Source organism: Microcaecilia unicolor, chromosome 3 (genome assembly GCF_901765095.1).
Source record: "Microcaecilia unicolor chromosome 3, aMicUni1.1, whole genome shotgun sequence".
Classification (NCBI taxonomy): Eukaryota; Metazoa; Chordata; class Amphibia; order Gymnophiona; family Siphonopidae; genus Microcaecilia; species Microcaecilia unicolor.
Window position 1 is genome coordinate 533,020,679 of NC_044033.1, and position 144,179 is coordinate 533,164,857.

A 144,179-nucleotide genomic window follows, 5' to 3' on the forward strand; every position below is an offset into this window, starting at 1 on the left:
GTAGAATGTTTCTTTCTGTGGATATTGGTGAATGTTTTTGTAATCTTTAGATCACATTTCTCAGAGTACAGATATTTCTGAATTCTTTAGGATCCTTAGAACACGTTTTTCACTATTTGGAGATAGCTGAGTTCTTTGAAGCATGTTGTAAAGATTCTATTCTGTGGAGGTTGCTGAATTCTTTGGAACCTTTAGAGTATGACACTGTATAGAGATTGTTTGTTCCCACTCGATCAGTTTTCCAGTCATTTTCAATTACCTCCAATTAGAATCTCAGTGGATATGGGATGGGAGCTTTTCTTTCCATCTTTAATGGCATCCGATCTTGTGATTTACCGCACTTTTTCAATTCACGAATATGACAGGTTCATATTTGGCGCAAGGCTCTTTGTCTAACTTTAGAGAAATAAAAAATCTGTTTAAACTTATGAATATTTTCAGTAGTACTATCCATATAGTCGGTGAAAATTCATATTTAACGTGAAATGGATATTTATCAGTTTAACATGAAATCTGCTCTCTGTGCCTTTGGTTTTTTGCTGACAGAAATTATTAATGTGCCTAAAGACTTTGCATCTACTTTGTTCACTTAATTTGCATGTTGTCTTGGAAACGTCATCTATCCTTGCACAACGAACATCACAAGACCGATGAAGCAGGCATTTTCACGCCGAAACACAGCAGCTGTGTCGAGTCCTTAGAGTTGTTCTAATAAAGATCATCTTCTGAACTTACGTCTCCCTTGGTTTTTTGGAAGAGCCTGTCTACCCTAGGACTTTCTCTTGCTGATGTACGTAGGGATTGAGTGCTCCTCCACTTTGGGTGGTTGTCTCCTTTTCCACCATATCTTTTTTGAGATGTGGTGACGAGAACTGCACACAGTATTTGAGGTGTGGTCAAAATCTCCTTTAGGGCTTTTAGAAACCCCTCACTCATTTCTTTACTTTTGTGAGCTTTACTCCATTTTACTCCGTAGCCAAATTATCCACTACCACTTGCCACGTCTTTTCAGTAGCCAACTCATTATTCCTGGACTCTTGAAGTGCTGCTCCTAACAACTGTGCAGTGTTCCTGGACTGCTCAAACCTGTCCATAACACCTACTAACATTTGCCCCCAGCCTATATTTGCCTCCAAAACCCATTGCAGTTTATACTTCAGCGTCCTCTCTTTAGGGTTAGCCTTCCTTGAAGCATCTACTTCAGACTCTATCTGGGTAACTCTCTTCTTTAAGATCTTCTTCATGTCCACCCAGCCTAGTTCATCCAAGCCTTCTTTTGGGAATTCTCCCATCCCCATTTCCAGGGCTGAATGTTTGCACTCTTCTAATCCCTAGAATTCCTCAGGTTCTTCACCTATGGTTGCCATCTGCTCACCTCTAGGAGGCACTAATATTTCCTATGATAGGGATAGTTTACCACTTTGGCCACTATACTACACTCACCTCTACAGTGTTCATGAGCTCTATTCATTTCAGGTTCCTCCTGTTCTAGCACCAAATACCCTTCTGGACCATGACACGAGGTCTCCACTGTTGGGCTCACTCTCTCTTTCTCTCTTCTAGAGATCTTGCCCTTTTTCCTGTTAGCTTTTCCCGGACTATCTCCCTCTCAGTTTGGAGTCTCTGTCCCTCCTCATGGAGCTCCCTGGGCTACCAAGCTTGGGTTATCCACAGCATCTGGCTCCCCTTGGCCTTCCTGCCTGCCAACACCCCTATCCTCTTGGGTTCCTGGCTTTTCTCCCGTGACCCTCTCCAACTGGATATGGGTGACCCCTCACACTTTGTGGGTGGTGGGCCTTTACCCCACTGCCCTTACCTTTAGATCCCCCCATAGTCCCTACTACTAACAGTTCCTCCTTAACAGGACAGAGAGACCCTCACATTCAAAGCAACCACCCTAGGTAGTCTTCTCCTGAGAAACACCATTCAGTCACATGGCCTACTAACCCACTGTGCACACAACAGGAACCTGCTTCTTTCTTTCTTCTTGGGTCTTTTCCCTCCTGGAATGCCCTTCATGCATCTGCTCAGTCTCCACCACCTTCATGCAAAGTCCCAACCCAAGTCCAAAATTTTGGTCCATGGATTCAGGTCCTTCTGACTGCTCTATGTCCATACGATTGGCACTTGTTCTTGGTTGGGGGTCCATGGGCCTCTGCATTGCCTCTCTTGTTGGCTTGGACAACCTCCGCCATGTCATGACGATGTCCTCTTCCACCCGACCTGAACCTGTGGAGATGGCCTACCACACAGAAGAAAGAAAATCCAAGTGCAGACCACCGTCACCCCACACCTGCTCCCTGCTTTCTAGGTACTCATACCTGATTGAACCACAATAAATGCTTTTTCTTTAAATATTTTGCTGTCTACTGCTGCAGTTCCCCAAGCTTCACCAATCCTCCAACAGTCTCCCCCAGGTACCTCTTACCTCCAGATGCCGCTGGAAAGTGCCTTTAACTTGGAGTGTTGCCGGTCCTCACCACCAGATCATCTGCTCAGCATTGGGCTTATCCTCAGGTCTCTGGCAGGCTCGACACTCCTTAGGCCTCACTGCACCTCATTTGGTCCGTCTTTAGACACCTCCATAAGGGCCACCATTTATGTCATGGGGTATCTGTAATATAAGCTTTGAGAGTCCCAGTTCAATACTCCGGTTGCTCTTTTCCCACTCTTGCACATGTTCTCATGAGGTCACCACTGCAGTTGCCAGAATTATTCCCCAATGACACAGTTCAAAAACACCAAGAAAAAGAAAAACAAAATTTCACAAAACACTGCCTTATCTTCAGCAGCTATTTATTCAGGCAGTATTCAGTTCCATTATTTCACCAATAGGATGTGTCCTTTCACCATCCACCCTAGCTCAGTTTCTTCATGCCACTTCCTTAGGAGTCTTTTAATGGAGATATTGAAAATTTCATGTTTTTCTCGGAGAGAGTAGTGGATGCTTGGAATGCCCTCCCGCGGGAGGTGGTGGAAATGAAAACGGTAACAGAATTCAAACACGCGTGGGATAAACATAAAGGAATCCTGTTCAGAAGGAATGGATCCTAAGGAGCTTAGCCGAGATTGGGTGGCAGAGCCAGCCAGTGGCGGGAGGCGAGGATAGTGCTGGGCAGACTTATACGGTCTGTGCCCTGAAGAGGACAGGTACAAATCAAAGTAGGGTATACACAAAAAGTAGCACATATGAGTTTGTCTTGTTGGGCAGACTGGATGGACCATGCAGGTCTTTTTCTGCCGTCATTTACTATGTTACTGTGTTCTCATCGCTTTTGTTTAAATCTCAAACATTAAAATACAGTGTTCAACAATAATACAGCCTTGGCTTTCTGGTTTTTGCCAAGGCCTCCCTCCCAGTGTCTGAAATCACACTGGCCCCGCCCACAGCTGCTGATAAACATAGTAACATAGTAGATGACGGCAGAAAAAAGACCTGCACGGTCCATCCAGTCTGCCCAACAAGATAAAGTCATATGAGCTACTTTTTGTGTATACCTTACCTTGATTTGTACCTGTCCTTTTCAGGGCACAGACCGTGTAAGTCTGCCCAGCACTTTCCCCGCCTCCCAACCATCAGCCCCGCCTCCCACCACCGGTTCTGGCACAGACCGTATAAGTCTGCCCAGCACCATCCCCGCCTCCCGCCACTGGCTCTGCCACCCAATCTCGGCTAAGCTCCTTAGGATCCATTCCTTCTGAACAGGATTCCTTTATGTTTATCCCACGCATGTTTGAATTCCGTTACCGTTTTCATTTCCACCACCTCCCGCGGGAGGGCATTCCAAGCATCCACTACTCTCTGATGACCCATTCAAACTGAAACCTTCCAGCCCAGTTTTCTCACAACAATAAAATCAGCCAGATAATGTTCACAAACTTAACTTCATAGTTTTAGTACGATTGAGGTAACCTGCCCCTTCGGTCTCTGTGCAGTTTGTCTCTTCCACCTTCATCAGGTTTGAAAGGTGTCTGTTCACAGTTCATGGGCTCAACATCCTCCCCTTCATATTTCCACCCCTCTTTTGGGCTGGGGCCCTTCTCTTCCCTGTTGCTCAGCTGGGCACACTTTCAGCTGGCTGGGAATGGCCACACCCCACCCTCTTCAGTAAGGAGGCCTCCCACATGGTTTTCCCCCTAGGGGAAGTAGCATAAGTCCCTAGGATACCCCCTGGCTACCAAGATGGGTATCTTTTCCCCCATATAACTTCTTCTTGGTGTGGTCTTATTCCTAATGGCCATTACACTGGATCACTGCCCTCTAGAGGAAGTCTTTGGAAGGGCAGGCTCCTCTTCCATTAAGTCAGAACCACTCCGGGTTTTTGAGCTGGTGCTCTCAGTGCCTTCTGGGACATGTAGTAGGCTTTTCCCCCACTCTTGTGAGAAGCCCTGGCTACTACCTTGTCACAACAAGTCACATTATAGAATTGGTTTGTGTTGCAGTAGACTTGCATATGTGTGTACGTGCTTGCTGGTTGTATCTTTTGTGACTTCAATAAAATATATTTCAACTAGTAAAAATGGCCCATTTCTGACACAAATGAAATGGGCGCTAGCAAGGTTTTCCTCAGCTCCCCTGCAGCCACCCATGTCCAGCGACCCTCCTCTCCCCCTGCAGCCACCCATGTCCAGCGACCCTCCTCTCCCCCTGCGCCCACTGCAGCCACCCATGTCCAGCGAACCTCCTCTCTCCCCTGCCCCCCCTCCTGCCACCCATGTCCAGCAACCCCCTGCCCCCCTGTAGCCACTGATGTCCAGCGACCCTCCTCTCTCCCCTGCCCCCCTCCAGCCACCCATGTCTAGTGACCCTCCTCTCTCCCCTGCCCCCCCTCCAGCCACCCATGTCCAGCGACCCTCCTCTGGACATGGATCAGCTGTGAGGCATGTCCCCCCCCCCAGGGTTCTGAAGTTGACATCATAATGGCTACGGTGATGTCAGCCTGATCTACGGAGCCTAGCAGACCAACTCGGAATGAGCCACGGTCCCAGGCAAGTCAGAACGTTGGAGGTGAGAATTATTATATAGGATATACAAACAGAACAGTGTTGACCAGGGGCATGTCCCCGATTTGCAGAAAACCCAACGTCTCTCAGACATCTCAAATCAGAGGGAAACAGATGTTCCTTTAAATTACGGCCTCTCCGATAAGCAATTCGTAATTCTGATTCAACAAATGCTGGAAATGTAAGTATCATTATACGATGTCATTTCAAAAATCTGGACAATTGATTAGATCAATTATTAAACTGGAAAACACATGTTAAATAATTAGAGGGTCTCTCCCCATCCACCTTATGTTGGCACAAAAGATCTCTGTGATTGTATAGTTCCCGTTTGTAAGTTGTACATACAACTGATTGAGGATAACTTCTGTATAGCAGTCTCTTCTATAACTCCTGAGACTATAACTTATAGTCGTCACCTTGAGAACAAATAGGTCTATATCATAGAAACTGAGAAAATGGTAAGCTCCTTTTGAGTACTAAAGTGTGACAGCTCGAAAAATGCAGGAAGGTAATTCTGTCTGTTTGTTTCTTGTAAATAGCTGTTTCAATTTTATCCAATTGCTTGAATATCCTCATGTCCAAAAATGAAATCTCTGATAGGCTGCAATTTAAAGTAAATTATTATTATTATTATTACATTTGTACCCCGCGCTTTCCCACATAATGCAGGCTCAATGTGGCTTACATAGTAATTTGAAATACAAAGTTAATAGAATTTTAATAAAACAGTAGTAAAACAATGTAAAGTTGGGCTAAATTGCTAAATGTCTCATATTCAACTAGTTAACAAATTCTTTCAATTGATCTTTTACATAGTAACATAGTAAATGACAGCAGAAAAAGACCTGCACGGTCCATCCAGTCTGCCCAACAAGATAAACTCCTATGTGCTACTTTTTGTGTATACCTTACCTTGATTTGTACCTGTCCTTTTCAGGGCACAGACCGTGTAAGTCTGCCCAGCACTATCCCCACCTCCCACCACCGGCTCTGGCACCCAATCTCGGCTAAGCTCCTTAGGATCCATTCCTTCTGAACAGGATTCCTTTATGTTTATCCCACGTGTGTTTGAATTCTGTTACCGTTTTCATTTCCACCACCTCCCGCAGGAGGGCATTCCAAGCATCCACTACTCTCTCCGTGAAAAAAATACTTCCTGACATTTTTCTTGAGTCTGACCCCCTTCAATCCCCTTCGCACCTCCAGAAAAGGTTCGTGTGCGGATTTATACTTTTCAAATATTTGAAAATTCAATGCGAAGAAAATGCAAAGTGATGCACTTAGGGAATAGAATGAATTTCAAAATTCATGTTTTCATGTTTTCCACTCCCTCCCAGGTGTCCACTCTGTTACAGATCTTAGTATCATCCGCAAATAGGCAAACTTTACCTTCTAACCCTTCGGCAATGTCACTCACAAATATATTGAAAAGAATCGGCCCCAGCACCGATCCTTGAGGCACACCACTTCTCACCTTTCCCTCCTCCGAGCGAATTCCATTCACCACCACCCTCTGGCGTCTGTCCGTCAACAAGTTCCTAATCCAGTTCACCACTTCGGGTCCTATCTTCAGCCCATCCAGTTTATTTAAGAGCCTCCTGTGGGGAACTGTGTCAAAAGCTTTGCTGAAATCTAAGTAGATTACGTCTATAGCTCGTCCCTGATTCAATTCTCCTGTCACCCAATCAAAGAATTCAATGAGATTTGTTTGGCACGATTTCCCTTTGGTAAAACCATGTTGTCTGGGATCTTGCAACTTATTGGCTTCCAGGAAATTCACTATCCTTTCCTTCAGCATTGCTTCCATTACTTTTCCAATAACTGAAGTGAGGCTTACCGGCCTGTAGTTTCCAGCTTCTTCCCTATCACCACTCTTGTGAAGAGGAACCTTGCAAAAAATATATATATATATCATCAATAAAACATGACCATATAATAACACTTGAACTAAATATAGGAGATTCATTAAGATTTGTTTCAAAATGTACCATAAATAGATTAGCAACAGACGAGACCATTGTCGCCCCCATAGTCACTCTGGACTTTTGTTGGTAAAATGAATCATCAAAACGAAAATACTTTTTCATGGTCAGTCCGATGATCTTTATCAAAACGTCTGTGGGAACTCGTACAGGTTGTTGTCTTGTATCTAGAAAAGCTCTAATAATCAACAATACTTCATCCTGAGCAATCACTGTATATAATGACTGTACGTCTAGAGCAACCAGTCAGATCTCATGGTCTTTATCAAGATGAATGTTCTTAATTTTATTCACAAATATTCTGATATAGGAAGAAGATGTCTTCACAAATGGCTGGAAAAAATCATCTACAAACATAGATGATGGTTCAATCTTCCATTTTCAAGGTTTCATCAAACTTCTGGACCTTGAGAGAATTTTCACCCACCATGGGGAATACTGCAGAGCATACCTTGTAGATGGATTCCAACCCAGCCCATATGGCATAAAGGGTCACCTCTGCCAGTTTTACTAGGGGAGGAACCACCATCTTCTCCTCTGGAACCACCTTGGTCCCTCCGGTAGCAGCCAGCCCCTCAGTATGGCCCGAAGATGGTAAAAACGCCAGAGTAGAGGGCGAAGCCTGCCCTCCAACAGAGACTGGTAGCAGTGATGATGTTCCTGACGCTAACAGCGTCTCAGGCATCGTCGTGCTGCGGAGCACTGGGGGAAGCACTGGGTCAATCGGGCTGAGCGATGCCTCACTCTCTAGTCTGGGGCTCTTCCTCTTGCCTTGCACAGCAGAAAAGCCTGAAGCGATGCTCAACCAAATGAACTGGGTAATCTCTGTCTGCCACAAAGGATGAACCACCAAGCTGGAAGGAACCTGAGGCTTCCCTTTCCATTTTGGCATCAAAGAAACAAGTAGGAACTGCAAAGAATGAGGAATAAGTGGAAATGCAAGCGGAACTCAGTTCCTCATGTCCTTGCTGGCAGCCATCTTGCCCCCTTGGGCTGGTTCTTTTTAACATTTTTGTAAGTGATATTGCTTAAGGGCTGTCTGGTAAGGTTTGCCTCTTTGTAAATGATGCTACAATCTGCAATAGGGTAAACAGCGCTGATGGTGTGGATAACATGATGAAGAACTTAGTGAAGCTAGAGAAATAGCACTGAACCTGCTATTGAGTGGGAAAGAGCGGGGTATAAATGCTACAAATAAAATAAAAAATGGAATTTGACAGCTTAGATTTAATGCTAAAAAATGCAGGGTCATGCATTTGGGCTGCAAAAACCTGAGGGAACAGTACAGTTTAGGGAGTGAAGATGTTTGGAACACGAAAGAGGAGAAGGACTTGGGTAAGATCACATCTTAAGGTGGCCAAACAGGTAGAAATGGTGATGGCAAAAGCTAGAAGGATGCTTGGTGCATAGGGAGAGGAATGGCCAGTAGGTAAAAGGAAGTGATGATGCCCCTGTATAAGAGTTTGGTGAAGGCAGTTAGCTTGGCAGAGTTTAAAAAGGGGTTAGACAGTTTCCTAAAGGACAAGTCCATAAACCACTACTAAATGGACTTAGGAAAAATCCACAATTCCAGGAATAACATGTATAGAATGTTTGTACGTTTGGGAAGCTTGCCAGGTGCCCTTGGCCTGGATTGGCCGCTGTCGTGGACAGGATGTTGGGCTCGATGGACCCTTGGTCTTTTCCCGGTATGGCATTACTTATGTACTTATATTATGTAGAATTCTGGAAGCTGCACATTCAAAAAGATATAAACAGGATGGAGTCGGTCCAGAGGTTGGCTACTAAAATGGTCAGTGGTCTTTGTCATAAAGCATATGGGGACAGACTTAAAGATCTCAGTATGTATACTTTGGAAGAAAGGCGGGAGAGAGGAGATAGGATAGAGACATTTAAATACCTATAGGGCATAAATACACAGGAAGCAAGTCTCTTTCAATTGAAAGGAAGCTCTGGAATGAGGGGGATTAGGATGAAGACTCAGAAGTAACCTGAGGAAATACTTCTTCACGGAAATGGTAGTGAATTTGTGGAAGGGTCTCCCAGTGGAAGTGGTGGACATGAAAACAGTATCTGAATCGAAGAGAGCTTGGGACAAGTTCATAGGATCTGTAAGGAAGTGATAGGGAGAGAAGATGACATGGCCGGGCAGACTGGATAGGACATGATGGTCTTTATCTGCCTACATTTTTCCATATTTCGATATAACATTTTTCCCATAAAAAAAGGAGGAAACTATAAACCAAGGGCTTATATTCCAGCATTTCTCCCCTCCTCCATCCCTGGAGGTGTCTGGCACTGCTCTCCTTCCCTCCCTCTCCCAACAGATAAAGACACAAAATTCATCATACTCAGCTCCAGAGAACCATCTTCCATACAACACCCAGCATATCCAGCGATAGGGGCTAACGACAGGCTTTAGTGACCCCCAGGAAACACAGAAAGGAAACTTTTGTTTAAAACAGATGTGATAACTTAAGGTAATGGAGTGTATTACTCTAGCATAAAGGGTTGTGTCAGTGTAGTGTACACTTGTGTGTCTCTACGTGTAAAGGTGTGATCTCTCTGTAGTGTTTGGGGGGTGGGGGGGTGTCTCCCCAGTGTAAAGGAGTGATCTCTGTGCATGTAAGGGTGCATTTCTATGTAGGGTTAGGAGGGATAAGGTTGTAAACCAGTGTCTTATGAGCCAGCTTTCTTGGCCAGCGTGAAGCCCTTGTCTTTGTGTGGGAGTGGAGGGGAGTAAAGCCTGTCTGTGGCTCCTTTCCAGAGCTGTCTGTACATGGTTACTTGCGTCCTTGATACATGAACAGTGCCATGTTGAGCTGATCTTCCTCAGGGACACTCATGAACTGTCTAGCAATTACTCTGCTCTTTATTAATAAGTTGAGCCCAGAGCTGCATCTCTTCTGGCCTTTCTATTAATCCAAGGTATTGACTCAGCGTTGATTATGTCACAATGAAATATTGGTCCGGGGGGGGGGGGGGGGGGGGGGGGGAGTTGGGCAGGTCCTGATGCACTGCCTTTTGCACAGAATCTTACTCTCGTCATTTGACCCTGGGTTGCAGTACAGTAAATGCTGGGATCTGTCCCAGATGTGGATCTTTTAAAGAGATGGGAGGGAAATCCCAATTCCCCACATTGAGAGGAAGATGCACTGAAACAATCGTTAATGCCCGTTGCTTACCGATTCCTTAGCGAATCGGTAAGCAACGGGAATGCATCAAGGAAAGGGAATACAAATGAGCTGCTCCTTGTAGCTCACTCGCATTCTCTATTCCCTCAGAAGCCAGTCGGCCAGTCGGCTGGTCGAGCATGCGCAGAGCAGCCAAGCGTTATGCTGGCTGCTCTGCACATGCCAAATACGTCCAAAAAGCACCTAATACCCATCTAAAAAAAAAAAAAAAAGAACAAGCTGTGTGTCCCAAGTGCTTGTGAGGGACTTTAAAAAAATTTTTTTTAAAGTTATGGCACCTTCGCTATGCCTGTCGCCGTCCCTGCGCCTCCTGGGAAAAGGAAGATGCCGCGCCGCTCACCTGCTTCTCGGCCTACTGCAGGAAGGCTCCGATGTTCCTCCCTTCTGTGATCCCGGCTCAGCCGCCACCCCTGAGAGCCCACCCCAGGCAAGAAAAGTGCAGGAGAACGCAGTTGAGGACGTCCATCGTCCAAGTCTTCAACTCCTGTCCATCTTCCGCCTCTAGGTCTCTCTCAGCCAATCACAGCACGTTTAGCTCTCACTGGTGTCAGCTAAACATGCTGTGATTGGCTGAGAGGCCATGGGGGGGGGGGCTCACAGTAGTTCCTTAGCACTCTCTTCAGCTGCCGATGAGGAAGGGAAAAATGTCTCAAAGGAAGATTTAAAACAGAAGAGCGAGAGTAAAAATTAAGAAGTACAACATCCTTTTTTTTTGTTTTGTTGTTTTGCATGAAGGACATCCATAAAGGACGTCCCAGACGAACACTTGGACAGTTGGGGTTTTTATTATTAAGTGAAGGGGGGGGGGGGGGCGGGTTTCAGGTGAAGGACGTCCAAAAAGGGCGTTCCTGACAACATTTTTTTTTCTTCCGATTCTTTCCTTTGCCCCAACGAGAGGTGTAGACTTCCCGTTAGGTTCTCCACGGTAAGGGGATCGGAAAATGGTAGTGCATCTCATTATAATAGCCTTTGGATCATCTGCATTCCATTTTCGTTAGCTGCTACCGTGATCGGAAAATGGCTCGGAGAAGCCTTTAGTGCATGCCATGGTTTACTACTTGCTCGTTAAAGGCTCGTTAAGTTTAGTGCATCTGGCCCCAAGTCTCTCCAGATTCCCAGCTCAGAAACTGCAATTCTGCTTTTTCTGGCCCTGGACTTGCAAAGTGTGAGGACTGGATCCCCTGAGTGGTGGGTAAGGCACGATGACACCGCAGTGCTACAGACATTCTCCATATCTTAAGCCACTTTGTTCTGGGGTTGACTGGCATAGCTTTTTTTTTTTAGGATATTCTGCATTTGTTCACATTGGTTCACAGTTTTTCTGAATATTTTCCAGCATGATAAAAAGCCACGGAAAACTGTACGTGTCCAAAGTGGGACAGAGAGGTAGAAAAGTTGGCAAACGAGTGGTGAACATTCTGAACTTCCAGGTCTGACGTGGGTTTGACCCACATGCTCTAAGCAAACCAGTTCAGCCACCTCTGTTTAACTGTGGGACTCATTTTATAATGCAGTTGCTTCACCAGTTTTCAAAGGAGAGGTGGATTCCCAGACTGTGTTTTTCAAATTAGCTCATGTTAGACTGTGAGGCTACTACGGACCGAGAAAGCACCTGCTTATAATGTATGACTAATCAATGACCCTTTACCGTGTCTACTTTACTCCTGCTGTCTGGCAAACATGCGTATTTTGCAATATATACACATAAACGCTAACCCAGCCCCACCGCTGGCAACACCTCTACAGTTCAGAAAGCTGGATAAAGATATACTTTCACCCACCTAGTCTGAGCAATTAAAAAGAAGCCATAAACCTTTATTTTATACACGTGACCCCCAACCGGCCACCTGCAGCCAGTGTAGATTATAATCAATGGATAAAGTCCAAATATTTCTACTGTAACTGACAGCAAACGGCCTTGAACTCCTAACGAAAAAAACCCTGCAACAAAGAAATCAGAAAGAAATTCTCCCCTGGCTTCCCACCCTTTCAGTTTGGTCAGTTATCAATTTTCACTCTTTCTTTCTGATTCCGTTTCACTTTTAACCGAGTAGAACGAGACACAAACAGCGATGCAAAGCGACGCAATGTAAACAGAGAACCGAGCAAAGGATTCCCAGATGTGCTTCACACTGAGATCCAGAAGTGAGGGATAGAGCAGCAAACCATGTTGTGAAAAGGGAAATGGAAGAGACCTTCCCCCATATTAAATTTTTCTTCACTCAACGTGTAGTTAAACTCTGGAATTCGTTGCCAGAGAATATGGTAAAGGTGGTTAGCTTAGCGGAGTTTAAAAAAGGTTTGGACAGTCCATAGACCGTTATTAAATGGACTTTGGGAAAATCCACTATTTCTGGGATAAGCAGTATAAAATGTTTTGTACTTTTTTGGGATCTTGCCAGGTATTTGTGACCTGGATTGGCCACTGTGGAAACAGGATGCTGGGCTTGATGGACCTTTGGCAATACTTATGTTCTTATGTCTCTACGCCAAGACTCACAGTATTATCAGTGGTAACCGGATTCTTCACCTTCTTGTTATCCAAAAAGAAAATCCTCTGAGAGGGTTCAAAAAATGGACTTACCCCCGAATTCTCTATATGGCGCCTTAACTTGTAGATGCTAATTTGGCTGCATGGCCAAAGTGCCCACACAACTTAATTAACAACCAATTAGCAGCACTAATTGCCTTTCATGCGCACAACTTTCTAGGCGTGTTCTACAACTCAATGCACACACATTCTAATGTATTTTTATTGTAACATTTATAACTCGCACTTTCCCACTTGTTAGCAAGCTCAATGTGGCTTACAATAAAACAAAATTTACAGGATAGTACAAAATGTGCACAGTCAAAAAGGGGAGGGGCTATGGGTGTGGAATGGGCGGGTTGTGGGCGTTTCAAAAAACTAGGTGCACTATTATAGAATACACTTGATCTTTGCCTAAGTTAGGCGCAGGTATTTAGGCCTGGTTTAAGGTGGCCTCAATTTCAGTCGCAAGAATGGGGCGTAAGCATATTCTATGAACTACAGCTAACTTTAGGCCTAGTTTATAGAATAACGCTAACCGTCTGCTTTTTCAACATCGATTTTTAAGGCGCCATTGTATAGAATTTGGTCCTTAGCGTCTAAGTATATGAAAATGCACTTAGGAGGGAAATAGATGTGTTTCGTACCAAGGAGAACTGGAACATACTCTCTTTATATGGAGGAGTGGAGGAGTGGCCTAGTGGTTATTGCAGTGGACTCTGATCCTGGAGAACTGGGTTTCATTCCCACCATAGCTTCTTGTGACTCTGGGCAAGTCACCAAACCCTCCATTGCCCCAGGTACAAAATAAGTACCTGAATATATGTAAACCGCTTTGAATGTAGTTGCAAAAACCTCAGAAAGGCGGTATATCAAGTCCAAGTTCCCTTTCCCCCTTTCCCCCTTTCCCTTATGACATCACAATATCAGAAGTGAGCCAAGTATCGGGCAATCAAGCCACTGTGACATCACTGATGAGGTTGGTTCTTATTGGTGGAATGAGTGGAGGAGTAGCCTAGTGGTTAGTGCAGTGGACTTTGATCCTGGGGAACTGAGTTCAATTCCCACTGCAGCTCCTTGTAACTCTGGGCAAGTCACTTAACCATCCATTGCCCCTGGTACAAAATAAGTACCTGAATATATGTAAACCACTTTGAATGTAGTTGCAAAAACCTCAGAAAGGCAGTATATCAAGTTCCATTTCCCCTTTCCCCCTTTCCCCCTTTCCCTTATGACATCACAATATCAGAAGTGAGTCAAGTATCGGGCAATCAAGCCATTGTGACATCACTGATGAGGTTGGCTCTTATTGGTGGAATGAGTGGAGGAGTGGCCTAGTGGTTATTGCAGTGGACTCTGATCCTGGAGAACTGGGTTTCATTCCCACCATAGCTTCTTGTGACTCTGGGCAAGTCACTTAACCCTCCGTTGCCCCTGGTACAAAATAAGTACCTGAATATATGTAAACCACTTTGAATGTAGTTGCAAAAACCTCAGAAAGGCAGTATATCAAGTCCCAGTTCCTTTTCCCTTTCCTTTATAGTGGCTTAACTGGTAAGTTATATAAAAGGACAAGGACACAAGAAGTGGGAAGCCTGAAAGAGCCCCATTACTGATTGAGTTGCACTGGCTCCCAGTTAGGATAAGATCACCTGCTTGCTTTAATTCCTATACATTGGTGCATGGTTTTGCTTAGAATACGTAGCATTTTAAATTGAACTTAGAACAAAGAACTTAAGAGTAGCCATACTGGGTCAGACCAATGGTCCATCTAGCCCAGTGTCCTGTTTGTGGTCAATCCAGGTCACAAATACCTGACAGAAACCCAATTAGTAGCAACATTTCATGTAGAACCCCAAGGAATAGCAGCATTCTATTTAGAACCCCAAAGAGTAGCAACATTCCTTGTAGAACCCCAACGAGTAGCAATATTCCATTCAGAATCTCAAATAGTATCAACATTCCATTCAGAATCTCAAAGAGTAGCAACATTCCATTCAGAATCTCAAAGAGTAGCAACATTCCTTGTAGAACCCCAACAAGTAGCAACATTCCTTGTAGAACCCCAACGAGTAGCAATATTCCATTCAGAATCTCAAATAGTATCAACATTCTATTCAGAATCTCAAAGAGTAGCAGTTCCATGCTACCAATCCCAGGGCAAACAGTGGCTTCCCCATGTCTGTCCCAATAGCAGACTATGGACATTTTACCCTACTGCAGTTTGATTATAGATGTTGTACAGCAGGGTCCAGTGGTGGACTGACCATTTGAGCAACTGGACAGTGCCTGAGGGCCCACAGGCTCCCCCCTCTCCGCTGCCACTGCTGCCACATACTTCAGTCCCCTGAGGCTCAGTGGGCCCTCGTGGTCTGGTGGCTGTTGCCCACTGCTGCTATTCTGCCCAGTGTCATGCCACTATATTTTAAAAATGACTGCCGAGACTTCCTACACCCGTGAGACTACCACAGGAAGTCTTGGCAGCCATTTTGAAAACACAGCAGTTCCAGGCAGGATAGCAGTAGTGGGCAGGGAAGAGTTAGGGTCTTTCCTGCCCCCAAAGAAGCCACTAGACCATCAGGGCCCTTCAAGATAGGACCGGGAAGGACCACTGAGGTTCAAGGGACTGTAGTGTGTGGGAGGAGGGTGGCAGCAGCATGGCAGTGGGAGGGGACAGTGGCAGCGCAACGGTTAGGGGTTGGCAGTGGGGGATGGTGAGCACCGGCTGGAGGAGGGGCTCAGATCACTGTCAGTCTGCTCCTGGCAGTGTCACCACGTGAAGAACTCAGCAAGACTTGGGGAAAAAATGTATTCCCTCCACCTCAGAGATGCCAGGTTTCCTATTGAATTTTGTGTCGTGTTCCCCTCCCCCCCCCCCCCATTTCCCCTTCCAGTTTTGCTTGATTTAAGATTATGTTTTAGTATCTGGGTAAACCATCTTGAAGGATCCTCGTCAGCAAAATGGAAGATAAATATGTATAATACTAAAAAAGTGAGATTATTGCCGATTTGCAGACCAGCTTGTTTCTGTTCTACAGACACCGTCTAAAGCATCTGGGAATCACCTCTGGGTCTCCACAGGGCTGGAGAAGTACAGGGAAAAATAATGTTATGACTTAGGAATTTTCCACGCACTCTGGGGATATATTTAAATGCACTTTGTGGGCAGACTGGAGCCTTTCCCCCCAGAAAACTGGCCTGCAGTCAGAAACATCTCGAAATTCAAATCTTAATTCAGGCCAAATGTTCAGATGGTCTTTTAACAATTCTGTCTATCCAAAACGTTTCAGAAGTAGATAAAATTGAATTCCGCACCGTTCTGCATTGCTTTATCATCTCTGCAGACATCTGTCTTTTAGCGCAATTAACACAATAGATGTGTTTCTTGTGTTACTGGAATGTCAGTGAAAACAGTCGAAAAAAGCAGTGGTCTTGGCAGCTCAGTTCACTGGAAAGAGAAAATGGAAAGGAAACCAAAAGAAAAAGGACTTACGAAGCAGCTGAAGGTCTCTTGTGGCTGCTGCTTCTCTAACCAGAATTCTGCTGAAAAAAAAAATATATATAGGCATTTAGAGAGGAACATTTTATTAATTTATTTATTGCATTTGTATCCCACATTCCCCCACCTATTTGCAGGCTCAATGTGGCTTACATAGATTTGTTAACCAGTGCCGTAGCGAGGGCTAATGGCACCCGGGGCGGGTCGCCGCTGTGCACCCCCCCCCCCCCCGGGTGCAGCACGGTGTGACCCCCCCTCTGCGGCGCACCCCCCCCCCCCCGGACCGCATTCTTACCTGCATGCGGGAGGACCGATCCGCCCCGAGTGCACTTCACTCGGAGCTGCGTCAGCCCCGCTGGTTCCCTGCTCTCTCTGCCCCGGAACAGGAAGTAACCCCTCCCGCCCCCCCTTCCTACGCCACTGTTGTTAACATTATCATTTCAGGATATCAGATACAGTTAGTAATGTGTAGCGATCAGGGACGGGAAGAGAGAGGAAGGAAGAGAGTGATTGGGGTAGTTGTAGAAGTCGGGCGTTCATAATTGAGTGGGTTGATGAGGTGACTTAGTGAGGTGGTAGGAAGCTACACGTGCGCTTTTCCTCCCGCTTCAATACCTCCTCTAAAATGTACAGTACAGCCCTGGTTTTGGAATTTAAAGCTCAGCCAGATGAAGTGACAAAGGGGATGGGAGGACTTCCCTATGAGGAAAGGCTAAAGTGGCAAGGGCTCTTCAGCTTGGAGAAAAGACAACTGAGGGTAGCTATGATAGAGGTCTATAAAATAATGAGTGGACTGGAATGGGTGAATGTGAATCGATTGTTTACTCATTCCAGAAATACTAGGACTAGGGGGGGCACACAGTGAAGCTACAAAGTAGTACATTTAAAATGAATCAGAGAAAATATTTCTTCACTCAACGTGTAATTAAACTCTGGAACTCGTTGCCAGAGAATGTAGTAAAAGCAATTAGCTTAGCAGGGTTTAAAAAAGGTTTTGATGGCTTCCTAAAGGAAAAGTCCATACACCATTATTAAAATGGTCTATGGACTCAGGTAAAATCCCACTGCTTATTTCTAGGATAAGCAGTATGAAATATATTGTACTGTTTTGGGATCTTGCCAGGTACTTGTGACCTGGATTGGCCACTGTTGGAAACAGGATGCTGGGCTTGATGCACCTTTGGTCTGTCCCAGAATGGCAACACTTATAAGGTGGGTGAGTAGGAGGAGAGATGCAAGAAAGGGAGACATGTTGGACATGGGGGGGGGGGGGGGGGGAGGGGAGGGTAGGGAGTGATGCACAGGAAGGGAGAAGCATTGGACATGGATATGGGAGGTTGGGATATAATAAAACACATTCTTCTCATGAACTGCTAAGTTAGATGTGCAGTATCCTACCCGACACTTCCCACTATTCAACCCCCCTAGGCTCCTTTTCCAGCTCTACCTTCCACCAACACAGTCCTGTAACTTCTCACTGCCCCAGCAGTGCATTAATATTCCAACAAAACACAGGCACAGTTTTCTGTAGTGCTCCAGGGCCAGCACTAGGCCCAAGGTGAAGCTACTACTACTACTACTACTTAACACTTCTAAAGCGCTACTAGGGTTACGCAGCGCTGTACAGTTTAACAAAGAAGGACAGTCCCTGCTCAAAGGAGCTTACAATCTAAAGGACAAAATGTGCAGTCAATCAAATTGGGGCAGTCTAGATATCCTGAATAGAGGTATAATGGTGGTTAGGTGCCGAAGGCGACATTGAAGAGGTGGGCTTTGAGCAAGGATTTGAAGATGGGCAGGGAGAGGGCTCGGCCTATGGGCTCAGGAAAGGGACTGAAAACAAAAATAAGGATATTATTCTGCCATTGTATCGCTCCATGGTGCGACCGCACCTTGAGTATTGTGTTCAATTCTGGTCGCCGCACCTCAAAAAAGACGTGGAATTGGAAAAGGTGCAGAAAAGGGCGACAAAGATGATACAGGGGATGGGACGACTTCCCTATCAGGATAGGCTGAAGAGGCTGGGGCTCTTCAGCTTGGAGAAAAGGCGGCTGAGGGGAGATATGATAAGCTGAGGCCTTGATTTTGGAGGCGCCCCAGCAGAAGTTCCATGGTTGCCGTGGTAAATTGAGGTGGTTTACCACAGCCACAGAGGGGCCTCCGGGACCCAGACCACTGGTGGAGGTCCAGTGAAAACCCTTCTGGGGACCACGTGAGGGGTCTGGTGTCCCAAGATTTTGTTTTATTTATTTTTAAAATGTATTTTTTGGGTCCCATTGGGCTGGAGTTTAAAGGGTTCATTTTTGAGGGATTCTAATGGTAGTTTGGGGTCCCTGAGAACTTCTTTAGGTGGCCTAGTTCTTTGAAACTTTTTGAAAAAATTATTTTTATGGTTAAACGAGAAGGTTTTAGTTTGGGCCAGTTCTGAACTTTGGATTTGGTTTTTTTTTTGAGTGAACGTCACTCAAGAGTGTACGTGGAGCAATGCAGAATTTTATTAGAGTGAATGTCTCTGGTTTTATGGGAGTTTTGATAGAGATTTATGATAAAAACATGTGAACGTCTTTAAATGTGTGTTTAAATTTATGAAAAATGTACTGTATGTGTAGTTTGACGATACTAATGGTTATAGGATGTTTTGATCAAATTGACGATACTAATGGTTATAGGATGTTTTGATCAAATTGCATAGTAATTTTTATGGTATTTTTTCTAAAAATGTAACTTTTCTATTATTTCAAAATGGAGATGGTGAAACAGTCTAATTAGGCTCCTGCGTTCTGAGACCTGATTGGCTAGCAGAGGTCAGCTGGTGACTCAGAGTCACCGTCTCCCTTGGCAACAGCTTGCTTTAGAGTGGGGAGAGGAGCTTGAAACACCCAAGAGTGAGGATGGTTTTTGCAAGTGCGCAGGTCCATTTTTCAGCACGCCTGCAAAAAAAGGCCTTTTTTTTGCCGAAAATGGGCATGCAACAAAATTAAAATTGGAGTGCATCCATTTTAGGTCTGGGACCTTACCGCCACCCATTCACTTAGCGGTAAGGTCTCACACGTTAACTGGGCGCTAATCGTCAGCACTCGTAGAATACCAATTATTGCCCGGTTAGCGCCATGCGCCGGAAAATAAAACATATTTTCCAGGGCGCGTCACGGATGCACGTAAAAAATGAAATTACCGACCGGGCCACGCAGTAGCCTGGCAGTAGGTCCAAACTGACGCGTGTAGGTACCTACGAACCTAATTAAAAGGCTCCTCAGTTGGCCTATGGAGAAGAAGCACGGCAGCCCGGTCACGGTTCATTACTGCTTTGCTTATGAAATGGACTTTGCTGGCACCTGAATGATCACAGGCAGACAGACAGACAGACAAAGTGGAAGTACCGCAGTCACTTTCAGGCAGGCAGCTATTATCTTTATAATGAAAGCGTTTCTATTGCAGTCCTAAAAGACATGAAAAGTCCAGTCTGAGCTGGCAACACAGAGAGGGTGAAGTGAATTGCAGGCAGAGAGTATCTGTTCTCCAGAAATCTTTCCTTACTTTGGTTTCATTTTCCTGTGAAAACTTGTTCACAGCAAAGAAATGGAGAAATAGAAAGAGGAAGGACCCTGGCAAAGTGTCTGCTTAGCACTTTCCAAAAGCAGTCAGGACTTGGTCTGTAACTCAGCTGACTCTTGAAATCCTGAGACTGAGGGATGGCCCATTCCCATGGCCTCCACAGATGCCCATTCAGAGCCAGAGCAGGAACAGCCAGGGGCAATGTTTGTGGCTTGTGGATGTTAACAATCAATGGTATAAGAAGGCCGGCGAGCTGCATAGCGAGCAGCCGCAAATAACATGGCGGCTGCCTAGCGGTAGCTCCCGGGCTCGCACAGCACTCCTGCTTCCCCGCCTAAGATGGAGTGATGTCTGAGGAGACACCGGCAAGGATTGGCGGGGAGGCCGGGAAGGGGGTGGGATCATGGCCTGGCTGCCGAGGAGGCATGGAGGCCTCTTAGGCGGCAAGCAGCAGAACTTTGGAATGTGCTCCCCAGCTGGAAAGGCATGTGGCCACGCTGGAGGCGGACATATGGCTGGCCGACACACGGAATGTGCTCCCCAGCTGGAAAGGCATGGCGGGGAAGGAAAGCCTCTACAGCATAGAACTTAGGGCTCGGGAGCTTCCTAGGGGTTATGGTGATGTATTTTAATAAAGCTGCGGCCATTTATTCCCAAAAGAAAACTTGCTTTTGACTTAGTCATTGTGTGTAGTATGTGTGTGAGACGGGGACAAGAGCGTATGCAGCCTGCCCATGTTATAAGCCACTTAGATTACTGCAACGGAATCTATGCGGGTTGCAAAGAATATTTAGTCAAGAAACTTCAAACTGCCCAGAATGTGGCGAGACTGATCTTTGGGAAATCTAAATTTGAATCTGCCAAGCCCCTTCGTGAAGAATTACATTGGCTTCCCATTAAAGAACTTATCGCCCACCAGGGCCATGCTGTTTGGGATCTGGTGGTCCCACGGACCTCCAGCCCCTACCTATGATCAGAGATAATAGCATGCATAAATTTGCACGCTATTATCTCTGATCATAGGGGCGGTAAAGCCCCACGCTATTCCATCACGCTATTCCACCCCTCCCCTCACCTATCCACACCCATCCTGTTAGAATATCAATGATATGCTTTGATGTCCCCCATGCATACCTCCGACCCACCCCCATCCTCCCACCCTGTCAGACTGTCATAGTAATGCTTGAATGTTTTCACTTATATACACTGTCAGCTAGCACATTTGCTTATTTCCGATCTGAGGAAGAAGGGCAACCTTCGAAAGCTAATCAAGAAATGTATTAAGTTATGTCCAATAAAAAAGGTATCATCTTATTTTCTTTTCCATGTTTTATTTTGTTTGATTTCTATTGATTCTACATGGAATGTTGCTATTCCACTAGCAACATTCCATGTAGAAGTCGGCCCTTGTAGATCACCAATGTGGCCGCGCAGGCTTCTGCTTCTGTGAGTCTGACGTCCTGCACGTACGTGCAGGACGTCAGACTCACAGAAACAGAAGCCTGCGCAGCCTTCTACATGGAATGTTGCTAGTGGAATAGCAACATTCCATGTAGAATCTCCAATAGTAGCAACATTCCATGTAGAATCTCCAATAGTATCTATTTTACTGTCATAGTAATGCTTGAATGTTTTCACTTATATACACTGTCAGCTAGCACATTTGCTTATTTCCGATCTGACGAAGAAGGGCAACCTTCGAAAGCTAATCAAGAAATGTATTGAGTTATGTCCAATAAAAAAGGGATCATCTTATTTTCTTTTCCATGTTTTATTTTGTTTGATTTCTATTGATCATCTGGGCACAAATGCAGTCTCACCAATAACTTGTACAGGAGCATAATCACCCTTTGTTCTGCTGGTTCTGCCCTTCTCTGTGCACCCCCGGCCCCTTGTCAATCTGTTTGACCACCTTGAGATTTTCAGACACCATAACCCAAATCTCCTTCCTTCCGTCCATGCAAATCAGCCTCTCACTTCCTATCAGTTGCAGCTCCTGTGGATTTTTCTCCACCCCACGTGTCCCCCTATTTTTCTTCACATTAAAACTTAACTGCAAAATATTAGGCCATGCTTGTAAATTTTGTAGATCACATCTTCTGCATTCCATTCCCTCTGCGGTGTCCACTCTGTTGCCAATCTTCGCGTCATCCGCAAAACAGCAGACTTTTCTTTCTTAAACCTTTGTCAATATTGCTCACAAATATATTGAACAGAATCAGCCCCAGGACACGTCCCTGAGTCACCCCCACTACTCACCTTTCTTTCTTTTGAATCAACACTATTTACCACCATCCTGTGCCACCTAACAGATAGCCAATTTCTGATACCGTTTACCACTTCTGGGCCCATTCTCAGCCACTTGATGTAGTGTATCTAGGTTTTCAGAAAGGTTTTGATAAAGTTCCTCATGAGAGACTCCTGAGAAAATTAAAGAGTCCTGGGATAGAGGCGAGGTTCTGGTGTGGATTAGGAATTGGTTATTGGACAGAAAACAGAGGGTAGGGTTAAATGCTCATTTCTCTCAATGGAGGAGGGTGAACAGTGGAGTGCCACATGGATCTGTACTGGGACCGGTGCTTTTTAACATATTTATAAATGATAAGGAAATCGGAACGACGAGTGAAGTGATTAAATCTGCAGATGACACAAAACTATTCAAGGTTGTTAAAACACATGTGGACTGTGAAATATTGCAGGAAGACCTTAGGAAATTGGAAGACTGGGCATCCAAATGGCAGATGAAATTTAATGTGGACAGATGCAAAGTGATGCACATTGGAAAGAATAATCCAAATCATAGTTACCTGATTTTAGGGTCCACCTTGGGGTCAGCACTCAAGAAAAAGATCTAAGTGTCGTCGTAGATAATATGCTGAGATCTTCTGCTCAGTGTGTAACCAAAAAAGCAAACAGGATGCTAGGAATTATTAGGAAAGGGACGGTGAATAAGACTGAAAATACTGTAATGCCTTTGTATTGCTCCATGGTGCAACTGCACCTTGAGTATTGTGTTTATTTCTGGTCACTGTAGCAGAGTTTAAAAGGGGGTTAGACGGTTTCCTAAAGGACAGGTCCATAAACCACTACTAAATGGACTTGGGAAAAATCCACAATTCCAGGAATAACATGTATAGAATGTTTGTACGTTTGGGAAGCTTGCCAGGTGCCCTTGGCCTGGATTGGCCGCTGTCGTGGATAGGATGCTGGGCTTGATGGTCCCTTGGTCTTTTCCCAGCACGGCATTACTTATGTACTTATGTACAAAGAATAGGGGACACTTGAGGAAGTTACATGGAAATACTTTTAAAACAAATAGGAGGAAATATTTTTTCACTCAACAAAAAGTTAAGCTCTGGAACTCTTTGCCGTAGGGTATGGTAACAGCGATTATTTATTTGTTTATTTTTATTTATTTATTACATTTGTATCCCACATTTTCCCACCTATTTGCAGGCTCAATGTGGCTTACGTAATACCGTAAAGGCATTCGCCAATTCCGGTATGAACAAATACAGTAATGTTGTGGTAGAATAAGGTTTGTGTGTACAGACACATTAGGGAATCGTAGAGAGGAAGAGTTATTATATGTCCATTACGAGCTTTGGTTTTGTTGTGTTGCAGGGTACAGGCATTTAAGTTGGGTCGGTAGGGTATGCCTTTCTGAACAGGTTAGTTTTTAATGATTTCTGGAAGTTTGGGTGACCTTAAGTTGTTTTCACGGCAGTGGCGTAGCCAGACACCCAATTTTGGGTGGGCCTGGGCCCAAGATGGGTGGGCAGAAGAACCTCTCCCCGTTCCACAGGTGATTTGGTCTCTCCTTCTCTCGCCTGCAATGCCATATGGACTCTCAAACATCCCCTCCCTCTCCCATATACCTTTTAAATAGCAGATTTTTCACCAGCAGCAAGCAGCAACTAATACACACTGCTCATGTTGGCCCCACACCCTTCCCTCTGATGCAGCTTCCTGTTTCCGCCTAGGCAGAAATACATCAGAGGGAAGGCTGTGGGGTCAGTGCGAGCAGTATGTATGTCACTGCTCACTGCAGGTGAAGATCTGCTACTTACAAGGTATGCAGGAGGGACACTTGTTGGGAGTTTTCGGCTGGTGGGGCTTGGGGATCCCTGCCAGCCACATCATAGGTATGGTGCTACTGGGTGGGCCTGAACCCAAAGTGGGTGAAGCCCACCCTTGGCTACACCACTGTTTCACGGCATTTGGTAATGCGTTCCACAGTTGTGTGCTTATGTAGGTTAACATATCTGGGTTTAAAAAACATTTGGAAAAGTTCCTGAAGGAAAATCCCATAGTTTGTTATTGAGACAGACACTGGGAAGCCACTTCTTACCCTGGAACTGGTAGCATGGAATGTTGCTACTGTTTGGGTTTCTGCCAGGTTCTTGTGACCAGGATTGGCCACTGTTGGAAACAGGAAACTAGGCTAGATGGACCATTGGTCTGACCCAATATGGCTACTCTTATGTTCTTATGTGTTCTTATGAGGAACACCATGAAAACTTTGATGAATTCTAAGTAGACCACATCCAGCGTCTGCCCTCGATCTGATTCTTTTGTAACTCAAAGAAATCAATTAAATTTGTTTGACATGATTTAGTAAAGCCATGTTGCTAGAATCTTGTAAATCACTGGATTGTAGAAAGTTGACTATCCTTCCCTTCAGCACTGTCTCCATTATCTTTCCCAGCACTGAGGTAAGACTTCCTGGTCTGTACTTTTCCACCTCTTCTCTGCTACCGCATTTGTGAAGAGGAACCACATTAGACTTTCTACGATCCTGTGACACTTCTCCATCTTCAAGTGTAACCCGGGTCTCACTCCCAGTACAGCATCCTGGGCCACTGACTAGCTCTCGGAGTCAGACACCCCTCGACCCAAGCCACAAAATAAACTGTTTACTCACACGCACGGTGCTTGTCTCCTCTCACTCGAGCTTGGGTGCAGGCTGGGGCCAGACTTACTCAGGTAGGCCATAGGGTATTAAGCCAGGCTTTACTGGGTCCTGTTTGACAGTCCAGGAGCAAACACTTCACTCTCACTTCAAAGAAATACTCACCACTCCAAGGACTGTATCTTTTATGCAGCAACAAACTTTAATCCTTTTAGTTCAAAAAGTTAGTTTGTAATCCAAACTTCATATTCAACAGCAATAAATCAGAGCCAAACTCAGGGATATGATGTATCTTCTTAAATGCAATTTATAATCCTACAGTATGGACATATGGATAGGAAGAGACATACAGCTCTTCCTATCCATACCCATAACAATCTAAGACTGCATCAAGCAGATCTTCCTCTGGACCAGACCACCCTGTCTGTCCACACTCTCTTCTCTCAAAGGAGTAGCTCTTCGGGCTACCACCTTTGACTCCAAACAGGTTCTCTCCTGTTCCTGCTCCCAGGCTGAGATCCCCTATTTCCCACCTGGAGAACTCCTCCACTTCACGGTTCATGCTGGAATTTGCAGAAACCTTCTCCTTGGTCAGCCTTAGTTTCTTGAAACCATCTAGGACTCCCCCTCTCCTCCAAGGGTCCCGGCGGGGGTAGAAGCAACCAAAGACCTCATGCAAACCCCAACAATCACATTATTAACTCTTAACTCCTTCCCTACTGTCATTCAACAACCAGACACATTTCCCTCTGCAACTTACCCAGGAACCCACCCCCTTGGGCTGGATCCTTTACCACCCACAACCTCAGGACCCTCCCCTCAGAGACTGGAGACTTTTCTCATGCTCTTTAGTAATCCCCGTTATAATGGGGGATTCTGCAAGGATCTATTAAACACAAGAGGACCCATCTCTAAGTTCCCTCAGTATCCTGGGATGTCTCTCATCCGGTTCCATGACTTTGTCCATGTTCTGTTATGCAAGTTGTTCATAAACATTTTTTTTCTATGAACGGAGTGGGGTATCTACAATATGAGTCTTTGCCAATCCTCCACAGACTTTCACTGGGTTTTTCTTCCATGAACACTGAACAGAGCACTGATATGGTGGATCCAAGGATGCACCGCATGGATTCAGTCTAACAAATACGGTCAGTTTTGCCTTCTATTGCACTCTGGGCAGAGTTTGCCAAATAAAGCAAAAATGCAGTTATTTGGCCAACTGACTCTACATAGTAGATGACGGCAGAAAAAGACCTGTATGGTCCATTCAGTATGCCCAACAAGATAAACTCATATGTGCTACCTTTTGTGTATACCTGACTTTGATTTGTATCTGCCGTTTTCAGGGCACAGACTGTAGAAGTCTGCCCAGCACTAGCCCCGCCTCCCAACCACTAGCCCCGCCTCCCACCACCGGTGCTGCCACCCGATCTCTGCTAAGCTTCTGAGGATCAATTCCTTCTGAACAGAATTCCTTTATGTTTATCCCACGCATTTTTAAATTCTGTTACCGTTTTCATCTCCACCACCTCCCTTGGAAGGGCATTCCAGGTATCCACCACTCTCTCCGTGAAAAAAATACTTCCTGACATTTTTCTTGAGTCTGCCCCCCTTCAATCTCATTTCATGTCCTCTAGTTCTACCGCCTTCCCATCTCCGGAAAAGGTTCTCTACACAGTGCATCCCTGGATTGCACCTGCATTTTTCAAGATGGCATGGAGATGGGAGCAAGTGGGTATTACTCCGGGTGCACAGGAGGAGAGCTGGGGGAGACTTTTCAGTTTGTGATTTGGAGGAGGAAGATTGGGGGATGGAGGTCCACTAGACCACCCCAGATTTTGTTTTTTTTTTGGTGTCAGGGTAGTGAGGGATTGGAGGCATCATCTTTGCTGTGCTGGACAGTTATTATTTTCGTGACGGACTAAGCAGTGAAGTCCAAGTGGGGGAAAACTTTTCCACCAACTGGAATTTAGCCTGACCCCCCGGCCTATGCCCAAATCATCTGAAATACCAATCTATTTTGTGAATCCTGGTCCTGGGCACCTGACCCGGGGAGCCTCACCTGCAGTCCTTACTAAGGTGTAAACCAGGGTTACATACTGAATTGATCCCCACAGTGTGGGCTTGAAATGTACTTTAAGCTGAGATCCACCTGCTTTCAGTTGTCCTGTACTCAGTGGCTCCAGATAGCAACTTCCTACTTCTATTAAGGTCTTTATGAACTATCTGTGTAAAAAGAAACAAGTTTAAATCTGCCCCGTGGTTGAGGTTATTCTGCACATGCTTTTTTTGTGCCAGCCAGCAGATTTCCTGTCATTCTCATATTCAGCGGAGAGGAAGCTGAATTTATTCACATTCTCGGGGTATCGGGTTTCTTGTACTCTCGATGTAGTGTTAATTCACATGCAGCTGGATTTACAGAAAAGACGCACAGGTTAACTGAACATAGCACACAGGCTCTCTTAACACTGTGAGCTACAAATACTTCTTAACACTCCAGTCCAATGTGAGGACATCACAGTGCCTCACAGCCTGCTGCTGGTCCCTTACAAGACCTGAGCTGCTCACTAGGCTCAAGGGAAGATGAGGATTTTCACAAACAGTTCACCAGGTTTTAGCAGGGCTATGGCTGCCCAGCATCTGGTCTTATAACAACAGCTGGAGTTCAATTGCATCACTATAGAGATTAATAATACCAAGGACCTCAACGGTGGAACTCAATGGATCAAACTCACGCCACTAAACCTTAACCACCAACCTCCTCGTCAGTCCCTTCAGTACTACTACTACTACTATTAAACATTTCTATAGCGCTACTAGACTTACGCAGCGCTGTACAAATTAACATGAAAAGACAGTCCCTGCTCAACAGAGCTTACAATCCAAATTGGACAGACGAACAGACAGCTAGGGGTGGGGAAATTGCAGTGGTAGGGGTGATAAGTGAGGGTGTTGAGTAAGAGAGTCATGGTTAGGAGTCGAAAGCAGTAGCAAAGAGGTGGGCTTTAAGCCTAGACTTGAAGACAGCCAGAGACTGAGTCAAGGAGTCTATTCCAGGCATAGGGAGCAGCGAGATAGAAGGAACAGAGCCAGGAGTTAGCAGTGGGGGAGAAGGGGGACGACAGGAGACATTTACCCAGCGAACGGAGTTCATGGGGAGGAGTGTAGGGAGAGATGAGAGCGGAAAGGTACTGAGGAGCTGCGGTGATTTAACCAGAGCTGACATTGTGATGTCATAATGCCTCAGCCCACCAATGCCTAAGAGCCAACCTCATCAGTGATGTCACAATGGCTTGACTGTCCTATACTTGGCTCATAGCAGTGTTTAACCAGAGCTGACATTGTGATGTCATAATGCCTCAGTCCACCAATGCCTAAGAGCCAACCTCATCAGTGATGTCACAATGGCTTCACTGTCCTATACTTGGCTCATAGCAGTGTTTAACCAGAGCTGACATTGTGATGTCATAATGCCTCAGTCCACCAATGCCTAAGAGCCAACCTCATCAGTGATGTCACAATGGCTTGACTGTCCTATACTTGGCTCATACTACTACTACTACTATTAAACATTTCTATAGCGCTACTAGACTTACGCAGCGCTGTACAAATTAACATGAAAAGACAGTCCCTGCTCAACAGAGCTTACAATCTAAATTGGACAGATGAACAGACAGCTAGGAGTGGGGCAATTGCAGTGGTAGGGGTGATAAGTGAGGGTGTTGAGTAAGAGAGTCATGGTTAGGAGTAGCAAAGAGGTGGGCTTTAAGCCTAGACTTGAAGACAGCCAGAGACTGAGCCTGACGTACTGGCTCAGGGAGTCTATTCCAGGCATAGGGAGCAGCGAGATAGAAGGAACGGAGTCAGGAGTTAGCAGTGGGGGAGAAGGGGGACGACAGGAGACATTTACCCAGCGAACGGAGTTCACGGGGAGGAGTGTAGGGAGAGATGAGAGCGGAAAGGTACTGAGGAGCTGCGGTGATTTAACCAGAGCTGACATTGTGATGTCATAATGCCTCAGCCCACCAATGCCTAAGAGCCAACCTCATCAGTGATGTCACAATGGCTTGACTGTCCTATACTTGGCTCATAGCAGTGTTTAACCAGAGCTGACATTGTGATGTCATAATGCCTCAGTCCACCAATGCCTGAGCCAACCTCATCAGTGATGTCACAATGGCTTGACTGTCCTATACTTGGCTCATACTACTACTATTAAACATTTCTATAGCGCTACCAGACTTACGCAGCACTGTACAAATTAACATGAAAAGACAGTCCCTGCTCAACAGAGCTTACAATCTAAATTGGACAGACGAACAGACAGCTAGGGGTAGGTCCCACTCGATCTGCCCGGCCTATACCGCTGAGCCTCCCTAAACCGTCCCCGGTTCAATTTTCTTCTCATAATATCCTTTTTCATTAATATTAAATTCAGAGATTCTTAGGAGCTCATTTTCAAAAGAAAAAACATCCCAAAGGTGGCATAAATCTGCACTTGGACGTTTTTCTCACAAAAAATGTTCAAATTGCTATTTTCAAAACCAAGGGGTTTCAAATCACAAGGGGGGCGTGTCAGGGGCGTGTTAAGGGTGGGATCTGGGCGTTCCTAACACTTGGATGTTTTTCAGCCATAATAAACCAAAACAAAACCATCCAGGACTAAAATTAAGACGTGTTGATCAGGGATGACCTCTCCTTACTCCCCCAGTGGTCACTAAACCCCTTCTATCCCCAAAACAATGTGATTTGAAATATTACTTGCCAGTCTCTATGCCAGACTCGGAGGTTATACTCAGGTCCATTAGAACAGCATCCAGGTCCCTGGAGTAGTCTAGTGGTGGACCCAGGCTCCTACCTCCCCCTACCTGTTACACTTGTGGAGGAAACTGTCAGCCCTCCAAAACTCACCAGAAACCCACTGTACCCACATATAGGTGCCTCCTTCACCTGTAAGGGCTATGGTAGTGGTGTACAGTTGGGGGTAGTGGGTTTTGGGGAGCTCAGCAGACAAGATAAGGGAGAAATGGTGAGATGTAAGCTCTTTGAGCAGGGACTGTCTTTCTTCTATGTTTGTGCAGCGCTGCGTATGCCTTGTAGCGCTATAGAAATGCTAAATAGTAATAGTAGTAGTAGTAGTACCTGGGAGCTTTTTATGAAGTCCACTGCAGTGCCCCCTAGGGTGCGCTATTGCTTTCCTGGGATGTCAGGGTGACCAGTCTATTAAAAATGCTGGCTCCGCCTACATCCCAATGGCTTGATATTGTGCGTTTTGCACTTGGACTTTTTTTTTTTAAACTGGACCAAAAATCAAAATGTCCAAATCATAAAACCTTATTCATAACCATATTTAAAAATAAATAAAGATAGACATTTTTCTTTTTTGAAAATTACCTTCTTTCTGATTCAGATTTTGGATATTTTTTGCAAAGCATCCAAAGTTGGATTTAGACGTCGTATTGAAAATGCCACTCCACGTCACTTATCTGAAATGTTGTCGGCTTGGGGGAACACTTCTCTGACATGAATCATGTTTCGCTCTATGCTTTATCAAGGAAAACCCCCATTCAAATTGCCAGACCCAACTAGCTGACGTTATTGCCATCTTGCGTCAAGAGACGCCCCCGTCATTGGGACGCACAGCACTGCTCTCAGCCCTCAACATGCCTGGAGAAATGTCCTGAACTCAGCAACCCCCTTTTCAATCTTCAAGGGCTAATACCGATCCTCTGGGACAGGATTCCAGGTCTGGACACCAAGCAGCCTGTGAACCCTTTTCCCACTAATATCGGTACCACTCAGTGGCTCCAGGCAGGGCCGTGGACCCTGTGGATTTTAGGTCAATTAATGCCTTTTTGATCTACTACTCAAACAGACAAACTGTAGTTTCCATCCAACCTATGGACCCCCATTTAGGGACTGCTTTTAGGTCTGGTCTCTGATCTCTTCATTCATGGCTTAATCGATTTCATTCCAAAAATTCTTTGTCTTAAGTACATAATTATTGCCACTCCGGGACAGACCAAAGGTTCATCAAGCCCAACATCCTGCTTCCAACAGTGGCCAATCCAGGTCACAAATACTTGGCAAGATCCCCAAAAAATGCAATACATTTTATGCTCCTTATCCCAGAAATAAGCAGTGGATTTTCCCCAAGTCAATTTAATAATGGTCTATGGACTTTTCCTTTAGGAAGCCGTCCAGACCTTTTTCAAACCCCGCTAAGCTGACCGCCTTTACCACATTCTCTGGCAACCCACAGATGGGTATTTTTATGTGCTGGAACAGCAGTGTTTAAACTGTAGCACTATATAAATACGTAAAGAAGATAAGAAGAAACACGAACACCTGAATACGTGTGCTGTAAAGAAAAGACTGTGGTGATGTGTGATGCTTGAAAGCTATTAATAAGCAAACAAATCTTTTTCAAAGACAAGGAAGCTATGAAAGTACAAGGAGGTAAATTTAAAAGCAACATCAGGAAATATATTTTCAAGAAAGGGTTGTGGATGCCTGAAACGCTCTTCTAATGGAGGTAGTGACGGGATTCAAGAAGGTATGGGATAAACATGGAGGATCCATATCTAGAAAGAGGAATGCAACTCCACGGAGCAGCAGATACAATCCTACACTTCAATTCAATTCAAATCAGGTCTTATATACCGCTAATATCCCTTTTTTAGGGTCCAGTGTGGTTTACACTAGAAGTGGGACAAAGGTTGGGTACAATATTATAGGTAGAACATTGGGTGAATACAATCTTGTTGGTTACATTCAATGTTATCTAACGCTACAGCGTTATTGGGTGTGAGGGAGTACTTGTTTTATGTAATATTTCTAGAGTCCATCGGGGGACTGAGGAGTGGTGATTGTTATGTAGCAGGCTTTGGGAAGAGGTAAGTTTTTAGCCTCTTCCAGAAACTGAGGTAGTTTGTCTCTAGTCTGGTAGCCAGAGGGAGTGAGTTCCATAATGAGATTCCAGATACCAGAAAGAACGAGTTAAAGATCTTCTGAAATCAGATTCCCTTGTAGAACAATGGGGTTAAGATCAATTGTTCCTTCAGTCTGTTTGAGTGAACGATGCAAACAGATGAGATATTGATCAGTACTTTGGAGAACTTAAGAATAGGCATACTGGGTCAGACCAATGGTCCATCTAGCCCAGTATCCTGTTTTCCAAACAGTGGCCAAGACAAGTCACAAGTACCTGGCAGAAACCCAAATCATGGCAACACTCCATACTACAAATCCCAGGGCAAGAAGTTGCTTCCCATGTCTGTCTCACTAGCAGACTATGGACTTTTCCTCCAGGAACTTGTCCAAACCTTTTTTAAACCCAGATACACTAACAGCTGTAACCACATCCTCCGGCAAAGAGTTCCAGAGCTTAACTATTTGTTGCGTGAAAAGTATTTCCATGTAAGTTCCTTGAGTGTCCCCTAGTCTTTGTACTTTTGGAACAAGTAACACCTAGATCTTTTTCTTGAGTGCTCACCCTCAAAAGTGGACCGTAGCATCAGGTAACTATGATTCGGATTATTCTTCCCAATGTGCATCACTTTGTATTTGTCCACATTAAATTCGACAACAATCACTGTACATGAAACCCTTGCAAATGTCGACACATGTGCTCCACTTGTGGCAACCTACACCCTGTCTCCCAATGTAGGTCACACAACTGAAGAACCCTATCAATCAACACGAACAAATGAGCAGCAGCATCAATTAACATATCTGAGCCCAGGTCGATCTAGACACTCTCCGCACCTGTCACCCCTTTAACCACTACAGCTTGTAAAGCATCCGTTACTATAGCGCCAATGACTATTAATTTGAACGCCATGTTACCTTGGCTACATAAGTACCTGAAGGGGGAACATAAGAACATAACATAAGAGTAGCCATACTTGGTCAGACCAGTGGTCCATCCAGCCCAGTATCCTGTTTTCCAAACAGTGGCCAAGCTAGGTCACAAGTACCTGGCAGAAACCCAAATTGTGGCAACACTCCATACTACAAATCCCAGGCAAGCAGTTGCTTCCCATGTCAATCTCAATAGCAAACGATGGATTTTTCCTCCAGGAATTTGTCCAAACCTTTTTTAAACTCAGATACACTAACCGGTTACCACATCCTCAGGCAAAGAGTTCCAGAGCTTAACTATTTGTTGCGTGAAAAAATATTTCCTCCTATTTGTTTTAAAAATATTTCCATGTAACTTCCTCAAGTGTCCCCTGGTCTTTGTACTTTTGGAACAAGTAAAAAATCGATTTACTTCTACTCGTTCTACACCACTCAGGATTTTGTAGACCTCAATCTTATCTCCCCTCAACCGTCTCTTTTCCAAGCTGAAGAGCCCTAACCTCCTTAGCCTTTCCTCATACGAGAGTTTTATCCCCTTTATTGCACTTCTTTGAACCTTTTCTAATTTCGCTATGTCTTTTTTGAGATAATGGCGACCAGAACTGAACGAAATACTCAAGGTGCTGTCGCACCATGGAGCGATTTCAAAGGCATTATAGTATTTTTGGTCTTATTTACCATCCCTTTCCTAATATTTCCTAGCATTCTGTTTGCTTTTTTGGCCGCCACCACACACTGAGCAGAAGATTTCAACGTATTATCTACAATGACACCCAGATCTTTTTCTTGAGCGCTGACCCCCAAGGTGGACCCTAGCATCAGTTACCTATGATTCGGATTATTCTTTCCAATGTGCATCACCTAAATTTCATCTGCCATTTGGATGCCCAGTCTTCGAATTTCCTAAGGTCTTCTTGCAATATTTCATAGTCCACACGTGTTTTAACAACCTTGAATTGTTTTGTATCATCTGCAAATTTGATCACCTCACTCATTGTTCTGATTTCCATATCATTTATAAATAAGTTAAATAGCACTGGTCCCAGTACAGATCCCTGCGGCACTCCACTGTTCACCCTCCTGCATTGAGAGAAATTACCATTTAACCCTACCCTCTGTTTTGTGTCCAATAACCATTTCCTAATCCACACCAGAACCTTGCCTCCTATCCCATGACTCTTTAATTTTCTCAGAAGTCTCTCATGAGGAACTTTGTCAAAAACCAAGATGCACTACATCAACCAACTCACCTTTATCCACATGTTTATTTAGGCCTTCAAAGAAATGAAGCAGATTGAGGAGGAAAGACTTCCCTTGGTTGAACTCATGCTGACTCTGTCCCATTAAGCCATGTTTGTCTGTGTGTTCCGTAATTTTGTTCTTTATAATAGTTTCCACTATTTTGCCCAGCACTGAAGTCAGGCTTACTCGTCTGTAATTTCTCGGATCACCCCTGGAACCCTTTTTAAAAATTGGCGTCACATTGGCCACCCTCCTTTCTTCAGGTATTACAGACGATTTTAATGACAGGTTACAGATCTCTAACAGCAGATCAGCAATTTCATGTTTGAGTTCTTTCAGTACCCTGGGGTGTATGACATCCAATCCAGGTGATTTACCACTCTTTAACCTGTTGATTTGGCTCACTGAGATTTCTTTCAGTTCCTACGCATCTTCATCCTTGAAAACCATTTCTGGCATAGGTAGAATCCTAGCAGAGATTGGGTGACGATGCCGGTAATTGGGAAGCAAACCATGTGCTGGGTAGACTTCTACGGTCTACGCCCCGATCATGACTGAATAGATAGAGATGGGCTGGAGTGTAAATTTTAGGGAGCTTCGACGTTAGCTTCAGAACTTTTAGTACAAGAACAGTGCTGGGCAGACTTCTACGGTCTACGCCCCGATCATGACTGAATAGATAGAGATGGGCTGGAGTGTAAATTTTAAGGGGTTTCGACATTAGCTTCAGAACTTAATGCAAGAACAGTGCTGGGCAGACTTCTACAGTCTGTGCCATGAGAATGGCAAGGACAAATCAAACTCAGGTATAAAGTATCACATACCATGTATTCCCCATTTCAGGTGTCTTGCCCTTGTCTCACGATTCAGCTTGCAAAGGAATTGGAAGGTAATCCTGCTTATAATCAAACGAGAAAAACGCCCAAGTTCCGACCTAAATCGGGAGATGGACGTTTATCTCACAAAAATGAATAACACGGTATAATCGAAAGCCAAACTTGGACGTTTTCAACTGCACTCCATTGTGGAAGCGTACAAAGTTGACGGGGGCGTGTCAGAGGCGTGGTGAAGGCGGGACTGGGGCATGGTTATCACCCGAACAGAGATGGGCGCCTTTCGTCGATAATGGAAAAAAAGTATGTGTTTGTAGCTAGAATTTAGGGCACTTTTCCTGGACCCTGTTTTTTCACGAATAAGGCCCCAAAAAGTGCCCTAAATGACCAGATTACCACCAGAGGGAATCGGGGATGACCTCCCCTGACTCCCCCAGTGGTCACTAACCCCCTCCCACCACAAAAAATGATGTTTCACAACTTTTTATTTTCACCCTCAAATGTCATACCCACCTCCCTGGCAGCAGTATGCAGGTCCCTGGAGCAGTTGTTAGGGGGTGCAGTGGACTTCAGGCAGGTGGACCCAGGCCCATCCCCCCCCTACCTGTTACTATTGTGCTGCTTAATGCTTAGTCGTCCAACCCCCCCAAACCCACTGTACCCACATGTAGGTGCCCCTCTTCACCCCTTAGGGCTATAGTAATGGTGTAGTGTTGTGGGCAGTGGGTTTTGAGGGGGATTTGGGGGGCTCAACACACAAGGGAAGGGTGCTATGCACCTGGGAACTCTTTTACCTTTTTTTTTTGTTTTTGTAAAAGTGCCCCCTAGGGTGCCCGGTTGGTGTCCTGGCATGTGAGGGGGACCAGTGCACTACGAATCCTGGCCCCTCCCACGAACAAATGCCTTGGATTTATTCGTTTTTGAGCCGGGCGCTTTCATTTTCCATTATCGCTGAAAAGCAAAAACACCCAGCTCACAAATTGTCGAATAAAACATGGACGTCTATTTTTTTTTCAAAAATACGGTTCGGTCCGCCCCTTCACGGACCCGTTCTCGGAGATAAACGCCCATGGAGATAGACGTTTTCGTTCGATTATGCCCCTCAATATATTCTATTTAAAGGAGGAATAGCTGAATCTGGATATAACAAGATTTCTTTTAAATATTTCTTGAACATTTCAATAGGACTCAGTTCTTTAATCCAGGGGAAATTCATATCACATACCATGTAAATGAGTTTATCTTGTTGGGCAGACTGGATGGACTGTACAGGTCTTTATCTGCCGTCATTGACTATCTTACTATCTCTTACATCTTGTTTCATAAAGACCAAAGCAAAGAATTCATTCAGTTTCTCCACTATGGTCATGTCCTCCCCGAGTGCCCCTTTTGCTCCTTCATGATCTAACAGTCTCATGGATCTCCTCACAGGCTTTCTGCTTCTGATGTACCTGAAAAAGGTGTTGCTATGAGTTATTCCCATATCTAGATCATTTATAAATATGTTAAAAAGCAACGGTCCCAGCACAGACCTCTGGGGAACCCCACTATCTACCCTTCCCCATTGAAAATACTGACCATTTATCCCTACTCTCTGTTTTCATTGCCCTTCTCTGTATGACAAAAATGATAAAGGGGATGGGACGACTTCCCTATGAGGAAAGGCTAAAGCAGCTAGGGCTCTTCAGCTTGGAGAAAAGATGGCTGAGGGGAGATATGATAGAAGTCTATAAAATAATGAGTGGAGTGGAATGGGTAGACGTGAATCTCTTGTTTACTCTTTCCAAAAATACTAGGACTAGGGGGCATGTGATGAAGCTACAAAGTAGTAAATTTAAAATGAATCGGAGAAAATATTTCTTCACTCAACGTGTAATTAAACTCTGGAATTCATTGCCAGAGAATGTAGTAAAAGCAGTTAGCTTAGCGGGGGTTTAAAAAGGGTTTGATAGCTTCGTAAAAGAAAAGTCCATAAGCCATTATTAAAATGGGGAAAATCCACTGCTTATTTCTAGGATAAGCAGCATAAAATGTATTGTACTGTTCTGATATTCTAATACCGCTCCGTTTATGGGAATGTTGGTACTGTACATCTATGAGGTTTACAGTTCATTGCGAGAAACATTTTTTTCCCTTCATGCTTGCATTAGGAAGCTGCGTGCTGAGTTGTATCACGTGGCTGTAGTGCAAGGTGACTACATCAGGCACAAAGATTTCCTTTTCATCAGCGTGTGGCATTGTTTCGAACTGTACATTCCTGGTGACTGAGAGAGCAAGTTCTCGATGTAATCTCCCTTATCGGCCCTGGAAAGTTACACACTGACCTTGAAAACTGTTTCAAAAACACTTTGGACCAACAGTTATATCTGTTATGCTATGATAACACTGATGGCAAAGTAGCCCTGGGCTGGCCCAGTCCTGTTATTCAGGGTCAGAACGGGGTATGTGCAGAGGGGAGCCCCCCCCTCCCCGCGCCTGCCCACGTCCCCATAACAAACCCTTACTGTGAAGTAGGAAATGACTGCGTACACTCGATTTATTTATTAGGATTTATTTACCGCCTTTTAGTCACTGTACTGAGGAAAATAGGAAGAAAAAACAACAGACACTGTGTACCCCGAATCTTGGCTTTATACAGAGATTGCACAGGTGTGAGCAGACTCAGAAAGCAGGGAGGAGAGCGTCATTTCAGGATATGACTCATATAGGTTATTTGTTTGCTAAACCTACAATCCCTCCCCTTTACGTAGAGGGGAAAGTGACACACCAGAGTCAGACTAACCCGATTTCTCTGAGGACCAGATGCAGGGCAAGTGAGCTTTGCTGATGCTTCAGAGAATGCATTTTGCTTTGAGTACTTCAGTGACTCCACAGCACCTCATTCTTATTATATACCCTGAGCTGGTCGGTTTTTGGTTGCTTTGCATGTTTTAAAGTCAGTTGTCTGGGCTTTCTGCAACTGTGAACTTTGTATGATTGGATCATCACTTCCTCTGTTCCCTTCCTGAGCATCTTGTGTAACTGGACCATCACTTCCTGTCTTCTCTCTCTCTGGATTTCCTGTGCCGTAAAATGGTTTCTGCTTCCGCAGTCATCTCATATAAGTGTATGACCTCAGAGAAGGTCTTATGGACGGTGTGTTAATTCATAACATAAAGAGGAAACGAAGCAAAAGTCTTCCTGACCTCATGCTGCAATTTCAAAACGAATCATTACTTCCTAAGCAGAAAGTTTCCACCGCACTGTTACAATGAAGAAAGTCAGCTGTAGGACGCTTTCTCTTATGCACTCAGATATAAGCGGGCACAACTTCCGTTTCTTCCTGTGGCCTATAAACCATCTCTCACTTGCGAGGGTGGCGTCCTTGAAAACTTCCAGGATTCCCAGTCCAGTGGCCCTCAAACTGAACTCTGGCCATCACTAGAACCAGTCAGGTCTTCAAAATATAGAAAATAACGGTTAAGGTGTGGTAGTGATTCCTGTGTGGCTAATGCGATGAAGCTCATAGGAATTGAATGGGCATCGTTGCATTTGCTGCGCCAGGAATTACGACCGCGGCTTTGTAAAAGGAATCCTGACAGGACCTCTGCTTTTTTTTTCTTTTTAATATGCCTAAAACACTGTGTATTTACCTACATTAGAGAGAGTGCATGCAATAAGTTATGCCGGAAATCTTGGGGGCACCTGAGACCCCCCAGAACAGGTCTGAGAAATACATTATCACCTAAAGTCAGTGAGTTTCAACGTCCTCTGTTTACTATGTTATCACGAGAGAATTGGGATGGGAGGGGTGACCAGTTTTGAACTGCCTGGAAAAGAAATGCTAAAAACCTGCCAGTATGAAAGAAGAGAAAATGTAAGTCTTACATTCAAGTGTGTAGACTGCTCTGCCCCAGACCACTTACAAGAAGTGACAGTGCATGGAGTTTAATGCAGAGAGTGGCACTCAGTACCACTGAGACGTCTCCAGTTGCCACCTCTAACCCTCTTCATATTCGCATTGGGATCTAAGCTCTGCAACAGTATTTTGACTAGTGTCGGATTGAGGAAAGTAACCCAGCTTGGATGTTTATCTGTTTAGGACTCTTGAATTTACTGGATTTTAAATTATGGTCTCTCTCTCTGGATATATATATAGAGAGAGAGAGAGAAAGAGAGTTTATAGAAAAAACAAACTGGGCAAATAAAGTCAAACCAAATCTTCTATTTAATATTTAAGTACACAGTGCGTAGAAAAAATATAAAGAATATAAAAAACTAGTGAAGACCCTCAGAAAATAAAGTCACCCAGGCTGCTAAAGAGGGTAGATAAACTTTCTCATTCGCTGGGTCTCCACTGCTGTCATCTCTTAGCCAGTGATCCTCATGGCAGTAAACAATAATCAATTTTAAACAACAATTTTCTACACACTGTGCACTTCACCACATACATTCATAGGTTTTCAGGAGTGGTCTAGTGGCTAGAGTACTGGTCTTGCAATCCAGAGGTGGCCGGTTCAAACCCCACTGCCGCTCCTTGTGATCTTGGGCAAGTCACATAACCCTCCATTGACTCAGGTACAAACCTCAATTGTGAGCCCTGAGCTCTCCTGGGACAGAGAAATATCCAGAGTACCTGAATGTAACTCACCTTCAGCTACTACTGAAAAAGGTGTGAGCAAAATCTAAATAAATAAAGATTGGAGATTCTCCATGGAATGTTGCTATTCCACATATGTGCAGGACGTCAGACTCACAGAAACAGAATCCTGCACGGCCGCGCTGCTGATCTGCAAGGGCAGGCTTCTACATGGAGTGTTGCTAGTGGAGGAGTAACCTAGTAGTTAGTGCAGTGGAACATCGAACGTTGCTACTATTTGAGATTCTACATGGAATGTTACTATAGTGGAGGAGAGGCCTAGTGGTTAGAGCACCGGTCTTGTAATCCAGAGGTGGCTGGTTCAAATCCCACTGCTGCTCCTTGTGATCTTGGGCAAGTCACTTAACCCTCCATTGCTTCAGGTACAAACTTAGATTGTGAACCCTCCTGGGACAGAGAAATATCCAGAGTACCTGAATGTAACTCACCTTGAGCTACTAGTGAGAAAGGTGTGAGCAAAATCCAAATAAATATAAAGATAATATTATTCAGAAATAATCAAATACAATAACAATCTTGTTTCACTTCCCCAAATGACTAGGGTTTTAGTTTACTCATCCTACTTCGCTTTGGCATCTTCAGTTCAAAGTAAAAATCAAGTTTAAAAATAAACTGAACATAAAGAAGGAACACAAGGCGAACAAAGTGATTTACATGGGTGAAAAACATTTTACTGCTGTTCATTGGCTCTCTGTGTAATCAAACAGAATAAAAATTCAGCAGGACACAGGGTTCAGCTCCTTATGGATCAAAATTCCACGTGTGCAAGGAAAGAGAACAGACGTTATGATCTGAACTAAACCAGGGGCTTCTTTTACACAGCCGAGCTACCGATTCCCGTTGCGGCAATTGAAAGGAAGCCCATCCAATTCCTACGGACTTCCTCTCATTTGCCCTGTGGAAATCATTAGCGTGGCTTTGTAAAAGGAGCCCTTAGGGAGCAAATAAATGTATCCACACTAGAGGGTCCTTTCACTAAACTTGTGATAAGCAGTAACACGTGCTCACTGCAAGTTACAAAGCTCAGGCATCCCACGGTACTCTTGGGATCGGTCTGCGCTTCCCATACGCTAAAAAATAGAATTTATTTTCTAGCGCTGGGGGAATGTCTGGGGGCAAAGAGTAGACCATGTTCTGTGCTAGTCAGTCAGTGCAGCTATATCACAGTGGGGTAACCAATGGGATTAGTGCCCCAGACATGTCCCCAGAACTAAAAAGATAAATTCTATTTTTTAGCTTATGAGAAGCCCACAACAGTCCCCTACAACATAGGGCTCATGCGCTATGAGGAAAATAGCCCGTAGCCATTGATGGGAAAAAGCCGGTGGTTGGGAGGAGGGGCTGGTGGTTGGGAGGCGGGGATAGTGCTGGGCAGACTTATACGGTCTGTGCCCTGAAGAGCACAGGTACAAATCAAAGTAGGGTATACACAAAAAGTAGCAAATATGAGTTATCTTGTTGGGCAGACTGAATGGACCCTGCAGGTCTTTTTCTGCCGTCATCTACTATGTTACTATGTTTTCCGCCATCTAAAAAGTGAAAGAGACCTGCGCTGGATTCAGCGCTGCTTAGTAAAGCGGCCGCTAGGTGATTTCAATTACCCCACTATTGACTGAATACCAGGACGGCAAAGTTCACAGAGCAGCTGGTTCAGGAACCGATGAGAGGGGCAGCTACGTTCGACTGAGTCCTTAGTGGAATGCCAGACTTGGTGCCAGAGGTAACGGTGTTGGGTCCGCTCGGGAACACTGATCGTAACGTGATCAAATTTGAGTTAATGCCTGGACTGAAGACCCAAAGAAAATGTACTGTCAGCAACTATGATAAAATGAGGACGCGATTTTAGAAAAAGCTAAAAGGTTATGACTTTGTCAGGCTTAGAAACTCAGATGTAAAAGATAAAAGAAAGGCCAAATACCAGCTGACATGGTTAAAAGGGAAGTTATTAGAACCAAAAGAACAACTTTGAAAGCATGGGAAAAGGATCCAAATGAAGAAAAGAGGAAACATCATAAGTACTAAGAAATCGGATGCAAGGCATTAAGAAAGAATGCTAATAGGAAAATTTGGAAAGAATCTTGCTGTGTAAAAAAACTCATAGCAAAAAAAATTCTGATATGTTAGAAGCAGAAAGCCTGTGAGGGAGACAGTGGGAGCACTGGATCAGCAAGGAGTAAAAAAAGCACTCAGGGAGGAAAAGGCCATAGCAAAGAGACTACATTAATTTTTTTGTTTCGGTTTTTACTGAGCAAGATGTAAGGGAATTACCCAGACCAGAAATAGTGTTTAAAGGTGGCAATACAGAAGACCTGAAACAAATCTCGGTGACCCTGGAAGATGTAATAACCCAAATCAACAGGCTAAAGGGCAGCAAATTGGGGAGAACAAGATGGCTGCCGCTGCATAGAACTGTTGTAACAGCGTTCCAACTTATCTGGGCAAAGCGATTTTCCCCTTTTAAAATGCCCCACACAAAGAGAAAAGGGGTGGTGAAGAAGGTTCTCTCGCCCTCCGCTACCTCAACACCAACCCAACTAAGTTTGGATCGATTTTTGACATCAATCTCCAAATTATCAAGGGAAGGTAGTACCATAGTGGAACGTACCGGAGAAGCGGAGTCTCCACCGGTTGATGAAACCTCCCTGTCTCCTCCATCGCAGTTGCTTCCTCCGTGTCCGGCAGCGTCAGCAGCCCTTGGGGCGACCCCATACACCACCGGAAGTGTGGTTGGAGAGGCGCCAGTTGAGGGACCTGAGCTGCAATACTCGCTGCCGAGCCCTCAGAAGATTATTTCGGGGGAAAAACCGGAGGTAAATTTAAATTTGATTTGGACTATGTTGAATGGAATGAATGAAACGTTGCTAAAAACGTCTGGGGAAGTTCATGCCATGAATGAAAAATTTGAGGAATTGAAAGTAAGGATAGAGCAAGTTAAAACAGAAACCTCAACAAAGATCACGAATATCCAGAAAGAAGTAGATTTTCTCCATGAATTTAAGAATGCAGCAATAAGAGATAGTGGCGATGTTCGGCGCAGAATCGAACAGATTGAGAACTATAATAGAAGATTGAACTTACGATTGCTTAATTTCCCCAAACTCCTAGGAAATTCTCCTTCTGATCTCTTTAGAAGATACCTAAATGAGATTCTAAAGTTTCCCCTTGAAAGTATGCTGCCAGTAAATAAAATCTATTATATTGGAAATCCTATGGAGAAGATTGGGGAAAAACGGTAATTTGGACATATCTGCTCTATTAGAACAAACTTTGGATAAATGTACTGACAGGGCGACCCTCATAGTTTCTCTGGTATTTGAGCAGGACTTGAATGCCATTATGAGAAACTACTTCAAAAATTCCACTACTCCTTTCGGAGGAGAAAGGATATGGATATACCCGGACGTTACAAAGCAGACCCAGCAAAAAAGAAAACTTTTCCTGGCAATGAGAAAGAGGACATTGGAGATAGGGGGTTCTTTTTTTCTTGCCTATCCATGCAAATGTAATGTTAAGTTGGGTTTAAATAAGTATGTTTTCTATTCACCAGAACAGTTAAAATCTTTTTTAGATTTAAAGCAACTTAAATAACATCTAAATAAGTAATTCTGATTGGGAGTATGCAGCGAATATTTCCTTAATATTTATTTCTACTTTGTAATCTTCTCTATTCTTTTGTTCCTCCATTTTTTATTTTGCGGTCTGAGGAAGCTAACAAATTTTTTTTCTCCTTTGTTAATTAATTAGATGATATAATTTCTTTGGCTGTATTTCATAAACAAGTTATGCTTGTTAATTATATTGAAATTAATAAATAAAGGGCAGCAAATCACCTGAACTGGATGGTTTTCCAAGTCGGTCCTGGAGTGCTCCCTTTCCAGTCAGGATATCTTCAATGAATATGCATGAAATAGATTTGTATATAGTGGAGGCAGTTTATGTAAATCAGTCTCACGCATGTTCATTGTGGACATCCTGAACACCTGACTGACAAAGGGGAACTCGACTTGGGAAATATTGGTTTACACCCCAGAGTATTGAACAAAACTCAAAACTGAAATTACAGATCTTCTCTTACTTAATACTCCAACTCCAGCACAGGATGCACAGAAACACAATGTCATATTATATTCCTGAGCAAAGAGCATTCATCTCCTGGTCCAGTATATCAGTAAACAGAGATGAACGGAGAGTGGACATGTTCTGTGCTAACTGATTAATTTGGGGATCGTGCTTCCCCAGTTCTTGCAACTCAGATAATGAGACTTACAAAACACTGAGGGCCAAGTTCTGCAAAACGCATGTCATGGAATGGGTATTACTAAAGTGATAGATTATTCCAGAATCCTAGGGGGAGGGGGGGTCCCTGCCAGAGTCCCTGGGTGGGAGGAGGCCCAGCCCATGGGGAGTGATTTTGAAATAGAATGAGTTGCCCTTGTAGAGACTTCGCGCCTTCTGTCTCGCTGCACCCTACGCCTGGAATAAACTTCCTGAGCCCCTACGTCTTGCCCCATCCTTGGCCACCTTTAAATCTAGACTGAAAGCCCACCTCTTTAACATTGCTTTTGACTCGTAACCACTTGCCTCCACATACCCTCCTCTCTTCCTTCCCGTTCACATTAATTGATTTGATTTGCTTACTTTATTTATTTTTTGTCTATTAGATTGTAAGCTCTTTGAGCAGGGACTGTCTTTCTTCTATGTTTGTGCAGCGCTGCATATGCCTTGTAGCGCTATAGAAATGCTAAATAGTAGTAGTAGTAGTAGGGAGGAGTGACAAAGGGGATAAAGGTTGGAATTATGCCCATAAAGGGGGGAGCGTTTTTGGTTGTCTGATGGTCCCCTGTCAAGAGACCAGGAGAAGGAAAGGGGAATCCTAAGTGAGGGTTGCTGCTCCTGAAAGTGGCAACCGGGAGATTGTGTGTACTATGGGTGGGCAGAGAACAGACCCAGCCTGGGAGCAGAGGATTGAAGCCAGGGAGAGCTGGGTTCCGAGACAAGGGTGGATCCAGAGAAGGATCACTGCTGACAGAGAGTCAGACCAGAGGAGAGTATGAGTCTGTACAGAAAAGGAGAAGAAGCAGCAAGGGGGAAGAACACTGCCCATGGGATAGGCATGAACAGGAGAACTGGATATATGTACATAGTCCCTGTTGGGAACTTGCCCTTGTAAATAAACCTGAGGAGAGAAGTGATAAAGGAGTTCCCCTGAGGAACAACAGAAGAATTGGAAGGGAGTTTGTGTTTACCTGGAGTTGGATCACAAAAGACTTTGATGTCGCTGCTGTTGCCAAGTTGGAAAATAAAAGTTTCACTTCTTGCATGGACTGTGGATTACAGTGTGTCCTTGGGGACCAAGATGTGAGAGGTCAATGTTCCATCCTCATTCTTCTTGATCTTTCCGCTGCTTTTGACACTGTCGATCACAGCATACTTCTCGATACCCTGTCCTCACTTGGATTCCAGGGCTCTGTCCTTTCCTGGTTCTCTTCCTACCTCTCCCTCCGCACCTTTAGTGTTCACTCTGGTGGATCCTCATCTACTTCTATCCCTCTGCCTGTCGGTGTACCTCAGGGTTCTGTTCTTGGTCCCCTCCTCGTTTCTATCTACACTTCTTCCCTTGGTTCATTAATCTCATCCCATGGCTTTTCCTACCATCTCTATGCTGATGACTCCCAAATCTACCTTTCTACCCCTGATATCTTGCCTTGCATCCAAACCAAAGTTTCAGCGTGCTTGTCTGACATTGCTGCCTGGATGTCTCAACGCCACCTGAAATTAAATATGACCAAAACCGAGCTTCTCATTTTCCCCCCCCAAACCCACCTCCCCGCTCCCCCCATTTTCTATTTCTGTTGATGGCTCTCTCATTCTCCCTGTCTCCTCAGCTCGAAACCTTGGGGTCATCTTTGACTCTTCTCTCTCTTTCTCTGCTCATATCCAGCAGACCGCCAAGACCTGTCGTTTCTTTCTTTACAACATCCGTAAAATCTGCCCCTTTTTTTCCGAGCACTCTACCAAAACCCTCATCCACACCCTTGTCACCTCTCGTTTAGACTACTGCAATCTGCTTCTTGCTGGCCTCCCACTTAGTCACCTCTCCCCTCTCCAGTCGGTTCAAAACTCTGCTGCCCGTCTCATCTTCCGCCAGGGTCGCTTTACTCATACTACCCCTCTCCTCAAGACCCTTCACTGGCTCCCTATCCGTTTTCGCATCCTGTTCAAACTTCTTCTACTAACCTATAAATGTATTCACTCTGCTGCTCCTCAGTATCTCTCCACACTCGTCCTTCCCTACACCCCTTCCCGTGCACTCCGCTCCATGGATAAATCCTTCTTATCTGTTCCCTTCTCCACTACTGCCAACTCCAGACTTCGCGCCTTCTGTCTCGCTGCACCCTACGCCTGGAATAAACTTCCTGAGCCCCTACGTCTTGCCCCATCCTTGGCCACCTTTAAATCTAGACTGAAAACCCACCTCTTTAACATTGCTTTTGACTCGTAACCACTCGCCTCCACCTACCCTCCTCTCTTCCTTCCCGTTCACATTAATTGATTTGATTTGCTTACTTTATTTATTTTTTGTCTATTAGATTGTAAGCTCTTTGAGCAGGGACTGTCTTTCTTCTATGTTTGTGCAGCGCTGCGTATGCCTTGTAGCGCTATAGAAATGCTAAATAGTAGTAGTAGTAGAGTGAACTAATCCCTGAGAACGTGTCTCCCAAACCCCCGGATCTCTATTCCGCACCACTGACCCACTCCCAAGCTCCATTGAATGTGTGCTGGAAGTGATGAGTGAGGGGAGACTGGCCCTGAAAGTGACTGATCTGCTTTGTGACCCAGGGCCGGAGCTGGGGATCGGGTGAGAGCGGCAGCTACTGTGAAGAGACTCAGAGACCACCTGAACGCTACAGGGGCAGTTCTATGAGTTGGTACCTTCTCTCAGGAGTGAATTGTGTAACTCACATTCCATTATAGAAAACGAGTGAAACCGGGACCTGGTGCATCTCACATTTACAGCAGCCGTAATTGCAGCAGGGATCCGTGTGCCGTACAGTTGCTCTGTAAGATGTGCCCAGTTCAACACCCCCTTCTATTTAGAACTCTTTTCCAGTTAAGAAGTATTAGCATGTTGTCAAGATTCAACGATGGATAACTTGCAGGTGGGAGTTTGCGTGAGCACAGGAAACACACGTGGATTATAAAATCTATCTCACCTCTACGTCTGCTATAAGTCATCACTCATAAAACACGGGCACTCTGTCAGTTGCGTACAGTAGGGTAAAGAAAATAAGCGTCTATTTCACGGGGCTTAAATCTAGTCATCCCCTTACAGAATCACCTTCCACTTGCACACGTTGATTTCTTGCTCTGATTCACTGAACGAGGGATGAAGATTTAGAGACGGCAGGCTAATTAATGAAAAGCCCAGTCATTCATGGTTCTACCGGAGAAACACAACACCACAATGAGCCAATTTCCTGAACAGGATCTCTGGAGTCCCAATATTTGTCTTTGAAACTCTGCTTCTAGAGGGAGATGATATTATGCCTTTATCTTCAGGCTATTTAAGATATGCAAACAGAGCCACACCTGCAGTCCGGGGGAGTGGAGCTGGGCCGCTTTCCATGCCAGCAGCTTCCTTCCATGTTTATTAGTAGGGAGAACGTACTCACCGAAATATCCTTTTGAAATGCTGGAAATCTTCTTCCACTGGATGGTAAGAGCTCATCGTTAGGACATTGGTTCACACAGTTCCTCCGTCACTTTTACCTGCTGCTTCACCGCTGCCCCAGTCTAGGTGTAGAAATCCGGTGAGTGGGTTTGGAGGTGCGGCTGTCCAACTACGAGGCACAAGCCAGTGAGAGAAAGTTAATAAAAGAGCAAAAGCCTATTTCTTTAATTCAGGTGAGCAAACGATTGTTATCTGTAAGGCTCACAGCAATTTACACGCAACCTGCATAAAACTCATGAGATTAAACATACATATGTCACTAAAACTGATGGAATCTGCAGATCTAACCCTCCCTTTAAATGGCCACAGGAATCGGAATGAAATGAAAATTCCTGTAAACGACACAGAATGGGGACTAGTTTCACCTTTAGTTCTGCTGTTATGTTAACTATTCTGGGGCTCTTTTACAAAGGTGAACTGAAAAATGGCCTGCGGTAGTGAGGACGCGTGTTTTGAGCACATGCAGAATCATTTTTCAGCGCACCTATAAAAAAAATGCCTTTTTTAAAATTTTTGCCGAAAATGGACGTGGACGGCAAAATGAAAATTGCTGCGCATCCATTTTGGGTCTGAGACCTTATGGCCAGCCATTGACCTAGCGGTAAAGACTTGGGTGGTGATGACCTACGCGTCTCAAATTCCACTTGGCGCATGCCCAATACACGCATCCGAAAATGCAAATTATTTTTCAGGTGTGCATATCGGACGTGTGTCAAAAATGAAATTACCACAAGAGCCACACAGTAGCCGGGTGATAACTCCATTTTGGCGTGCGTTGGCCACGCATAGACGCTTATGCGGCTTAGTACAAGGGCCCCTCTGTAAAGGAAGATGCAACACAATACAATAGCCAGATAGGGTCAGATTCTATATATAGCGCCTGAAAAAATCCACGCAGAATAAATTTCCACCTAAGCATGTTCTATAAGCAGCACCTAGATTTAGCCGTGGTGTATAGAATACACTTAGTTATAGGTGCTGGGATATCAACTACGCACATCCATTTAACATAGTAACATAGTAGATGATGGCAGAGAAAGACCTTCATGGTCCATCCAGTGACAGTTTGCCCAACAAGATAAACTCATATGTGCTACTTTATATGTATACCTGACCTTGATTTGTATCTGCCGTTTTCAGGGCACAGTCCGTCTGCCCCGCTCTAGCCCCGCCTCCCAACCACTAGCCCTGCCTCCCCCCACCGGCTCTGCCACCCAATCTCAGCTAAGCTTCCAAGGATCCATTCCTTCTGAACAGGATTCCTTTATGTTTATCCCAGGCATGTTTGAATTCCATTACCGTTTTCATCTCCACCACCTCCCTCGGGAGTGCATTCCAAGCATCCACCACTCTCTCCGTGAAAAAAATACTTCCTGACATTTTTCTTGAGTCTGCCCCTCTTCAATCTCATTTCATGTCCTCTCGTTCTACCGCCTTCCCATCTCCGAAAAAGGTTCGTTTGCAGATTAATACCTTTCAAATATTTGAACGTCTGTATCATATCACCCCTGTTTCTCCTTTCCTCCAGAGTATACATGTTCAGGTCGGCAAGTCTCTCCTAATACGTCTTGTAACGCAAATCCCTTACCATCCTCGTAGCTTTTCTTTGCACCGCTTCAATTCTTTTTACATCCTTAGCAAGATATGGCCTCCAAAACTGAACACAATACTCCAGGTGGGGCCACACCAACGACTTATAGAGGGGCATTTAAGTACATAAGTATTGCCATACTGGGACAGACCGAGGATGCATCAAGCCCAGTATCATGTTTCCAGCAGTGGCCAATCCAGGCCAATACCTGGCAAGATCCCAAAAAAGTACAAAACATTTTTTGCTGCTTATCCCAGAAATAAGCATTCGATTTTCCCCAAGTCCGTTTTAATAATGATCTATGGATTTCTTTATTAGGATGCCATCCAAACCTTTTTAAAACCCCGCTAAGCTAATTGCTTTTACTATATTCTCTGGCAACGAATTGCAGAGTTTAATTACACATGAGTGAAGAAATATTTTCTCCAATTCATTTTAAATGTACTACTTTTTAGCTTCATCACGTGCCCCCTAGTCCTAGTATTAATTGAAACAGTAAACAACCAATTCACGTCTACCCATTCCACTCCACATGTCTATCACCATCTTTTCTCCAAGCTGAACAGTCCTAGCCAATTGTTTACTCTTTCCAAAAATACTAGGACTAGTGGACACACAATGAAGCTGAAAAGTAGTAAATTTAAAACAAATCGGAGAAAATATTTCTTCACTCAATTTATAATTAAACTCTGGAATTCGTTGCCAGAGAATGTGGTAAAAGCTGTTAGCTTAGCGGGGTTTAAACAAGTTTTGGATATCTTCCTAAAAGAAAAGTCCATAAGCCACTATTAAGATGGACTTGGGAAAATCTACTGCTTATTTCTAGGAGAATCAGCATAAAATGTATTTACTGTTTTGGGATCTTGCCAGGTACTTGTGATCTGGATTGGCCACTGTTGGAAACAGGATGCTGGGCTTGAAGGACCTTTCATCTGTCCCAGTATGTTCTTATGTTCTTATGATTATAGAAGTGGAAGTTTGCTTTTGAAAGCTAAGGGACCTGTTTACTAAGTTGCACTAGCGTTTTTAACGCACGCTAATGCTAGAGATGCCCATATATTCCTATGGGTGTCTCTAGTGTTAGCGCACGCTAATTTTTAGCGTGCATTAAAAGCATTAGCGTGCCTACAGCACGGCTTAAAAAACAGGGCCCTTTAAGTTTTTTTACTTTCTTCTTATTTTGTCATGTTTTAATTGTGGATTCAGCGTAGTTTTAACAATTTTTTTAAAGGGTTTTTTATGCCTGTGATAAAAGTGTAACCCCTTGTTAAGCCCTTTTCACCCTAAACGTCCTTGCAAACAGGTGGAGGTGAGGATACTGAGCCTTTTTCCCTTTCAAATTTATTTTGCTCCACTGGTGATTTCAGTTTAATAAGTACTTTTGGCTGATTACATGACAGAGTGAGTTGTGACATGACCAAAACCACCATCCTGCAAGGGCCACCACCTAAACTTCCGGAAAACACTAAAAACCAACCTCTTGTGTGGAGGAGTGGCCTAGTGGTTAGTGTGGTGGACTTTGGTCCTGAGGAACTGAGTTCGATTCCCACTTCAGGCACAGGCAGCTCCTTGTGACTCTGGGCAAGCTCCTTGTGACTCTGGGCAAGTCACTTAACCCTCCATTGCCCCATGTAAGCCACATTGAGCCTGCCATGAGTGGGAAAGCACGGGGTACAAATGTAACAAAAATAAAAAGGCATACCCTACCGATCCAACTTAAATGCCTGATCTCTGCAACACAACCAAACTAAAGCATGTAATGGACATAACACAACTCTTCCGTTCTCCGATTCCCTAATGTGCCTGATCTTACCACAACATCACCCTGTATTTGTTCACAACGGAGCCTGCAAAGGCCTCTCTGGTACTATGTAAACCACATTGAGCCTACAAATAGGTGGGAAAATGTACAGGTCTGTTTCTAAGGAACCAGGGCCTGCTAGAACCAACCCAACTCTTCAATGGCCTATTTGATTACCAGTTTATTTATTTATTTTTATTACATTTGTACCCTGTGCTTTCCCACATACAGCAGGCTCACAATGCGGCTTACATAGTAAAAGAAAAAGCATTACAAAGAACATGTAAGAGGAATATTATAAACTGTGATAAACCCAGTGGCAACAATGCCCGAGAATATATGAATTGGAATAGGGAAGGCAGACAAGGATAGGAAAGGTAAAATGGAAGGAGAGTGGGAGGGATATGGTAAAAAGGATGGAGAGGAAAAGATTGGAGATTGAGTATAAGGGGATTTGAAAATAAGGTGAGAGGTATAATTGTAAATGTAATGACTATACCATATTAACACCCTGTAAGCCACTTTGAGCCTGCAAAAAGGTGGGATAATGTGGGGTACAAATGCAATAAATAATTGGTGTCAGAGTCAGTGTCATCGTCAGAGCAGGAGTATTGTAGGTGGGCTGGTAGAATTAAGTTGGTCCATTAGGATAAACTTGCTTGAAAAAATGGGACTTTAACATTTTCCTGAATGGTAAAACAGTTTGAACCTCTCTCTCTTGTTCCTGATACTGGTCTCCCTCTATCTGATTCAAGCATACCCAGATGCTATCATAAATGCTGGCCACCCCCACCTCCCTGTCATCCCAGACTACATCATCCCTCCTCTTTGATACTTAACATAGTAACATAGTAGATGACGGCAGAAAAAGACCTGCACGGTCCATGCAGTCTGCCCAACAAGATAAACTCACATGTGCCATTTTTTGTGTATACCTTACCTTGATTTGTACCTGTCTTTTTCAGGGCACAGACCGTGTAAGTCTGCCCAGCACTATCACCGCCTCCCAACCACCAGCCCCGCCTCCCACCACCGGCTCTGGCACAGACTGTATAAGTCTGCCCAGCGCTATCCCCGCCTCCCAACCACCAGTCCCGCCTCCCACCACCGGCTCTGGCACAGACCGTATAAGTCTGCCCAGCACTATCCCCACCTCCCAACCACCAGCCCCTCCTCCCACCACCGGCTCTGGCACAGACCGTATGAGTCTGCCCAGCACTATCCCCGCCTCCCAACCACCAGCCCCTCCTCCCACCACCGGCTCTGGCACAGACCGTATAAGTCTGCCCAGCACTATCCCTGCCTCCCAACCACCAGTCCCGCTTCCCACCACCGGCTCTGGCACAGACCGTATAAGTCTGCCCAGCACTATCCCTGCCTCCCACCACCGGCTCTGGCACAGACCGTATAAGTCTGCCCAGCACTATCCCCGCCTCCCAACCACCAGTCCCGCCTCCCGCCACCGGCTCTGCCCAGCACCAGCCCCGCCTCCCACCACCGGTTCTGGCACAGACCATATAAGTCTGCCCAGCACTATCCCCGCCTCCCAACCACCAGCCCCGCCTCCCACCACCGGTTCTGGCACAGACCATATAAGTCTACCCAGCACTATCCCCGCCTCCCAACCACCAGCCCCTCCTCCCACCACCGGCTCTGGCACAGACCCTATAAGTCTGCCCAGCACTATCCCCGCCTCCCAACCACCAGTCCCGCCTCCCGCCACCGGCTCTGCCCAGCACCATCCCCGCCTCCCACCACCGGCTCTGCCACCCAATCTCGGTTAAGCTCCTTAGGATCCATTCCTTCTGAACAGGATTCCTTTATGTTTATCCCACCCATGTTTGAATTTGAGTACTTAGTACTCCCTCTGTAGCCCTCTGCATTATACATGCTGTTCTATTTCTTACCACCAAGTCTTGGAACATCCATACAGCCATTAATAAAATACTGAGGCAGCTGTCTAAAAACAACCAGCCCCCCCCCCCCCCCCCCCCAACTCTGAACAGACTCTCTTTACAGATTACCCCCAGGGTCCTTGGAAATCTGATAAAAGCCAGTGCACTGGTTGCTCTGTGTGTCCTGGAAGTCTGATGGTTTTACTGCTGGGGTTGTAAAAGAAACTAGAACATAGAAGATGATGATAGATAAAGACCACACTACCCACCTACCCTATCCACTATCCTTTCCTCTCCCTTAGAGATCCTATGTACTTGTCTCAAGCTTTCCTGATTTCAGATACAATCTTTATCTCCACCTGGAGCACCATTCCATGAATTCACCACCTTTTCCGTGAAGACGTACATGTACAAAATCCTTTATCCAAAATTCCAAAAACCGAAAGATTTGGTGCTGAAAGTCCCCCAACATTCTAACCACGCAGGTGCGTTGCATCTCTCCTTTTCTCAGCACTTCTACAAGTCAGATGGGCCCTCTGCAGCCTGTTGAGGACTGTCAAAATGTGAAAAAGAGCCACAGATTCCCTTGGGGTAGCAGTGAGAAGCAGAAAAGGAAGTGTCTGTCACTATCAATAGCACAGAAGCTTGATCATGGTGTGTCTGTGCAGCGTCTCACCAAAGATTGCGGTGTGGGAGCTACAATCATGTATGACTTAAAGAAACAGAAAGATAAGTTGTTGAAGTTTGCCAGTGACAGTGATGACCAGAAATTCACGAAAAATAGAAAACATTGCACAGGACAAAAAAATGATGATCTAGACCATGTGCTAATGGAGTGGGTTCAACAACGTAGAAGTGAACGTATTTCATTGACTGGTTTGATGGTCATGAAGCAAGTTAGAAAATACCATGAAGAACTGAAGGTGAGTGTGAATTTTCAGAAGGTTGGCTACAGAAATTTAAGAAGCATCGTGGTGTAAAGTATCTCAAAATCTGTAGCGAAAAAGCTTCTGCTGATTATGAGACAGCTAAAAGTTATATTGATGAATTTGCCAAGATGATATCGGATGAAAACCTTAATCCTGAACAACAACACAATGCTGACGAAACAGCTTTCTACTGGCACTATGTCCCTAGAAGAAAACTGTAGTGTTTTATTGGTTCTAGACAACTGCTCCGTACATTCCCCTCAAGAACTTGTTCTTTTTGCCATTTACTTATCCCCCAATGTGACGTCTTGTGACCAAGGAATTTTATGTTCCAAGAAGACCAAGGATAAAGACTTCTTTCTGAATTGCATGCTTGATGCAGTCAACAGAGACATAAGAATCCAAGATGTCCTCCAAAGTTTTGTCTTAAGGATGACATTTATGCACTTGATAATGCTTGGAAAGATGTAATTAAGTCAACAAACTTTGACCATCAACGATGTTTGATAGACAAGAACCTACAGATTAAGACTTTGGAAGTTTCCAAGTCAGTGATGAGAAGCTGATGATATCAAACCTCATTGCTCATGCCAGAAGTCTATCAGCCAAAAGTGTTAATAAGTTAGAGGAAGCTGATATCAATGAAAGTGAAAGTGCCTTGTTGCTTTGTAGCTTTTACTATATCAGACGTGGGGTAAGGAATAATATATTGTAGAGGAATATATTCGAGTTATTCCCCGAGTTTTCCACGTCATCACTGTGACCCCTGACGCAGGTGCTAGTCACAGAAACACGGCCCGTGTCGGGTCTTTTTGTCAAGGTTCATTCATTAAAGAACTGTGTTCCATTTTTCAAGGCTCGTGGTGCTGTTTTTTTGTTTGGACTTTAGTTTGTACTTCGTTCCCTCTCTTTTGTTAAATAAAGAAAAGCATGAGGATGACATTGCAAACAATAGAGAAAAAATCTCTATTGACCATACAGTGAAAATGTGGGACCAGTTAATTGCGGGCGTGGAGCAACGTGCATTTGTCAATGAGCGTGAGATTATGGCGGTTTACTTGATTAAAAACAGACTGCTTAGATGAAACCTTGGTTAATTAGAGAGATGACACTGGAGTCTGTTTATGTTTGAGAATATTACTCCAGTTCCTTCAACATATGGCCAACTGGCCTGAGATGATCCTCGTTTAGCATTGTTTTGAATATATTTGTGTTTGAAGTTTTACTGAATGTTTTATTTTGAAACAGGGGCGTAGCCAGACACCCAATTTTGGGTGGGCCTGGGCCCAAGATGGGTGGGCAGAACTCCGCCTTGTCCCACAAGTGGTCTCTCCCTCACTTGCCTGCATGCCATATGGTCTCTCAAACATCCCCCCATCCCCTGCATACCTTTTAAATAGCAGCTTTTCACCAGCAGCGAGCAGCAACTAATACACACTGCTCAAGATGACCCCACAGCCTTCCCTCTGATGCAACTTCCTGTTTCTGCATAGGTGGAAGTATATCAGAGGGAAGGCTGTGGGGCTGGTTTGAGCAGTATGTATCAGTCGCTACTCACTGCAGGTGAAGATCTGCTATTTACAAGGTATGCAGGAGGAACAGTTGTTGGGAGGTTTCGGCTGGTGGGGCTTGGGGATCCTTGCCATCATAGGTGTGCTACCACTGGGTGGGCCTGAGCCCAAAATGGATGGGACTGGGCCTACCAGGGCCCACCCTTGGCTACTCCACTGTTTTGAAATAAAAAAAGTATACTGATAATTTTATAGTGTATTTTTTTATGTCTTAACATAACCATTCCGAAATCTGAAGTCCAAAATGTGCCTAGTCCCAAGGATTTCGGCTAAAGGATTGTGTACCTGAATGTATTCAGATTACTCCTGAGTCTGTCCCTTTTCTCCTTCATCCTATGCCTCCTCATTCCAGAGCTTCCTTTCAGTTGAAAGAGACTGGCCTCCTCTGCCGCAAAGTTATTTAGATCTTTATGTCTCTCCCCATTCACTTTACAATAAAGACCACTGAACATTTATTAGCCACCCTCTGGACTGGAAGCAGGATACTGGGGTAGATAGACCATTGGTCGGCCCCAGTATGGCTATTCTTATATCTTTTTGATGGCGCAGTCTGCAAATCTAGGATCCCTATCCGTGGAATGCATCCCAGAATGTGGAGTTGCCCCAGGGCTCCCCCATTTTGCCATCACTTTTCAACATTCTGATGGCAGCCCTGGGCCACAAACCAGAAGCAAATGGCTTTAAAACATACATCTACGCTGACGATGTAACCATATGCATCCCCTTTTCAGACAACATCATGATCGCAAAAAAGAGAAATTGAACGTGCATTTGACTGATGGAAACCTGGGCCACAACCTTCAAACTGAAACTCAATAGAGGAAATACAAAGTTTGTGCTGACATTCAACCCTTCCAAACCGATAACAACTAACAAACTTCAAATAGGCCCAATCTGGAATACACACTAGAAACAAATGTTAAAGTACTAGGAATACTGATTAACCAACACTTGACACAAGAACCACAAGTGTCTGCTTTGACATCAAAAGTATTCAGACCTCTCTGGAAACTACGAAGAATAAGAGCATATTTTTCAAAAACTGTCTTCCGAATTCTAGCCCAAAGCCTTGTCTTGTCCCAGGTAGATTACTGCAATGCAGTCTATGCTAGATGTAGGGAATACATACTCAAAAAACTACAAACAGCACAAAATACCACAACACGCCTGATCTGCGGTGCATCGAAATATGATCACGCTACACCACTGCTGCAATACCGACACTGGCTACCAATAAGAGCAAGAGTGATCGTCAAAATTTGCGCCTTTGTGTATCAGATCGCATACGGCAGCACCCCACCAACTTACATGATGTCACTAGTCAAACCACCAGAACCTACCCTAAAGGAAAAACTGAGAGCGTATTTTACTAAAGCACACTCACATTTTTAGCACGCGTTAAAATTGTGGGTGCGCTAAACATTAGAGACGCCCATAGGAATGCATAGGCATCTCTAACGTTCAGCACACCTACAATGTTAGCGCACTCAAAAAAACATGAGTGCACCTTATGAGAGATTACATCATACACCAACCCAGCTGTAAAGGGAGTGGCAGCCCACACTGCAAACGTCCCATATAACATCACCAGGTGCTGAAACACGTTGCCACCTATGAAATTTTCCACAAAAAACTCATTCCTGATGATCGATGCAACCTAACTCATGCAATCTTCCCCCTTTCATGCACCCCTGACCTGCAACTGGGACGTCTGATTTCTACATCTGACTCTATTGTAATTCTGACTAAGCTTAATCTAAGCCACATAGAACTGAGTTCCCAACTCAGACATATGTGGGGTATAAAGCCAATAAATTAAAGTAAAGTAAAAATGTACATAACTACATAAGTAATGCCACACTGGGAAAAGACCAAGGCTCCACGACAGCGGCCAATCCAGGCCAAGGGCACCTGGCAAGCTTCCCAACGTACAAACATTCTATACATGTTATTCCTGGGATTGTGGATTTTTCCCAAGTCCATTTAGTAGCGGTTTATGGACTTGTCCTTGAGGAAATCGTCTAACCCCTTTTTAAACTCTGCCAATATCCAAATGAGGTCTCACCAGAGTCTTATACAGGGGCATCATCACCTCCTTTTCCCTACTGGCCATTCCTCTTCCTATGCACCCAAGCATCCGTCTAGCTTTCATCGTCACCGTTTCTACCTTTTTGGGCACCTTAAGATCATCACATACGATCACACCCAAGACCAGCTCCTGTTTCATGCACAAAGGTTCTTCACCTCATAAACTGTATTGTTCCCTCGTGTTATTGCTGCCCAAATACGACCAAAGTCAGCCCCTTCCTTTCTGAACACACTACCAATACCTTCTTCTTCTCTTTCATCTTCTCCCACTTACTACTGCAACTACTTCTCAAAGGTTCTCCACTATGTCTATTCAAAATGCAGCTGCAGAAGTTATCTTTCTCCACAGATCTTCTGAACATTGTCTCCCCCATAAAGTTTAAACCTCTTACTCACAGACTGATACCTCAACCCTGCAGCTCCTCAGTATCTCCCCTTTCCTATCTCCCCCTCTATCATGACCTTCATTTGTCAGGAAAACTTTGTTACCTCAGTCTATCGCCTGCAAAGACGAAGAAAAGTAAGGCTATAGAAAATACTGAACTATTTACTACTTACAGTAACTACCCTATCTTCTGCTTACCCCAAATCTCTCCCTTCACATCTTCACTCCGCACTTTCCACCTTCCCGTTTTATGCCCTTCCCCAGTCGGTGCTGCTCCATCTCTGGCAAACTCCAAGCCCTGCTTCGACCCACCTTCTAAACTCCTGGTTCTCCATGTTCGAGGCCGTCTTGATTTAACTATATCTTTAGGGAGAATTTTTCCAATTGTCCGTATTGGGAGAACGACTGTGCACCATTTCTGCAAGTGGAAGTGTGTACCTGTGTTTTCTGTGCGTGAAATTGTGCTGGAAAAGTGCATGTGAAGTTTTGCAAATGCAATCTGGCTGTATATTTTTCCTAATTCAAGTAATCCGGGGACTTATGTGATGAAGGTTTCTCCAAAAATATGCTATTCAATAAAAAATAGAAACCCCACGTGATATATTAACAAATCACAATACCATTTCTACTATATATCAGCAAAATAGCTAATTTAGCTAAATGATTAGACTGTGCTCAGAACTAAGTGCAAGAGCTGAGCTACAGCTGAGCTGTTGACACTTTTACCCGCATCATAGCACTGCATACCCTCCCTACCTACCACTATTAATAATGATTGAAATCAATGTTCTAAAAAAGTTCAATAAGCTGATCTGAGTTAGGTTGCTGACTGTGGTTCCACACGATTCTGTTCTCCTGAAGACGCCGCCAGGCGAAACATGTGAGCACATGTAGAGAACGTTGAAGAGGCAACGTGAACATTTCATCAGCATTTTAAAGCACTTTGCACTTTCACCTAAGCAGAAGAAAAATATTTAAAAAGAGGATATATCTCTTTATGGAGTGAGCAGATGCTACAGCTGTAGCATATTCTACTCGGACAGCACCTAGTACCCCCCAGCTAAGTACCAGCTTATTGAACTTTTTTAGAACATTGATTTCAATCATTATTAATAGTGGTAGGTAGGGAGGGCATGCAGTGCTATGATGCGGGTAAAAGTGTCAACAGCTCAGCTGTAGCTCTTGCACTTAGTTCTGAGCATTGTCTAATCATTTAGCTATATTAGCTATTTTGCTGATATATAGTAGAAATTGTATTGTGATTTGTTAATATATCACGTGGGGATTCTATTTTTTATTGGATTGTATATTTTTCCTCCCAGTCGACACAGAGGACCTCCTGCACTTCCTGTCAAAGCAGTGAACTGAAGAGGGTAAATTGGTTTATATCAGTGTAAATTCTTTCAGGTGTCTGTGTGTTTTGTCTCTTCATAAAGGCGGTTAATAAATCCCAATAAATAAATAGATCGTAAGCTCCATTAAGCAGGAAATTATAGAGCTGCATCCATCTTGTAGCACTATATAAATATACCATGGGCTGTGTATAGTCTTTTAATTGAATTTTACTGTCATCATTGTATGATGGAAGCTGTACTCTATTCTCCACATCGTAGAGATGAAAGGGCGAGTTAGAAATCACTACACTGCTGGGCCTCAGGTTTTATGGTAATTCCGCAGTTCTAGGGTTAAATATTGCACTAAGACATGGTGAAATACCCTTCTGACGAGGCTTTCGACGCCACTTTCGCAATTACTGAGAGAAAGTTACCAGCGTGTACTCTGAGCTGAGTTACTGATATACCACAGGGGAAGAACAGTGAATTCCCAGCCGGACTTCCCCTGGGTTGAGCACTGAAAAGCTGAGGGGTTTCCCTACCTCCTTCCTCTTTCCAAAAACAGACTTTTCACTCATACTTTCATTTAAAAAATCTCCCACTGAGAAAAAGATTTGCTAATACAAGAGAATAGCAAAATAATGACAGTATTGAAGAAATCAAAGAAAATCCCACGTTACAAAACTCTCCCACAGCCACTGATCTAGTTGGGAATAAAGAAACAGTTATATTGTGATGTTTCACTCGACATTTCCTGGACACTTAAGAAAGAAACTCATCTGAGGAGCCAAGGGCCAGGGGCTCTGGGGCAAAGAGCAAGAAATTCTCACCTAATACAAATCTGGAGAGACGTCAGAAAATATGAAAAACCTTCTGCCCCTGAAACTGGGCAGACTGAAACTTTAAAAGCATCTTCAAATGAAAGGAAAAGAGGCAGCTTAGATCACTCTCCAAGCAGCTTGTTCTAAAGAAGATTCTGGAAACGTCTGCTTGGTCAACATCTTTAAATACAGCTCACGGTTTATTTCTGTTTGAAATACCACCCGTCCAATACATCTGAGTGGTTTACAAAATAAATTCAATACAGTCACAAATTAAAATAAGATATTCAAAACAGAAATTGCATTGTTCTTATTTAAAACGAGAATCAAGACAGATTAGAACAGTGAAAATAGTGTTACTCCAACCAAAATTGCCATGATCTGTTCGGATGCTTTCTGAAAAAGGAATATTTCGCTCTGTTTAAATTTAGTTCAAGAAGTCTCTTGTATATAGTCAGGTAGTGAATTTCAGATTGTAGATATGCAGCTACATTAAAGTTTGCCTAATCTGATCTAAAACATACTGTAAACAGTTTAGGAGACGATCTCGATACTCTAGCTGGAGAATAAGATATTAATAATATAAGCTAAAAGTAACATAGCAGATGACGGCAGAGAAAGACCTGTACGGTCCATCCAGTCTGCCCAACAAGATAAACTCATATGTGCTGCTTTATGTGTATACCTGACCTTGATTTGTATCTGCCATTTTCAGGGCACAGACCATAGAAGTCTGCCCACCATTATCCCCACCTCCCAACCACCAGCCCTGCCTCCCATCACCGGCTCTGGCACAAACCGGAGACGTCTGCCCAGCACTGTTCTTGTACTAAAAGTTCTGAAGATTCTGGAATCCTAAAGAGTTACAAGATTCTGGAATCTCAATTAGTAGCAACATTCCATGTAGAACCCCAAAGAGTAACATAGTAAATGACGGCAGATAAAGACCTGTATGGTCCATCCAGTCTGCCCAACAAGATAAACTCATCTTACATGGTATGTGATACTTTATACCACAGTTTGATTTGTCCTTGTCATTCTTAGGGCACAGACCGTAGAAGTCTGCCCAGCACTGTTCTTGTACTAAAAGTTCTGAAGATTCTGGAATCCTAAAGAGTTAAAAGATTCCAGAATCCCAATTAGTAGCAACATTCCATGTAGAACCCCAAAGAGTAACATAGTAAATGACGGCAGATAAAGACCTGTATGGTCCATCCAGTCTGCCCAACAAGATAAACTCATTTTACATGGTATGTGATACTTTATACCACAGTTTGATTTGTCCTTGCCTTTCTCAGGGCACGGACCATAGAAGTCTCTTGTTCTAAAAGTTCTGAAGATTCTGGAATCCTAAAGAGTTACAAGATTCCGGAATCCCAATTAGTAGCAACATTCCATGCAGAACCCCAAAGAGTAACATAATAACATAGTAAATGACGGCAGAGAAAGACCTGAACGGTCCATCCAGTCTGCCTAACAAGATAAACTCATATGTGCTACTTTATGTGTATTCCTGACTTTCATTTGTATCTGCCATTTTCAGGGCACAGACCGTAGAAGTCTGCCCTGCAGTAGCCCCGCCTCCCAACCACTAGCCCCGCCTCCCCCCACCAGCTCTGTTTGGTTGATTTTAAATGTCAATAAAGTCTATTTCATAAGCAATCCTTGAAGATACTGGCAGCCAAAGATCTTCTTTCATGAGTGGAGCTACACGTATGTGAACCAATAAAATGTTATGAGATGTATTTGTATAATTTGTGAATGCTGAAGACATATAATACCATAGGATACAATCCACCCCCCTTCACCAGTCCCCTCCCTATGCACAGAGTTAAGAATGTACCTTCCATAGGAGTCAGCAGGTTTATAAAACACTGCTAATAAATATAATCTAGATCTTCAATACTGCTAGGCCGATACCAGCCAGTACTGACTCTCTGTATTCATTGCTGACTGCTGGAGCTGTGCGGTTACCAGCTATATTCACCGGTATTTGGATAAAGTTAGGACAGCCATTTTGCTTCATTTGGATAATTAACCAGTTGGTGGACTGAATATCTCCGCTAACCAGGGTAAGATCCGGCTCTGCACAAGCCCTGCCCAGGTCAGAGGGAACAGTCAGCGGCGTCCAGGCAGTGCTGCAGAATATTGCAGAGAACCTGGGGATGAAGGAAACATCTCCGTTGAATGACTCGTAATGTCATCTGCTGAACCGATACCGCCATCGGTGAAAACTCGCCAAAACAGTTGAAAACGGAAGACATTACGTGTCATTCAACTGAATTTACAGAAGATGTTTTAGCTTTATTATTCAAGAGTTCGGCAATTTCAGTGACCGCTGATGCAGGCGCTCGATTGCCGAAACACGGCCCATGTTGGGTCTTTCCAAAAGAGAACTCTTCATTGTCCTGTTTCTGGAGGTCAGCGCGTGCTTTTGCTTCTGTTTAATGCATAGAATTGCAAAATATTCACACGCAGACCCAGGTAAATACCAGAAAACCACCCAAGCACCATTCTGTGAACATGAGCAGAATTGCAGTAGGCATAAAACTGGCTGGAGCACAGGTAGACTCACACGCATAACGCACTTATCCCCATCATTTAGGTACAAGTACTTACACCTGCTCCACGGCTATCAGAGCTGCTCTCGCTGAATCATAGGTACGCATTTCAGCTGTCAGGCTGCTCATCTGCAGAGAAACATAGGTGCTGATTACCCAAATTATATCAGTGTCCTCCAGGCCAGAATTGCCCACAATCCCAGTCCCACCCCTGCAATCAGCAAACACACACACACAACAGACCCAACAATCAAGTCCTCCAAGGCCCCTGTCCTTGAGCTGAACCCCTCCAAATCACTATAATCCTCCTTCCCCCCCCCCCCCCCCCCCCAGCCCTGGGACTAACCTGGAGAGTTTCCCAGTAATCTAATGAACAGAGCACAAGTGAACCCCCTTCGTGTCTGCCTAGTTAGCCACTGGGGTTCAAAAGGACACCTATGACCCCTGGCATTGGTCTCACAACAACCACAACTAGGGATGATCCTTCTGTATATAAGAAGTGAGTGGTAGCTGGCTGCTAACAAGAAGGTGAGAGGAAACTTGTCTGTGGCAGGAGGAAATGACTGCAAGAGGGAGAGGGAATGAGTGAGGGAGGGAAAATTATTATAAAGGGAAGGGAAATGAGGGTAGAGAGGAGTATTAAAAAGTTCAACACCCATCCACCAACACCTTATCCTACCTCAGACGGCACACACCCACTATCACTTCCCTTATCCCCACGCCAAACAGCACCTGTCCACCAACACCTTCCCACCCCAACCAGCAGCCATCCACCAACAGCTTCGTACCCTACCTCAAACAGCACCCATCCACCTTCGCTTCTCCCCACCCCAAACAGCACCCAACCACCATCACTTCCATCACAAACAGCACCTGTCCACCAACACCTTCCCACCCCCACCAGCAGCCATCCACCAACAGCTTCGTACCCTACCTCAAACAGCACCCATCCACCTTCGCTTCTCCCCACCCCAAACAGCACCCAACCACCATCACTTCCATCACAAACAGCACCTGTCCACCAACACCTTCCCACCCCCACCAGCAGCCATCCACCAACAGCTTCGTACCCTACCTCAAACAGCACCCATCCACCTTCGCTTCTCCCCACCCCAAACAGCACCCAACCACCATCACTTCCATCACAAACAGCACCTGTCCACCAACACCTTCCCACCCCCACCAGCAGCCATCCACCAACAGGTTCGTACCCTACCTCAAACAGCAACCATCCACCTTCGCATCTCTCCACCCCAAACAGCACCCAACCACCATCACTTCCATCACAAACAGCACCTGTCCACCAACACCTTCCCACCCCCACCAGCAGCCATCCACCAACAGCTTTGTACCCTACCTCAAACAGCACCCATCCACCTTCTCTTCTCTCTACCCCACCCCAAACAGCACCCAACCACCATCACCTCCATCACAATCAGCACCTATCCACCATCTTCCCCACCCCACCCCAAACAGCACCCACCCACATAACCTTCCACACATGTACATATACCCCTCCCTTTCCTCTCTTCTCAAGACCACACCGCACAAACAAAAACACCCTACCCCAACATAACCCAATCATTCACATACATGCACCCCATTCCCTCACACACCCAACCCACAATTCACCACCCATTCAATCCCACACTCACATAGCCAAACAGCAAAATGCACCTGTGCATTTATCCCCTCTACCCACCTACTCTCTTCCTCCAAGCTCCCTGTTATGTTCTCGCTGCCCATAGGCTCGTGCCCATAATCTCCATTATCCTTGGATTCCTCTCCCCCTGTCTCTTCATCTTCCTTTGGCTCTTTTCTAGCTCTCCCTGCCCTCATCTCTCTATCCCTTGAAGGTTCCTCCCCCCCCCCCCCCCCCCCCCCATCAGCTGAAGGTTCTCTTCTTATAGAGTACATTAATGACAGGCCAGTAGGGTAGGGACATGATGAGTGTGTGCTCCCAGACCCATCAGCTGGTCTTCTCCATATTGTGTGCCCCTGTGTGGAGAATGTGATAAATGAAAGGTAATGTTTTTATTTGTAAAACATGGTGTATTTAGTGTGGAAGATCTCTTGATAGCATCAACCATAGAGCGGGAGAACATAAGAACAGTTATAGTGAGTCAGACCAATGGTCCATCCAGCCCAGTATCCTCTTTCCAACAGAGGCCAATCCAGGTCACAAGAACCTGGCAGAAACCCAATTACAAGCAACGTTCCATTCAGAGTCTCAAATATTAGCAACATTCCATTCTACCAATCCTGGGGCAAGCAGTGGCTTCCCCTATGTCCAGCTCAATAACAGACTATGGACATTTCCTCCAGGAACTTGTCCAAATCTTTTTTAAACCCAGATATGCTAACCGCTGTTACTACATCTTCCGACAACGAGTTCCAGAGCTTAACTATTTATTGAGCAAAAAAATATTTCCATTGAGTGTCTCCTAGAAAGAGTATAAAATCAAATCACTTTTACTCATTCTATAGCACTCAGGATTTTATAGACCTCAATCATATCTTCCTTCCCCCCCCCCCCCCCCCCCCAACGGTCTCTTTTCCAAGCTGAAGAGCCCTAACCTCTTTAGCCTTTCCTCATACAAAAAGAATTCCATCCCCTTTATCATTTTGGTCGCTCTTCTTTGAACCTTTTCTAATTCTCCAATACCTTGTTTCAGATATAGTGACCAGAATTGAACGCAATACTCAAGGTGAAGTCGCACCATGGAGCGAAACAGAGGCATTTTAATATTCTAGGTCTTATTCACCATCCCTTTCCTAATCATTCCTAGCATCCTGTTTGTTTTTTGGCTGCCGTAGCACACAAGGTGGATCCTAGCATCAGGTAACTATGATTGGAATTATTCTTCCCAAAATGCACTGAAGGGCTGCCTGTGCTGAGTAAAGGCAGAAGGGCAGGAACCAGTCCCAGCTGTGAAAATCTGCAGTAAAAGAGTTTATTTCAGCAATTAAAAGCTGAGGTTTTACTTTGCACATGGTTTTTATTTCTAAATGCAGACACAAGGCATCATCCTTCTGGAAAACAGAAAGGCAGAGCAGTTATTAACTTCATTCCTGGGATTCTCCAAGGGAGGAAGAGGTTTTCCGGTTTGGAAACAGACACGTTCTATGTTTGCTGATGTCTGTCCCAGTCCTCCCAGGATGTGGTGAGAAGGGGCTTCAGGCATCCTGGTTCTGGCTTAACCTCAGTGTCACGAGGTCAGTGGGTCAAAACTGCTGATCAGACTGTCTCTTCTGTGTGGTTTCTGTCCCTTCCCCTCCTCACCAAGTTATTAAGCAACTAAAACCAGGGCTGAGAAGAGAACCGCGTGCTAGTTTAAAAAAGAAATGCTCATATCTATAAAGAGAGTACTTCCTGTTCCCCCGAGCAGAGACCTTTCACTGAACCTCTCTTCCCCATGTCTAGGGCCGATGCAGAGAGCTGTGCATTACAGCCACGAACTGAAGGATGAAAAAACAGTTTCTAACACAAACGTGATGCAGATGCAGTAAGGTAATCAGATGCACAAGGTTCTGCACTGAGCGAAACAAAAGTATTGGCTCACATCTGTGCATACAGTTGCAAAGGACTTAAATATAAATCAATATATGTATCTAGCTTCTCCTACGTCAGCTCGCAACTGTGGAATGCCCTACCAAAGGCCTTAAAAACAATGCAGGACTTAACAGCCTTCCGGAAGTTACTAAAGACCAACCTGTTCGAGGAGACATATCATATCGAGCCATCACAAATGACCTAACATCAAAACTCTATTAGAACTAGATGATACCATACAGTGGCGTTCCTAGGGTGGCTGACACCCAGGGCGGATCGCAGATGCACCCCCCCCCCCCTGGGTGCAGCGCGACCCCCACCCCCACCCCTGGTGAAAGGACACCTTCTCAGGTGCATTTTTACCTGTTCGGGGGGTGCCGCGCGTCTCATGGCTTCGCTCGTTCCATGCTCCCTCTGCCCCGGGACAGGAAGTAACCTGTTCTGGGGCAGAGGGAGCACGGAACGAGCAGAGCCGACAGGCGCGCGGCACCCCCCCCCCCCTTGGTATGCCACTGATACCGTATTCTCTACACCTGATTGCATCAATAAAATTTGTCACCAACGAACATTAACGCATTACCTCCTTATCTCTTATGCCTGTAATGAATGTTTATCCATTCTTCTTTATAATTTACTTTAACATTTATGAACTTTAATGTAACACTACTTTGTATTTCTCATTCCGAAAATGGCGATCGCCATTACGGTATAATGTAAGCCACATTGAGCCTGCAACAAGGTGGGATAATGTGGGATAAATAAATAAATTCACTGCAATGTCAGAATCACAAATTTTTGTGATAACATTATAACATTCCAGCGCATGCCCACAGATTTTTTTCGGCTTGGACCTGTCTGCAAAACCATCATCTACCAGTCTGCGTTTCAAAGTTGTGGCTACATTTAGGTTTGTAGCAAAAAGCAGAAAACGGCATTGAATCCTCAGAGACACAGCTGCAGAAGAACAGCCAACCCTGCTGTCCCTCCTCGGACCTAATAAGGGCCTGATATTCAGCCAGCCGTGGGCAGTGCGTTTGCTGTCCGCTGCTTACGTTAAACCCAGATATTGACTGCTGGGCTGTATCCGGCATTGAATATCTGGGTATTTTGGGTCTGCTAAAAAGTTAACCGGTTATGCTGACATTCAGCGCTGACCAGTTGCATTTTTAGTGGTGAAAGATAGGTCGCAATTTAAAGTGGCCCTATTTTGACCGCTCAACATTGGCAGTTTGGTGCTGAATATCCACATATAACCAGCTACGTCACGCTAACCAGGCTATTCATCGGCAAATAACTGATTATCTCCCATTGCGGTTGGTTCTTAAACCCTATGTAACTGGCCAGAAGCTGTTGGTGGCCAGTTAAACCATTTTGAATATCGGTGTGGGGGGGGGGGAGTTCTTGAATGGTCATTTCCTTAAAGTCTTCCGCACACTTCTCTGCGCTGGGATGGAATAGCTAATTCCCTCATTATCATTCATTTTAATATGTTGTATGCGGGTGTCTTAACACCAGACTTTGCGCACGGCTAACTTCTACGCACACACCTTGTCTGCATCACACCCAGAAAACTGAAGGCAGACGTCACGTGAGATGCATGCTTGCATCTGCGCTAGCGTTCTGCGTCTTTATCAATGCATGCTATCCAGCGGGATCCAGAGGATGTTCCCAAAACTGTGCCCAAAGACTTTCTGCTCATTCCCTCCTGCAATGTCTCGCTAAAGGGATGACGGTAGCACTGGAGACCTTGCATAATGAAAAGAAACACTTAGAAAATGGAGAATGAGCAATGGATCAAGTGGGGGGGGGGGGGGGGGGACATGAAGGCTTAAGCCACACTGAGGCACACAAATAACTTGAAGGCCTGTACAAAAACATGGTAGCAGGGGTATCTTTATATAAAATACAATATCAACCCAGAGTGAAAGAAGAAAAGACCAGTGCGGAAAGAGCTAGAAAAGCTTCCTTAGTTCAAGGTGCTCAGATTAGAAATGGTATCCCCGGAATACAGGCCCCGCCTCTCTCTCTCCTCTTCCTCTGGGACGGGGGCCTTCCTGCAACTTACGCACATTGTTATAGGATGAGGGGGATCTGCGCCAAACTTACACGCAGGGTTTATACCAGGTTCCAGTAGTGTAGATGGTCGCAATTCCCGGCACTCAGCGCTAGTCTATAAACCTACATAAGTATTGCCATACTGGGAAAGACCAAAAGTCCATCAAGCCCAGCATCCTGTTTCCAACAGTGGCCAACCCAGGTCACAAATACCTGGCAAGATCCCAAAAAAGTACAAAACATTTTATACTTATCCCAGAAATAGTGGATTTTCCCCAAGTCCATTTAATAATGGTCTATGCACTTTTTCTTTAGGAAGCCGTCCAAACCTTTTTTAAACTCCGCTAAGCTAACCGCCTTTACTATATTCTCTGGCTACGAATTCCAGAGTTTAATTACACGTTAAGTGAAGAAAAATTTTCTCCGATTCATTTTAAATTTACTACTTCGTAGCTTCATCGCATGCCCCCTAGTCCTAGTATTTTTGAAAAGCGTAAGCAGACACTTCACATCTACCCATTCAACTCCACTCATTTTATAGATCCCTAGCCGCTTTAGCCTTTCCTCATAGGGAAGTTGTCCCATCCCCTTTATCACTTTGTCGCCCTTCTCTGCACCTTTTCTAATTCCACTATATCTTTTTTGAGATGCGGTGACCAGAATTGAACACAATATTCGAGGTGCCTAACTTTAAGCCTGGTTTATGGAGTACCGGTAAGCACTATTTTTTCTATGCCAATTTCTCCAACCTAGTCCATAGTGCTATAACATTTGTACATTTCTGAGGCTATTCATAGACTTCACCAATGTTTTGCAGCTGTAGCATCTTGAATGGTCTTTGACGGTACAGAATATCTGGGCCACCTGGATGACTTACACATTTCCATGGCCAAGACTGGGTTTTTTCTCTGTCATGAACTGTGTCTTTGTTTACTAGTTATGTGATCTTCTAAAGGGACAACTTAATATTTGTAAGCTCAATGTGGCTTACATAGTACCGGAGAGGCCTTTGCAGGCTCCGGTGTGAACCAGTGGTGTAGCCACAGGTGGGCCTGGGTGGGCCGAGGCCCACCCACTTAGAGCTCAGGCCCACCCAACAGTAGCACACTTTTAGCAGTAGCCGGTGGGGATTCCAAGCTCCGCCAGCTGAAGACTTCCCCCTGATGGTAATGAAAGCGCTACTCTCCATGATACCAGCACCCGTGCATGCTCAGTTTTCAGCGCATGCCTCCTGCAGACTGCCAAGGTGGAAAGAAGCATTTTCCTGCCAGCTGAGATATATTTTTTTGGTGGGGGAGAACACTTGGTGCCCACTCACTTCTTGCCTAGGCCCACCCAAAATCTGTTGTCTGGCTACGCCCCTGGTGTGAACAAATACAGGATGATGTTGTGGTAAGATCAAGTTCATGTGGCACAGCCACATTAGGGAATCGGAGAACGGAAGAGTTGTGTTATGTCCATTACGTGCTTTAGTTTGGTTGTGTTGCAGAGATTAGGCATTTAAATTGGATCGGTAGGGTATACCTTTTTAAGCAGGTTGGTTTTTAGTGATTTCCGGAAGTTTAGGTGGTCGTACATCGTTTTCAAGGCTTTTGGTAATGCGTTCCACAGTTGTGTGCTTATGCAAGAAAAGCTGGATGCGTAAGTTGATTTGTATTTGAGTCCTTTGCAGCTTGGGTAGTGCAGATTTAGATAAGATCGTGTTGATTAGGATGTATTTCTAATTGGTAAGTCGATCAAGTCTGTCATGTAACTCTGGGCTTCTCCGTAGATGATTTTGTGAACCAGAGTTCGATGCGTTCTTTGATTGGGAGCCAGTGTAGTTTTTCGCAGAGGGGTTTTGCGCTTTCAAATCACGTTTTATCAAATATAAGCCTAGCTGCTGTGTTTTGAGTGGTCTGAAGTTTCTTTAGGGTTTGTTCTTTACATCCCGCATAAATTCCATTGCAGTAATCTAAGTGGCTTAGTACCATTGATTGTATCAGGTTGCGAAATATGGTTGTCAGAGCTGTGAGTGAACTGAAGCATTTGTTCTGGCTCTGTAGTGCTATCAGCAAGGACATTGCTTACAAAAGCCTCTTGTGGGAAGTGCATCCAACCATCCAAGAGTCTAGGACAAAGTTGTGAAAAAGGCAGCATCGGGGGATGGGAATAGAAGAACTGCAAAGGGTGTCGGTCTTCTACTAAGCGACAGTAAGGCCAACGTGGGATTACCGCTCGCTAAACTGGAAGTACCGCCAGGCTACCACAGCAGCCTGGCAGTAATCCCCACCCCCAGCGCCCATGATTTCCAGTGCTCCAAAAAGAGTTTTACTCTTGCATTGCTGGTATTTACCCAGAGTTAATCAGGCAGTGCTGCACGCCAGGTCACCACCAGGTTTGCTCAGGAACCCTTACTGCCACCTCCAGTCCAGAGTTACTGAAGATACTTCAACTGGGCAGCTCAATTTATAATCCAACTTGATAGTAGATACAAACTATAAATCCAGAGCCAAACGCAGATATATGGTGTAAATGCTCTAGTTCAGTTGTAAATCCTACAGCTCCTCCTGTCCATACCCATCCCCTCGTGCAGCAAGCAGGTCTTCCTCTGGACCAGACCTCCCTGTCCCTTCACCTCCTCTCCAGGCTACCAACTGCTCTTCCCTATTTCCCACCTGGACCATCCTCCACTTCACAGTTAAGGCTTTACTGGTAGAAACCTCCTTAGTTTCTTGAACTCATCCAGGACTCCCCCCTCTTCTCAAGGGTCCCGGTGGGGGTAGAGACAACCAAAACCTCGTGCAAACCCCATCACTAAAATTTATTACCACCTAACTCCTCCCACACTGTCACTGAACAATCAAAAACATTTACCTCTACTACTACACCCCCTTGGGCTGGATCCTTTACCACCCACAACCTCAGGACCCTGCCCTCAGAGACTCTGGAGTGTTCTCTCACACTCCAGAGTAATTCCCGTTATAATGGGGGATTCCACTTAAATGGAACTAAGCAGAGACTTATTAAATAGGTGCCAGTGGGACTGTATTATTTAATAATGTTTAAATCACATTAACCTATGCCGAATGTTGACATATTAATAATAGGGCTGTACGTTAATCGCAATTAATGCAGTGATAATTAATGCATTATTAATTGCAATTAAAATATTTATTTCGATGAATGATTATCTGCCCTCCTTCCCCTGCCCACCCACATGCATGCACACATGGTCGGTCCAGCATCTCTCCATCCCCTCCAAGACCATTGGCGGCTCTTTCTCCCCCCTCCCTTCCCTTCCCAGTTTACTTTTTTTTTCAGTAAATCTTTGCCCAGCAGCGGTACTGAAATGCTGCCTCAGACTGTACTGGGTCTTTCCCTCTGACCTGTCCCACCCCCTTCTGATGCAGCTTCGTGTTTTCAGAAGGGGGTGGGATGGGTCACAAGGAAAGGCCTGATGTAGGCCAAGGCAGTGTCTCAATACCGCTTCCACTGCAAGGTGAAGATTTACTGAAAAAAAGGTAAACAGGGTGGGGAGGAGCAAGAGAGCCGCTGGTGGTCTAGGAGGGGAGGGAGAGATGCTGGACTAGGGTTACCATATGGCTCCAGAAAAAGGAGGACGGATTGAGCCAGCCGGGTTTTACTTCCATTGCTTTCCACTGAAAGCAATGGGCAATTACTTCCATTGAAAGCAATTACTTCCATTGAAAGCAATGGAAGTAAAACCCGGCTGGCTCAATCCGTCCTCCTTTTTCTGGAGCCATATGGTAACCCTATGCTGGACAGACCATGCAGACAGACGGGGGAGGGCATCAACATAGAACCATGGGAGGGGAGGGGTGGAACAACATAGTAGAGAGAGAGAGGGAGAGAATGGATGAAGGCCCCCTCCAAAGTTGCAGTACCTGTTCAATGGCTGAAGCCCCACCAGCCGAAGAAATCCACCTCCTGAGTCACCCCCTTCTCCCTCATACTACCTTAGGTGAGTGGACGTCAACAGGGTGCCTCCAGCCACCAATGCTTGCACTTCCCAAGCATGCTCAGTTCGTGCATGAACTGAGCATGCTCGGGGATAGTGGAGTAAGCATGGGTGGGCCTGGGCCACCCACTTTGGGCTCAGCCCCACCCAAAATTCTTGCACACTTGTTATTGGCTGCAGGGGTTCTACGACGACAAGAACAGCTGCCTTTCCTACCTGTTCCAGCCGATCGTACTGTCTATACTACCGCATTCGCTCAGTTTTCACGCATTTACGAAACCTGAGCATGCGCAAAGGGACGGGGCAGCAGCAGCATGTGGAAAATGCCGCCAGTTGGAACAGGAAGGGGAGGCAGTGAGGCTTGGGGAACCCCACCAGCACAGCTCTTTACTGTAAAGTTTTGAGGGCACAGGGGGAGGGGGGTTATGGAGACCCAGTTTGCCCAGTGGCCTATCCAAAATTTGAGGTCTGGCTACACCTCTGCCCGGGGAGAGTTGGCATCACTTCAGCATCCCCACCAGCAAAGCTATGATATCTAATGTGTGTGTGGGGGGGGGGGGGGGGGGAAAATATGCCCCCCCCCCCCCCATGGACTGCTGGCTATGCCCTGTGATTAATCGCCATTAAAATATTTGAATTGAAATGCAGCCCTAATTAATAAACGATGCTCATTGTATACAATGTTTCCTGGGCAAGGTTTCCAGCAAAACAATCTGTGTAGAGAAGGCCAGCAAGGTGCCTGCCGAGCAGCTGCACATAACATGGCGGATGCCACACAGCAGCACCCTGGCCGAGCTCCCCTTCTCTTCCGGCTTCCCCACTTGCCTGGATGACGTCGCGGGGGACCCAGCCCGTCAATGGTGAGGAGGCCAGAGGGGAGGGGCCTCGGTTGGTGTCCCTCTGCACCGTATAAAAGATGCTGACGAGACGAGGGGAGTTTCTCCATTGGCAGCAAGCGGGAGGCACCCGAGCCTGGGAATTCTGGGATGTGCTGAAACAACAGGTGAAAGGAAGATCGGCCGTTTCAGGCAAGGGACAGGAACACTCACTGGTGGCAGACCAATCACCTCGCTGGCTATACATGGCAGGTGGAGCACTGGTCGTGGAGTGCAGTCCCAAGCAGACGGACGCTAGGCCACGCTGGGGGCGGAGTCATGGCTGGCCGACGCGTGGGGCGGTGATGCAGGCTCTCTAGCTGGAAAGGCAGAAGCATCTGCAATGTCAAGCACAAGGCTCGGGTGCTTCCTAGGGATTGTTTAATGTGTTTTCAATAAAGCTTTAGCCATTTATTCCCAAAAAGAAAATCTGTCTAATGCTTGATCTGTGAGTACGTTAAGGGGAAGAGCGAGGGGGAGGGGCGAGAGGGTGTGCAGCCTGCCTATGTTACTGAAGAAAAAGTCCTTCTCCCCACTGGAGGATCCATATCAGCATTTGGTAGTGGTTTGAAGGTGCTTTGGGGGTTGGTCTGTACAAGGGCATTGAACTCAATAACAGTTTCTCTTCCTACAAGCTCTGAAAGTAGTTTTCAGGCCTTGGGCTCTCTGGTGTATGACTGTCTGCTGGGTCAGAAGTGTTTTGATAAAGTTATTGAAGACTTCCTGTGAACCCTGGACTTAGAAAAAGAGGTTTTCTCATGTACTTGGATAGGTCCTGACATTTAACAGTGACATTTTGCAGCTCCGTCTCCTCCACCTCACTTAATTATCACGAGTAGACACACTTGAAGTGCAAATCCCCAGGTCAGTGCTAGGATTCCACACCAGCTGTCTCTTTTCAGGCCTGAGGATCCCCAGATACGAAAGGCAAACATCGCAGGCATCGGTCTGCTTAAAAAATAATAATTTAGACATTGCTCTCCAGAACTGCTGCTGTCATGAGTGATCAGCCTGGGATAGTGTTTGAATTAGTGCAACTTGTACTCTTTGCAAAAATAAAAATGAAGGGAAAGCACAGATCACTTTGTAAAAGGAATTAAGCTGGAGAGATCAGCTGATCCTTATATTCCTTATTTTTTATTTATTTATTTGTTGCATTTGTATCCCACATTTTCCCACCTATTTGCAGGCTCAATGTGGCTTACATAGTTGATAAAGTTGTACCTATGCAAATGTATTCATTAAGCCTTAATTGCTTTTGGCTAAAGTATCTTGATTTGTAGTTTTAATATTCCTAATTGTTCAAGTTAATTATTCACGAACAAAGTTAACCTAATACCTTTCAATTCTTATTATAAGACAAACTTTCCTTCCTGTAACCAAATTTACTTTGTATCCTCTACCTTAACTATATATTTCTCTGCTCCGGAACTGGTTTTCGCCATTTACAGTACTATGTAAGCCACATTGAGCCTGCAAATAGGTGGGAAAATGTGAGATACAAATGTCAAAAATAAATAAATAACAAATACAAGGTTATATTGTGGTCAATGAGGTAGTTATGAGTCAAGCGTCATGAGGGTCGAAGGGAATGAGGATTGTAATTGTCCCGTACGATCATTGGATATCCTGTGTTCCTGGATATGTTGTGTTCCTGGGTGTGGGGTTTACGTTGGGTCAGTGGGATAGGCCTTTTTGAAGAGGTGGGTTTTTAGTGATTTCCTGAAGTTTAGGTGGTCGTGGATTGTTTTCACAGCTTTTTGGAGTCCATTTCATAGTTGCGCGCTTATGTAAGAGAAGCTGGATGCGTAAGTTGTTTTATATTTAAGTCCTTTGCAATTTGGGTAATGTAGGTTGAGGTATCATCGTGATGATCCGATTCTGTTTCTGGTTGGTAGGTCAATGAGGTCTGTCATGTATCCTGGGACTATGCCGTAGATAAGTTTGTGGACCAAGATGCATATTTTGAAGGTGATCCGTTCTTTGATTGGGAGCCAGTGCAGCTTTTCTCGAATCTACCATTTCTCCTGCAGTCCTGAGCATTCCAGTGACGAATCCAAAGAAATTCACGTTCATCAGATATTTGTCTCAGGGACAAGGTATCCAAATGTTTTCAAGTTTCCCAGGAAACTACAAATTATACAGTCTTTTGCATATATTACATCCACTGTTGATTTCTCTGTTGTCAAGAGCCCCTCCAGCTGGGTAACCCCAGAACCTCATAGATTGTTTGATCCACACGTTCAATTCATGTATTCAGAAAGATCTTGAAGAAATTGAATGCAAGAAGAAAACTTGCTTCTACAACTTGACTAAAAATAGGCTACAGCGGTGAAATCTTTAGCCACCAATCTCAATATAGTGATTAAACCGGAAACAAGGGAGGCGAAATTGTCATTCTTGAATGAGCAGATTATATTAAAAAAATTGAACACAACTCTGCGGTCTATGTTATTACACTGTACATTGGATACGAAACCTAAATTTCAAAAGGAAATTAAGACTATTATTGAGATCACCTCCAAAGCCAACAAATAAGGAATGCCAATTCCTCCAAGAACCCTATCACATGGCGATATACTTACTACCAAAGGTACATAAATCGTTGACCAATCCGCCAGGCAGACCCTTTATCTCTGGTATTAGATTCATTTTAGAGCCACTTTCCACCTTCATGGATTTCTTTATGAGGCTTTGAGGGGCAAAATGGAAAGATCGTCCAAGTACGAATTAGGGCGTTCTTACGATAACGTCCAAAAATAGACCTGTATAATGGAAAAATAGTGTGGGCGTTTTTCGACAATCGATTATCCCTGTAAGAAAACAATCAAATGACGAGCGCATAAGCGTGACTAAATTGGGCGCCCTAACACGGTCGACTATTGCAGGTGCAAACGACCAAATCACGTGGTGTGTAAAATAATGTACATAGGTGTATCGCAAGTACAGTACATGTTGTTCAGGCCATCCAGGTACGGAAATATATGACGAACGCATATATGTGTCAACTACAGACATATCATGCTGCTCCACCCATACATTCATCATATGTGCCCATCTAAATGTGCGGATCTGCATGCACTGTACACCTACTGAACATGCAGTAAATGTATATTGTGTATATGTGAAAAGGGTCGGGTGGGGTGCGTCATACTCATCTATAGAAGGCACGTTTCACACTCCTGCAGGCATGTGCACGTCAAAGACGTCTATGCTTACGAGGGCGTCCACGTGCTGATAGGGGCCATATATGGAATGGTCATCCATATATGGAGCTGTGCATGAAACGACGTCCCTCACGCAAGGTCGTCTATATAAGGCACTTCTTTTCCAACACGTGGAAAAATGGCACAACGCAGGGAGCCAAATTTTGGAGAAGAGGAGAGCCTGCTGCTTGTCCGGCTCTGCCTAAGGCACCGCCATCGCCTTTTCATCCAGCACCACCACCTGCCCCCCAGGCTGCAGGCCATGCGAGCCTGGTCCCGCATCCGGGAAAGATTAGAGAGGTAAGGTTATGGCCCAACCCCCCTCCCCTCCTGTACCTACACATATAACAGCTCCGTCATCAATGTTACCAGCAGTAACTGGAGTGTCCATGCAAGGATCATGAGTAATATAGGAACATGCACAATCACCAATAATTTGTATGTTATTGAAACGACCACCATTCCCACATCCCTACAAGAATGTATTTCGTTAGGTTAGGTATGTGACTATTCTATTAGTGTTATGTGACAATTTCGTTAGTTATGTGAAGGCCACATTTTCCAACCCCTCTTTGGAGCCTCTGAATAGTGGAAGCATGAGACCAATGAAACCTATACCATACTTTATAACATGGTCATGATAACACATATAAAGTAGTTTAACAAGCATACATTATAATGTATACAAACGGTACTGTCTGGCCTCATGGCCACCTCTCTGGCATCATCTGCATAGGAACCAACTCGGTGGCTGCTGTGGGTGCTTCACCACCCCACCCCCCAATATCAAATATGTATGGAGGGAGGGGTCATCTCCACTGGGGGTTCCACCCCCCAAAATGGAAAAAAGGTGGCTCCTATGATTCACTACCAATGGAGGTGCCCCCCCCCCCCCCCAACACTGTAGACCCTCTCTCTCTGGTATGTGAATAGCAAATGAATGTGTGCAGGGGACAAAAAGGACCAACACCCCTGACCCCTGCTCTCCAAACTTATATCTTACAGACGCTTTGGAGTCCACCGGGACCTCGAGTCCCTGCGGAGGCGGTTCCGCAGGGTGAGGCGGGAGAGGCCCGACGTCATTCGGGCGGTGCGAAGGCACCTCAGGGCTCGCCGTAAGTATTTTGAAAAACAGGACACCTGTACAGATTACTACATACATTTTATGAATAAAGCAAATGTGTTGTACAATATCACTTCCCATGTGCCTAATAGCCACCTAGTAATACCATATCTGTCCCAGATCAAGGATGCAGGTTGCAGGGGTTCTCCCATGAGCGTGCTTGCAACGTCCGACCATCCCCCCCGAGATGAATGAGATGATATGCCACACTTTACTATTCCCCTTACTGTGGTGGCTGATTAGTGTGTCCTGGTACAGTTGCCTGAGGCCCTACTTTTACTGCATGTTATGGCCTAACTCACATAAAAGAATTGTGCTCAACACCCTTCCCACTGCCCCCCCCCCCCCCAATAACTCCTACAACAACTGCCCATCAACCCCTCGTTGCATCTCACAATGCAAACATGCTGGTCAGCAATGAATTTGGTATGGCAACATGTCCTGCGTGGTGTGTATCAGAGGAGGGTCCAGGGTTCTGTGTCATGTCATCTGATGCAGCTCATTCCCCATGGGCATAGGCTACGCCTTACCACACCCTGCCCCATCCCCTGCCTCACGCCACCCAGCTACTGCACTATGCAAGCCATGTTGTATGCACTGATCTCAATCACACTCCTTTTACATACACAGGGCTCCACCAGCAGGAAGCCGAGCGGGAAGATGAGGAGGGCCACCACCTCCAGGAGGAGGAGGAGGAGGAGGAGGAGGAGGAGCAGGAGGAGGAGGAGGAGCAGGAGGAGGAGGAGGAGCAGGAGGAGGGGCACATGGAGGAGGAGGAGGAGCAGCAGCCAGGCCAGGAGGCGGCCCACCAGGGAGAAGAGGAGGAGGAGGACTCGGAGGAGGGAGTCCTCATCATAGACATTCGTGAGGACCCCTCCCCACCTGCAGCTCCTTATGAGGGCTCTCCCTCCCCACCTGCAGCGCCATCGCCTGGCCCACCTCCATCCCCTGGGCCAGCTTCTGTGTCCCCTGGCCCACCTCCATCCCCTGGGCCAGCTTCTGTGTCCCCTGGCCCACCTCCATCCCCTGGGCCATCATCCATGTCCCCTGGCCCACCTCCAGCCTTTGGGCCAGCGACTGTAGTGCGCCTCCTGCAGCAGCTGGTAGATGGCCAGCAGCAGATTATAGTTGGCCAGCACCAGCTGCTGCAGGAGGTGACAGCCCTACGGCAGGGCAATGAGCAGCTCCAGGGCCCACTAAGGGTACTGCTGGGGCTGCTCATTGCCCTGCTACAGAGGGCCTTACTAAGAGGGCGTGGCCGCCCTTAATTTAAATAGGGGGGCCTGTTGGTGTTGTGTGTGTGGGGGGAGGGAGGGAGGGAATTGTTGGGGTTGTGTGTGTGGGGGGAGGGAAATGTTGGGGGTTCTGTGGGGGGTGGGGGAGGGAATTGTTGGGGTGTGTGGGGAGTTGTGGGGGGGAGGAGGGCATTGTTGGGGTTATTTTGTAGGGGTGGGGGTGGGGATGGGGGGCAAATAAATTTTTGTTATAATATAACTATCAGGGTGTGTGTGTGTGTGTGTTTGTCTCCCTTGTGCATTACATATCACCAAATGGTGCTGTTGAGTTGAGAGGAAGGAGGCAGCAATATGCATAGCATTAAATGTGCTGTGTGAATGAGAAGGTGATGTATGTCTGAGAATGTTGGCCAGACAGAACGCCACCTGTTCATTCCAACCTGCATGGCCCATATGTGCAGGGGGGTTGGGCTGGGGAGGCTGGATGGATATTTGTGTTCATTAATAAAAATGGCCAGCCAGCATCTCTCTCTCCCTTCCTCCCTCCCTCCCCTCCACCATACTGACCCACATTACAGAGTGCCATCAATAAGAGATTAATAGTGTACCACGTGTGATCTGCCAGGTACACACTTCCACATAACTCCAGGTACCACATACACAGTGTTTGCTGTCTGATGGACACATATCTTTACCCACAAGCCACATTGGTGGGGTGGGGGTGGGGGCCCAAGAAGGACCTACAAACAGCTGGCTCATATTTTCACATTGAATACATCAGCTATGGTATATAATGCTGAGGAGCAAAAGGGAAACAATGGGAAACCCAATAGATGGATGGTTACTTCATCACAGTTGCAATGTAATACTTGTGTTAGGGAAGGGCACAAATAACAATGGTGCTCATTATTTGCAGGTGTGATCACACTTTCTCCAGTAGTGAACCAAGGTGTGTTACATTCAAGTATTCTGGGTTTGTGTCCAACTTTGTCTCTGAAGTGACTTGCCTTAGGTGGGATTTGAACCAGCAACCTTATGATTATAAGGCTGGTGCTCTAACCACTAGGCCACAGCAGCCACCAGGCTTTATCCACCACCAGTTACTTTGGGTTGGTACCTGTACACACACCCCTTTCCCTCACCACCACGTCATAGGCCTCAGTGGCACTACCTGTAGCCACCTCGATCATTTTGTCCAGGCTACCGATTAAAAACAATGTAATGTGCATGTTCCCTACCCTACTACCTATGGAGCAATTTAGGAAGGTGTTGCATAAAGTGCTATACACATCCATTGCATTAATCATTCTCCCCTCCCCCGCCTATGGACCTTGAGAATGGGTGGCCACTTCATAAATGGGGACTGGGGTACACCACATAAACAAGGAAGATGGAAGCTACCGGGAACCAATACAGCACCTCCAACAGCTGGCCCACACCACTGAGGACCTGCCAACCCCACAGTACAGTGCACAGGAACCTGGTGAAAACAGAGCTACCTAACATCTGACTCCAGACTACATACATACAGTGAATGCACACTCCTTGACTATGAGCACAAAGAGAAGAGGTGGCAGACAAACGAGAGCTTACCATGAACGTCTGTTTCAAGACTGTGTAGTGCGCCTTTTATCTTCTGGAACATTAGCTGCACATCTCCCTGATTGAAATGACCCTTACCGAGGGGTGCTTGATTTGGGGTGAGTGTAGCAAATTCGTGGCCCCCACACACTGCCTGCTACAACCAGGCAGAGAGAATGGGAGAAAGGAAGGGAGCATCAGGCGATGTGGAAGACAGGAAACGGAAGGCGTGGTGGCTGAGGGCCAACAATTATTCCCCCCCCCCCCCCCTAAATACACAGGTGTACCCAAGCATGCTAAGTGAGGGTAAAACCCTGTAAATGATTATTACGAACAACCGGCAAGGTCTCAGTGCAGGAAATGGCAGGTAAAATGGCAATGAAGAAAGGGAAGGCAGGTGGAGACGCCCATACTTATCTACTCATAATCGAAAGCATGTGTTCCTAATCGCTATCTGAGCTGGGCACGCTTAGGAATTATGTGTATAATTGAAAAAGTAGCGCCCAAATCAGAAACGCCTATTCCCCCGTCTCAATGGGCGTTCTTGGCGCCTATATAAACGCCCACTCCGTATTTTCGAAAACACCATTGGTACAATGCCACCACGCATGCCGCCGACCCGGAAGGGTAATTTTCTCGAGGCAGAGGTGGAGCTCCTGGTACAAGAAATTGTACAGCGGCACCGGAGTCTGTTTGCTCCCACAGGGCAGAGGCTGGCAGCAACAGTAAAGCAGCGGGAATGGGAGGCAGTACGGGACAGCCTGAATGCTGTCTTCCATGCTGGGAGAGACGTGGAGGACTGCAAGAGGAAGTGGCGGAAGCTGAGGAGGGATGTTCGCAGGAAGGCAGGGGCCAATCCCCCAGGCAATGACACTGCCAATCTTACACCAATGGAGCTGATGGTGTACTCCCTCCTACCCCAGGAGGGCATCCACGGGATTGGCTCCATGGACACCTCGGGCCAGGCTGAGGACTCAGGTAGGTGTTTCATTATGCAGTTGGGGTATCTGTTGTGCTGCAGTACACTTGTGTTATAGAAGTTGGGGTCAGGGGGAGGGAGGTGAGGAGTGGGGGGCAGGAGGAGGGAGGTGGGTGTGGGTGTGGGTGGGGATGGGGGGGGAGTATCTCTGGCTGTCTTTCTGTATATTAACAGGCCACCTTTATGATGCTGTTGTGACCTGGTAACCCCTACTCACTAGCTCTCTACCCTTACTCCCTATCCCTACCGTTGTCATTGGGTTTCCTCTTACTTGTCCTGTGTGCCCATATTTATAGAATTAATTGTAAGCTCTATTTGAGTAGTGGTAGTGGTCATGTGTGTTATAGGAGCAAGCAGACAGGGTGGGTGCTGTGTGTGTGTGAGAGCACCCCCAATATTGAGGAAAGATCATGTAGCTGTGCAGGGAGGAGTGTTGGTCACTGGGCTTAGCACCCCCAATACTACTTTCCAGTTGGCTCCTATGGGTGTGTGTAGGTTACTACTGTGGCAGAACTCTGGGGGCCGTCCTTCCCTACTACTCCCTCCTATTTTCCCATTACCAAACTGTGCCTAGTTCCTCCTGTGACCTCTGTGCTCTACTGAGTGTGGGCCACATGCATTCAACTGAAGGAGCCTGTAATGGGGGTCATAAAGCAGTTCTATGCAGTTTAGCAAGTCAGTAGTAACACAACACATGCTGCAATGTTGTTCAATTTAACAATTATACAACTAACAGCTTGTGCACAACGTTGTGAGTGGTGTCCTTCTCTTGGCTGCTCATCCACCACCTCTACCCAGCTGCCTGCGGGCCTCTCTCTTTCGTACCCGTGTCAATTCCATTTCTCCTCACCATCTCTTTGCTGGGTCATCAGGTTGGGGGACATACCAATGTATATGAATGCTGAAAGACAAAAGTGGGTTATTTGCACCAACACTATTCCTCACTCTTGTGCTATACAGGTGAAGACTCAGAGGAGGCTGGCCCTAGTGGCCTGCAAGGCCAACGCCCTACACCATCTGTCCAGCCTCAACCTCCACAGCCTGCAGCACCAGCAGTCCAGCCGCCACCACCTGCACCAGCTGTGCATCCTCCGCGTCCACCACCACCTGCACCAGCTGTCCAGCCTCTGCCAGCACCACCACCACCACCTGCACCGGCTGTCCAGCCTCTGCCAGCACCACCACCACCTGCACCGGCTGTCCAGCCTCTGCCAGCACCACCACCACCACCTGCACCGGCTGTCCAGCCTCTGCCACCACCACCACCACCACCACCTGCACCAGCTGTCCAGGCTCTGCCACCACCACCACCACCACCTGCACCAGCAGAGGCCGCACCTCCAGCACCGGAGGACTTTGGTGAGGAGGAGGAGGGCCCAGCTCCCCGCCAGAGGCCATCCGCCCAAAGGAGGCAACTCCTGCGGCTGGCCACGGAACTACTCCGCCACAACGTGCGCTTGGAGGAGTACCGCCAGCAGAAACTGGAGCTGCAGCGCCAAGCACTGGAGGCACAGCAGCGAGCACACCAAGAACTCCTCCAGGCGCAACGTGAAGGCCACCAGGAGGTGCTCCAGCAACTGAGACGGCTGGAGCAGAGCATCCAACACCTGCACCCTCAGGGCACCGCGCCTACTCCAGCCCCCGTGCTGCTGGAGCAGCCCCTGCCATCAACCTCCTCCTCCACTGACCACCAGCAACCACCACCAGCTAAGAGGTGGGCATTGCACTCCTCAGCCTCCGCACCCACTCCTGCTGCTCCCATTCTGGGTCCTGTGGCCAGACCACTACAACCAAGAAGGTGGCCCGATTTCCACGGTGCAGCCGAAGCCGCAGGCTGCCGTGGGGATAGGGAGGAGGACACTGGGAGCAGCAGCTCCGAAGAGGGGGAAGAGACTTCCCGTGCAGCACCAGCTGCAAAGGAAGGGCGTGGGAGGGGTAGGAGGGGACGGGGGAAGGGAAGGGGAAAATGATGGGACATGCTGTAGGGTGAGGGTTGGTGGGAGGGGGGTGGGTGTGGGAGGGAGGGGGGTGGTGGTGGTGGTGGTGGGGTTGACCAAACACATATGCACTGTATGTAAATAATAAATGCTCACTTACATTCACCTAAAACTTGTTTCAATGAGTCTTTGTCTTGCTCTTACACCAAGCTGGTAGGCATTGAGCTCTGCTCTGTGGGCTGGGGGTGGAGGGGGCTCCTCTTCCAGCTCATCTGGGGCCTCTTCTGGTGGTGGCTGTGGCTCCTCTGGGAGAGGCTGTCCTCTGCGCTGGGCCAAATTGTGTAACATACAGCACGCCACAAAGATCTTGGCCACCTTTTCTGGACTGTAGAGCAGCTCTCCTCCAGACCGGTCCAGACAGCGGAAGCGGTTTTTCAATAAACCAAAGGTGCGCTCAATGATCCCCCGGGTGCTGCGATGTTTCCTGTTGTAGGTTTCTTCTGGCCCTGGTTGTGGGTGGATCAGGGGGGTCATAAGCCATGTCCTCTGCGGGTAGCCTCGGTCACCTTTGCAGAAAAGCAGAATGAGATAGATGAGTGTGTATCGCTTGGAGCAGGTACAGGGGGGGCGGGGGGGATTTGGATAGTGGGTTGTGGTGGAGGAAGCCAGGGCGGAGGGTTGCCCAGTGGAGGAGGTCTAGTATGGGTGGTACATGCATGTTGCACTTACCTAGTAGCCATCCACCAGTGAACTCCCCTCGCTCGAACCTGCGGAAGATGCCCGAGTGCTGTAGGATGTAGGCATCGTGGCTGGAGCCGGGGTACCTGGCACACACGTCTAATATCTCCCCCTGGGCATCACATACAACTTGCATGTTCATAGAATGAAATGCCTTCCTATTTCTGTAGGTGGCTTCGTGTGCCCGGGGGGGTCTGAGGGCTATGTGTGTGCAGTCTATCACACCGATGACCGAGGGGAATCTAGCAACAGCATAGAAGGCGGCCATGTTGTTGTGCAGAGCCTGGGGGGTGGTGGGGAAAGTGATGTAGTGTGAGGTGTGAGTTATGAAGGCATCCAGGAACTGGGTGAGACAGTGTGAAATAGAAGCCTGGGTGAGGCCTGTGTTAGCAGCTAATACGGATTGAAAACTGCCAGTGGCCAGGACAGAGAGAGCGGAAGTGATTTTGAGGTGGGCAGGGATGGGGTTATTCCTACGTGTCTGGGGCTGAAGGAGGGGTTTCAGCTGCTCACACAGCTGACGAATGGTGGCCCTATCAAACCTGAACCTTGTTAGACACTGCTGGTCAGTGAGTTGTAGGAAGGTGGTGCGGGGCCTAAACACTCGGGGCCGTGAATACCTCCTGCGGTGGGTGGCCTCTTCGTGTAGCATGAATGCCACAAGTGCATTAAGTGCATCCATATCCCCACCACCAGTGCAAGTATTAGGACTAGTAGTCAAAAAGCAACACACACAGATCTGTCACTTCCAGCCACCACGCCCCTCTGGCCACTCACTCGCCAAACAGTACAGGCACACAGAGACAAACGGAGGTCAGGGAATACAGTATACACGTGGGAAGAGTGAATGGGGAGGGGGAGGGGGAGGGGGAGGGGAAGGGGCGATAGAGCAAAGGAGTAGGAGTAAGGAACGGTGAAAGGGTAAGACACAAAAAGAGGCAGGGCACACAGACGACCGTCACAGGTACTGAACACGCTCGGCTTTCTCTCTGCAACCACCACTTCAGCTCTTCCACCAACAATATCGCCACTCTCCAACTACACACAATCGCTAATGAGTCTAAAGACGCTTTCCCCCTTGCTCTGGTCGCTTTTATTTCGGGTCCATCATATTACGCCCATCTTCCCGCTCAACCAGAGCCATTTCGCTATTCGTTATACGTTGTACCCGTCCACGTCGTATCACCGCCCCTAACACGCCCCCGACACGCCTCTTATTTGGGCGTTTTTACGTCCACGTACGAGCGACACGGACGCACTGAAACATTGCTTTCGATTATATGGATTTACTCGTTTTTGTTTGATTAACGTCCATCTCCCGATTTAGGTCGGCTCTTGGGCGTTTTTCTCTTTCGATTATAAGCAGGTTTATGTACCACTCATCCCACCCTATATCAGGGACTTATTACATATGATACTGTTACATATAAGAACATAAGAACAGCCATACCGGATCAGACCAATAGTCCATGTAGTCCAATATCCTGTTTCCAACATTGGACAATCCAGGTCACAAGTTCCTGTCAGAAACCCAATTACTACCAATATTCCATGCTACCAAGTCCGGGACAAGTAGTAGCTTCCCCCATGTCTATCTCAATAACAGACTATGGACTTTTCCTCCAAGAACTTGTCCATACCTTTTTGAAACCCAGGTACACTAACAGCTGTTACCACATTCTCTGGCAAAGCGTTCCAGAGCTTAACTATTTTTTGAGTGAAAAAATATTTCCTCCTATTTGTTTTAAAAGTCTTTTCATGTAATTTCATCAAGTGTCCACTGATATTTGTACTTTTTCAAAGAGTGAAAAATTGATTCACTTTTACCCGTTCTACACCACTTTGGATTTTGAAGACCTCAATTATATCCCTCCTCAGCCATCTCTTTTCCAAGCTGAAGAGCCCTATCCTCTTTAGCCTTTCCTCATATGAGAGCAAATTCATACACTTTTGGGCTCATTTTCGAAAGAGAAAGACACCCATCTTTCGACATAAATCGGAAGATGGAAGTCCTTCTCACAGGGTCGTCCAAATCAGCATAATCGAAAGCCAATTTTGGACATCCCCAACTGCTTTCTGTCACAGGGACGGCCAAAGCTCAAGGGGGCGTATCGGAGGCATAGCGAAGGCGGGACATGGGCGTGCCTAAGACTAGGACATCCTCGACCCAACTCATCACTGTTCTGTTTGGCTGGAGATCAGTAACCAGGTCAACAAACACAGTCGACTACACTGTTCTCTTAGGCTGTATTCGCTGAACAGCAACATTTAAGATGAGATGATCCACTGTTTGCATGACAAGCTTTGTGATAGCATAATCCTGTTCCAGGTTTTGCTTTTTCATTTGGTTTGAGGAATCGTCATTTACATCTTGCTTCTGCTTTTACTTTTAACTGCAAGCATCAGATATAATCAAGTAAAAATAGTAAAATTTGGTGAAATTATTACTTCATACTTTTTTTGCAAGTAAATGTAACTAAACGTTTACTTACGCACAGTAACTGGTTACATTTACTTAGTTACTATAGAAAACTAATTGATAGAGTATTTGGAATTTCAAAACAGAAGTGTTCTATCAGGCTTTAGAAAACATTCAAGTACGGAAACTCTGCTAACTTCATTACATTCTGAAACCAGGAAAGAAATTAGTTTGGGCCGAAGGGTCTTAATAATGCAGTTCGATATGTCGGCAGCATTCAACTTTGTCGATCATGAGATATTGCTGAAATTAATAGCACATTATGAGGTCAGAGGTCCAGTCTGGAAGTGGTATTATGATTTTCTGAAGAGCAGGTCATATCAAGGAAAGAAGGAGAAGTTCTTGGGTGCCAGAATGTGGCATCCTTCAGGGCTCGCCTCTGTCCCCCATCTTATTCAATATATTTATGTCTCAGTTGGCAGTTTGATTGGTGTTAGTGGGATTTCTTTCTTATATTTATGCCGATTGACATGACCATCTTTCTTCCTTTTGCTAAAACATTTTCATCGATTTCCAAGTTAATTGAGGAAGGATTTGAAATTCTTTCTTCGTGGGCAGTTGCTTTTAAGTTAAAATTAAACTGATAAAACCAAATTTTTGGTGTTAGGAAATTCACACAATCCATTTCTAGAAACATCTTTAGTGATAATGGTAAGCCTATTTCAATTAGAAAAACCAACTCAAAATCCTTGGGATCATCTTTGACGAGAATTTAACATTTGAACCCAAGATTAAACTACTGACAACCAGAGTTTTTTTATAATCTAAAGAAGTTGAGAAGAATTAGATCTTGTTTTAATTTCACAGCCTATAAACCGCTAGTTCAGTCTCTTACTTTACCGCATCTTGATTATTGCAACTCAATATTGATGAAGCTCCATTGGCATCCGGTGAAAGTGCAAATTATTTTAAGCTCTTTTCAATGACTTTTTAAATCTTTTATGGCGTTTCACCAATGTATTTGGCTAATTTAACTCATTTGTCTTACAGGAATCTGACTTCAGCTGGTAGGTTGCCTTTCTTACTGCAATTTCTGAGCCCAAAAGGGGTGATTTATAAGACTATATTTAATGGAATGTTCTCTTATCAATCCCCACATTGGTGGAATTCCTTCTCTTTATTTATACAGCAGATATCTTGTCGTTTGCCTTGTAGAAAGGCTCTTAAAATGTATCTCTTGAGGGTTTTTTTCTAATAAATAATGCAGATTTGTATTGGAATTCTTCATTTATTCCCTTTAACTTGTTATCTTGGGGCTGCCCACAATTTTTTAGGGGTCCTTTTACTAAGGTGTGCTGAAAAATGGCCTGCGGTAGTGTAGGCGTGGGTTTTGGGCACGCAGATCCATTTTTCAGTGCACCTGTAAAAAATGCCTTTTTTTATTTTTGCCGAAAATGGACGTGCGGCAAAATAAAAATTGTCTTGCATCCATTTTGAGTCTGAGACCTTACCGCCAGCCATTGACTTAGCAATAAGGTCTCTTGCGTTAACCCTGCGGTAATCGCCTACACGCGTCAAGTCGAAGTTACTACCTGATTTTTGCAGTGCTCCAGAAAATAAAATATATTTTCTGGCGCACGTAGTGGACGCGCGTAAAAAATGAAATTACCACACGGGCCATGCGGTAGCCGGGCGGTAACTCCAAATTGGCATGCATTGGGCATGCGTAAGCACCTAGGCGGCTTAGTAAAAGAGCCCTTTAGATTGGACACAGCATTGAACTCTTTCTTAGGGAATTTGTGGGATAGAAGTATAAACTGTAATTATAATTGCTTAAGCGGCCAAGTGTTAACTCCACCCCATAACGCCCCCAACATAGCTGGCTTTGAGTTAGGCACTAACTACGAATTTCAGTGTCACTCAGCCAGTTAAGTGCCACTGAAAATTAGTGGCTAGGCTTGACCAAGTGATTTAACTGGTCAGCAGCTGGCTAAATCGCTTTAAATATTGGGCAGATAAGAAGCCCAATTCCAAGCAGAATATGCAAAATTTGCAATATTACAGTGGGGGAAATAAGTATTTGATCCCTTGCTGATTTTGTAAGTTTGCCCACTGACAAAGACATGAGCAGCCCATAATTGAAGGGTAGGTTATTGGTAACAGTGAGAGATAGCACATCACAAATTAAATCCGGAAAATCACATTGTGGAAAGTATATGAATTTATTTGCATTCTGCAGAGGGAAATAAGTATTTAATCCCTCTGGCAAACAAGACCTAATACTTGGTGGCAAAACCCTTGTTGGCAAGCACAGCGGTCAGACGTCTTCTGTAGTTGATGATGAGGTTTGCACACATGTCAGGAGGAATTTTGGTCCACTCCTCTTTGCAGATCATCTCTAAATCATTAAGAGTTCTGGGCTGTCGCTTGGCAACTCGCAGCTTCAGCTCCCTCCATAAGTTTTCAATGGGATTAAGGTCTGGTGACTGGCTAGGCAAAGTGATGCATGTGGGTAAGAGGAACCCGAATTATAGCTACGTCTTGCAAGGTTCCGCGTTAGGAGTTACGGATCAAGAAAGGGATCTGGGTGTCGTCGTCGATGATACGCTGAAACCTTCTGCTCAGTGTGCTGCTGCGGCTAGGAAAGCGAATAGAATGTTGGGTGTTATTAGGAAGGGTATGGAGTCCAGGTGTGCGGATGTTATAATGCCGTTGTATCGCTCCATGGTGCGACCGCACCTGGAGTATTGTGTTCAGTACTGGTCTCCGTATCTCAAAAAAGATATAGTAGAATTGGAAAAGGTACAGCGAAGGGCGACGAAAATGATAGTGGGGATGGGACGACTTTCCTATGAAGAGAGGCTGAGAAGGCTAGGGCTTTTCAGCTTGGAGAAGAGACGGCTGAGGGGAGATATGATAGAAGTGTATAAAATAATGAGTGGAATGGATCGGGTGGATGTGAAGCGACTGTTCACGCTATCCAAAAATACTAGGACTAGAGGGCATGAGTTGAAGCTACAGTGTGGTAAATTTAAAACGAATCGGAGAAAATTTTTCTTCACCCAACGTGTAATTAGACTCTGGAATTCATTGCCGGAGAACGTGGTACGGGCGGTTAGCTTGACGGAGTTTAAAAAGGGGTTAGATAGATTCCTAAAGGACAAGTCCATAGACCGCTATTAAATGGACTGGAAAAATTCCTCATTTTTAGGTATAACTTGTCTGGAATGTTTTTACGTTTGGGGAGCGTGCCAGGTGCCCTTGACCTGGATTGGCCACTGTCGGTGACAGGATGCTGGGCTAGATGGACCTTTGGTCTTTCCCAGTATGGCACTACTTATGTACTTATGTACTTATGTAAAGCAAAGATGGAACATACAGGTAGGTAAAAGAGTAAAAGGAGTTAGAAAATAGGGGACTAATTTATAGAAAGTTGCACATGAGGTCAGAGAGATGGTTAAATATTATCTCTGCTATGGTAGGAGTGGATAAACATGTCGTGCAGGCTGAGTCACTCCTTGTGTGTATGAGTGAGACTAACAAATTAGTTACGTCTTCCATTAAACGCCTGGTTGAAGAGCCAAACTTTCACCTGCTTCCTGAAGTAGAGATAGTCGAGACTGGGAGACTGGGCATCCAAATGTCAGATGATGTTTAATGTGAACAACTGATGCACATAGGAAAGAGGAGCCCAAACTATAGCTGCGTGATGCAAGGTTCTGCATTAGGAGTCACCGACCAGGAAAAGGATCTAGACGTCATCATCAACAATACTTTGAAACTCTCTGCTCAGTGTACTGCGGCAGTTAAGAAAGCAAATGGAATGTTAGGTATTATTAGGAAAGGAATGGAAAACAAAAGTGCAGTCGTTATAATGCCTTGGCATCGCTCCATGGTGCGACCGTACCTCGAATATTGTGTTCAATTCTGGTCACCGCATCTCAAAAAAGATATAGTAGAATTAGAAAAGATGCAGGGCAGGAGGGCATGGGACGACTTCTCTATCAAGGTTGCCAGCTGGGAAAAATTTTCCCAGCCCAAAACCAGCCGTAAACCCGCCCAAAAACCGCCCGCAGCCTACCCCCGCCTCCCACGTCACCGAACCCTGCCCCCCGCATCACCTAACCCCGCCCCCCGCATCACTAACCCCACCTCCCGTATCACTAGCCCCGCCCCCGACGTCACCCCTGACGTCAACCCCGTCCCTGAAAGGCTTCTATTGGACCAAATTGGACCAATAGAAGCCCCGGCAGCGGGAAAACTGGCCAATCGGTGGCCGCGAAAACCCACCCAATCCTGCACCACGGCCGCTCGAAAACCCGCCCAAATCCCCGCAACCCACGCGATTCGAAAATTCCCCGCAGCCGTTTCCGAAAAGCCGCCCAATTCTGCGGCTTAACCGCAACCCTGGCAAGTTTGTTCCCTATGAGGAAAGGCTAAAGCAGTTAGGGCTGTTCAGCTTGGAGAAGAGACGGCTGAGGGGGAGGTATGATAGAGGTCTATAAAATAATGAGTGGACTGGAATGGGTAGATGTGAATTGTTTGTTTACTCTTTACAAAAATACTAGGACTAGGGGGCACGCAATGAAGCTACAAAGTAGTAAATTTAATACAAATCGGAGAAAATGTTTCTTCACTCAACGGGTAATTCAGCTCTGGAATTCGTTGCCAGAGAATGTGGTAAAAGCAGTTAGCGGGGTTTAAAAAATGTTTGGATAGCTCCCTAAAAGAAAAGTCCATAAGCCATTATTAAAATGTATTCTTTACCATGTAAGATGCTTTCTATGTAAGCCACGCTGGACCTGCTGTATGTGGGAAAGAGTGGGGTACAAATGTAATAAATAATAATAAAATAAAATGGAGTTGGGAAAATCCACAGTTTCTGGGATAAGAAGCATAAAGTGTTTTGTACTTTGTTTGGGATCTTGCCAGATACTTGTGACCTGGATTGGCCACTGTTGGAAACAGGATGATGGGCTCGATGGACCTTTGGTCTTTCCCAGTATGGCAATACTTATGTTCTTATGTGTTGAGGGTAAGCACTTTTTCAAAGGAGGATATGGTAACAGCATATTTGGGTTTAAAAAAAAGTTTGGACAAGTTCCTGGAAGAAATCTCCATCGTTATATTGAGATGGACATGGGGGAAGCCACTACTTGCCCTGGGATTGGTAGCATAGAATATTGATACTAATTGGGTTTCTGCCAGATACTTGTGACCTAGATTGACCACTGTTGGAAACAGGATGCTGGGCTCGATGGACCTTTGGTCTTTCCCAGTATGGCAATACTTATGTACTTGGGATTCTGAATGGAATCTTGCTACTCTTTGGGGTTCTACATGGAATGTTGCTACACTTTGAAATTCTGCATGGAATCTTGTCATTCTTTAGAATTCTAGAATCTTGCTACTCTTTGGGGTTCTACGTGGAATGTTGCTACTATTGGGTACTTGTGACCTGGATTGGCCACTGTTGGAAACAGGATGCTGGGCTTGATGGACCTTTGGTCCGTTCCAGTATGGCAATACTTATATACTACTTGTCTGATGGTTTCACTGTTGTTCCAGAGGAGTATTACTGTACCTGATATAAGACATTTAAACTGCTGGTTAAATTGTTCTACATGAAGAATTGTTTTGAATATAGGTTTATGCAACTAAAGAATTAATTTTGTTAACCTGAACACGTTTTCTATACTCCAAATTGGGGTTTAAATAAATAAGTAACTTATATATACCATCTGTCTGGTTACTGGGTCTCAAAATCCCTTTTAGTTTTCTTTCCAATGTTTAGAACTTTGGAGATCAGGTTAGTTTAATTGTCTGTGAGCTCAGAGGTGAACTGTGAGCTTGAGGTATTTGGGCCGCAGATAATAGTAAAGCTCACAGGGCCCTCTGAGATTCAGCAGCTACAGCTATTAACAGATTGATTCGATTCCCAGCTAGATACTGTCAGTGGTCAGAGAAGATCTGAATTCACTGGCCACCAGTGAATCTGTAACTCTTCTGGATATCAGCCTGCTTCTTATAGCTGTGAACAGATACTGTGAGATTGTGCCCAGCTGATCAGAGACACATTCCCTCCGCATCCCAGCAGACTTAAATATATTAGCACCTGTTTTTTATAGCACTGCTGGACTTGCGGAGCTGTGCGATGGTGATCATTATTCATGTAAAATGAGTTTATCTCATTGGGCAGACTGGATGGATCATACAGGTTTTTATCTGCCGTCATTTACTATGTTACTATGTATGTTACCATGTACAATAGCTCCCGGCTTGGAAGAGTTTACAGTCTATCAGCAACAGAAGAGGGAACTGAACCCTGGCATCCGGCCATTGCTATGACCACTAGGCCATTTCTCTCCCACATAAATACCTATCATACAGCACCAAAGGATAACTATAACTATAAAAACAATATTTTGCTTTCCTACCTCCAGCCTCTGCACACTATTTCTAGATGTCCCTTCTACTAATAATTATTTATTTAAAACTTCTTCAAACATCCACAACAAGACTGGCAAATTCCGGCACATTGACTGTTGATCAAACCAAATAATAGTGTTCCCAGTAATAATGGTATAGTGCTGGGCAGACTTCTACGGTCTGTGCCCTGAAAAGGACAGGTACAAATCAAAGTAGGGTATACACAAAAAGTAGCAAATATGAGTTTATCTTGTTGGGCAGACTGGATGGACCGTGCAGGTCTTTTTCTGCCGTCATCTACTATGTTACTATGTAATATTTTTAACATAAATGTGGATTAAAAGATGAAGTGAAAGGTTTTTACAGCTAAAAGAATGTCCTTCAAAGAATGGAAAAAGTGTGGGGCGACAGCCAAAAAAGCTAGGAAATATTAGGAAAGGGATGGTAAATAAGACTGAAAATACTGGACTAGATGGACCATTGGTCTGACCCAGAATGGCTATTCTTATCTTCTTATCTTCTACAGACTTCCAGAGCAAATGTTAAGACAGGAGGGTTCAGGGGATGGACATTGGGGTACAGAATCTGTCACCTCTAGAAAACTGGTTATCTCCGGCTGAATGTCCACAGTTAGGCTCTTGAATCCTATTTAACTAGCCAGGAGCCCGGCCAGTTAAAACGTTTTGAATATGGGAGGGGGGATGATTTAGTGCTCGGATGTCATTGGACAGATAAATAAGTGCCTCTGGTGTATTTCTAGCACTTTTAAGAAAGGGGATTACCTTATGGTTTATCACAAAAAAACAACAATTAAACAGAACTGTCAACCAATTCAGGTACTTTTTACATCAATAGCTTATATTAAGAACTTTCAACGTTCGGTTGTACAATATTTTATCACATTGCTAAATCAACCTTTCTATTCATAGGTTTCTTTTACCAACACAAATACTGGGTATGTTTCACTAAATCAATGAAGCTTATCATTTTCAAATGCTAATTCTGTTTCTGTAAACTAACATATTTTTAAATACTCTTTCCTCTTACAGAGTCAATTCTGAAACATTCAGATAAATGTGAATTACGATTGGAAGAGAAATGTTCTGTCAAATTGTATTAATTAAAAATGTGCACTAATTGTATTTCTTTTAGATGCAGTCACTTATCTCAGTCCAAGGGGGGGGGGGGGATCAGTTCTTTGCATGTGTTGGCTGGTATCTATTGTCCTCTAGATCTGGAACACTGGCAAATCTTGATTGAAGATTCACAGCAGACCCTTGATACCTACTACCTATCCTTATATAAAATAAAAGGAGAAAACTAAATCTCCCTTGTGTGTGACTCATTCACAAATCACAGCAGTGGTTCCCAAACTGTGTGGTACAGCGAACTCTCAGGGGTACAGCAGCAAATCTTGACCTCCTTCCCGTCACCACATGAATTGCTACTGCTCCCCCCAATGCAGCGTCTGCCACCTCTCAGCCTCTGCTCCCCCCCCCCCCCCCCCCCACACACACACACACATCCCTGCAGCTACTGGTTCTCTAGATGAGCAGCAGCCACGCGACTGATGATTCTGCCCCCTTGATCATCACTTCCTGTTCCAGGGCACAGCTGGCAGCGTGTATGAAGAGTCCGGTCTCATGTGGCTGCAGCTTGTTTTGCCGCTGCTGCTCATCTAGAAAAGCAGTAGCAGCAGTGGCAGGGATGGGTGTTGGGGGGGAGTGAGAACAGAGAGGAGGCAGACTCTGGATTGGCGGGGGGGGGGAGAGAAACAGAGAGGAGGCTTAGGCTGAATGGAAATGGGAGTGTGAGGGAGGGAGGGCAGAGGCTGGATGGAAGGGGGAGATAGGGCAGAGGATGGATGAAGTGGTGAGAGAGGGAGGGATGGAAGCGAGAGAGAATGAGGGCAGACACTGGATGGAAGGGGGAGAAAAGGAGGGCAGAGGATAGATGAAAGTGGGAGAAAGGGAGGTCAGAGGCTGGATGAAAGTGGTGAGAGAGGGAGGGATGGAAGGGAGAGTGAGAATGAGGGCAGACACTGGATGGAAGGGGGAGAGAAGGAGGGCAGAGGATAGATGAAAGTGGGGAGAAAGGGAGGTCAGAGGCTGGATGAAAGTGGTGAGAGAGGGAGGGATGGAAGGGAGAGTGAGAATGAGGGCAGACACTGGATGGAAGGGGGGAGAGAAGGAGGGCAGAGGATAGATGAAAGTGGGGAGAAAGGGAGGTCAGAGGCTGGATGAAAGTGGTGAGAGAGGGAGGGATGGAAGGGAGAGTGAGAATGGGGGCGAGAAGGAGGGGCAGAGGAATAGATGAAAGTGGGGAGAAAGGGAGGTCAGAGGCTGGATGAAAGTGGTGAGAGAGGGAGGGATGGAAGGGAGAGTGAGAAGGAGGGCAGACACTGGATGGAAGGGGAGAGAGAAGGGGGTAGATGCTGGATGAAAAGGGGGGAGAGGAGGGCAGACCCTGGATGGGACTTGGGCATTCCTGCAAGCAAAGGTAGGACTCAATGCTGTTGAGAGTGGGGGCGGGACAGGGAAGCCAGGGTGGGGGAGGGGAGATTTGAGAAGAAATGTGTAGCCTAGGGGTGCCGTGACCCAAGAAAGTTTGGGAACCACTTAAAGAATACTGGTGTACCTAACTACCTTAGAAAAGAAAAGAAATCCAACTCCTCTCTTTATTCCTGACTTCCTCTGTCTAGCGACACTTTAATTCCTATCTACTTCTAACGAGTACCAAGATCCCTTTCAGTAACATTAGAATTCCTTTCAGTCACAAAACACGTCACCTCACATCAGCCGGCGGTCATCTTCTTTCACATTACTAGTGTTAACCAAAAATGTATTGTTACAATCTTCCTTTCAGTTCAAACTCACTTTCTGGTGAGGAATTAAAAAAAAAAAACCCAGCCGTGGTTTACGTCTGTTCAAAACTGAGTAACCCAGAGCAGTTCCCTGTCCAGGAATCCGGATCCAGGTCCAGGGATTCAAATAGCAATGAGAACAGACTTTGTTTCCTTCTGAACAGATTTTCAGGTTGTGAGGATTATATTTATTCCCCACTGATATCAAGTCTCCAATTCAGTGTTATTCACCATTCTCACCATTTCAGACACTCTCTCACTCTACCCTTTGGCAACTTGACAAAACCAAGCAGGATGCTTTTGTTCAGGAATCAGTACTTTTGGTTACACTTTCACTGGCTTTTCTCAGCAGCCACACACACTTCTGGTTTCCTTTTTAACAAGTAAAAAGCAATCAGAATCTCACTCACCAACTCTCATTCCACACCAAGTAAAAATGAACAGAAAAGTGTCTGAAATATAACCTCATCTACCTGTAAACTCCAGGATCACCTCCAGCTCAGCTCCACCCTGGGGTTTCACTCCGCACCACTCCCGGGGCCAGCGGCATACCTACATTATAGACAGTGTGCTTTTTCTAGCAAAAAAGGTGCCGGTACTCAAATGCCAGGCCACCTTTCAGGGGTCGGATGATCACTGAGGGACCCACCCCACAATAGCCAGGCCCCCTACAACCAGTCACAGAATCTATGACAAGGCAGAATTGGTGTGTAGAACCTGAGCTCTTTCATGGAGAACTTGGGATCCATGGGTCAATTTTAGCAGACAATGGAAAAGGTGCCAGTACTCAACTGCAAGGCCACCCTTCAGGAGTAGGATGATCACTGAGGGACCCACCTCACAATAGCCAGGCCCCCTGCAACCAGTCACAGAATCTATAACAAGGCAGAATTGGTGTGTAGAGCCTGAGCTCTTTCATTAAAACTTGAGGACCATGGGTCAATTTTACCAGATAACAGAAAAAGTGCCGGTACTCAGTACCCCCAAGTACCCCCTCAAAAAAAGCCCTGATTATAGAGCACCGGGAGCAGACCACAACCCCCTCCTCTAAGCAAGGGGGTGTGCGGAACAGGCCTGCTCTTTTGCTCTGCCCAGTCCCCTGCTCCCTCAGATGTCAACTTCCTGTTCCGGGGTGGGGGACCGGCAAACCCAATAGTGCACATCTGCTCCGTGCATTGTCTTGCTGCCGGTACTCGGGGCAGACAGCTCCCCACCATCCCGCCCTAGGTACGCTACAGCCTGGGGCACTGGAGACACACAAACAGATCCTGCGGTCACGGCACACTCAGCTCCCACTGGAAGGATCCCAGGAGCTGGGTGTGGGTCGAAGCCAGAAGACTCTGCTGGGCCCAGGGTACTTTCTCTCTCTCTCTCTCTCTCTCTAGGCACTGACTCCTCAGGAAACTAAACACAGTTCATAACAGTCAACTTGGTGTAAACACTTCAGGGATCCCTTCAGATGTATCAACACAGCTTCAACCTAGTCTCCAAAGACATCAGGGCACTTTTCTAAATTCACATTTCAGTGTATTATCTTTCCGCCAAATAAAAGATGTAAGGAATGGTGCATAGGGTGATTTAGGTACAGACAAATCCTTGTAGGTGACAATTCTCCCACTAGTAACTGGAACAAGATACTTGACATTATCCTCAAACTCAGCTTTAGATCTAGGGACCAGGTACGTGGTAACTGCTCACCGATTCCCCCTTACGGTAATCTCAGTGTCTGGGTGCAGCAACGCTGAGGGCCCTGCTCTGTCCTCTCTCAGTAAAGTATCTTCTGCGTGAAGAGAACAGCAGTGTCCCCCCCGGTCAGTAGAATTTTCTAAGTCCATAAGAGTAGCCATACTGGGTCAGACCAATGGTCCATCCAGCCCAGTATCCTGCTTCCAACAGTGGCCAATCCAGGTCACAAGTACCTGGCAGAAACCCAGTGTCACTCTTTTAATTGGCTCTGTCCCGTCCTAAACAGGACTCCCCACCTTGGTACTGCAGGTCAACTGGCAGGGGTGGGCTTAGGATTTTTATTAACTCTCCGTCCAACCTCTATGGGCTTCACCATGGGCATGTCAATAACAACCCCCTAACTTTAGTGACTGCCCTGAAAATCTGAGTATGTTCGGGGGGGGGGGGAGGGGTCACATACCTAAAAAGATTTCCCTTCTTGGAGCATATAACCAACACCAAATTTATTTCACCTTTGTGTCCCCAGCTGTACAGGGCTTTCCTATACAAGTCAAATTTCTCCCTGCACCAACACTCAGTCAAATTGCTTTAAGTTGGTCCCATCTCTCGGGTTAATTTTCATGCAGCAGCCTCCCAGCTAGCAGGCTGCTCTCCTCTCAGTGTGCAAGCGACATTTCCACTTAATCTTTTACAGTCACTGCTATCTGTTTTTATCACTCCCCAGTCACATTTACACATCATCTCTGTACAACCTCACCCCAGTATAGGGTAAAGGGTCATGAAATACAACCAAAGCAGTTTATGTGTATTATATATGCAGGTACTTTCTCTGTCCCTAGTGGGCTCACAATCTAGGTTTTGTACCAGGGGCAATGGAGGGTTAAGTGACTGTCCCAGGGGTCACAAGGAGCTGCAGGGGGAATTGAACACAAGTCACCAGGTTCTGAGCCCAGGGCATTAACCGTTATGCTACTCCTGCACTCTGTGTCCAGGGGTGTTCTCCACAGCACACACATATGTACCGATGGCTCCAGCCCTGACATGTTCACTACTGCCAGTGAACGACTGTTCTTGAAGTTTCCATCTATGAAAGGTGTTAAGTTCCAGAGGTGATCCAGGAAATTATAGACCTGTGAGGCTGACGTCAGTGTCAGGCAAAATTGCAGTGATCATTATAAAGGACAAAATTACAGAGCATATTCAAAAGCATGGATTAATGAGACAAAGCCAACATGGATTTGGTGAAGGGAAATCTTGCCTCACCAATCTACTGCATTTCTTTGAAAGGGTGAACAAATATGTGGATAAAGGTGAGCTGGTCGATATTGCGTATTTGGATTTTCAAAAGGCATTTGACAAAGTACCTCATGAAAGACTCCAGAGGAAATTGGAGAGTCATGGGATAGGAGGTAGTGTTCTATTGTGGATTAAAAACTGGTTAAAATATAGAAAACAGAGAGTAGGGTTAAATGGTCAGTATTCTCAATGGAGAAGGGTAGTTAGTGGGGTTCCCCAGGGGTCTGTACTAGGACCGCTGCTTTTTAACATATTTATAAATGACCTAGAGATGGGAGTAACTAGTGATGTAATTAAATTTGCTGATGACACAAAGAGGGGCATAATTGAACGTTGCCGGTGATCTATTTTGGTGGTGGCGCAACACCTGTCCACTCTACTCCACTCATTATCTTGTAGACTTCTATCATTTTTTTTTTGTTACATTTGTACCCCACGCTTTCCCACTCATGGCAGGCTCAATGCGGTGGGCAATGGAGGGTTAAGTGACTTGCCCAGAGTCACAAGGAGCTGCCTGTGCTGGGAATTGAACTCAGTTCCTCAGTTCCCCAGGACCAAAGTCCACCACCCTAACCACTAGGCCACTCCTCCACCCCTCAGTGGCCTTTTCTCCAAGCTGAAGAGCCTTAACCTTCTCAGCCTTTCCTCATAGGGAAGTCGTTCCATCCCTTTTATCATTTTCATCGCCCTTCTCTGCACCTTCTCCAATTCCTTTGTATCTTTTTTGAGATGCGGCGACCAGAATTGGACACAATATTTGAGGTGTGGTTGCACCATGGAGCGATACAACGGCATTATAATATCATCGTGTTTGTTTTCCATCCCTTTCCTAATAATACCCAACATTCTGTGCGTTTTCTTAGCCGCAGCAGCACACTGAGCAGAAGTTTTCAACGTCTTATCAACGATGACTCCCAGATCCTTTTCTAGGTCTGTGATTCCTAACGTGGAAAATTGCGTGACATAGCCGTAATTTGGATTCCTCTTGCCCACATGCATCACTTTGCACTTGTCAACATTGAACTTCATCTGCCACTTGGACGCCCAATCGCCCAGTCTCGCGAGGTCCTCCTGTAATCTTTCACACACCTCCTGCGACTTGACGACCCTGAATAACTTTGTGTCATCTGCAAATTTAATTACCTCACTAGTTACTCCCATCTCTAGGTCATTTATAAATATGTTAAAAAGTAGTGGTCCCAGCACAGACCCCTGCGGGACCCCACTAACTACCTTAAAATACTAAAACACTATTTACGTATATAAAACTCAAACAGAGTCTAAACTGACTTTGCTAAATAAGTAGCTAATTTAATTTATAAAAGACAATGAAATTATCTATCCAACCCCAAGTTTGAATGCAATTTCCAGCTGTTAAGACGCATCAGAGGAGTTGTCCTCGCTCAGGACTAGAGGAGAGATGCCAGGAGGGCTGGAACCTGGTTCCTGTTACTGGGTGTGAAGTGCAGGAAAGCAGCCACTGAATGGGAATCCAGAGCTCAGCAAAGCTCAGGCAGTGACTGGCAGGGAGAGCAAATGCTGCTGGCAGCCTTACAGCAGGAGCAGAGGGGGAATTCTTTCCACGGAGCCACACGGGGACAAGGGTGAGTGTACGCGGTATCCCCGAGGCCAGCTCCATTTCTTATATGTGCTTTAAAGAGACCCAAGGGAAAGAGACTGCCTTTCTGAAGCCAGCTGCGCAGAGCGTGTGAGGCTGCCTCAGTGTGTCTGTGTTTGATTTGCTTTTTAGGATGCTGGCACTGTGCTGCTGGCTGGAATCTCACTCTTTGACTTGGGACAGAGTCCCAGAAACACAGTCTGAGCAGGGAACATCTGGATGGCTCTCAGAACCTGAGAATTGTCCTGATCACTGTCTTTTCTTTTAATTTAATGATTCCGTAAGGGATGTGCTGCAGAGTCATGTAAGATTCCCTGAGGGTGAATGCATAAAAATATATGTCTCACCCCAACAAGGGCAGAGAATAAGCAGAGTGGGGGCAGGACTGCCATTTTTCCATGCGCTTTGTAAAATACAGTCGTCAATATTCAGCCAGTGACGATCGGTGGTTTCTTAAACATTGACCGCCATGGACAAAATTAGGCCCCAGAATTCAATGACGAGCCATGGCTGGACACCAGCACTTGACTGGATTCTCTCAGGCCGACAGCTCATATGTGGGTCCTGGATGACTATCTTCCCAATTCCAATCCCTCTCCCTTCTTCCCTACCTAACCCCTACCTTCAAAGAGAAGAAATAAGTCCAACAAGAAACCTTCCAGCCCTTATAGCCTCCCCTGCCAGTTCTACCTTTAATAGTCCTGCTGGTCTAGGGGCCGGGGGGGGGGGGGGGGGGTTCTTGTTGGGCTTCTTTCTTCTCTTCAGGTGGGGTTAGGAAGAGAAGAAGGAAAGGGATCGGTATTGGGGGAGAAGGAACTGAATGAGGGGGTGACCATTGCTCGGAGGGGGTTTGGGAAGGGACTAGACGACTCATAGTTAATTGGTACTAGCTAAACTGCTCTAACTGACTAGACAGAGCAGAAGGGTGAGAAACCTACAACAGCTTAGAAAAGAAAGGGACTCCACTTGAAAGTACTACAGTCACACAAGGAGGTAAACAGGGGAAAGAGAAGGGGGGGGGGGTAGAAACTCTTTCTGGCAATTCTGATCAATCTGCACCATCAAAAGTCTGTTTGAAGAGCCAGGTCTTTAGCTAAACTTTAAAACTCTTGAAACTGGATGACTACAAAGAGGGAGAGGAAGAGAATTCCAGATGCAGGGCGAAAGGAAAAAGAAAGCACGTTGACTCAATGCGGGCTTGGAAGGACAAGACGGTGGTCCTTTAAAGAACGAAGAACCCCGAGACTGGATAAATAGTTAGGAATACCTGTTCTGAAAGCCTTGAAGATTAATATTCCTACTTCGTAGGTGATCCATTGGTCTACGTGTAATCACTGATACCGTTTCAATAAAGGAGTTGTACGATCAGTGCAACGGGCACGACAGAGTAATGTAATAACTGTATTCTGCTGAGTTTGTGGTTTCTTCAGGCCACGACCTGGACGTTAACCTGGCAGCAGCTGATGTGCAAGACTGAGATAGTTAACCAGACACAGACAGGGCTCCTTTTTCTGCAGTCCTATCTGCCCGATTAGCTATGGGAACAGCAGCACCCAGTTTCGTCAGAGCTCCGATAAATGCCAGACTCCTCCCTTGCAGTGCCTCTCTGTTGCCCAGATTCAGATAGTGTGTTTACTGCTGAAATTCAGCGGCACTCTGCGGTTACCAGTGAATATCAGCGCATAACCCTATACGAGCGATTTAACCGGGCAGAAGCTAAATCGTTTTGAATATTGAGTCCGGTGTATTCACCTGAGCTTACCGGTACAAACATGCCTCAGAACACGTGTAAACCAAAAATCCCCCACTATACCATTGGTAACTATCAATCAATCAGTAATATCCTGGCTTGTATTACTGATTGATCAGAACATGTGTAAACATGTGAATTTACATCCCCTGGGTAACTGTAAACAAGACATGCTGGTGCATATTTTGCCTTTATGAGGAAGGTGGATGATGACAGTTCCATGTTCATGTGATATGGAAGGTGGATTATGATGTTGTCTTTGTATGTTCAGGTGCACCTAGATACCCTGGTATAAAATATCCCACCCCACACCCCGTAACAGGTCAGTTAGATGGGCTGAGTATGAATCTAGAAGGTCTCTTCCTGAGTCCCTGGTCACACTTGGGATGTGCATCAGTAGATGGCACTTTAAGGCCTTGTCATTCACAGCCAGTGCGCTCTACCCAGTGAGTAAAGCTTAAAGGAGGAGTGGCCTAGTGATTAGTGCAGTGGGGGATCCTGGGGTTCAATTCCCACTGCAGCTCCTTGTGACTCTGGACAAGTCACTTAACCCTCCATTGCCCCTGGTACAAAATAAGTACCTGAATATATGTAAACCGCTTTGAATGTAGTGCAAAAACCTCAGAAAGGCGGTATATCAAGTCCCATTTCCCTTTCCCTTATGACATCACAATATCAGAAGTGAGCCAAGTATCGGGCAATCAAGCCATTGTGACATCACTGATGAGGTTGGCTCTTATTGGTGGAATGAGTGGAGGAGTGGCCTAGTGGTTAGTGCAGTGGACTTTGATCCTGGGGAACTGGGTTCAATTCCCACTGCAGCTCCTTGTGACTCTGGGCAAGTCACTTAACCCTCCATTGCCTCAGGTACAAATAAGGACCTGAATATATGTAAACCACTTTGAATGTAGTTGCAAAAACCTCAGAAAGGCAGTATATCAAGTCCCATTTCCCTTTCCCCATTTGAGATTCTACATGGAATGTTGCTAGTGGAGGAGTAGCCTAGTGATTAGTGCAGTGGGGGATCCTGGGGTTCAATTCCCACTGCAGCTCCTTGTGTCTCTGGGGTGGAATATTTTATACCAGGGTATCTAGGTGCACCTGAACATACAAAGACAATATCATAATCCACCTTCCATATCACCTGAACTTGGAAATGTCATCATCCACCTTCCTCATAAAAGCAAAATTTGCACCCGTACAGTTACCCAGGGGATGTAAATTCACATGTTTACACATGTTCTGATCAATCAATAATACAAGCCAGGATATTACTTAACCCTCCATTGCCCCTGGTACAAATAAGTACCTGAATATACCATATAAACCACTTTGATTGTAGTTGCAAAAAAACACAGAAAGTCAGTATATCAAGGGCACACATGTGGTTTATTTTTTGTAAGTAACATATTACCCCATTAGCTGAGCCTCACTCAAACTGCTTTCAGAACAAAACTAGTTTCTCTCTGAGGCCTTTTGGAAGTCTTAATTGAAGGTGCCAGCTGTGAACCCTGTCAGGAATGGGTGTCTGAGCCTGAAACTTTCAGCAACCCCTCCCCCAAACTACAGAGGCCTGGGTAGAATGTGGAAGGCCCAAGCCTCACTTTAATGGCAGGTCTGGAACAAAGGGCCCTGCCAGGCTGACAGGAGTGGACTCTGTGAGCTCTACTATTCCCACTCAAGCCTTTGTCTCCAGGCCGCCTTCTTTCAATGGTTGCCATGGATGCCACCGATTACCATCTGAAAGGCCCCAGAGATAACAAAAGCCCTCCTGCTCCAGCCCTGAACCCCAGCTCAGCTTTATTTTTGGGTACATTTTCATGTAAAAGAAGAGAGAGGAGTGAAACGCTTGTATGAAGAAGGAGACTGTGCACTCTACTCTACACACCCACCAGAAAAGACGCTCACGTTATTAAAACAAATTAATTACATTTTAAAAAATCCCACACACTATTGAAGCTTTCTCAAGTGGAGCACCCTCGCTCCCTGAGCTGAATTCCACCAGGCCAGGAACTTTTCCCACTCAGGCTGTTTCACAGTGGTGACCCTGGCCTAGCCAAACTTCAGGCTTGAAGTGACAGGCACTAGGACAACTTTTGCTGGGGGAGGTTATCTTTGAAGGACATTATCAGGAATCCATTACCTTGACAGCCTACTCAAAGAGAAGCTGGCAGAGGAAAGAAAACAGCCAGGGAGAGAAGGGGAGGGAGAAGGAAGGCCTTTAGAAAAGCCATCACCAGATGCCATCATGAACTAAACCGAGGAAGACCAGGGAATCCATAAGTGAAAATGTATTTAAAATGTGTTCATATACCTCTCTTCATTCTACAGCTGAAGCCTCAGCAGTATTTTGGATAGTTTAGGACAGTGAAGCGAAACTGAGAAAGTGATGAAGCAGAATCCAAAACAGACAACCATTCTTAGCAGAAGTGAATTGCCGTCTGGGGATTCTTACTATCAACAATAACTGCATTCATTATAAACGAAACACTCAACATAGGGCATTAAATCAGAAAAAGAACAAAAAGTGCCTGGAACTTTGCACGTTTCATAATCCAAGCCTTCCTGACACTTTATTTCAGATGTCAGTGTCATTACCTGGCATCAGAACCTGAAGAGCACAAGCCGTGGGGCCAGGCCCGCTACATTTCAGTCACTCTTCACAACTGAGAGTGGTTCCATAGGAAGTAAGTCAGGAGACTGGTCAATCTCATCTGTCTTTAATAAAAAGGAAAGAGACTCGAAATAACTAGGTACGGTAAAGGATTATGGGATTTCTCTGGTACAACCAAGTGTTTTTCATTTATTACATGCAAGTACTTTCTTTGTCCCTATAAGGCTCACAATCTAAGTTTTGTACCTGGGCCAATAAAGGGTTAAGTGACTTGCCCAGGGTCACAAGGAGCTGCAGGGGGAATTGAATACAAGTCACCAGGTTCTGAGCCCAGGGCACTGCTTGGTGATCAACTGCAGAGGTGATACCGCCCTTTCAAGGCCAGCTCTGCAGCTCCTCTACATACTTCTCCTAACTGCTTTGGTGGACCCCCAAAGGACATCACAACCTGCTTACAACATAAGAACATAAGAATTGTTTAACTGGGTCAAACCGATGGTCCAACTGGTCCAGAATCCTGCTTCCAACAGTGGCCAACCTAGGTCACAAGTACCTGGCAGAAACCCAATTAGGAGCAACATTCCCTATTACCAATCCCAGGGCAAGCAGTGGCTTCCCCCATGTCCATCTCAATAGCAGGCTATGGACTTTTCTTCCAGGAAATTGTCCAAACCTTTTTTAAACCCAGATATGCTAACCACCGTTACCACATCCTCCAGCAGCGAGTTCCAGAGCTTAACTATTCATTGAGTGAAAAAATATTTCCTCCTATTTCTTATTTCCATGTAATTTCACTAAGTGTCCCCTGGTCTTTGTACTTTTTGAAAGGGTTAAAAAAAATCGATTCACTTCTACTCGTTCTACACCACTCAGGATTTTGTAGACCTCTATTATATCTCCCTTCAGCCGTCTCTTTTCAATGCGGAGTAGCCTTAACCTCTTTAGCCTTTCCTCATATGAGAAGAATTCCATCCCCTTTATCATTTTGGTCACTCTTCTTTGGTCACTGTTCTTTCAACCTCTTGTAATTCCGCTATATATTTTTTGAGATACGACGACCAGAATTGAACACAGTACTCAAGGTGAGGTCGCACCATGGAGCGATACAGGGGCATTATAACATTCTTTGTCTCATTTTCTATTCCTTTCCTAATAATTCCTAGCATCCTGCTGTTGCTTTTTTGGCTGCTGCAACACACTGAGCAGATTTCAATGTATCATCCACAATGACACTTGGATATATTTTCTTGAGTGGCGATTCCTAATGTGGACCCTAGCATCACGTAACTATGATTTGGATTATTGTTCCCAATGTGCATCATTTCATAGGAGCCAACTTTTCAAAATTATTGGGGGTGCTAAGCCCAGTGGGAATAACCCCTCCCTGGACACATACAAGGAATTTTCTCAATGTTGGGGGTGCTCTAGCACCCACAGAGTTGGCTCCTATGCATCATTTTACTCTTGTCCACTGTGGCAGCATGGATTACGGTTGGCTACTGGACCTTGCACAAATGTGGCAGACTGTTACAAAGTGGCGCTACCGATTAGTGGCGTGCTGAATGCAAAGAAGCCCATTCCTTCCTCTGCCTGTCCCTCCCCTTCACCTTCATGCACTGCAGTGGTGAGGTGATTGAGAAAGGTTTTGGTGTACCCATCCTCTGCCAGTCCTTCTCCTTCACCTCAATGTGTTCCAGTGCTGCAGTGATTGAGGATGGTTTTGGTGTAGATGTCCTCTGCCAGTCTCTCTCTTTCTCCTGCATCTGCTCCAGTGCTGCGGTCATTGAGGATGCTGGTCCAGCACCTGACCCCTGCCAGTCATTTTCTTCTCCTCCGTGTGTTCCAGTGCTGCAGTGATTGAGGATGGATTTGGAGTTCTCATCCTCTGCCAGTCTCTCCTCTTCTCCTCCAAGGATGCGGGTGGGGCACCCAACCCCTGCCAGTCGTTCTCTTCTCCAGTGGTCAGAGGGTCTTCTCTCCTCTCTCCTCTGTCTTTCTTCTCCTTCATTTGGTTGACTGATGCAATTGCAGTGCCTGGACTCAATCTGAAGTGCTGTTTCTATTCTGTGTTTCTGGATGGCTTTGGGGTGAACTTCCTCTGCAGCCCAAGTGAACTTACTGAGAAAAGGGACTAGTAATGTGGGAAGGAGAGGGCTGCGAAGTTTAAGATAGTGAGACAAACATTTTATGTATTTCATGGTCAAGTAAGAACCACACAGGCCTCCTCCTTTCATCCTCAGGAACAGAAGTGCAGTTGGCCGACTGCCCATGAAATGCAAGCTGTCCGGCATTTGGAAGACTGGGACAATTGTTTTCCAACAGTAATTTTTGTGTCTTGCTATTTAGTTGCAGGCAGACAATGAGAAGAAAAGGAACTGAGCCCTACTGTCCGCATCGCTCGCTTCTTGGCCAGCTATCTGGGCACAAGATGCTTCTTCCACTGAGTCGCAGTCGCACGATGGCACCTGCCAAAGGCCACGTTGAACACATCTGTACCTTATCTGCACACCCAGCTGAAAGGAAGACACTCACTGCACATCTGTATCTGTCCCATGTCACCATCTTTATGTTTTTGTTTATTAAAAACTTTCTATACTGCTCTATCTGACCTTTCCCATCTATTGATCTGGTACCCCTGCCCCTGCTAATATCAATTTCCTGTCTTTATTACGTACCCCAGTCTCTTAGTCGTCAATCCAAGAATCGTCAAAGGTACAAAATTTACTATTCCTACAAGTACATAAGTGTTGCCATACTGGGAAAGACCAAAGGTCCATCAAGCCCAGCATCCTGTTTCCAACAGTGGCCAATCCAGGTCACAAATACCCGGCAAGATCCCAAAAAAGTACAATACATTTTATACTGCTTATCCTAGAAATAAGCAGTGGATTTTCTCCAAGTCCATTTTAATAATAGTCTATAGACTTTCCCTTTAGGAAGCCGTCCAAACCTTTTTTAAACTCCGCTAAGCTAGCTGACCTCACATCCCACCTAAACCATGTTACAACAAGGTCTTTCCTCTGAAGAACATGGTAACATTCTACTCACACCAATACCAAAGGACACCAAGAAAAACACAAGTGACTTCACCAACTACCGCCCAGTTGCATCCATCCCTAGTAGTCAAATTGATGGAGAGCTTAGTGACCAAACAACTTACTGACTACATGGACAAGTTCTCAATACTACATGATTCTCAATTAGGATCCCACCCTCACCATAGTACTGAAACTGTCCTAATTACCCTCCTGGCCAAATTCAAGCAGGAAATAGCTACAGGTAAAAGTATACTTCAATTCGACATGTCGAGCGCATTCGACATGGTAAACCACAATATATTACTACGACTCCTTGGCCTTTTCGGGATTGTTGGAAGTACACTTAATTGGATCAAGGGTTTCCTAACCACCAGAACATATCAGTAAAACCAAACTCAAACATATCACCATCATGGAGTACTGACTGCGGAGTGCCCCAGGGTTCACCTCTCTCACCCATACTATTTAATCTGATGATGATCCCACTTACTCATACCCTATACGAGCACAATCTCAATCCTTTTCTGTATGCGGATGATGCCACAATTTACATACCGTTCAACTCTTACCCAACAGAAATCAATGTTGCAATAAAGCCTAGTTAAGCATAATGGATGCCTGGGCAACAGCAGTCAAACTCAAACTCAACAAGGAAAACACTCCCTGCCTTATTCTCTCATTCCATCACAAATCAAACCTCCCTTCAACCATAAAAACCCCGGAACATACGCTCCCAATATTGGACAAACTGAAGATCCTTGGAATTACCATTGACTCCAACCTAACCCTGGAGAACCAAGCATCTGCCAACACAAAGAAAATGTTCCATGCAATGTGGAAACAAACGGATCAAACAATTCTTCTCAAGGGAAACTTTCTGTAACATAATTCAAACAATGGTACTATCACATGTTGACTACTGCAAAGCCATATATGCGGGATGCAAAGAACAGATCTTAAGGAAACACCAGACCGCGCAGAACACGGCAGCTAGGCTTATTTTCGGAAAGACAAGATTCAAAAGCGCTAAACCCCTACGCAAAATACTGCACTGGCTACCAACCAAGGAATGAATAGCCTTCAAAATTTGCACTCTGGTCCACAAAATAATCCATGGCCTGGCCCCAACCTACATGACCAAACCTATCGACTTACCAACTAGAAACACCATTGAATCAACTAGAATGTTTTTAAACCTGCACTACTCAAACTGTAAATGTTGGAAATGTATAAGAGAATATACATTTAGTATTACATAAGGATCTTGTTTAACATGATAATGATGAAATAAGATAGTAGAGTGACAAGCAAATGCTGTAAGACAATTCTGGATATATGTGTAAGGGTTCACATTTATTGGTCTTTGCGGTATGCATCACAACTTTCGATCTAAGAAATGAATAATACCCCTTCCACATAATCCTATTACTTCAAACTCTACGAATTTTACCACTCCAGTTATAATTAAGTGTACTTCTACCCTTATCCTACTCTGCATTGCTCACTAGAAGCAGTAGCCCCATCCCCGGAGACTTATCAGCCTCATTGGGATTACTTCTCTCTATATATTCGTCCCAGGGTTGTATTCTCTTTTCCGGAACCTTATCAGCTTCCTTGCACCTACTGTTACTCTGTTTTCCACTCTGTATATATTTCCGGAGTTGGTACTCTCCTCTCCGGAACCTGTAAGCCACATTGAGCCTACTGCTATGCGGGAAAATGTGGGATACGAATGTAATAAATAAATAAAAATACAAAAAATGACTTTGATGTTTTCAAGATGGTGAAAATAATAACATCTATGGTACCGATGAATAAGTAGATGTAAATCAAATCCCTGTTGAAAAACCTTATGGGATTTGCATCAGTGAGGTGCCATACCTTAAAACTAACAGGCATAACTGCGCATATCCAGCAGATAGCCAAGACCTGTCGCTTCTTCCTCTATAACATTAGCAAAATTCGCCCTTTCCTCTCTGAGCACACCACCCGAACACTCGTCCACTCTCTCATTACCTCTCGCCTTGACTACTGCAACCTACTCCTCGCTGGCCTCCCACTTAGCCATCTATCACCCCTTCAGTCCGTTCAGAACTCGGCTGCACGTCTTATCTTCCACCTGGACCGATATACTCATATCACCCCTCTCCTCAAGTCACTTCACTGGCTTCCGATCAGGTACCGTATATAGTTCAAGCTTCTCCTACTAACCTACAATTGCACTCGATCTGCAGTCCATCCTTACCTCTCTACCCTCATCTCCCCTTACGTTCCTATCCGTAACCTCCACTCTCAAGACAAATCCCTCCTCTCAGTACCCTTCTCCACCACCGCCAACTCCAGGCTCTGCCCTTTCTGCCTCGCCTCACCCCATGCCTGGAATAAACTCCCTGAGCCCATACGCCAGGCCCCCTCACTGCCCATCTTCAAAGCCTTGCTCAAAGTCCACCTCTTCAATGTCGCCTTCGGCACCTAACCACTACACCTCTATTCAGGAAATCTTGACTGCCCCAACTTGACATTTCGTCCTTTAGATTGTAAGCTCCTTCGAGCAGGGACTGCCCTTCTTTGTTAAACTGTACAGCGCTGTGTAACCCTAGTAGCACTCTAGAAATGTTAAGTAGTAGTAGTATTTTCAAAAGAGAAGGGTGCCCATCTTTCGACACAAATCGGAAGATGGGCGTCCTTCTCTCAGGGTCGCCCAAATCGGCATAATCAAAAGCTGATTTTGGGCGTTCCCCAACTGCTTCCTGTCGCGGGGATGACCAATGTTCCTGGGGGCGTGTTGGAGGCGAAGGAGGGACTGGGGCATGCTTAACACATGGCTGTCCTCGGCCGATAATGGAAAAAAGAAGGGCGTCCCTGATGAGCACTTGGCTGACTTTACTTGGTCCAATTTTTCTTACGACCAAGCCTTGAAAAGGTGCCCGAACTGACAAGATGGCCACCGGAGGGAATCGGGGATGACCTCCCCTGACTCCCCCAGTGGTGACTAACCCCCTCCAACCCTGAAAAAAACAACTTTAAAAACTTTTTTGCCAGCCTCAAATATCATACTCAGGTCCATCACAGCAGTATGCAGGTCCCTGGCGGGGGGGGGGGGGGGGGGAGGTGTGTGTGTGTCAGCGGAGGCATAGCGAAGGCGTGGACATCCTTCTTTCAAACATTTTGGATGTCCTGAACTGCCCCCCACCCACAGGGACTGCCAAATTTCAAAGGAGTGGAATGGAGGAGTGGCCTAGTGGTTAAAGCACTGGTCTTGCAATCTAGAGATGGCCAGTTCAAATCCCACTACTGCTACTTGGGATCCAAAATCCAAATAAATAAATAAAGGGGATGTCAGAGGCATAGCAAAGGCATGGACATCCTTCTCACAGAAATATCCACATTTTGGACATCCTCAACTGCCCGTCACAGGGAAAAAAAGACAGACGTCCCTGACCAGCACTTGAGACGTTTTCACCTGGACTTGTGTTTTTTTAAGGTTGTAGACGGCAATTTATTTAAGGTTGTAGACAGCTATTATACACGCAGCTTGTCTGCGTGTATGAAGCCGTCTTTGGCATGCGCAGAGCAGCCACACATAACAGTTGGCTGCTCTCCACTGGCTTCCCCTCCTTAGGAAGGAAATCGTGTGCAAATGAGCTAACAGTGAACAGCTCATTTGCATGCGATTTCCTTCATGCATGCCCGTTCCTTTCCGAATCACTAAGGGATCGGTAATGGAAGGGCTTTTTCTGTTCAGTTATTGCATCAGTTAATCCACTGCAGTGCCCCCTAAGGTGCCCGGTTGGTATCCTGGCATGTCAGGGGGATCAGTGCACTACGAATGCTGGCTCCTCCCATGCCCAAATGAGTTGGATTTGGCCGTTTTTGAGATGGGCGTCCTCGGTTTCCATTATGGCCGAAAACCGGGGACGATCATCTCTAAGGTCGACCTAAATGTTGAGATTTGGGCGTCCCTGAGCGTATTATCGAAACAAAAGATGGACGCCCATCTTGTTTCGATAATATGGGTTTCCCCACCCCTTCGCGGGGACGTCCTGCGAGGACGCCCTCAGGAAAACTTGGGTGCCCCATTCGATTATACCTCTCCACGTGTTTTATTAGTGGATGGGCTAAACGGAATTTTTGTCTGAAGGTCTACGATTAATTGATTCCTGCTCTTGGATTAAATATATCTGTGCCAGTTTTTGAGATTGCAAATTTGGAGTTAGGCATTAGATGAAAAATGCCCCTCTTAGTGTGAGACAGAAGGCAGAAGATGATGTGTTTGTATGTTATATGGAAGGTGGATGATGACATGTTAATATGTTGATTTGATATAGAAAGCAGATGATGATACTGAGTGTTGGTGTGATATGGAAGGTTAAAGAGGTACTAGTTCAAATAGCTATGTTGGCACAACCAGTACAATCTTTATTGGTATCTCACAGAGCCAATATACAAAATAATTGTTATCTCTCTGGAGCAGGTTGTCAGACAGCAGCGCCAAACGCGAATCCTGAAAAACAAAGACTTCTCAGCTAACACCTCTCTCAGCTATCACATATATACCATTAGTAAGTATCCCTATCCCTATCCGCTTCCGCATATGGTTCAAACTTCTCCTTTTGACCTACAAGTGCATCCACTCCGCAGCTCCTCAGTACCTTTCCGCTCTCATCTCTCCCTACACTCCTCCCCGTGAACTCCATTCGCTGGGTAAATGTCTCCTGTCGTCCCCCTTCTCCCCCACTGCTAACTTCCAGCTCCGTTCCTTCTATCTCGCTGCTCCCTATGCCTGGAATAGACTCCCTGAGCCAGTACGTCAGGCTCAGTCTCTGGCTGTCTTCAAGTCTAGGCTTAAAGCCCACCTCTTTGCTACTGCTTTCGACTCCTAACCATGACCCTCACTTATCACCCCTACCACTGCAATTTCCCCACCCCTAGCTGTCTGTTCGTCTGTCCAATTTAGATTGTAAGCTCTGTTGAGCAGGGACTGTCTTTTCATGTTCATTTGTACAGCGCTGCGTAAGTCTAGTAGCGCTATAGAAATGTTTAATAGTAGTAGTAGTATGAGCCAAGTATAGGACAGTCAAGCCATTGTGACATCACTGATGAGGTTGGCTCTTAGGCATTGGTGGACTGAGGCATGACATCACAATGTCAGTTCTGGTTAAATCACTGCTTTGAGCCAAGTATAGGACAGTCAAGCCATTGTGACATCACTGATGAGGTTGGCTCTTAGGCATTGGTGGACTGAGGCATGACATCACAATGTCAGTTCTGGTTAAATCACTGCTTTGAGCCAAGTATAGGACAGTCAAGCCATTGTGACATCACTGATGAGGTTGGCTCTTAGGCATTGGTGGACTGAGGCATTATGACATCACAATGTCAGCTCTGGTTAAATCACCGCAGCTCCTCAGTACCTTTCCGCTCTCATCTCTCCCTACACTCCTCCCCGTGAACTCCGTTCGCTGGGTAAATGTCTCCTGTCGTCCCCCTTCTCCCCCACTGCTAACTCCCGGCTCCGTTCCTTCTATCTCGCTGCTCCCTATGCCTGGAATAGACTCCCTGAGCCAGTACGTCAGGCTCAGTCTCTGGCTGTCTTCAAGTCTAGGCTTAAAGCCCACCTCTTTGCTACTGCTTTCGACTCCTAACCATGACTCTCTTACTCAACACCCTCACTTATCACCCCCACCACTGCAATTTCCCCACCCCTAGCTGTCTGTTCGTCTGTCCAATTTAGATTGTAAGCTCTGTTGAGCAGGGACTGTCTTTTCATGTTCATTTGTACAGCGCTGCGTAAGTCTAGTAGCGCTATAGAAATGTTTAATAGTAGTAGTAGTAGTATGAGCCAAGTATAGGACAGTCAAGCCATTGTGACATCACTGATGAGGTTGGCTCTTAGGCATTGGTGGACTGAGGCATTATGACATCACAATGTCAGCTCTGGTTAAATCACCGCAGCTCCTCAGTACCTTTCCGCTCTCATCTCTCCCTACACTCCTCCCCATGAACTCCGTTCGCTGGGTAAATGTCTCCTGTCGTCCCCCTTCTCCCCCACTGCTAACTCCCGGCTCCGTTCCTTCTATCTCGCTGCTCCCTATGCCTGGAATAGACTCCCTGAGCCAGTACGTCAGGCTCAGTCTCTGGCTGTCTTCAAGTCTAGGCTTAAAGCCCACCCCTAGCTGTCTGTTCGTCTGTCCAATTTAGATTGTAAGCTCTGTTGAGCAGGGACTGTCTTTTCATGTTCATTTGTACAGCGCTGCGTAAGTCTAGTAGCGCTATAGAAATGTTTAATAGTAGTAGTAGTAGTATGAGCCAAGTATAGGACAGTCAAGCCATTGTGACATCACTGATGAGGTTGGCTCTTAGGCATTGGTGGACTGAGGCATTATGACATCACAATGTCAGCTCTGGTTAAATCACCGCAGCTCCTCAGTACCTTTCCGCTCTCATCTCTCCCTACACTCCTCCCCATGAACTCCGTTCGCTGGGTAAATGTCTCCTGTCGTCCCCCTTCTCCCCCACTGCTAACTCCCGGCTCCGTTCCTTCTATCTCGCTGCTCCCTATGCCTGGAATAGACTCCCTGAGCCAGTACGTCAGGCTCAGTCTCTGGCTGTCTTCAAGTCTAGGCTTAAAGCCCACCCCTAGCTGTCTGTTCGTCTGTCCAATTTAGATTGTAAGCTCTGTTGAGCAGGGACTGTCTTTTCATGTTCATTTGTACAGCGCTGCGTAAGTCTAGTAGCGCTATAGAAATGTTTAATAGTAGTAGTAGTAGTATGAGCCAAGTATAGGACAGTCAAGCCATTGTGACATCACTGATGAGGTTGGCTCTTAGGCATTGGTGGACTGAGGCATTATGACATCACAATGTCAGCTCTGGTTAAATCACTGCTTTGTGCCAAGTATAGGACAGTCAAGCCATTGTGACATCACTGATGAGGTTGGCTCTTAGGCATTGGTGGACTGAGGCATTATGACATCACAATGTCAGCTCTGGTTAAATCACCGCAGCTCCTCAGTACCTTTCCGCTCTCATCTCTCACTACACTCCTCCCCGTTAACTCCGTTCGCTGGGTAAATGTCTCCTGTCGTCCCCCTTCTCCCCCACTGCTAACTCCTGGCTCCGTTCCTTCTATCTCGCTGCTCCCTATGCCTGGAATAGACTCCCTGAGCCAGTACATCAGGCTCAGTCGCTGGCTGTCTTCTAGGCTTAAAGCCCACCTCTTTGCTACTGCTTTCGACTCCTAACCATGACTCTCTTACGCAACACCCTCACTTATCACCCCTACCACTGCAATTTCCCCACCCCTAGCTGTCTGTTCGTCTGTCCAATTTAGATTGTAAGCTCTGTTGAGCAGAGACTGTCTTTTCATGTTAATTTGTACAGCGCTGCGTAAGTCTAGTAGCGCTATAGAAATGTTTAATAGTAGTAGTAGTAGTATGAGCCAAGTATAGGACAGTCAAGCCATTGTGACATCACTGATGAGGTTGGCTCTTAGGCATTGGTGGACTGAGGCATTATGACATCACAATGTCAGCTCTGGTTAAATCACCCCAGCTCCTCAGTACCTTTCCGCTCTCATCTCTCCCTACACTCCTCCCCGTGAACTCCGTTCGCTGGGTAAATGTCTGCTGTCGTCCCCCTTCTCCCCCACTGCTAACTCCTGGCTCCGTTCCTTCTATCTCGCTGCTCCCTATGCCTGGAATAGATTCCCTGAGCCAGTACGTCAGGCTCAGTCTCTGACTGTCTTCAAGTCTAGGCTTAAAGCCCACCTCTTTGCTACTGCTTTCGACTCCTAACCATGACTCTCTTACTCAACACCCTCACTTATCACCCCTACCACTGCAATTTCCCCACCCCTAGCTGTCTGTTCGTCTGTCCAATTTAGACTGTAAGCTCTGTTGAGCAGAGACTGTCTTTTCATGTTCATTTGTACAGCGCTGCGTAAGTCTAGTAGCGCTATAGAAATGTTTAATAGTAGTAGTAGTATGAGCCAAGTATAGGACAGTCAAGCCATTGTGACATCACTGATGAGGTTGGCTCTTAGGCATTGGTGGACTGAGGCATGACATCACAATGTCAGTTCTGGTTAAATCACTGCTTTGAGCCAAGTATAGGACAGTCAAGCCATTGTGACATCACTGATGAGGTTGGCTCTTAGGCATTGGTGGACTGAGGCATTATGACATCACAATGTCAGCTCTGGTTAAATCACCGCAGCTCCTCAGTACCTTTCCGCTCTCATCTCTCCCTACACTCCTCCCCGTTAACTCCGTTCGCTGGGTAAATGTCTCCTGTCGTCCCCCTTCTCCCCCACTGCTAACTCCCTGCTCCCTATGCCTGGAATAGACTCCCTGAGCCAGTACGTCAGGCTCAGTCTCTGGCTGTCTTCAAGTCTAGGTTTAAAGCCCACCTCTTTGCTACTGCTTTCGACTCCTAACCATGACTCTCTTACTCAACACCCTCACTTATCACCCCTACCACTGCAATTTCCCCACCCCTATCTGTCTGTTCGTCTGTCCAATTTAGATTGTAAGCTCTGTTGAGCAGGGACTGTCTTTTCATGTTCATTTGTACAGCGCTGCATAAGTCTAGTAGCGCTATAGAAATGTTTAATAGTAGTAGTAGTAGTATGAGCCAAGTATAGGACAGTCAAGCCATTGTGACATCACTGATGAGGTTGGCTCTTAGGCATTGGTGGACTGAGGCATTATGACATCACAATGTCAGCTCTGGTTAAATCACCCCAGCTCCTCAGTACCTTTCCGCTCTCATCTCTCCCTACACTCCTCCCCGTGAACTCCGTTCGCTGGGTAAATGTCTGCTGTCGTCCCCCTTCTCCCCCACTGCTAACTCCTGGCTCCGTTCCTTCTATCTCGCTGCTCCCTATGCCTGGAATAGATTCCCTGAGCCAGTACGTCAGGCTCAGTCTCTGGCTGTCTTCAAGTCTAGGCTTAAAGCCCACCTCTTTGCTACTGCTTTCGACTCCTAACCATGACTCTCTTACTCAACACCCTCACTTATCACCCCTACCACTGCAATTTCCCCACCCCTAGCTGTCTGTTCGTCTGTCCAATTTAGACTGTAAGCTCTGTTGAGCAGAGACTGTCTTTTCATGTTCATTTGTACAGCGCTGCGTAAGTCTAGTAACGCTATAGAAATGTTTAATAGTAGTAGTAGTATGAGCCAAGTATAGGACAGTCAAGCCATTGTGACATCACTGATGAGGTTGGCTCTTAGGCATTGGTGGACTGAGGCATGACATCACAATGTCAGTTCTGGTTAAATCACTGCTTTGAGCCAAGTATAGGACAGTCAAGCCATTGTGACATCACTGATGAGGTTGGCTCTTAGGCATTGGTGGACTGAGGCATTATGACATCACAATGTCAGCTCTGGTTAAATCACCGCAGCTCCTCAGTACCTTTCCGCTCTCATCTCTCCCTACACTCCTCCCCATGAACTCCGTTCGCTGGGTAAATGTCTCCTGTCGTCCCCCTTCTCCCCCACTGCTAACTCCCGGCTCCGTTCCTTCTATCTCGCTGCTCCCTATGCCTGGAATAGACTCCCTGAGCCAGTACGTCAGGCTCAGTCTCTGGCTGTCTTCAAGTCTAGGCTTAAAGCCCACCCCTATCTGTCTGTTCGTCTGTCCAATTTAGATTGTAAGCTCTGTTGAGCAGGGACTGTCTTTTCATGTTCATTTGTACAGCGCTGCGTAAGTCTAGTAGCGCTATAGAAATGTTTAATAGTAGTAGTAGTAGTATGAGCCAAGTATAGGACAGTCAAGCCATTGTGACATCACTGATGAGGTTGGCTCTTAGGCATTGGTGGACTGAGGCATTATGACATCACAATGTCAGCTCTGGTTAAATCACCGCAGCTCCTCAGTACCTTTCCGCTCTCATCTCTCCCTACACTCCTCCCCATGAACTCCGTTCGCTGGGTAAATGTCTCCTGTCGTCCCCCTTCTCCCCCACTGCTAACTCCCGGCTCCGTTCCTTCTATCTCGCTGCTCCCTATGCCTGGAATAGACTCCCTGAGCCAGTACGTCAGGCTCAGTCTCTGGCTGTCTTCAAGTCTAGGCTTAAAGCCCACCTCTTTGCTACTGCTTTCGACTCCTAACCATGACTCTCTTACTCAACACCCTCACTTATCACCCCTACCACTGCAATTTCCCCACCCCTAGCTGTCTGTTCGTCTGTCCAATTTAGATTGTAAGCTCTGTTGAGCAGGGACTGTCTTTTCATGTTAATTTGTACAGCGCTGCGTAAGTCTAGTAGCGCTATAGAAATGTTTAATAGTAGTAGTAGTAGTATGAGCCAAGTATAGGACAGTCAAGCCATTGTGACATCACTGATGAGGTTGGCTCTTAGGCATTGGTGGACTGAGGCATTATGACATCACAATGTCAGCTCTGGTTAAATCACTGCTATGAGCCAAGTATAGGACAGACAAGCCATTGTGACATCACTGATGAGGTTGGCTCTTAGGCATTGGTGGACTAAGGCATTATGACATCACAATGTCAGCTCTGGTTAAATCACCGCAGCTCCTCAGTACCTTTCCGCTCTCATCTCTCCCTATACTCCTCCCCGTGAACTCCGTTCGCTGAGTAAATGTCTCCTGTCGTCCCCCTTCTCCCCCACTGCTAACTCCCGGCTCCGTTCCTTCTATCTCGTTGCTCCCTATGCCTGGAATAGACTCCCTGAGCCAGTACGTCAGGCTCAGTCTCTGGCTGTCTTCAAGTCTAGGCTTAAAGCCCACCTCTTTGCTACTGCTTTCGACTCCTAACCATGACTCTCTTACTCAACACCCTCACTTATCACCCCTACCACTGCAATTTCCCCACCCCTAGCTGTCTGTTCGTCTGTCCAATTTAGATTGTAAGCTCTGTTGAGCAGGGACTGTCTTTTCATGTTAATTTGTACAGCGCTGCGTAAGTCTAGTAGCGCTATAGAAATGTTTAATAGTAGTAGTAGTAGTATGAGCCAAGTATAGGACAGTCAAGCCATTGTGACATCACTGATGAGGTTGGCTCTTAGGCATTGGTGGACTGAGGCATTATGACATCACAATGTCAGCTCTGGTTAAATCACCGCAGCTCCTCAGTACCTTTCCGCTCTCATCTCTCCCTACACTCCTCCCCATGAACTCCGTTCGCTGGGTAAATGTCTCCTGTCGTCCCCCTTCTCCCCCACTGCTAACTCCCGGCTCCGTTCCTTCTATCTCGCTGCTCCCTATGCCTGGAATAGACTCCCTGAGCCAGTACGTCAGGCTCAGTCTCTGGCTGTCTTCAAGTCTAGGCTTAAAGCCCACCTCTTTGCTACTGCTTTCGACTCCTAACCATGACTCTCTTACTCAACACCCTCACTTATCACCCCTACCACTGCAATTTCCCCACCCCTAGCTGTCTGTTCGTCTGTCCAATTTAGATTGTAAGCTCTGTTGAGCAGGGACTGTCTTTTCATGTTAATTTGTACAGCGCTGCGTAAGTCTAGTAGCGCTATAGAAATGTTTAATAGTAGTAGTAGTAGTATGAGCCAAGTATAGGACAGTCAAGCCATTGTGACATCACTGATGAGGTTGGCTCTTAGGCATTGGTGGACTGAGGCATTATGACATCACAATGTCAGCTCTGGTTAAATCACTGCTATGAGCCAAGTATAGGACAGTCAAGCCATTGTGACATCACTGATGAGGTTGGCTCTTAGGCATTGGTGGACTAAGGCATTATGACATCACAATGTCAGCTCTGGTTAAATCACCGCAGCTCCTCAGTACCTTTCCGCTCTCATCTCTCCCTATACTCCTCCCCGTGAACTCCGTTCGCTGAGTAAATGTCTCCTGTCGTCCCCCTTCTCCCCCACTGCTAACTCCCGGCTCCGTTCCTTCTATCTCGTTGCTCCCTATGCCTGGAATAGACTCCCTGAGCCAGTACGTCAGGCTCAGTCTCTGGCTGTCTTCAAGTCTAGGCTTAAAGCCCACCTCTTTGCTACTGCTTTCGACTCCTAACCATGACTCTCTTACTCAACACCCTCACTTATCACCCCTACCACTGCAATTTCCCCACCCCTAGCTGTCTGTTCGTCTGTCCAATTTAGATTGTAAGCTCTGTTGAGCAGGGACTGTCTTTTCATGTTAATTTGTACAGCGCTGCGTAAGTCTAGTAGCGCTATAGAAATGTTTAATAGTAGTAGTAGTAGTATGAGCCAAGTATAGGACAGTCAAGCCATTGTGACATCACTGATGAGGTTGGCTCTTAGGCATTGGTGGACTGAGGCATTATGACATCACAATGTCAGCTCTGGTTAAATCACTGCTATGAGCCAAGTATAGGACAGTCAAGCCATTGTGACATCACTGATGAGGTTGGCTCTTAGGCATTGGTGGACTAAGGCATTATGACATCACAATGTCAGCTCTGGTTAAATCACCGCAGCTCCTCAGTACCTTTCCGCTCTCATCTCTCCCTATACTCCTCCCCGTGAACTCCGTTCGCTGAGTAAATGTCTCCTGTCGTCCCCCTTCTCCCCCACTGCTAACTCCCGGCTCCGTTCCTTCTATCTCGTTGCTCCCTATGCCTGGAATAGACTCCCTGAGCCAGTACGTCAGGCTCAGTCTCTGGCTGTCTTCAAGTCTAGGCTTAAAGCCCACCTCTTTGCTACTGCTTTCGACTCCTAACCATGACTCTCTTACTCAACACCCTCACTTATCACCCCTACCACTGCAATTTCCCCACCCCTAGCTGTCTGTTCGTCTGTCCAATTTAGATTGTAAGCTCTGTTGAGCAGGGACTGTCTTTTCATGTTCATTTGTACAGCGCTGCGTAAGTCTAGTAGCGCTATAGAAATGTTTAATAGTAGTAGTAGTAGTATGAGCCAAGTATAGGACAGTCAAGCCATTGTGACATCACTGATGAGGTTGGCTCTTAGGCATTGGTGGACTGAGGCATTATGACATCACAATGTCAGCTCTGGTTAAATCACTGCTATGAGCCAAGTATAGGACAGTCAAGCCATTGTGACATCACTGATGAGGTTGGCTCTTAGGCATTGGTGCACTGAGGCATTATGACATCACAATGTCAGCTCTGGTTAAATCACCGCAGCTCCTCAGTACCTTTCCGCTCTCATCTCTCCCTACACTCCTCCCCGTTAACTCCGTTCGCTGGGTAAATGTCTCCTGTCGTCCCCCTTCTCCCCCACTGCTAACTCCCTGCTCCCTATGCCTGGAATAGACTCCCTGAGCCAGTACGTCAGGCTCAGTCTCTGGCTGTCTTCAAGTCTAGGCTTAAAGCCCACCTCTTTGCTACTCCTAACCATGACTCTCTTACTCAACACCCTCACTTATCACCCCTACCACTGCAATTGCCCCACTCCTAGCTGTCTGTTCATCTGTCCAATTTAGATTGTAAGCTCTGTTGAGCAGGGACTGTCTTTTCATGTTAATTTGTACAGCGCTGCGTAAGTCTAGTAGCGCTATAGAAATGTTTAATAGTAGTAGTAGTAGTATGAGCCAAGTATAGGACAGTCAAGCCATTGTGACATCACTGATGAGGTTGGCTCTTAGGCATTGGTGGACTGAGGCATTATGACATCACAATGTCAGCTCTGGTTAAACACTGCTATGAGCCAAGTATAGGACAGTCAAGCCATTGTGACATCACTGATGAGGTTGGCTCTTAGGCATTGGTGGACTGAGGCATTATGACATCACAATGTCAGCTCTGGTTAAACACTGCTATGAGCCAAGTATAGGACAGTCAAGCCATTGTGACATCACTGATGAGGTTGGCTCTTAGGCATTGGTGGACTGAGGCATTATGACATCACAATGTCAGCTCTGGTTAAACACTGCTATGAGCCAAGTATAGGACAGTCAAGCCATTGTGACATCACTGATGAGGTTGGCTCTTAGGCATTGGTGGACTGAGGCATTATGACATCACAATGTCAGCTCTGGTTAAATCACTGCTATGAGCCAAGTATAGGACAGTCAAGCCATTGTGACATCACTGATGAGGTTGGCTCTTAGGCATTGGTGCACTGAGGCATTATGACATCACAATGTCAGCTCTGGTTAAATCACCGCAGCTCCTTACCTTTCCGCTCTCATCTCTCCCTACACTCCTCCCCGTTAACTCCGTTCGCTGGGTAAATGTCTCCTGTCGTCCCCCTTCTCCCCCACTGCTAACTCCCTGCTCCCTATGCCTGGAATAGACTCCCTGAGCCAGTACGTCAGGCTCAGTCTCTGGCTGTCTTCAAGTCTAGGCTTAAAGCCCACCTCTTTGCTACTGCTTTCGACTCCTAACCATGACTCTCTTACTCAGTGCCCTCACTTATCACCCCTACCATTGCAATTTCCCCACCCCTATCTGTCTGTTCGTCTGTCCAATTTAGATTGTAAGCTCTGTTGAGCAGGGACTGTCTTTTCATGTTCATTTGTACAGCGCTGCGTAAGTCTAGTAGCGCTATAGAAATGCTTAATAGTAGTAGTAGTAGTAAGGCGAATGATGACATGTTTGTATGTCACTGATATGAGGAAGGTGGATGATGACATTTCCATGTTCATGTGATATGGAAGGCAGATGTTGATGTGTTTGTATGTCCATGTGATATGGAAAGTGGATAGTGACATGTTTTCATGTTGGTGTGATATGGAAGGCTTCACTTGAGGTATTATTCATGGCAACTGACCTGTTTTAGAAGGTGAAGAGTTGAGAGGGAACAATGAGGTGGTGGTTGATTCAGATTAAGGTTTTGATACACTAGGAGAGAATGTAAATGCTCCTATTATTACTGCAAGCACGATGCATTTCGGAGATATTACTACATTTTCGCAGCATTGTGCAAACCTGTTCGTAGAAGCTGAAAACACACAGATGTGACAAATAATACCTATCTTCAGTCCTGATGCTGCTGGGAAGGAAGCACAGAATAATCCCTGAATCCTTCCAGCTAGCAGCCAAGGTTGCTATGGTGATGCATGGACCGCCGAAATCCGGCTGCAGCATCGCTGGCTAGAACAGATGCTTATCTAAGGCTGGATCCGGGTCACTGGGGTACAGCCCAGCTGCTACTGTCTGATTTCAGGCTGATCAGAAAGCTGCTGTTTCAGCTCATAGGTTTGCATTTCAGTAGGGCTAAGTGAAAGAAGAGCCTCCCCTGAGTCTCTGATCAGGGCCACCATCTGTCCCTCTGGGTCCGCCTGTGCTAAAGACACACCTGCCCAGAGCACAAGGAAGATGGAGCAAAGCAGAAAACACTGGGGCCTTTCATAGCAAAGCCACATCACAGCTGCAGGGATTATAATTAGCACTTCTGATTTTATATTTTAATCAATAAATACTGATACACTAAATGGGTGTTTATTGGATAAAAACTGGGGGGGGGGGGGGGGGGGGTGGAAACACTTCCCCTACTTCTCACCCCTCCCCTGACTCCTCCACTCAGTTTTTGTCTTTTCTGCACTGATGACTCCTTATTAATTCCCTTATCCTTATTTGTCCTATGTGTCTGTCCTGATTAGATTGTAAGCTCTGTCGAGCAGGGACTGTCTCTTTCTGTCCCATGTACAGTGCTGCGTATGTCTAGTAGCGCTATAGAAATGATAAGTAGTAGTAGTAATAGTTTTGATCCTCTGAGTGCCGTGTGGTTCCTGAGTGAATGAGCTGATGGGAGCAGAGTGAGTAAGTGACAGACTTGCAGAGCCTCTCCAGCTCCTTTCTAACCTGGGATAGCAGGACTGGGTTACACACAGAAAGGACCAGTGGTGGTGGGCAGGCAGATGGGGAGGCAGAGAGGGCTGGAGCCAGGCTGGAGCCTCAGCATGACAGACTACATCCGGCTGCAGCCTGCTGATCAGATGGCAAAGCCCCGGTGTGGTCTGTCATGGCAGACTCTGGCAGTTGGCAGGGGTAGGAAAGCAGCTCCCAAGCTGCTGCTTCAGGTGATTGTCTACTCCCTCGGGACAATGCCAGAGGGTCTCAGGTGCTAATAGCACCCCCTCCCCATATCTTTGGCCCCAGCCAGAAGGGAACGCATGATCGCTGCTGCCTGTCTCTGCAGGTGAGGCTCCATGGTGAGACACCTCCCTAGGCTGTTTGAGGGGAGATCTTCCAGCAGTTTTGAAAGAGAAAAAAATAGCTACACACAGCTTTCATACATGCAACATGTATGCATGTATGAAAGCCATGTGTAGTATGAACATGTGCGGAGCAGCCACGCTTAGCGATTGACTGCTTTGCGCACGCCCTGGCAACCTTCCCTTCCGAGCTGCACGGTAAAAGTCCATGCAGCTCATTTGCATAGGATTTCTTTCGTGAATCGACTGCTATAGCGTGTTGTTCTTTCCAGGGACATAAGTGCATCTGCTCCCGAGAGGCAACCAGGAACGAAGAGGGGCTGAAAGGAGAGCTGTGCCCATGGCCAGGGTCACTGCTGACACTCACCCTGTCACAGCTTACATAAGGACTACATAAGTACATAGTTATTGCCATACTGAGACAGACGAAAGGTCCATCAAGCTGAACATCCTGTCTGCCCCAATGTATGACCCAGGCACGGCCTATCATGGTACACTCATGTCTCTTTATATGATTGTTCTACTGTGCTGTTTCATGTATCCTGCAATTCCTATTTCTAGGATTCAATTTGCCACCTCCACGTTTACCTCATTGATTTTCTAGTATTATGTTTTATTTTTCTGCGTTGTAACCTAGACCCTATTGTCTGTTCTGCATTTTACCCACTATTATGTTTAATCTTTCTAAACCACTTCGATATCTCAGTGATAGGTGGTATCGAATAAAGGTGAACTATGTTAATAACTATTTTCCTTTCATTATTCCTTTTATGGTAAATTACCTGTAACCTGTTAAACTGCTTTACCTATTCAAGATATATTCTTGTAAATTTATGAAAATGATAAATAAAGAATTTAAAAAAAAAGGTGAACTATGAATTATGATTCTATCTCTGTTTATATTTCATCATTTCAATATTGTTATGCTATTAACAAGATTATAACTTTGATTTCAAGCTGAGCCTGCTGTACACTGCCTTGGCTGAATCTCTTCATAAAGGTGAGTAACATAGTAGATGACAATAGAAAAAAGACCTGTATGGTCCATCTAGTCTGCCCAACAAGATAAACTCATAGTATAAGGTTTGTGGTTTTGGACCTCAGGAACAGTGGAGAAGCCATTTTTGCAGTCAGACAGCGCAGCCTGTACCAGTTGGTTTCCTGAAGATGTTACTGCGAAACGAGTCCGTTGGGACCACACTGAGTAGAGCTGAAACATCGTGGCTGCTTTATGGACACTGCATGATAAAGATAAGTCCCGATGTTCTACATTTTTTTGTTGGGATTTTTCCAGATGGGCTTTTGATTGTGCGTATTGAATGAAGCACAAAACTGGAATTGAAATTAAAACGGGGTATCATTGATTTGCAAGAGAAATTTTTTGAAAAAATAAGAGAGATTACTTTTTCACTGTGTGCTTCTAAGAAATTTGTGTTCTGGTTGCCACAGTAGGATGAGATCCCTTTCCTCCCTTAAATAAAGAGAGTTGTTGAATCTTCACATTATTTTTGTGTACTTGGATTTTAGCAAAGCTTTTGACACTTCCACACTTAATAAACTGACTACCCTTGGTATGACATCTAAAGTGACTGGGTTAAAAACTGGTTAAATGGGAGAAGACAGAAGGTAGTGGTAAATGGAGCTTCCTCCGAGGAAAGGGATGTTATCAGTGGTGTACCGCAGGGATCGGTCCTCGGGCCAGCTCTTTTTAACATCTTTCTGGGTGATATTGGAATAGGTCTGTTTGGTAAGTTTGTCTCTTTGCAGATGATACCAAACTCTGTAATAGGGTGGACACCCCAGAGGGAGTGGATGGTATGAAGAAAGATCTAGAGAAGCTTGAAAAATGGTCTGATAACTAGCAACTAAGATTTAATGATAAGAAATGCAGGGTCATGCACCTGGGTTACAAGACTCCAAGGGCACAGTACAAAACAGGGAGTGACATGCTTCTGGCCACTGTTAGAAACAGAATAGTGGGCTAGATGCACCATTGGTCTGACCCAGTATGGCTACCGTTCTCATGTGTACTTTCCTTACCGCTTGATTGACAGTGCCGGCAGCGTCAGTAATAACAGACTGCTTCAACCAATCCAGGGGACCTTCCTTCAGCCACATCCCACCCTTTCTGAAGCAATTTCCTGTTTCTTGAGGGCGGGATGTGGCTGAAGGAAGGCCCCCGGGATTAGTTGAAGCAGTTTGTTATTGCTAACACTACCCGCATCCACAGAAAGGAAAGAAGGAAAGAGGTACAGAACTGCAGGAGGGTAGGGGGAGGCCAAAGAGGGATAGAAATGCTACATTGGGGAGGGGGGGCAAGGAGGGAGCGAGGTCTGCATCAGGGGGCAAGGAGGAAAAAACGTGCTCCATCAGGGGGCAAGGAGGCAGAGACATGCTGCATCAGGGGGGCAAGAAAGGAGAGAGGGTCTGCTTGGGGGTCAAGGAGGAAGACAGGCTCTGCATGGGGGAAGGGGAAAGTAGTGCTGCATCAGGGGACAGGGAGGGAGAGAGGTACTGAATCAGGTGGAAGGTGGGAGAGATGTGTTGGTCAGGACATCAGGTAGGAAAGATAGAGATCCAATGAGAGTGGCGATGAGGAAGAAAAACAGGCATGGAGAGGGAAAGAGTTGCTAGGCTTTGGTGTGGTGGGGGGGGGGGGGGGAGGACAAGGAAAGAGAGGTGCCAGGACCTGCGGGAAGGAAGGCACAGGGAGAGGTGCTGGTCCTGCAAAGGGGAGACAGAACAGGACTGAGGAAAGAAAGATGAATACTTGCTGGGCCCCTGAGGGAAGGAGAAGAGGGAGAGATGCTAGTCGGGAGAGGAAGACAGTGGTCATCTGGTCATTTGGAGCACCTTTTTGTGCCTTATTCGTAATAAAAACAGGTCTAGCTGAAAATGTCTAAGTTTTAGTCCTTTACATTTTTGTTTTGTTCCATTATCTCTGAAAGACGTCTAAGTCTTAGGAACGCCCAAGTCCCACCTTGAACATGCCCCTTCAGAGAAAAATGTCTAAAAAGAGGTTTCGAAAATACTGATTTGGACATTTCTCTGAGATAAACGTCCAAATGCAGACTTTCGTCACTTTTTGGACGTTTTTCTCTTTTATGTATTTATTTGTTACATTTGTATCCCACATTTTCCCACCTATTTGCAGGCTCAATGTGGCTTACTTGGTACCGGGGAAGCGTTTGCTGACTCCGATGTGAACAAATACATAGTGAGTAGGGGTAAGGTAAAGTTCATGTGGCACAGTCACATTAGAGAATCATATGGCGGTAGAGTTGTGTTGGGTCCATAGAGTACTTCAGTCCGTTGTGTTGCCCAGATCAGGCATTTAAGTTGGATCAGAAGGGTATGCCTTTTTAAACAGGTTAGTTTTTAGAGTTTTCCGGAAGTTTAGGTGGTTGTACATCGTTTTTAAGGGGTTTGAAAATGAGCCCAATAGTCATCATTGGCTAAAAAACCTCCCAGAAAATTTTTATTCAAGAAAATCAATCTCCATATTTCAAAAAGAGCTTTTTACTTAGATTTCCGTTTTTCTTGGGGTGTAGTAGACTCTCCAAACAGACGGCTTTATTTCATGGCCAACCATAACGTCCATAGTAGTGGAATGTTGCCACTATTTGGGTTTCTGTCAAGTACTTGTGACCTGGCTTGGCCACTGTTGGAAGCAGATACTGGGCTAGATGGACCCTTGGTCTGAGCCAGTATGGATATTCTTATGTTGAGTGAAGAAAACTTTTCTCCAATTCATTTTAAATTTACTACATTGTAGCTTCATTGCATGTCCCCTAGTCCTAGTATTTTTGGAAAGCATAAACAGACGCTTCACATCTACCCGTTCAACTCCACTCATTATTTTATAGACCTCTATCATATCTCCCCTCAGCCGCCTTTTCTCCAAGCTGAAGAGCCCTAGCCACTTTAGCCTTTCCTCATAGAGAAGTCGTCCCATCCCCTTTATCATTTTCGTCGCCCTTCTCTGCACCTTTTCTAATTCCACTATATCTTTTTTGAGATGCAGTGACAAGAATTGAACACAATATTCGAGGTGCAGTCGCACCATGATGGAGCGATACGAAGGCATTATAACATTCTCATTTTTGTTTTCCATTCCTTTCCTAATAATTCCTAACATTCTATTTGATTTCTTAGCTGCAGCAGCACACTGAACAGAAGGTTTCAACGTATCATCAACGACGACACCTAGATCCCTTTCTTGGTTGGTGACTCCTAACGTGAAACCTTGCATGACGTAGCTATAATTCGGGTTCCTCTTTCCCACGTGCATCACTTTGCACTTGCTCACATTAAACGTCATCTGCCATTTAGATGTCCAGTCTCTCAGTCTTGTAAGGTCCTTTTGTAATTTTGTACAATCCTTCCGCGATTTAATGACTTTGAAAAACTGTGTGTCATAATTTAATTACCTCACTAGTTACTCCCATCTCTAGGTCATTTATAAATATGTTAAAAAGCAGCGGTCCCAGCTCAGACCCCTGGGGAACCCCACTAACTACCCTTCTTCATTGAGAATACTGACCATTTAACCCTACTCTCTGTTTTCTATCTTTTAACCAGTTTTTAATCCACAATAGAACACTACCTCCTATCCCATGACTCTCCAATTTCCTCTGGAGTCTTTCATGAGGTACTTTGTCAAACGCCTTCTGAAAATCCAGATACACAATATCAACTGGCTCCCCTTCAACCACATGTTTGTTCACCCCTTCAAAGAAATGTAGTAGATTGGTGAGGCAAGATTTCCTTTCACTAAATCCATGTTGACTTTGTCTCATTAATCCGTGCTTTTGAATATGCTCTGTAATTTTGTTCTTAATAATAGTCTCTACCATTTTGCCCAGCACCAATGTCAGACTCACCGGTCTATAATTTCCCGGATCTCCTCTGGAACCTTTTTAAAAAATCGGTGTTACATTGGCCACCCTCCAATCTTCCGGTACCACACTCGATTTTAAGGATAAATTACATATTACTAACAATAGCTCCACAAGCTCATTTTTCAATTCTATCAGTACTCTGGGATGAATACCATCCGGTCCAGGAGATTTGCTACTCTTCAGTTTGTAGAACTGCCCCATTACATCCTCCAGGTTTACAGAGAATTCATTGTTTCTCCGACTCGTCAGCTTTGAATACCAGTTCTGGCACCAGTATCCCACCCAAATCTTCCTCAGTGAAGACTGAAGCAAAGAATTCATTTAATCTCTCCGCTACGGCTTTGTCTTCCCTGATCGCCCCTTCTACTCCTCTGTCATCTAGCGGTCCAACCGATTCTTTTGTCGGCTTCCTACTTTTAATATACCTAAAAAAAAATTTACTATGTGTTTTTGCCTCCAACGCAATCTTTTTTTCGAAGTCCCTCTTAGCCTTCCTTATCAGCGCTTTGCATTTGACTTGACATTCCTTATGCTGTTTCTTATTATTTTCAGTTGGTTCCTTCTTCCATTTTCTGAAGGATTTTCTTTTAGCTCTAATAGCTTCCTTCACCTCACTTTTTAACCACCCCGGCTGTCGTTTGGTCTTCCGTCCTCCTTTTTTAATACGCGGAATATATTTGGCCTGGGCTTCCAGGATGGTGTTTTTGAACAGCATCCACGCCTGATGTAAATTTTTTACCCTTGCAGTCGCTCCTCTAAGTTTTTTTTTAACCATTCTTCTCATTTTATCATAGTCTCCTTTTTTAAAGTTAAACGCTAACGTATTTGATTTCCTATGTATACTTACTTCAGTGCTAATATCAAATCCGATCATATCATGATCACTGTTATCAAGCGTCCCCAGCACCATTATCTCCCGCACCAGATCATGTGCTCCACTAAGGACTAGGTCTAGAATTTTTCCTTCTCTCGTCGGCTCCTGTACCAGCTGCTCCATAAAGCTGTCCTTGATTTCATCAAGGAATTTTACCTCCCTAGCATGTCCCGATGTTACATTTACCCAGTCAGTATCGGGGTAATTGAAATCACCCATTATTATTGTGTTGCCCAGTTTGTTTGCGTCCCTAATTTCCTTTAACATTTCTGCATCCGTCTGTTCATCCTGGCAAGGCGGACGGTAGTACACTCCTATCACTATCCTTTTCCCCTTTACACGTGGAATTTCAATCCACAGTGATTCCAAGAAGTGTTTTGTTTCCTGCAGAATTTTCAATCTATTTGATTCACGGCTCTCCTTAACATACAATGCTACCCCTCCACCAATTCGATCCACCCTATCACTACGATATAATTTGTACCCCGGTATGACAGTGTCCCACTGGTTATCCTCCTTCCACCAGGTCTCAGAGATGCCTATTATATCTAATTTTTCATTTAGTGCAATATATTCTAACTCTCCCATCTTATTTCTTAGGCTCCTGGCATTCGCATATAGACATTTCAAACTATGTTTGTTGTTCCTATTTACATCATGCTCAGTACTTGACAGTATTAATTTGCAATCTTTTGTCTGATTTTTATTTTTATTTAAGGACACCTGATCTACTACGGTCTCTTTTGCAACCTCACTATCAGGATACCCTATCTTCCCTGTTTTGGTGATATCTTTGAAAGATACCTTATCCCGAACCATGCGCTTTTGAGCGACTGTCGGCCTTCCCCCCATTTCTAGTTTAAAAGCTGCTCTATCTCCTTTTTAAATGCCGATACCAGCAGCCTGGTCCCACCTTGGTTAAGGTGGAGCCCATCCTTTCGGAATAGGCTCCCCCTTCCCCAGAATGTTGCCCAGTTCCTAACAAACCTAAAACCCTCCTCCCTGCACCATCGTCTCATTCACACATTGAGACTCCGGAGCTATGCCTGTCTCATGGGCCCTGCGCGTGGAATGGGTAGCACTTCAGAAAATGCTACCCTAGAGGTTCTGGATTTGAGCTTTCTACCTAAGAGCCTAAATTTGGCTTCCAGAACCTCTCTTCCACATTTTCCTATGTCATTGGTACCCACATGTACCAAGACAGCCGACTCCTCCCCAGCACAATCTAAAATCCTATCTATGTGACGCGTGAGGTCCGCCACCTTCGCACCAGGCAGGCAAGTCACCAGGCGATCCTCACGTCCACCTAATGCCTAATGATCGAGTCATCAACTTCAACAGCTGTCCTAACCCTTCCCTCCTGGGTAGCACTTGGAGACATATCCTCAGTGCGAGAGAATAGTACATCCCCTGGTGGGCAGGTCCTGGCTACAGGAGTACTTCCTACTGCACCAGGGTGATGCTCTCCTTCTAGGGGCTACCAGACTGGAGGTGGGACTTCTCTACAACATCCCTGTAGGTCTTGCTTTTGGGGATCTTATTTCATTAACAAGAGTTGTTCTTGGATGTAAATTGATGATAATGATAAATAAAAAAAATTATAAAAACAGACTCCCAAACTGTTGCAATAGCTCAAGTGAAACACACCTGATAACTTAAAATACAAACACGTCTGCTCATCTTTGCACTCATTTTCTGGGTTTCTATTTCAACCTTTCCTCGGCAGAGCAGCACAAAATGCAAAATCCTGGGTTTCATTTGAAGACTAAAATTACAAGAACCACAAACCTCCAGATGCCATTTCTTCCACTAGAAAATGTTCCCTTCTTGAATTGCAGGAATTTGCATCTTAAGCAAAAAATAATTCTTTCTACCTTTTCCAGATTCCAGGACCTTTTTTCTGGTTTGTTTGAGTTTGATTGCAGTACATTTTGTAAGCTGCCCTCATGAAGTGATTTACACTAAGGAAATCAGATTCATTTCGGAACAGTTCTAACTTGAAGGCTGATGTATAGAAGTGCACAGGGTTGCACACATTTATCTCCCCCCCCCCCCCCCCCCCCGCCACCTCCAATAACAAGCAGATATACAGCATCAGGCCGTCCTGGAGAGGAGCAGCTTGACCTGGATATAAGGTGGTCACTTGACGTTGTGTAGGAACCAAGGTCCGGCTCTGTCCCCGGAATGCCCTAGTACTGTCCAGATGGAGATGGTTTGCAGTAGCTTTATCCGGATCCTTCTGCTGGAAATGCAGTTCTGGCTCAGTCAGTAGCACCTCTAGACAGATAAGGGTATCAAAACTCTCATAGATCTTGTTACCGTAAAGAGTCTGATATCTTGGAGTATAACCTTGACATACCAATCACACCTGAAGTCTCTATTACTTTTCTGAAGTCTCTTTTATTGAATAAACCACAGATAATTTACTCACAGTCAGATGTTCAGAAGTGCTGCTCCAGGGCACAGAGACTCCTTAATATGAGAGCTGTTCTAGGTGGAGATCGGAGGAGAGGTAGCTTTATTGCATGGGAGAAAGACAGTTGAACAGGTAGAAATGGTTCAAAGCTGGGTGACTGGAATGTGCGATATCTCATTAGGGAGGAGATATTTTCAAGGTAAAAAACCAGGTTCGTTACAGGGAGTTTCAGCAGGACAGAGCAGTCTGGAATAAGATGGTGCATGCTCCATGTCTCTAGCAAGATGGTGGAATGCCTCATGGCTGAAGGGACAAAGAGGTGTTGAGGCTTCACACAGGCTCAGGGAGGAGCAGATAGAGACAGAGCCTGCCATCGGGTAGCAAGAGGTGGTCCTAGAGGACGGCTCTCGATTGGAGGGAAAGGTCATACCTGGCTGACCTCTCAGGACAGAGATAGTAAGAATGACCAGGAAATGATAGCAGGTAGACAAAGGAGCCAAGCTTGGCTGAGAAAGAAAAGAGGTCTAGGCAGCAGCACAACCAACAGTAACAGTTCTTGTACAAACAGGGAAGTGTGGCTGCATTGCCTGTGAACTACATTACACACAATGCATTGCTCACGTATCTTTGCAGTGAGAAACTGCAGCAGTGAAAGTCCTTATAAATGAGAATAACAGTAAAGGCATTAAACACATTTTAGGACCACATTATAAACTAGAGCGAGGCTGTCAGAGGACAGGGACCCGTTCTTTCTTTCTTTCTTTTTATTGCGTTCTGTAAATCATCACATAACATCAAATATAAATATTATGCAGGGGTCAATGTTCAAAATGACTTAAATGGCTTATCCAGGGCTAAGGCAGTTAATCAGAAAACACAGCTGAAAAAAAACTCCCAGCTAGTGCCCGGAAACCAGCTACTTTGTGGGCACTTGGGTGGCGCAGTTGCCATTTTGCCAGTTGTGCCGAAATTCAGCACTTAACCGGAGAGGATAACTGCGTACACAGGACGGCAGAAACACAGTCCTTTCTGTATGTGGTTCAACGTAGCCAGGGAACATCGCACTTAATCTGGAGATTCCCTGCCAGTGCCTGGACATGGTCCCTGTCTGCAGCGTGATGCTGGAGAAACGGAAACGCATTTCCTCCCGCTCTGTGCACAATAGAAAGGGCATCCAGTCCAGTATTTAACTTTATCCGTATCTCTGTGAGAACTCCGTCTCCCACCCTATTTCTCAGCACTTAAATACCCAGGGTACCCAAATGAAACTCACCTTCAACTACTACTGAAAAAGGTGTGAGCAAAATCCGAATAAATAACTTCGTATAAAGCTATCTGCAGTATTATATAAAACAGATTAGGAAGGATCCTAAGTTAATTCATTGATTCTTGTAACACAGGCCCCAATCTCTGCTTCTCATTTTTATTATGACTTGTAAACAATGAACAACTGACACTAATTTAGGCGATTGTCAGATCTGAATATTGGGCCAAAAAGTATCAGAGATGTCCAGTTCCCGAAGAATGAGAAAATCCTGGGGAAGGAGGAGAAATAGCAGTTGAGCAGGACTCAATGAACCATTATTCTGTAACAATGCTCACGTTTCAAAACACCTCGCTCGCATTTCCCATGATCACGTCCCCTTTTCACACATACAACCCCTCCCCAAAATACACACACAGACACATACATACGACCCATCGCCAACACACACACACTACCCCATCCCAATATAAACACACACACACCACCAAAACACTCATACTAACACTCTCCAACACACAAACCCTAACCATGCCCCCTCCCAAACATACAAACAGACTACCCCTCTCCAACACACACACACACAATCCCTCCATAATACATAAACACACTACCCATCCCCAACAAACACACACACTAACACCCCCAACACACACACACTACCCCATCCCAATATAAACACACACACACAATTCCCCTCCCCAACACACAAACACACCACCAAAACACTCACACTAACACTCTCCAACACACAAAACCCTAACCATGTCCCCTCCCAAACATACAAACAGACTACCCCTCTCCACACACACACACACAATCCCTCCATAATACATAAACACACTACCCATCCCCAACACACACACACACTAACACCCCCAACACACACACACTACCCCATCCCAATATAAACACACACACACAATTCCCCTCCCCAACACACAAACACACCACCAAAACACTAACACTCTCCAACACACAAACCCTAACCATGCCCCCTCCCAAACATACAAACAGACTACCCCTCTCCAACACAAATACACACACACACACAATCCCTCCATAATACATAAACACACTACCCATCCCCAACACACACACACTAACACCCCCAACACACACACACTACCCCATCCCAATATAAACACACACACACACAATTCCCCTCCCCTCCCCAACACACAAACACACCACCAAAACACTCACACTAACACTCTCCAACACACAAAACCTAACCATGCCCCCTCCCAAACATACAAACAGACTACCCCTCTCCAACACAAATACACACACACACACAATCCCTCCATAATACATAAACACACTACCCATCCCCAACACACACACACATGCTATTCTACCCCAATAGAAAACTATTACTCCCCAACAGAAACACACACACACTACCCCTCCCCAACATACTAGCCCTCCTGAAAACACACACAGCTACACACTACCCCTTCCCAACACACACATACACACAATCCCTTCCCAACACACATTACCCTTCCCCAAAACACACAAAATCCCTCCCCAACACACATACAATCCCTCCCCAACATACACACACAAAAAAAACCTTTCCCCAACACACACATACAATCCCTCCCCCAACACACACACATATACACACTACCCCTCCCCAACACACACATTACCCTTCCCTAAAACACACATACACACATACAATCCCTCCCCCAACACACACACATATACACACTACCCCTCCCCAACACACACATTACCCTTCCCTAAAACACACATACACACTACCCCTCCCTAAAACAGACCCACACATTGTATGCCTCCCCTACACACACCCAAGCACACTACCAATCTACTACAAACACAAACACACACTGCTGTAAGGCTTGACTATCATGTAAAATTAGGATTTCTGCACAGCCCTGAAACTCTCCTGACTAAGAGAAGGGACTCAAAGAGTGTGAGAGTGAGAGAGCCTTCAACTGAGTATGACACATTCCTAATGAGTGAGGCTTGGTAAGTCTTTAGATTTGATTGTGATTCAGGTCATTTGGAGCAATGTGAAGAATCTTGCACAGCATTAGTAGGGATTGAAATGGATGAGCAGTTCCCGCATTACAATCATAGCAAAGCTTTCAGAAGCAGGTGCCCTGTGAGTTTATTTCAGACAGAGAAGCCAGAGATGTACTTTGCTCATTCTGGTGTTTACAAAAGAAACCTGGCAAGGCAGGGTTTCCAGGACACCACTGCTCATTTCTATTTGTTTTCCTTTCCTTGAAGAAGGGCGTGTTCATCAGTGCTGGTGAGTAGGGAGGATATTTTGAAGAAACTGTATTAGAAAGTTCCTGTACTTTCTAAGCTATGGTTTGAGGTGAAACTTTGAATGGGGAGATAACAGAAGGGACTTCCCTTCACAGACTCACTCACAAGAAATCCCCTGCCCAGAAGGCAGCATTCCCATTGTGGTTTAAATTCTCAAACATAAGCTGAGGCCTTTTTACTTAGATCATAAGAAATCCCTTTCAAAAACCCCTACGGGGGGTGGGGGGTATGAGAAGGTTGCCAATCTTCAGGGCTATTGGAAGGGGTGGAAACATTCTGAGCCAGTAACTCAAGGAAGTGCCTCATCCCCAGGCTGGGGCTAATGAAGAACAGATCTAAGGATCCTGAAAAGTATAGAAAAACAAAAGAACAAAATCTTCCATTTCACAAAGGACCTTTTGCAGATATAAGCTAGTACACACATACAGCAGGCCTCTGAATAATCACCTCACTTGTTAAAGTACACGCGGTTACAGGTGTACACTTCTATTGGACTTTACATACATATTGCCATACCGGGAAAGACCAAAGGTCCATCGAGCCCAGCATCCTGTTTCCAACAGTGGCCAATCCAGGTCACAAATACCTGGCAAGATCCCAAAAAAAGTACAAAACAATTTACACTGCTTATCCCAGAAATAGTGGATTTTCCCAAGTCCATTTAATAATAGTCTATGTACTTTTCCTTTAGGAAGCCCTCCAAACCTTTTTTTAAACTCCGCTAAGCTAATTACACATTGAGTGAAGAAACATTTTCTCTGATTCATTTTAAATTTACTACATTGTAGCTTCATTGCATGCCCCCTAGTCCTAGTATTTTTGGAAACCATAAACAGACGCTTCACATCTACCCGTTCAACTCCACTCATTATTTTATAGACCTCTATCATATCTCCCCTCAGCCGCCTTTTCTCCAAGCTGAAGAGCCCTAGCCACTTTAGCCTTTCCTCATAGGGAAGTCGTCCCATCCTCTTTATCATTTTAGTCGCCCTTCTCTGCACCTTTTCTAATTCCACTACATCTTTTTTGAGATGCGGCGACCAGAATTGAACACAATATTCGAGGTGCGGTTGCACCATGGAGCGATACAAAGGCATTATAACATCCTCATTTTTGTTTTCTATTCCTTTCCTAATAATACCTAACATTCTATTTGCTTTCTTAGCCGCAGCAGCACACTGAGCAGAAGGTTTCAACGTATCAACAACGACGACACCTAGATCCCTTTCTTGGTCCGTGACTCCTAACGTGGAACCTTGCATGACGTAGCTATAATTCGGGTTCCTCTTTCCCACATGCATCACTTCGCACTTGCTCACATTAAACATCATCTGCCATTTAGACGCCCAGTCTCCCAGTCTCGTAAGGTCCTCTTGTAATTTTTCACACTCCTCCTGCGATTTAACGACATAAGTACATAAGTAGTGCCATACTGGGAAAGACCAAAGGTCCATCTAGCCCAACATCCTGTCACCGACAGTGGCCAATCCAGGTCAATAACTTTGTGTCATCAGCAAATTTAATTACCTCATTAGTTACTCCCATCTCTAGGTCATTTATAAATATGTTAAAAAGCAACGGTCCCAGCACAGACCCCTGGGGAACCCCACTAACTACCCTTCTACATTGAGAATACTGACCATTTAACCCTACTCTCTGTTTTCTATCTTTTAACCAGTTTTTAATCCACAATAGAACACTACCTCCTATCCCATGACTCTCCAATTTCCTCTGCAGTCTTTCATGAGGTACTTTGTCAAACGCCTTCTGAAAATCCACATACACAATATCAACCAGCTCCCCTTTATCCACATGTTTGTTCACCCCTTCAAAGAAATGTAGTAGATTGGTGAGGCAAGATTTCCCTTCACTAAATCCATGTTGACTTTGTCTCATTAATCCGTGCTTTTGAATATGCTCTGTAATTTTGTCCTTAATAATAGTCTCTGCCATTTTGCCCAGCACCAACGTCAGACTCACCGGTCTATAATTTCCTGGATCTCCTCTGGAACCTTTTTTAAAAATTGGCGTTACATTGGCCACCCTCCATTCTTCCGGTACCACACTCGATTTTAAGGATAAATTACATATTACTAACAATAGCTCCACAAGCTAATTTTTCAGTTCTATCAGTACTCTGGGATGAATACCATCCGGTCCAGGAGATTTGCTACTCTTCAGTTTGTAGAACTGCCCCAGTACATCCTTCAGGTTTACAGAGAATTCATTAAGTCTCTCCAACTCGTCAGTTTCGAATACCATTTCTGGCACCGGTATCCCACCCAAATCTTCCTCAGTGAAGACCGAAGCAAAGAATTCATTTAATCTCTCCGCTACAGCTTTGTCTTCCCTGATCGCCCCTTTTACTCCTCAGTGTGTTCAGGGGAGGAGTTTGGTTGTGATTCATGCACGTAGGCACTTACCTTGCATGACGTCTACATGGGACAGTTCCATGGGACACACAGGCAGCTTGTTATAACATCACCCTCTCATGGAGAACTGTTTGTTAGTGTGAGGTTCTTCTTCCAATCATAACCCAGGAGAAAAATGGCGTCTCAGATCATCTAAAGAAGCAACGAAAAGACTTTGAGACTGTGCAAGTCCATGGATCCAGCACCTCAGCTCCAGACACCCCTAAATAGCTGCAAGCGGGGGTTCAGCTGGCCATGATACCCAGCTGTGGAAGAAGGTGACTGAGATTTTATTTATTAAAAGATTTATATTCTTCACTATCGCCAAAGTTGTAGGCGGATTACAAAATTACAATAATACAACTCATATACATTTTACAACATTACAAACAGACTCAAAACAGATATTATTCGCTCTTTAATATATATTATTCTCAGTGCTCCAGTAACGTGCTGTGCTTCTAATATTGAACATCAGAGTCCATCATGGGCCTCAATAAATAGTAAAGTTTTAATTTCTTTCTTAGATTCAGTCAAAATCTGAAGCTCTCTCAACCGTGCTGGGATTATATTCCAGAACATTGGACCGACGATAAAAGAAGAACTTCCTTCTATATTCCTCCAGTCTAAAGACTTGATATAAAGCCGCATCAAACAAGCATTGTTCTCCAGATCCCAGTGATCATTTAGGCCTGGTACACTCATAGTTTTGATGCCAATACAGGAGGCACTAGTCTGTTTTGCACCTTAAACATCAAACTCAACACCTTAAATGTAATCCTTTGTTCAATCGACAATAGTTCTCTCAGCACTGGAGTAATGTCATTGCATTTAGATTTTCCTGTCAACATGGACATATAGATCAATGTGTTATAATTAAAACTAAGCAACCCTCCCCCTCCAAAAACTAAAAACCAAGCTGAATTAGCAGAAGTATATATCAACATAAGTGTTGCCATACTGGGACAGACCGAAGGTCCATCAAGCCCAGTATCCTGTTTCCAACAGTGGCCAATCCAGGTCACAAATACCCGTCAAGATCCCAAAACAGTAAAATACATTCTATCCTGCTTAGAATAAGCAGTGGATTTACATGAGAACATAGTAGTCATACTGAGTCAGAACAATGGTCCATCTAGCTCAGTATCCTGTTTCCAACAGTGGCCAATCTAGGTCACAAGTACCTGGCAGAAACCCAAATAGTAGCAACATTCCATGCTACCAATCCCAGGGCGAGCAGTGGCTTCCCCCATGTCTATCTCAATTACAGACTATGGACCTTTCCTCCAGCAGTTTGTCCAAATCTTTTTTTAAACCCAGATACACTAACCACTGTTAATACATCCTACGGCAGCGAGTTCCACAGTTTAACTATTCACTGAGTGCTTTAAAAATATTTTCATGTAACTTCCTCGAGTGTCCCCTAGTCTTTGTACTTTTGGAACACGTGAAAAATCCATTTACTTCTACTCATTCTACACCACTCAGGATTTTATAGACCTCAATCATATCCCCCCCCCCCCCCCCCGCCTTCTCCTTTCCAAAATGAAGAGCCCTAACCTCTTTAGCCTTTCCTCATGCGAGAGGAGTTCCCTCCCCTTTATCATTTTGGTTGCTCTTCTTTGAACCTTTTCTAATTCCACTTTATCTTTTTGAGATATGGCAACCAGAATTGAACACAGGGTAGCATTTTCAGAAATGCTCACCGTTCCACAAGCAGGACACAAAAGACAGGCTGAGCTCCGAAGTCTCAATGCATGGTTGAGATGATGGTGCAAGGATGATGGATTTAAATTTGTTAGGAACTGGGTGACATTCTGGGAAAGGGGGAGACTGTTCTGAAAGGATGGGCTCCACATTAACTGGGATGAAACCAGGCTGCTGGCGCTAACTTTTAAAAAGGAGATAGAGCAACTTTCAAAGTAGAATTGGTGTGGGGGTGGGGGGGGGGGGGGGTGGGGGAGCCAACAGTCACCCAGGAGCACATGGTTCGGTGTGGAATATCTTTGAAGGATATTTTTGAAACAGCACATTTAGGGAATCCAGTAGAGAGGTTTCAACAATGCTTAAAGTAAACCAGGTGTGCTTAATGAGAGAGCAGGATATAGGATGCACATTATCCCCTTCAACTTCTAAGCAGGTTGTAGATCAAAGAAAATAAAAAACATAATTTGAAGTGCCTGTATACAAAATAAGATGGGAGAGTTAGAATATATAGCACTAAAGGCATCGCAGAGACGTGGTGGAAAGAGGACAATCAATGGGACACTGTACAATCAATGGGACACTGTGTTAACAGGGTACATATTGTAACGCAATGACAGAGAGGATCAAATTGGAGGCAGGGGGTTGCGCTATATGTTAAAGAGGGAATTGAGTCAAACAAAATAAACACTGTACATGAAACAGCAGCATGGAATCATTATGGATAGAAATTCCATGTGTGAAGGGAAGGAGTATTCTTGTAGGGCTCTACTACCATCCACCGAGACAGAACGAACAGACGGATGAAGAAATGTTTACAGAGATTAGGAAAGCTGACAAATTGGGCAACGCTATAATAATGGGTGATTTCAATTACCCCAATATTGATTGGATAAATGTTACATCAGGAACTGTTGAAAGTACAAAGTCCAGTGGACACTCAAGGAAGTTACATAGAAATACTTTTAAAACAAATAGGAGGAAATATTTTTTGAGTCAATAAATTGTTAAGCTCTGAAACATTTTGGCCGAGGATGCAGTAACAGCGGTTACTGTGTCTGGGTTTAAAAAAGGATTGGACAAGTTCCTGGAGGAAAAGTCCTTAGTGTATTATTGAGATGGACGTGGGGAAGCCACTGCTTGCCCCGGGATTGGTAGCATGGAATGTCGCTACTAACTGGGTTTCTGCCAGGTACTTGTGACCTGGACTGGCCACTGTTGGAAACAGGATACTGGACTAGATGGACCATTGGTCTCACCCAGTGTGGCTATTCTTTTGTTCTTATGGCTCTCCCAAAAGCACATAAAAGCCGACATACAAGTTTGCAGCAGCAGCAGCTGGAAAAATAGATGAATTCTTTCTGTACAAACACACAGTTCTAGACAAAGCCCTTTTCTGCAGATCAAACAGGCTTCACACAAGGAAATGGATTGATAAAATTATCCCCAAGTGTTAAATAGGAGCAGCACCACAGTACTGCCAGTTGACAGTCACTTTCTCTCTTAGATTGTGAACTCACTAGGGACAGAAAAACTACCTGTATATAGCCTGAATGTACCAGAGAAAGGTAGTTTATGTATTCCTTCCCTCTTTCCTTTTCCCTGTGCCTCAGGTCTAATCCCAGCTCTGCCTCAGTGAGTAACAGTCTGTGTTCCTATGAATGATTTCAGTCCACTGTAACCGGTGTTATTCTGTGGAAAAGATGTCCTTCCCGTAACAGAAAGGTTTTTCTCCTTTTCTCCTTCCCTCCCAGTCCCTCCTCAGCCTCATTTAAACACCTAAAGACTCCTGCTTGAATGAAAAATGCTGCTTAATCTCGGCTTGTCATTTTAAATCCCCAAGAATATGAATAGCCGGAACTTTTTTTACATCCATTTTTCCGGAAGCAAAGTAATTGCGTATAACTCTCCGCCCGTTGCTAGGTTACTGGGCTGCTTCGATTAATTAGGCAGCGCTTGTGCGATTCCTGCACCACATTCATTTGTCTGAGTGTTAGAAGATAATCTATTTATAGTTCTTACACATTATTAATATATTTTCCACCCTGCTTTCCATGTCAATATAAGATGAAAGTGTGAGGGACGCGGGCGCATGAGAACGCAACTATAAGAAACGAGAGGATGGGAGAAGAGCTTTTAGTAGGGCAGCTGTAGAAGAGGGAACACGGCTGTCACGGTACCCGAAGACGTCCCAGGAAGTGGTGGGTTAGTAAATAGAAAAAAAGAAAAGAGGCTGGATACCTCTCAGCTCCACTTTTCTTCCCTATTAGGGCCACAGGGGGTGTTGCATTTATTTATTTATTTATTATTTATTAGGATTTATTTACCGCCTTTTTGAAGGAATCCACTGAAGGCGGTGTACAGTAAAAATAGATCAAACATGAGCAATAGACAATTACAGAACTCCTATTTTATCATCCTCACCTTAATATTCCCTCATCTCTTATTTGTCCTGTTTGTCTGTCCTAATTAGATTGTAAGCTCTGTCGAGCAGGGACTGTCTCTTCATGGTCAAGTGTACAGCGCTGCGTACGTCTAGTAGTGCTATAGAAATTATAAGCAGTAGTAGTAGTCTTTGGGATTCTGGAATCTTACTACTCTTTAGGATTCCACATGGAATCTTACTACTCTTTGAGGTTCCGAAATCTTGCTACTCTTTGTCCTTATCTCTTGTTTGTCCTAATTAGATCGTAAGCTCTGTCGAGCAGGGACTGTCTCTTCATGTTCAAGTGTACAGCGCTGCGTACGTCTAGTAGCACTATAGAAATGATAAGTAGTAGTAGTAGTCTTTGGGATTCCGGAATCTTGCTAGTCTTTGTTCTTTTCTCTTATTTGTCCTGTTTGTCTGTCCTGATTAGATTGTAAGCTCTGTTGAGCAGGGACTGTCTCTTCATGTTCAAGTGTACAGCGCTGCGTACGTCTAGTAGCGCTATAGAAATGATTAGTAGTAGTAGTAGTCTTTGGGATTCCGGAATCTTTCTACCCTTTGTCCTTATCCCTTATTGGTCCGGTTTGTCTGTCCTAATTAGATTGTAAGCTCTGTCGAGCAGGGACTGTCTCTTCATATTCAAGTGTACAGCGCTGCGTACGTCTAGTAGCGCTATAGAAATGATAAGTAGTAGTAGTAGTCTTTGGGATTCCGGAATCTTGCTACTCTTTGTCCTTATCTCTTGTTTGTCCTAATTAGATCGTAAGCTCTGTTGAGCAGGGACTGTCTCTTCATGTTCAAGTGTACAGCGCTGCGTACGTCTAGTAGCGCTATAGAAATGATTAGTAGTAGTAGTAGTCTTTGGGATTCCGGAATCTTTCTACCCTTTGTCCTTATCCCTTATTGGTCCGGTTTGTCTGTCCTAATTAGATTGTAAGCTCTGTCGAGCAGGGACTGTCTCTTCATGTTCAAGTGTACAGCGCTGCGTACGTCTAGTAGCGCTATAGAAATGATAAGTAGTAGTAGTAGTCTTTGGGATTCCGGAATCTTGCTACTCTTTGTCCTTATCTCTTGTTTGTCCTAATTAGATTGTAAGCTCTGTGGAGCAGGGACTGTCTCTTCATGTTCAAGTGTACAGCGCTGCGTACGTCTAGTAGCGCTATAGAAATGATAAGTAGTAGTAGTAGTCTTTGGGATTCCGGAATCTTGCTACTCTTTGTCCTTATCTCTTGTTTGTCCTAATTAGATTGTAAGCTCTGTTGAGCAGGGACTGTCTCTTCATGTTCAAGTGTACAGCGCTGCGTACGTCTAGTAGCGCTATAGAAATGATTAGTAGTAGTAGTAGTCTTTGGGATTCCGGAATCTTTCTACCCTTTGTCCTTATCCCTTATTGGTCTGGTTTGTCTGTCCTAATTAGATTGTAAGCTCTGTCGAGCAGGGACTGTCTCTTCATGTTCAAGTGTACAGCGCTGCGTACGTCTAGTAGCGCTATAGAAATGATAAGTAGTAGTAGTAGTCTTTGGGATTCCGGAATCTTGCTACTCTTTGTCCTTATCTCTTGTTTGTCCTAATTAGATCGTAAGCTCTGTTGAGCAGGGACTGTCTCTTCATGTTCAAGTGTACAGCGCTGCGTACGTCTAGTAGCGCTATAGAAATGATTAGTAGTAGTAGTAGTCTTTGGGATTCCGGAATCTTTCTACCCTTTGTCCTTATCCCTTATTGGTCCGGTTTGTCTGTCCTAATTAGATCGTAAGCTCTGTTGAGCAGGGACTGTCTCTTCATGTTCAAGTGTACAGCGCTGCGTACGTCTAGTAGCGCTAGAGAAATGATAAGTAGTAGTACAGCAGTAAAAATATTCAAGTAACAATACAAAGTATGGCATAGTATACTACTTGCAATGGCAACACAATATGTAATAGAACAGAGTCAAAGACAGAACCAGGCAAAACACATTGTTAAACAGAGCAAACACCTTAATATCTTTAAAAAAAAATACATAATTATGATGTGCAGCAGAAATTATGCTAAATAAGAAAAGCCTTAGATAAAGCAATGCAGGTACTGATTGTGAGCAGAAGAAAGAAGAAGCTCCCAGGTCCAGGAGGCAGATTTTTACGCTAATCCTGGTTTTCCCATAACTCTGTCAAGGTGCATTATGGGACCCGTAGTGCTGATTTTAATGGACAGCATCACAAAGGATGCGAGTTCAAAACCAGGGCAGCTCAAAAAGTGGCCTTCCTGGAATCAAACAGCTGGGTGGGTCCTGGGCTCTGAGCTCAGCTGGTTTACTGAATTTCACAGCCGCAGCTTCCAGGAATGTAGAACTGGCAGAACGCAACACTTGAGATGGGATACAAGGTCCCATTCAAATACTCTGGCTTTCAACACAAGCCTATAAAAACAGGCTTTGAGATGGGCGTCTTGTGGTCGGCTGGTCTCTCCAGCCACACTATAGTAACACAGTAGATGTCGGCAGATAGAGAGCTGTACGGACCATCCAGTCCATCAACAAGGTGGCCAGAGTTGTATCAGCGCAGGCCCTGCTCCTTCATGAATACACACTGGCACCGCAAACAGGGCCAACCTCATATGGGCAGATGTATGATGCAATCTTAGAAGACAACATAGTAGATGATGGCAGATAACGACCAGTATGGTCCATCCAGTCTGCCAACAAGGTGAACTCGTAGCATAAGGTATGATACCACGATAAGAATATCTTCCCCTCCCCCACAGCTACCTAGCATCCTTTAATCACTAATTCTACCCCTCACCCCATAGAGATACCCAGCACCTGCAGTCGTAGCCATAAATACATACGTATTGCCATACTGGGACAGACCAAAGGTCCATCAAGCCCAGCATCCTGTTTCCA

At 45.3% G+C, this 144,179-nt stretch overlaps 1 long non-coding RNA gene across 1 annotated transcript; it reads left to right on the forward strand.

Annotated features, from left to right (window-relative positions):
* Positions 1 to 46,868: 46,868 nt before the first annotated feature.
* Positions 46,869 to 93,237, forward strand: LOC115465272. Its single transcript, XR_003941377.1, has 2 exons — positions 46,869 to 47,161; positions 93,208 to 93,237. It is a non-coding gene; the product is annotated as an uncharacterized LOC115465272 (long non-coding RNA).
* Positions 93,238 to 144,179: the final 50,942 nt, after the last annotated feature.